This window comes from Apodemus sylvaticus, chromosome 16 (assembly GCF_947179515.1).
Source record: "Apodemus sylvaticus chromosome 16, mApoSyl1.1, whole genome shotgun sequence".
Taxonomy (NCBI): Eukaryota; Metazoa; Chordata; class Mammalia; order Rodentia; family Muridae; genus Apodemus; species Apodemus sylvaticus.
Genome location: NC_067487.1, coordinates 52,991,846 through 53,136,024, shown reverse-complemented (window position 1 = coordinate 53,136,024; position 144,179 = coordinate 52,991,846). Strand labels below are relative to the sequence as shown.

General features: G+C 44.9%; 1 long non-coding RNA gene and 1 other non-coding gene across 2 annotated transcripts; one reads left to right on the top strand and one right to left on the bottom strand.

Moving 5' to 3' along the window:
- The first annotated feature begins 70,727 nt into the window (after positions 1-70,727).
- Positions 70,728-142,628, top strand: LOC127666800 (uncharacterized). Its single transcript, XR_007973718.1, has 3 exons — positions 70,728-70,864; positions 128,338-128,453; positions 142,305-142,628. It is a non-coding gene; the product is annotated as an uncharacterized LOC127666800 (long non-coding RNA).
- A 550-nt stretch (positions 142,629-143,178) lies between these two features.
- On the bottom strand, positions 143,179-143,374 carry LOC127667180 (U2 spliceosomal RNA). The gene has a single exon (XR_007973824.1). It is a non-coding gene; the product is annotated as a U2 spliceosomal RNA (small nuclear RNA).
- Positions 143,375-144,179: the final 805 nt, after the last annotated feature.

The window sequence follows — 144,179 nt, the reverse complement described above, 5'->3', positions numbered from 1 at the left end:
CCTTTTAACTGAATACAGTACTGAAGCGCTGCTAAACTGTCAGCTCAAGTTCTGCCTCTGTCACCTCCGAGGAAAGCTGGTTCTATTCCTTCTTGCCATAATTCTCCACAGCCTTCCCAGAGTTTGGATTCTTCCTCTCCCACTGCCCCCCACCCACATCCCTGTCATGCCTGCTGTGGTCAAGAACAACCAACAAACCATGCCTTTCTGGCCAAGTGGAGCCCACGCCCTATGGACCATTGTTTCCTGGGGCCATACTGTCATCCCCAAAGCTGTCTTATTAGGACACTTTGTCAACAGCTGTGGGAGGCTTCTCATCCCGTGAAAGGAGGGATGGGAACGGTCTTTCCACACATCAGCGCATAGGTCATTCCAACAGTCCAACAATACCTGATTATTCAAGAGACTCCAATTCATTTCCCTCTGCTCCTCCTCCACGGTTACTCTTGATAGAAACCTAATTTGCAGGAAAATAGCCCCTGCCAGCTAACTTCTCCTCTGAAAACGCACGCTGCTGACCCTGGAACTCTAGCCTCAGCGAGGCCTTATTCTCCTCGTCAATGCTTCAGTCTTGAAAAGCAGGCTTCTCCGTTAAAAGCCTCCCCTCGGCCCCCTCGGCACCTTGTTTGTAAGATGGTTTCTTTCTCTCCTATTCTTTGCGTCTCTTTTTAACATGTGTGCCGAAATCGGCTCTTTCCTCTTTCAACTCGCTCCCTTTTCGAGTATTAATGCAGGCAGCAATGAAGAAATGAGTGCAATTCTTCCAGCCTCTGCACTCAGCCAGCCCATGGGTGATGGATGAAATGTAACATGCTCTCCCTTACATATCACTATTTAAGGGAAGCGCTCGGGCCGCCTGGTGATGTATGGTGTTATCCAAAGCACCTGACACAAGCTCGGAGCCAAGGCGGCCTCCACTGTCCTCTGCGAAAATAATGGCGCTAATGGCATTTGGTGCAAATGAGACTCCCAGAGAACACACTGGGCTTGTTTATCTCCTTATTATTTCTCTTTGTCAAGCCGCCTTTCTCTTTCCTCTCTAGGGCTTCGCAAGTGTAGTCTGCCAGGGTTATTGGGGGAGGGGGGAAGATGTCAAAGAGTTCAAGATTTTGTAACTAACATTGAACGCCAGGGAGAATGGAAACCGAGGTCGGGTTAAGAATAAAGAAAATTGATTAGGAGGTCAGGGTCACGGGTGTGAAAGGCCCTGGACATTGCCAAAACATTTTCATTATCACTGTTTTTGATGGTGGCAAAGAACAGAACGTATGTAGGGAGGCTAAGAGAGGAGAGAGAAACCGTCTTGGAGAAATCTGCAGAATCAGAATTCTGTGTGATTCGTTGAGTTTATGTTTTCCTGGTTTCCTGGCCCTGGTGTCTGCCTCCCTTGTGTGTGGCCAGATCTTGATAACGAAGCCCTTTCTTATAACATGGAACCCTGGACTTGGGATGAACTCACTCACTCTCTCTCTCTCCCTCCCTCCCTCCCTCCCTCCCTCCCTCCCTCCCTCCCTCCCTCTGCAGAAGCTAGAAGACAAATTCTCCAGTTCTATTTGGGGGAGTGAGCTATTTAATGCCTCACTGTGGGCCTTTCTACTTCCCACTCATGCCTACAATGTATCTACAACGCAGAGCTGTATATTTTAACAAACTCTCGTTATTATTGGATCCCTGACCCGATTTTGTTTCTATATTCTGAAGCAGAAAACACGCCGGTGGCATGGAATTAGCAACACATTCTGCCAGTGTGTTAATTGTGTGAGAGCTGTTGGCAGGAGAATCTCCTAGCGCAACACATCATTTATTTTTTATTTAAATTTGGTAGCAATTTTATATTGTGTTCAAGGAGAGGTGGCTTGACATAAACCACTTGGGATTTACTGTACATTCAGGAGGGAAAAAAGAAAGAAAGAAAACCTCTGCTTCATGCAGTGGTGCAGAAGAAATTATGTAATTTTTTTCACTTAGCAGGCAAGCTGCTAGAGCTAATTTCTAATTTTTTATATAAAAAAAATTGGCATTTCCCAGCAGTGGTTTGGGACATCCTTAGGCCCCAGCACAGTATCTGAGTGCAGTGGTAGCTGGCTAATAGAAAGTTCTTTACTTTGATAAAAGCAAATACACATAAAAAATCATAAAAATCAAAATCTTCTAGGTCAGAAGGACTAGTTTTCTCTGATAGCTAGCCCTTCTGTATCCCCCAAAGACCTGAAGTGACATTGTATGAACCCCGTTAACTCCATAATGTATGGATAGGGGGAAATCCCAGAAAGGGAGGATGGGTCAACCCAGAGACCCTACAGAAGAAGATGGAGAAAGGTAGTATACATTTAGCATAATGTTTTACTCAATCCTTGCTGTTTGCCAGCTTGCTGTGCCAGTTGACATATGTCAGCTTGGTTCAGATCCTACCCATAGTCTAGATGCGTAGTTCTATATATGTGTAGTTCTATATTCTCCCCAACATGACCTCATCAACCCTCTCACCAGTTCCCTTCTGCTCCTGGCTTCTGAACTTCCTTCTCTGCCCAACTTCCTGTCCTAGTCCATGAGTACCACTGACCTCCTGCCTGATATCTACACTGCCTGCCTATTAAACTGTCCTCTGCTCTTCACAGTACAGCTAGCTCAGTCCAGAAGTTCGAAGCAGGATAGGCAAGGGCTTTCTCCTCAGGTGCCATCAACTTGGTACCAACTCTTTCTCAGGAATAATCCATGGCCTGAATCTGATATGGTATGTAGAAAAAGGACTGAGAGCCCAGCTCCCTGCCTCTGCCAAATGGTTTCTTCCTTGGGCCTGGATTTCACTATGCAGAAAGGGAAAAGCATAATGTAGGTAAAAACTAAGCAAGGTGATATTTGTAGAGACCTCAGGGCTGGGCTGGCCTATGATCCAGTCAAGCTCCTGTGCTTCCTGATCTCTTGAGTCATCGCAGTCACATTTACTAAGCCCATGTTAGGCGCCATCTACCACACCAAGCAAGGTAACTGCAGAGATAAACCAGAGGTAACACGGAATACAATCCTCATAGAACCGTGAAGAGGTAGGATTTCAATTCTCTGTCTATAGATAGAAAATCTGGGGCTTTCCAAGGAAGACCATGCCATCAAGAACAAAAACTATGCTTTCATATCGAGTGGCCAGATTTGAAAGATTTATTTGAAATCAATGTCCTTTAACTATGGCTATTTGGGGTGGCTGTCAAAACAAGGATACAAAGACCAGTCCCCATCTAGACCAACTGAGTGGTAGAGTCCACGAAGACTTTAGAAGTTAAAGAGGGGTTTAGTGAGCAAGGAAACTATTGTCTTCATGTTGTTCTACTGCAAACATGTTCATCTGTTCATGCCTACCAAGTAGACCCTTAGCAGAGGGAATTAAAACGCTGGCTGTTCCATAGTATTTATGCTAGTGTCCTGGAAAGACCTACTGTGTGCTCTTGTGCTCTCTCTTATTTCAGAGAAGCCACACAGAAATGATAGTACCTCTTGAATCTTCATAGGGTTTGCCATACCTGTCAACCCTATTCCTTAACATCCCTGGAGTCTGCCAATCCTCTCCATCCACACTGCCACCTTGTATACCAGACTACCCATCACTCCCTACTCTGGACAGTTACTATGGTCTTGCCAATAACTCTGTGTCCAACCCCATCATCTTCTAATCCTTTTCTTCCAGACAGCCAGTGTGATCATCTCAAAACACAAAACACTGAACCTGCCCTGGCTGTGAGAGAGTGGTAACTCTCAGAGTTGTAATCTGGGACGACAGTGTGAGCCCTTCACAAAAGTACCCAATGGAGGGATTATTTGGTACCAGTGGTCTCTATCCAGACTAGTGCTGTCATGTTGTTGCTATTAGGAAGCACACAGAAGCAGCAAAGTGAAAGCTGTAGATAACAGCAAGGAAATCACAGGATTTGCCTGAGAGCAAGACTCGTCCAAGAGAGTGCACTGATTTCTGGGCCTTCCTTTGTTGTCCAGGAAGAATAGGAGCTAGTTACTAAGAGTACAGTATGGATGCTTTTCTTTTTTGATTGATGGGTTTGAGTTATGTATTGGTTAACTAAGCATATCTTTGCTTATGATATTTCTGATTTTAATCATATACATGCCCAATCATGCATAAGCATAAGACAGTAATTAAGGGTTTTTTTTCCCTAAAATTTCATTCATAAGATTGCTTGCCTTATTTGCACAAGTACCCAAAAAACAATCCAGACTAGATTGGAACATGGCTTCTAGTTCTAGGATGTTTGGTCACAAAAGTGAGTTACTGGGCCTTTTCTTGGACTATTATGTGCAGAGTGACTTTTGTTTGAGGCATATGTGTATAGCTCAATGCAGGTAGTTGTTCAGCTATCCCTGTAACTATCTCCCCCAACTTAGTGCTTACATCTCTTCCCCTGCTTGCCAGGTTCTCCAGGTGAGGCCACCGCTCAGGCTCTGGGGACAGTGTGTGTTTATGCTTTGTCGGTTCAGAGCACACATGATGTCATTTGGTTTGGTGAAGAAGGAATGCACTTTTTTTAGTTACCCCCAAAGGTTTGAGTTTAACAACAGCTGCCCTGATACTGAACCTGCCTCCCTGAGTCATTGTGCTAGATAAATGTGAGATTGAAATAAAACACAGAAGATCCCTGAGGGAGTTCCAATTTGAACCTGGGTTGTCAGTCTCTCAAGCTCAGACCCTAACCTCTGCTGTTTTCCCAGGAATGCAGAGAAGTGGTGTTCCCCAGGGAATTCTACAGAGCAGCAACTCTAAGCAAGACAACTGGGAAAATCTCCACAGGTAGGAGATGAAGTGCCTTCCAACAAGGCCACAGGTAGGCCCACGTAAGCCAGCCAGTGTCATCTGATTTAAGACTTCAATTTCTTTGACCTTCAAAGGTAAAAAGTAAGCTAAAACTTTTGATGAAGACATCTTTCCCAGGAGGTGGGAACGTAGGTCACACGGAAAATGGTTACGTTTGGTGTCTGACCTCCATTTCAAGTCGATTCATCCAAGGCTACCTATTTAGTAGGCAAGGTAGAGATAAAGAAAATGAGATTTTAATGAGATGGTCTATGATTGCTTTTTTCTGTCAGTTCATTGCTTTTCTTCGAAGCCTGAATGTTTGGCAGAGGGTTTTAAAACTGTGAGGTTCCTTGGAAAAATAGTCTAGTCAGTGGTTGGCATCCAAGAGACCCTTTAATGATGGGGGACTTCACAGAGCCCGTCAACATTTCTGAGCTCCTATGTGTGTTAAGTTGGCTCAGACTTTAAAAAATAAAGTAAAAATAAAGTAAAAGCACGCTTTTATTTTAACTCTCCAGATCTCAAGAGATGAAAACTTATCATTTCATGAAGACTTCTGGCAACCCCCAACAGTACAAATTAATACCAAAGGAATTGAAGAGATGGCTTAGTGAATAAAGTATTTGCATTAAAAGGATGAGACCCCGAGTTCAGATCCCCAGCACCCACTGAAAACCTAGGCATTGGCAATAAGTGCCTTCAACCCCAGGGCTGGAGTGGTGGGGACTGCAGCATCCCTGGGCTCATTGGCCGGTCATCTATCCTAATCATGTCTGTGAGCTTCATGCTCATTTATATCCCAGGCAAGATGGGTCAGGTCGTTAAAGACATTTGCAACCAAGGATGATGACCCGAGTTTGATTTCCTGGGCTCAGGCAGAGAGAGCTGGTGTCCACATGTTGTCCACTGACTCCCAACATGAAGATTATGACACACACATGAATGTGCACACAGGCACACATGATAAATAAGATATAATTTTTTAAAGATTTATGTATTTATTTTATGTATATGAGTACACTGTGGCTGTCTTCAGATACACCTGAAGACTCCACAACACACTCAGCCTCAGCACCACCCCATTTAGCAGGGTCTCACTCCTGGAAGATGGCGATGGGTTTCCCATTGATGACAAGTTTCCCATTCTCAGCCTTGACTGTGCCATTGAATTTGCCATGGGGGAAGTCATACTGGAGCATGTAGACCATGTAGTTGAGGTCAATGAAGGGGTCATTGATTGCAACAATCTCCACTCTGAGACGCAGAGTAGAAGGCAGCCCTGGTAACCAGGTGCCCAATATGGTCAAATCCGTTCACATAGATCTTCACCATCTACAGGATGAGGCTGTCACTGTACAAGAAATGCAGCTGTCTCTGGAACAGGGAGGAGCAGACAGCTGTATAATGCTTTTCTTATAAAAAATATTTTATGTTCCCACTGTCTTTGGTTTATGGGAGAAACGCCACATCACAGAGGTCAAAGAAGAGGTCAGAAACAGATGTGCAGTCTGTATTCAGCCTTCCCCTTTCTAGATTGTCCAAGATGACCTTACTGTCTCCTTCTTCTCTATCTTTGACCCTTTTATCTCCTTCCCTGCCCAGTCACCAGAGCTTTCTTGTATACCACTGGGTCTCAGGTTCTGGAGTTCTCAGTCTTCATGAGCATGCAGAGTGGCGGGCGTGGGTGGGGTCTTGAGAGTAGAAAAGAGAACAATGTTGATAAGGTAAGCAGCTTGGTGTCTCTGTAACAAAATACCTGAGCCTGAATAATTTAGGGGGAAAGATTTCTTTGGACTCGGGGTTTCATGATTTCCTCTTCTATGGTCAGTTGGCCCCATTGCTTTTGGACTGAGTAGAGGCAGAGCTTCGAGATAGGGAATGTGTGATTGCACAAAACTGCACACCTGTGGTAACAGACTCAGAGAAGGAACTAGAGCCCTACTATCTCCTTCTGGTGTGGGTTCAAGAGCTTATCCCTTCAAGCTTTGCCCATGCCCCAGTAGCACCTCAGGCCATGACATGCCTTTAACATAGGAGCCTTTGGGAAAATAATACATGTCCAAACCAGAGCAGGTAAGGAAAAGGAAAAGGTGGCGGAGACTGGCGGCTCTTCACAAGCATTGTGGATTCAGGCTCAACAATCAAAGTTGGTTCTACCTGATACTTTCCTTCTAAGGTCCGCTGCTCTTTATGAATCTAATGGGCAATTCCTATATACCTAATGAAATCTCTTAGCCATGCCCTTCCCCAGCCCTCTTTCTTTTTGTCCCCAGAGTTAAAAAGGGTGCCCCATTCTAACCTCCTTGTATTTTGCCATTTGATGATGCAGGTGAGACAGCTTATCTAATCATCCACCATTTCCTATGTGATTATGCTCTTACCTGGCTGAGCTTGAGAAACTCAATCATCCAAAGCCATGTAGTGTGGGTTCAGATATTACACTTCCTTATACTTAAACTCTCCATCTGCTCCTACCACTCCCAGCGACCCTGTGCTTGTCTATGCTACAAAGCCTCAATTATCCAAAACTCCCTTATCCAGAGACATCCCACACCCCCATCCCTGCCCTCTAAACTCAGGTTATGTGACTAACATGCATTACTTTGAAATCTATATCACTCAGTTGAATTTCTGCTTTTCTGCTTTAATTCAAGAAGGCTTTCCTAATCTTGTTTTGATTATCAGGGCCTGGAGCAGCAGTTCTCTACCTGTGGGTCATAACCTTTTCGGGCTCAAACAACCCTGCCACCTGTGATCATCAGAAAACACATATATTACATTACAGTTCATAACTAGCAAAATTGCTACAGTTAAGGTAGCAATGAAAATAATTTTATGGTTGGAGGTCACCACAGAATGGGGAACAGTATTAAAGGGTCAAGGCATTAGGAAGGCTGAGAACCACTTGCTGGCCTGAGGATCCGGACACTGCTTTCTTATTGCTAGGCCTGCCTTGCAGATGGACTCAGTTGCTGTTCTTCTATGCAAGCACAGGCCAGGTGAGCTGAGTTGTATGACTACCTTTGGTCCTTTCTTCTTTCCAGAACGCACATTAGAAAGACATCAATCGGACTTTTGAAACCTATGGAAGCCCAAGACATTAGAGCCAAAGGAAAGGATGTTACCCTGAGCCGAGGGACTGTGCTTTGGCATTGGGTCTGAAGTCATAGGACATTTAAAGTAAGTCTCTTGACCCTATGTATGTTTGGGTCTCAATCAGCCAGTGATGGATAACAGCATCCAGACTTCTTTGCTGCCCAGCATTTTGTGGAGGATAAGGAATACAGCTGTAGAAAAGATTTCAAATGAATATCCTTTTTGTAATTAACTTAGAGACAGAATCATTCATAATTAATAATCTCAAGTCCTTAGTAATTATTTTTTATAATATCTCACATTTGGCAAGAAGTAATATGAAGGGGTAGTAAAAGAAAACCAGGCCCTGACTGAGGTTTTCTCCACACCACATACTGATGATTCTTCCCAACAAGAAGCACTCTCCCTTAGCTCAGACACATTCCATTTTTTTCAACATTCCTTTCCTGACTCTCAGTTAGATGTTTCTTTCTTGTATAAGGCCAAAGAAATACCCCTTTGTGAAAATTTCACCCACTTGACCGACCTACTACAATTCAATTTACCTGCCATTCACCAAGCCCTTGGGATAGTAAGTCACCTGGGGCTCTGCAGATACATTCAGCATGGCTCCTTCGCTCTCATCCATTGCAGAGCTATATACAGAAGGCAAGTTATATAGGTGAAAGGTCAAATGTAGTACTAGATTTTTTTTTAAGGTAAATATTCTTCCACTTCTAATCTGGAGCAACAGGGCACAGAATTAACCTTCCTGTCCTGGAGCTACTAAAATTATGAGCAAAATACAAAACAATAGGTTTTCAAGGCAGAGGTTCAAGGCAGAGAAGATCAAATTAAAACAATAACAAAAACAAGCAAAACAAAAACAAAACAAAAACAAAAGCTACAAGATTCCTGAGTCAATAAACAAATGGTGTCCTCTAAAACACAGACCCACGGACATATCACTACCTAAAAAGACTTTGTAGATCCCATTCAGAGAGAGAATGCAGAGGTGGCGAGTCCTGTACACTGCCTGAGGAAATACATAAAGATTTCTGGAGACAAACACTAGTCCGAGTGAGGCCTGAAAGAGGGTGGCTGCCCCCCTCAACTCCCGCAAAGGATGCAAAAACTGGAGAGCCCCTCACTGAAACTCCAAACAGGCAATGAAGTTCCAAACCACAGAGCATGTGAGAAAACACCACACCTCCAAATTAGGGGGGGTGCAAAAACCACCACAAAAACTCATAATGTTTAGGTCATTGGGTAGAGGCTTCAGTATGTTCTGTTATCGGTAATGAAAAATTATTCACCCTAGACTAAACACACTCTGAGTTCCTTGAAATAAATCTTAAAAACAAGACCCAGAAAAAGCAAACTGTTCATAAGCAACTTAGCTGCACCCCAGAACAAAACTCAATAATATTTATAGGAACATAAAAAAATAGCCAGTACTCAACAATGGAAAATTTAGAAAATATTATTTTCTGTAAGAAATGACCATATATACAGAGGCAAAAAACAGAACCAATAATGAGCAGAAATACCATCCAGCCAAAACCAAGGCTGGATTCACATAGATATTAGAATTAACACACAAGGACACTTCAGCAATTACTGTCAGTATCACTTGTGGTCAACTAGAGAAATACAAATGTGAAAGATATTTCAAAATCACATATATACATATACATATATATTATATATATTACATATTATTTTTATTTCTTAGACTATGATATAATTATACACACAAATATGTGTGTGTATGTGTGTTTTACTCACTTCTCTCCAAAGTTATACAATCATCCTAGTGAATTACCAAAATAGTATATTTTTATATATTATTATATATATAATGAATAAGCAAAATAAATAGAATCTATTATATTTTATAATCTAGTATATAATATATTTTAAGTCTCCTAAACTGCATGTGAAGAACAGTAGAACAAAGAGTTTTGGTTAAGAAAAGGAAAAGGATCATAAAATGGAGTCATAAAATAATCTAAAAGAACACAAGAAGATATTTCTGATAATTTGAAGAACTTTATAGAAAAACATGTTAAAATTGAAGATATCATGGGAAAACATTGCTAAATTAATTGAAAGAGGAATTATAAACATTTTCTGATAAAATTGAAGATTTACATGAAAAATATTTCTGTTAGTCTGTCTTTTTATTGGGGAATTGAGTCCATTGATGTTAAGAGATATTAAGGAATAGTGATTGTTGCTTTCTGTCATTTTTTATGTTATTTTTATATTTGTGTGGTTACTTTCTTTTGGATTTGTTGGAAGATTACTTTCTCTAGGGTGTAATTTCCCTCGTGTTGGTGTTTTCCATCTATTATCCTTTGTAGGGCTGGATTTGTGGAAAAATATTGAGCAAATTTGGTTTTATCATGGAATATCTTGGTTTCTCCATCTATGGTGATTGAGAGTTTTGCTGGGTATAGTAGTCTAGGCTATCATTTGTGTTCTCTTAGGGTCTGTATGAGATCTTCCCAGAATCTTCTAGTTTTCATCATCTCTGGTGAGAAGTCTGGTGTAATTCTGCTAGGTCTGCCCTTATAAGATATTTGACCTTTTTCCCTTACTGTTTTTAATATTCTTTCTTTGCTTAGTGCATTTGGTGTTTTGTTTATTATGTGCTGGGAGGACTTTCTGTTCTGGTCCAGTCTATTTGGAGTTTTGTAGGCTTCTTGTATGTTCATGGGCATCTCTTTCTCTAGGTTAGAGAAGTTTTCTTCTATAATTTTGTTGAAGATATTTACTGGCCCTTTAAATTGTAAATCCTTGCTCTCTTCTATACCTATAATCCTTAGGCTTGGTCTTCTCATTGTGTCCTGGATTTCCTGGATGTTTGGGGTTATAAGCTTTTTCCATTTTGCATTTTCTTTGACTGTTGAGTCAATATTTTCTATGGTATCTTCAGCACCTGAGATTCTTTCTTCTATCTCTTGTATTCTGTTGTTGATGACTCCTGACATTTATGACTCCTGACTTCTTTCCATGGTTTTCTATCTCCAGAGTCATCTCCCTTTGTGATTTCTTCATTGCTTCTACTTTTGTTTTTAGATCCTGGATGGTTTTGTTCATTTCTTTCACTTGTTTGTTTGTGTTTTCCTGTAATTTTTAAGGGATTTTTGTGTTCCCTCTTTAAGGGCTTCTACCTGTTGACCCATGTTCTCCTGTATTTCTTTAAGGGAGTTATTTATGTCCTTCTTGAAGTCCTCTATCAGCATCATGAGATATGATTTTAAATCCAACTCTTGCTTTTCCAGTGTGTTGGGGTATCCTGGATTTGCTGTGGTGGGAGAACTGGGTTCTGATGTTGTCAAGTAGCCTTGGTTTCTGTTGGTAAGGTTCTTGCACTTGCCTTTTGCCATCTGGTTATCTCTGGTGCTAGCTGGTCTTGCTGTCTCTGGCTAGAGCTTGTCCTTCCTATGGGCCTGTAAGCCTGTGTCCATACTCCTGGGAGACCTACTCTCTTCTGGCAGGGTTTGTGCACAGAAGGCTGTGGAGCTGCCTGACTGCCTGGTGTAAATGGCTCCTGGAAGGCTCCTGTCTCAGTTGCTTGACTGATCGTATGCCCTGTGCGCTCCTAGCTGTTCCCCTCCAGAGAGAAGTTGGAGATCTCACTTCTGTGCTCAGAAGTGAAAGCACTGCTGGGAGATCACTCTCTCCTGGCAGGCTATGCACAGAAGGCTGTGGAACCACCTGGCTCCCTGGTGCAAATGGCGGCTGAAGACTCCTGTCTCAGCAGCTCCACTGATCGTATCTCAAATATATTTTTAAAAGAAAAGAAATATACTTTCAGGGAGAACTGACCATTTAGTGATAGTTTTCTAAACTGCAAATTCAATGCACATCCTTATTTACTTGCATTTAAATTTCTTCTATCGGCAATATTTTAAATTTTTTATTGTAGAGATCTTGGACTTCTTTGTCAGATTTATTCTGAAGTTTTCAACTTTATGATATTATTGTCAGTTATATTTTAGTTTCATTTAGCTGGTTTTTTGAGGCAGGATTTTACACTCTAGACCAGGTTGGCCTAGAACTCATTGTGTAACCCAGACTGACCTCAAACTTACTATAGTCCTCATGTCTTAGCCTCCTGCATGCTAGAATCATACACAGAAGGCACCGTGCTGGATTTGTGCTTTAAAATTTAATCTCCAATTCTCTGTAGTTAGTAAAAAGAAATACAATAGGTGATGCTGGCCTTTGCTCAATACTATGTTAATCTCAGTTATTTCTGTGGCTATACTTTAACCTGCAGAATCTCCACATAGATCATCTGCACATGTAGAGGTTTTCCTTTCAACTTGAAGTGCCTTTTTCTCCCTTCTTCTTGTCCTTCTAGTTTGCTCTCTGTTGCTATGATAAACATCATGCACAACCAAAAGCAACTTGGGAAGGAAAGAGTTTTAGTTCTCTCATGTTTCCAGGTCACAATTCATCACTGAGCAAAGTCAGGGCAGAAACTCAAAGCAGGAACTTGGAGGCAGGGACTGAAAGCAAAGACTACATAGGAATATTGTTGCTTTCTGGATGCTTCGGTCAGGCTTGCTCTGTTAGGCTCATTACCCAGCCCACACTCATGCCTAGAGATGGTACCACCCAAAGTGGGCTAGGCTTTCCCACATCAATCAACTTTCCCCCCAGACAAGACTACAGGCCAACCTAATGGAGACAGTTCCTCAACTGAGGAAGGAAGATTAGTCATCACAATCATCTTAATGCACTGTTTACAACATTAGGACTAAAAAGAGCATCCTTGGTTTGTTCTTGGTCTTAGAGGGAAAAAACATAGCTTTTCACCATTAAATATTTTCCCAGGTAAAAGTTTCCATCTGAAACAAAACAAGATGAATAAATGGGGGAGTGGAATAAAAACAGCAAGACAATATACTTAAATATCATGGTGGCAATAATATTAAATCATCTAAATGTTATCATTACTAAGTGTTTTCTTCATTGATATTACCTATTGTGTACTATACACTGGGGATAGAGCCCCAAACCAATAGACAAAAATCGCTGCCCCTCATTGGGTTGGCATATATTCTAGAGAGGCAAACAGACAACAAGCAAGAGAAATCAATGAAATATAGGATATATTGGATGGTGGGAAAGGCTGGTAGGAACAGAATATGAGGAGGTTGGAGGAAGCATTGGATACTGTAGCCAAGAAAGGTAGAATGGTTTATCTTTGAGTTATCTTTGAGTCTGCTTCATCTCAACCACTTGTCCCATCCATCCCCCTTTCCCCATCACTGCCACCTAACTTTGGGTCTTATCATTTCTCCAGTGTACCATTAAAACAGTTTCCTGATGGACTCTCCTCCAGACTTGCCTTGAACCTTTCTCCACATTCCCACCAAAGTGCGTCTCCAGTGAGGTTCCCCTTCTTATGGGATAAAATCCAAATCCTCACCTAGTCTGAAATGATCCTGCTGTGAGTTCACTCCATCATGATAATTCTCCTTTCTCCCCTGGCACCCTACATCCTCACTTCACAAAACCACCTGCTCTTTCCTAAACACACAACTTTCTCATTCCTCTGAGCATCTGCCACAGCTGTTCCCTGGGCTTAGGTGCTTCCCCCATTACATGAAGTATTGGGGATATCAGGTTTGTCACAGCTCCCTGAGAAATGGCTAAATCCACTGGCATACACGGAGTGTAGCTGCATCAATGCTGTCTATGGCTGAACAACAACCTTCCATTATCTAAGTACATTTTTAGAATTAATTTAGTACAAACCTTATTAAATCTTTCAGAAATGTGCCACTTTTTTGATCGTATATCAAATACGTGACCAACTAAACCCCCAAGTCTTTCTCAGTGTTGTAAAGCCAAGGATCTCTTGCCCAGTGCACATTGGCCAGGCTTTTCCTGTGGAGTAGGTAAAGCTTCGCTCCTGGTTTTGCTTTTGTGGCAGTGTATGACCCTTAGACAACTTCTCCTTTTTCTGTTTTTCCCTTTTTATCACATTAAACCTGTTACTATACAAAATCATAATAGAATCAAATAACCAAGATTTAGGGAGCAGATTCCTGAAATAGCTGACACTAAGGCTGCTACAGAGAGATGCTACACAGGAAGTCTCAGGGAGTATTCACATCCCTGCCCTCTGGGAGCCATTTTAGCTAAGACCTAATCTGAAGCACTGTTCTTGACCAAAGTGGCTGATTTTCAATTCTTGGTTTAATCTTTAGCAAGGAGAAAAAAATCACCATACCAAAAAAGCTGGCATGCAAATGCATCTAATCAGACCATAGAACAAATTAGAGCAAGAAAGAACAAACCCACAGCAGACCCCAGCACGGAGAAGAAGCCATTGCCCGGATTTTAAGTAACTGATGAAAACACTGTTAGCCTAGAAGAACGTACCCTCCTTCAAATAAGCTTTGGAACATAATGCTTAAAGCAAATTCTTTCAGTAATATCTTAAGAAAAAATTGAAAATATTCAAATGAGATGAGGGGTTTCTTTTGGTATGCAAGAATACTTCACTTAATGGAGATTACTATAAAATTATTCAAATTACAATACATGTCATGCTCAGACTTCCTAGAGGACTGATTTGTGATCTTGTCATTTGCTGCACCTCCTCCTGGCTTCCCCTTCCCGAGGCTTCCATTGCTTCCCAGCCTGGGGTTCATCATCTCTCCCCCACTTGTCTCACAGTACCATTTATCAGGCAGGCTCGCGTCAACCAAACAGCAGTTTATCAAGGCTGTGTGCAGTGTTACAAGAGCGACCCTTACTTATGTAGCTATAGACAACTTAATTTTAAGGGTGGAAGGACATCAGAACCACCTCGACAAATCTTTGCCAACACTGAAACTCTTGATTGGGAAGACTAGAATCTGGAGACCCAGTAAGGAGACCGTGTGGGTAAACATGACTGAAAATGATGAATCCTCAAGTACTTGGATCCCTGTAAAGTCAGACAGAAAAATACCCTCCCACTCTAAAGGAAAACAAACTCCTTGCATGATAGCATTGCACAATCTTACCCGAGGCAAATGCTTTAAATGATAGTGCCTGTACTCTGTGAGATATGACTTTTCTCTCTTTTCTTTTCTAATTACTACAATCAGACCTTAGTACAATATGATCCAGGAAGCACAGTGTCTACTCCTTCAGTACACAAAGGCTTACAAATCCTGTCAAATAGTTCAGAAATTGAAAACACACATGCAGAGTACCTCCTTATGACAGGTACAGAAGGAGGGAATGCAAAGACGGATAGAGAATTGATTGATATGCAGCCTTCTCTCTGACTCATGGCTTAACATTTTGGTGCAGACATATGGATATAATCAGAGCACATGACTGGATGGCTTGTGGGAGGTTGGACACGATGATGGACTATGGCGAGTAAGGTTGTGCTTCTGAAATGACCTTGGCAACGTATCAAGGAAAGGTTAAAGGGGAAAGAAATGTCAAAATTGGATTTATTATTTGTTATATAGTGTGAGATCAAACAGCTTTCCCATCTGTTAGCGCTCCCCAGGAAGTTTCTGGGGATAGTCTTTTGAATGAAGCAGCAAGAAATAAACTAGAAGAGGACACAGATTTTCCTGCTCTTAGAATTCAAATGCTGATTATCTCCTGGAGATAAAGGTTGGTTATATGATATGCTACCATAGAGGAGGCTTCACATCAATAAGGATGATAAGAGGCAAGGCACACTTCTTAAGAAACTAGGGCAAAGTATATGTGATTATTATAACAAACAAAAAAAAAAGTTGGGTGATTTCTTGGTGCTTAGGGGATCTGCCATGAGGATTAGGGCTTTCCTAACAATGGTACAGCCAAAGAGCATTTCAATTTTTATTTGTAGAATCAAAAAATAATAATACTGAGAGCTAGCCAGACAATGGTGGTATATACCTTTAATTCCAGCACTTGAAAGGCAGAGGCAGAGGCAGGAAGATCTCTGAGTTAGAAACTGCCTTGTCTACAGAGTGACTTCTGGAACAGCCATAGATATACAGAAAAAACACTGTAAAAGAAAAGGAGGGAGGGAGGGAGGGAGGGAGGGAGGGAGGGAGGGAGGGAGGGAGGGAGAGAGAGAGAGAGAGAGAGAGAGAGAGAGAGAGAGAGAGAGAGAGAGACTGGTACAAATACACCTTTAAAGGAATTTAACAATCCACAGACTCACTATGGGATCATTTCCTGATTCCACAAGTATGTGATTTGGACATGGTAGCTGGCATATGCTTCCTGCTGGCTCCCTGGTCTATTGAGTAAGAGTCTCTAGGGTAAAAGGGCCAAGTAGGATCCTCTGAAACTATCCAACCATGACCCCATCAGCCACAAGAACGTAGCTGAGACAGCCTCATGTTGTGAAAGAGAATCGCTGTCAATATCAGACTTAAAGTATATGGGAATGGTGTGCCCCAGCATAGCCCTATATAATTCACATCTGGCCCATTCAAAGAATCAACTGACAGATCATGATGGATGGCAGTGGGCTACAAACCTAGCTAAGTGATAGTCCCAGTCTCAGCTGCTAAGCTAGATGTGATGTCTTTACTAAAACAGACCAACACAGCCTCTGGCACTCAGTATGTTACTATTGATCTGATGAATATGTTCTTTTCAACCCTCATCAATAAACAGGATCAAAAGCAGGTCTCCTTTCAGTGGTAAGGATGTCAGCTCGTACAGATAGTCTTGCCAAGGGCTATGTGAAGCCTCTTGTGCAATGTCACAAAAAGATTCTGTAGAAATCTTAATTGTCTTACTGTTCCAGAAGCAATGGAATTGGTGGGGACATCCGTATTATCAAATTTAACACAGTAAACAGAATTGATGCCTCTATTGTCAGAAGGTGAGGATAAAGCCACATAAATATTCCCAATTCATCCCTACAGGGACCATTAAGGAGTTCCATGATTTTGGGCGTGCTTGTACAACATCTTTAAAGCACACAGAGTGGCTCTCTGGTTCACTTCAAGACCCTCTGTTACAAGTGTGGCACTGAACAACTAGACACAGAATGTCCTGTATGGGCATACATTATTTTTTTTGCAACCTACTTTTAATAAGGGTTCAGCCTCTCCTCTAGCCCACCACCAAGCAAAGGTAGTGGAAGGGAAATATTAGGATATGGGGGAAGTAGACCTGTTTAGCAATAGTTCTTCAGAGGTGAGCTCTCGTCTTCTTTATCAGCAGTTCAGTCCTGTAGCAAACATCAAATGCTCAGCAGCTGCAGACCAGTCCTCTAGGCAAGCAGATACCACACACGAACCGGCAGCCACAGTTCAGTCCCTTCAATGGGCAGACACCAGGCACAAATCAGCAGCTGTAGTTCAATCCTGAAGAAACTGCAAGACTCACCAACTGGGCTGAGGTGAGGCCACAGAAGTGGCAAGCTGCCACAGGAACCTCACAAGCAGTTCTTGGGTGAGTTTCTCTCAGTGGCAGCATTACCACAAGTTGAACTCAACAATGCTAATGTAAGGCAAACAAAATACATGTGTTGTTTTCAAAGAATAGTGAGGCTGAGCAAACCAACCAATGCTCACTGCTCGTCTCCATCTGTCTGTAGGGTCATATTTATACTCCTCATCACGAGTCCTTTCATATGTTTGCTATATCAAAGCATCCTTTCACCTGTGTCTGCTTCAGGAAAACATACTTTCACGTGTCTGCTTTAGCAAGACATCCTTTCACCTGTATACCCCAGCAAAACATCATTTGATATAACTAACTTTGCAAAGAAACTAGAAGTTCCTACTTCATTCCTACTAGCTGGTATATCTCCCCAGATGCTTCAGGATACATGCTGCCTCTAGGAGATGAGGCAGGGATAAAGGCATGGGCATGACACTAACAGTATCAATGCCATCCCACCAAGCCCAGCCTAGCAACTACTGTGACAAATATCTGTCTTTCAAGAAGCCCTCTGTAGAACATACAGCTATTAAGGCCAACCAGCTGGTAGGCTTTTTACCTTGAATGGTCTCTATTCACGAGGACCTGTGACTCATTCTTCCTCATTGACACTCATTTGGGGATGGGTTTGCCTTTCTTGCCTCTGTGCCTCTGCCAGTGCTAGCAACATAAACCATTCTGACATATTTGCAGAGGATGCTTGAGGACAATTGATTCTAAGAATTGGGATCCAGATGACAGGACATATTCCTCTCTCCCGCCAGGGCGAGCAATCCTGAAATAGTCCTTAAGGCTCTTCAGAGGGCCAAGCAACATGAAGTTCTGTTTACAATCGGTATGGAACATCTCAATAAAGTATGTTGGGTTGGCATTTTCTCCTTTACTGTCTCTCAATTTCCTACCCCTGGTGCTTGTATTTCCTAAAATAAAGCCCTGCATTCACACTCTTTTCTTGTGTTTTGTCTTCTGAGCAAATTGTGGCTAAGACACTATTCCATCTACACCTATTAAAATACATTGTTTGTTTTCTGTGACTAGAGAAGTCTGTGTAGCAGTAAGCAATCTTTGCTCACACTGGCCCTGACATACAGAAGCTGGCTTCCTGAGTAGAGACTGCAATCTTTGGAAGGATTACAATTATGGCTGTGACGTCCATCGCACTGGTCTTGGAATGGGTTGTGGAATGGGTGATATCCAATAGTGAGCTCTCCCTTCACTAAGCAGAACATCCTGGCAGAAGTTGTGTCTCCCCACAGGAAGGGATAACTGCTCTGATTTGAAAAGGAGGCCATTAGTTCATTATACACAAGAGAGATTTCCATTCAAGAAAGGCACTTTTGTTTTCTTCTCTAGAAAACTCTCTTATAAAAGATTCAGCACCCATTCACACACACCTCTCTGCCACTCACTTCTCAGTGTTTCCATATTTTGGTTCAATTTTCTCTATAAGACTCAGAGCAGAGCTCAGTATATAGTTTATTCATTGGGCCACCACTGGTAAGAAAACTTTATACTTTTAAGTTGAGACAAACTTTGGAAATTATCTATAGCTAGGAAAACCTTCCCATTTGACAGATAAGGAAACTGAGTCCAGAACCATTTCCAAACTTCTCACTGTCATGAAGCTAGACTCCAGACTCTAGCCACATACTGTCTGGCACTGTCTCTGGACTGCTATTATTGTCTAAGTCAGGATTTCTTAAACATTTTTTACTCAAAATCTCCTTTTTCTTTGAAAAACTTTTATAAGACTCCAAGTACATAGATACATAAGACAGGTACACAAATCAAACATTACTGATAAAAGCCTAATGAAATTTTATAACAGTATTTCTGTGCATATAAATTTACTGTTAGGACACAAGCAAATCTGTGCACTAATGAGGTGGATTTGCTTACTTATTTTCTGGAAAATAATTAAATCTTGGCTGAATATTTAAGACCACAGGACATAGAGTATCTGACTTTAAAAGTAGACCAACCTTTTGACCTTATGATCATCAACATGAAATCACCACTTTATATCACTATGTTAGGTACAAAATCGCAGAATTGAGCCTTTTCAGAAGTTTTTGGGAAATTCTTTCCCAATTCCAAGTGAAAATTCATTTAACATCTTTCTGTGAAACTCTGGCCAGCCACTCAAACTGCTACTTTTAAAATGAAAGACTTTAACCCAATACATTCTAAAGATATACTAATTTTTGCATGAGGAATGAGAATAGGAACATATTAAAAGTCTTTACTTTTTATAATTAACAATCATGCTTCTATAGGAACAGAAAACTCTGTATCTACAGTAAACAAACAAACAAAAGACCACCATAATTCATAGCACATCTTTAATCTGAGACAAACCATTTCAGAAAGCATTGATTCCCATAGCATTATGTGACATCCTGTGCAGTACAAAATGCACATGTTGTATGTGCGGGATTAAGGCTGCAGTGAAGCCACAGGACATGATGTAGGTTCATAGGGCATTTTATTTTAGACTAATTTTTGTCATTACACATTCTGAAACCTTTGAGTCTTGCCAAATTTTCCATTGATCACGGGGTAAAAGGCTGGAGCCGAAATGGCCCTTTACTAAAAGCAGCTATAGGAGATGAGAAAAGTGTAAAAATAAAGAAGGCCTGACCAACACTGTGCACATTGAAAACACACACTTTGTTCTGTGCATGATGCAGGGATCTCATACAAACACTAGGCAACCTACTTTGAACGGTTACTAGGCACCTGCACAATTAGGGAAGGTGGTTGCATTCTTATTGCTTCAATGTGTATTGCATATTGGGTCAGAAACAAAGGGAGAGTGAAAAGGAATCAAATAAAGAGAGATTTGTTGAATGGGCATTTGATTGTTGTGTTTTCAACAAGGTCGTGGGCATTACTCTGGGGTCTTTGGTTCACTGGTGACATATTGCTCAACACGTTCTGCTGTTAGCGATAACTGATCATATTTCACTCTCAAATAAAGACAAGACTGCCCTCAAAAAATCTAGTTATAACGCCTCTGGCTAAGAGGAAGCCAAAAAAGAGATGCAGGTAAGTTAGTTTCCAAGAAATGAAATAAAGATCGGGAAAGATTGCAATACAACTCAAGCTTTAAAGAAGTCTTGAATTCCCAACTGTACTCCTTCATTTGCCTCTACGTGGTCCTGATAGCTTCTCTCCCAACCTGCCCAGATGACTGCTTCTGATCCTACATAGGATGCAGGATTAGCCAGTAATCGTGTCGTGTTTGGCACCTTCCATGTGAGAAGGGAGCCTGCTCCATCCTCCCCTCTGATTCACAGGAGGCAACTGGGCTAGTGCTTAAAGCAAGCAATGCTACCACCAGCAGATGCACAGAGTGTGAGCTAGCACTATTGCAGCAATGGAGAATGCGCCATAGAGATGAACAGCAAGAAAGGGCAAAGGAGGTGAGGTTGACTCTGATCTCTTTTCCCTCTTCCTCTTGAGCAGCAGGCATGATACTGTTGGTGCCCAAAGGAAGGCACAACATTGCTTCCTATAAAATTCCACAAACGCATTCTGTACTCAGCTCAGACCAGAAGAGCTGTGACCCTCAGGATTTGGAGCTCCAAGAGCAGGCAGGAAAACGCTGTCACACAGCTCATGTTTTCCTGACAGGTGGTTCCTTTTTTGTTTCCTGTCTGACAGACACCCCCTTTCTTTCTCAGGCACTGACCCCCGCATTCGCTGCTCAACCCTTTATCAGGGCCATATCCTAGCATTCTCTGTCCCTGACTTGGACTCTTTACCCACACTACCTTGCCAACTGGCTTCCAAATGAGCTAGGTCACTGGGAAGCATCAGCGGGAAATGAGAAGACAAAGGAGTAAGGTCAGGGTATTTCTTCCTGCTTTCCTAGACCATAGCTATGACCCTTCGCCGCTGAGGCTTTCACCTGGGATGATCAACACAACAGTAGTCATCCCTCAAGTGTTGGATCTGTGTTTTTGACTTTTGTCCGGGAATATCCCTAGCGCCCAGAAACCTTATCCCCCATGTTTAGCTCTTCTATCCCTTTTCACAGCACTGTGACTGCTGTCTGCTGCTGTGCTCATGAGTGAACCCACAGTCTCGTTTATGGAGCAATCATTTACCAACTCTCTCTGTGTTGCACAGGCTGTCCTTGAACTCACTCTTGTAGTAGACTTTGAACTTGTAATAGTCCTGCTTCAGCCTCCTAAGTAGCTGGCATTATAGCCCCGTGCCACTGAGCGAGGATATATAAGCTGTGTCTCAATTCACATTTTTCATTTCCGCCATCTGGACAATTCAGATCCCTGCCAGAGCTTTAGCTGATATGTCTATGTGCCTGAGGGAATCCCTTTACCCACAAGGACCAGTGGCAGCCCTGAATTTTTTCCCCTCAATAATTTTGGTTACAAACGTAATCTGGTAGAACATGCTGAGTAACATAGAATCAATGTACAGAGATTTAGATCTGCAATGATCAAGACTGTGATATTTCCTTATCTTCGGGATCACATTACATCTCCTGTTGTTTCTTGGAATGTGGGTGTGGGTGAGTGGAGAGGAGGGTGACCACACGTGCATCTGCATGTGCATGCCTATGCATGCATGGAGATGTGGGGTTATTGGGAGTTTTCCTTCATCACTTTCTACCTTGTTTTTTTTTTTGGGGGGGGGGGCAAATCTTTTTACTGAACCTCACTTTTTTTTGTCTAGGCTAGCAGCCAGAAAGTGTCTCATCACTAGGTACCCTCATCAACACTGGAGTAGTAGGCATGCTTAGGAGCCCACCTGGCTCTCACGTAGATGCTGGGTGGTATTCTAATCTTCACACTTATTCAACAAGCACTCTTAACTGATGAGCCATCTCTCCAGCCCCAGACTCTCCTACTGTTTATGGCATTAAATATATTGGAAATTATTTCCCTCACTGATAAATATATTTCCAAAACAATGACTTGATCTCTAGTTGCTCATATAAATCTAAATCTAAATCTAGATCTAAATCTAGCAGCTCAAAATTCTTAATGACTTCATAGTGCTGCAGCAGGGCTATACTAATCCTCTAGTTAAGGATCATTTACACATGTTCCAAGTTCTCCATGTTCAAAACATGTCTTCATTTAACATCTTTGGACAATATATAATTACTTGAAAACATGATATGATGAACTTAGGATGATGCTATGCACTGCATCAGTAACAGAGTCAACCCTCAAGAAATGATCACCTCTGTCTTCCTCTGAAGCCACGATGCTCAACTGAAACCTCACGAGTCCTTTATAAACTATGGACATATTTTTAGAAATTGGTCTGAATCTTCCACAAAAACCCTTAGAGCCAAGAATAGTGTCTATGCCATTAGTCACACTGTACTGGCAACATGTCCAATGTGGGGAGTCCTTTTTTCTTCAAGGCAGGGTTTCTCTGTGTAGACATGGCTGCCCCCTAGAACTTACTGTGTAGACCAGGCTAGCCTTGAACTCACAGTGATTCACCTGCCTCTGACTCCTGAGTCCTGGGATTAAAGGCATGCACCACCACCACCACCAAGCAGAGTTGGAGTCTTACTTTGAAATTTTTATATATGCATTTCTCTTTAGAAGAGGAAAGAAATGTGTGTTAGAAAGGCAACTACCCTGTGACAGAGTGAGTATCAAATGTATGTTCATTCTCTCCAGCCTTGTAAAGGACAATGTCCAACACTCAAGGAATTTGAGTCCCTTGAAAGATCGCTCACTGCTGAGAGTTTACCCCAGCTCATAGAGCTGAGTAGTCGTAATGACGCCTTTCTGTTCCTTTCCCCATAGTCTCCTATAAAAAGCACTTTTGATAACTCTGCTTGATTAAAAAAAATTGAGCAGTAGTTTAGTTTTTTTTTTTTTTTTAAATGGGAACTTTCATGTCAAGCACAGAAGTTACATTGACATCCCAAATGAAACCTACACCATCACCCGGGAGGCACTCCATTTTGGATAAATTCTTGATTTGCCTTGTATGAGACTGAGTTCAAGGATTTTTCTCTGCTATTGCTAAGGCAATGCTATTAACATGTCAGAAGAGCTTCCTGGAGCAAGAGTCTTAGAGTGTTTTCAATTCTTAATGAAAGACACCAGATGTGATTTCCAACTCTGACTTGAATCGTGCTTAATGCTATCTGTTAACTATTGTGAAAAGAAGAGACTCCTTTGTGCTACCCTACAAGGGAAAGACGGTTCCAGGCATGATAGTCTATCGGGTGGATTATTTTCTGTTGTAGCTTGAGTTTTCCACAAAAATATCAATAAAGGGGACATAACCCTACTTTAAATGTCAAGATGAAGTTTTACTTTAAATCCCCACAGAGCCTCCACTTGGACTCTCCTCGGCTACTTGATCATTTTCCTCTCTTCTGTGTAGATAGAAAGGGGAATCAGGGCGTGCATGATGTCTCTGTGCCAGATGTAGCTGGCCTTCCCCACATGGGCCTGTTAGCTGTACGGGGCAACCGAAGCACCTGCTGCCTAGCAGGACGAGCCCGATCCAGCAGCACAGGGCAGGAAACGGGCGAGGGACTCGCAGACAGATTCTGAAATCACTTTTGTTTCCTTCCTTCCTAATTTTATCTCTGTAGAAGTCTCCATTTCCATGGGGCTTATTCATTTCTATCTCTACTACTACCTCATGCTTTTTTTTTCAGTTGTGTATTCAACCAAAGAAAATGAATAAGAGAAATAATTATGATACCGAAGAAAAAAATAAATTTAAACCCGCCATACGTGAGCCCCTTGGGAGTCGCTGATTAATTTTCATTTTCTTCATTTAGTTCTGAGCTTGGCCTGTTTCAGTAAATGTGTGAATAACTATGGTCATGGGCTGGCTTTGCTTACAGCTCCAGGGGGAAAAAAAAGAACTAGCTTAACTCATGTTGTTACTGAGATGGGTTCATAAGAATGCAAGCTCATAAGCAAGCGGTCTCAGCACATAGCATGAACCTTTGCCACACAGCAATTCCCCAAACAGGAGGTCTGGTAGATTTCTAAGAACAATCAATTATCATGGTTCTTCGGGCACAATTATCAATGCTTCTATTGGACTTGTCCTTTCTTAGAGTCATGTTTGTCTACACATTCTACGTGTTTCAAATGTCAGCTCCTAAAAATGTCATCAACTAACAAATAGTCACAAAATAGAACGGTAATTAGGGGAATCATAATATATTGAGGAAGACTAACAAAGTCTTTGTATAGGAGCAGAGATGTAAGCTGAGCCTTAGAGTAGAAAGTTGGATAGAGCTCCCCAGGAGGATGGAAGGCATGGCATTTGTAAAATGCAACTTGACAGAGGTGAGGCAATAAGTTTGAACAGGTATATGAAGGTGACAGATTCTGACAGCAAAGAAATTGTCACAGGAGAGCAATGGCACATAATGGGAGCACCTTAGAGAATGAAGAAAAGCATCAGGACTGAGGCTGTACCCTGTAGGCTCCAGAAAATCACTGAGTATTTGGGGGCAGGAAAGTAGCATGGTGCACGACGTCCTTGAAGATGATTTATGTGCCATCAAGGGTCCACATGAGCATGAGGAAGATTTTTCTAGTCCTGCTGTGAGGCCATGGGGCCTTAGAGATGATGGTGGCAGTGTTAATAAGAGGGAAGATATGAATGACCACTGCCAAGCACACTTGGTTAAACCCTGGTGACTTCCTGGAAACCTTTTAGGAAATGCTTGCTAGATTAAGCATTTCTTCCTAATCTAAGGATTTTCTCCCATTGCCCTTGACAGCTGGATAACCCGTGCTTCACAAGGATGCCATGGGTATCCCAAGACTCAAAGTGGGTCAAATGCATGACAAACAATATTAAACAGTGTAGGCACTGCTTGAGAAATAACCTCTCATACGAGTGCCAAAGCATCTCTAATGATGCATGGTCTTCGTAGATAGGAAGAAACCACAGAGTGCTCTGAGACTTGAAGGGAGCCTTGGACAAGAAAGTACTGGCTCCATCTTTTTTTCGTCAAGTTGTGGCATTTGGACTGAAGTTGACTGCTATGACACCCTCCTCCCAAAAGAAGAGAGAGAGAGAGAGAGAGAGAGAGAGAGAGAGAGAGAGAGAGAGAGAGAGAGAGAGAGAGAGAGAAGAAAGAAAGAAAGAAAGAAAGAAAGAAAGAAAGAAAGAAAGAAAGAAAGAAAGAAAGAAAGAAAGAAAGAAAGAAAGAAAGAAAGAAAGAAAGAAAGAAAGAAAGAAAGAAAGAAAGAAAGAAAGAAAGAAAGAAAGAAAGACAGGTGGTTCATTATATCATTTTCTGCTCTCCTAATTATCTAGGTTGTTCAGGGTCATTGCCCTTTCCACATCTGAACTCGAGGAATGACTCATCTGAGAGACGCCCCCAAACAGAAGTTTCTGTTCTCAGCAGTGGCTCTCTGTTAAACTGCCTGTTAAACACATTGGGAATCCAGCAAGAGCAACTAAAGTAGTCGTGCAAATTTCCACCATTCACAGGTTTCAAAGTCACTGGGCCTGGCCAAAAAGACCTCAGGTGTCCTCAAAGGAGAAGAACCTTGTTTCTGAGAATGTTCTCTTCAGCTTCGCCATTTCCTTCCGTGACAGGCGTCAGTGGGGTGACAATTAGGTGTGGTGGGTGGGCATTTCTGTGGGCTGGCAGCCTATTTTAACTTCCAACTGTGGGAGTGAGCTTTAACTCTGCGCTAAAATTAGGGGACTCCAGTAACTCCTGTGGTTATTTCAATCAGCTCCTACTTATTGGGTAGCAGCAGCAGAGTTAAGTAATAATATGGTAACCTTGCCAAGGCACAAATGAAATGCAGAATGGTGCCCAGTTGGATCTGAAGTCTCTTCAATGATCTAAGTAGAATGCCAAACCAACAAAAGAGCTGCTGGCCCTCTGGGGGCAGGGGAGCCAGGGGCATGGAACAGAACCCCTGGCAGCTTCTCTGATGCCAGGGGAAAATTCAAGGGAGCAGGGACTGCTTAGTCTATAAATTCAGAACCCACTAAAGAAACACCAGAAGACTGGTGGTCTGGAAAGCTCATTTTAATCTGCCAGAGCCAGGGAGGGCATCCAGCACAACCTTGGCCCCTGGTGCTTGAACCTGCAGGGTAGTGACAGATGTCATAATCAACCAGGTAAGCAGTTTCCATGGGCACACTGTGAAGGATGCTATTCTAACTCCACTGTGAAAGGAAGATTTTCTCAGTTGAGAGAACAAGAAGCTGTGATGCCAACTCCCAGTTCAGGCAAGGCCACCCTCGTCAGCAGATAGTGAAAAGAGGGCATAGGTAGAACTAGATGCCTTGGAAGAAGGTTCTGCTAGGGGTGTGCACAATGTGGGCCGGCAACCCCTACGTCTTCCCTTCAGAGTTGGAGTTAGAGTCAGGGAGAATGAAGATCCGGAGACTGCCACAGGCAGGGCTGATCCCACAAGCTTCCGGATTATGCAGGACATTCTGATTCACTGTTCTTCCTCCTGGCCATTTTCCTCTAGATGATTAGGTTGAGCTGAGTTCAAGTCTAACCAATGCTGAATAGAGGCACAGTTTACATAAAGATTGTCAGAGTCAGGATCACGAGTGTCTGTCATAGAAGTCTGTCCAACACATACACCATCCTTTAGTCTGCCTGTGAACTGGAAAGGAAGCCAGGAAGAGAAAGAAATGAGATCCATCCCTGGCACTAATATGTCTCGTGGTGTGGTCAAACTGCTCATACACAGAAGCTTCTCTGTAATTCCAGTGCTAGACCTCACCCTAGAGTCAAATAGAATTGGTGTCAGGGCGAACTGAGACATCTGTGCGTTTAAATCTTCCCCACATGATTCCAGTGAGCAGTAAGGCTGACACGCACTGACTCAGTCACTCCAGAAAAGCTCATCAAGGGATGGAGGCTAAAGATTTGACTAACAGAGCAGGTACAGCTCTGGGCATTGCAGGAAGCTAGCTTGTGAAAGACCATCTGATGGGTGTATTGCCCCTTTACAGGTGGACTCACCCCACACCCTCACCAATAGGGAGCACTACCTGGACATTGGAAACTCCTGCCCTGTGCACAAACTGCTCAGTCAAGCTGTGCACAGCAGGACACAGACAGCAGCTCTCATTGATCTGTGCTTATTTATTCTCATCTGTGGTGTTTTAGTAGAATGGCAGAAAAAGAATTTCACATAATGCTGTTCCAAAAAAAAAAAAGTTCTTTCAGCAGCAGCTCTGTTATTGGGTAGTAGGATTAATCCCGTGACACTGCCAACAAACAGTAAAGATTCCCCCAAGTCCAAAGACAGGACTCATTAGTTCAGGATTCATCCCCTGCATCTAGAAACTCACCTGCCCTAGTCTCCACTCTTTCTAGACCATTACAGTTTTCATACTCTAACAAGGGGCTAGGGCTTAATAAGTTACTGTGGAGTTTGTCTAAGCCAGTGGTTCCCAACCTTCCTGAGCTGAGACCCTTCACTATACCGCATCATGTGGTGGTGACCCCAACCACAAAACTATTTCATTACTACCCCGTAACTGTAATTTTGCTACTGTTATGAGTCATAATGTAAATTTCTGACATGCAGGAGGTCTGATCTGTGACCCCGCCCCCAGCTTGAGAACCACTCATTTAAGCACTTGCCACTTTATCCTGAAACTGGGACTGTACAGAAAAAATGAGCAGCTCTTATGCTATGAACAAATATTCCTATTTGATAAGTATTTATTGAAAACTGTTCCCTGCCACATCTTGACAGGTTCCAGAAGGACTTGATGGGAGACAAAGGGAAACACAGTTCTTTTCCCATGAGTGCATGGAGGAAATAGTAAATGAAATACATGCTTTATTAGTCAAAGAAGAGTGTGTGTGTGTGTGTGTATGTGTGTGTTTGTGTGTCCATGTGCATATACATGTATGCATGTGTATATGTGTATGCATGTATGCCTGTATTTGTCTTTGTGTATGTTTGCATATATGTGTTTGTATATATGTGTGTTTGTGTTTATGTGTATGTGTGTGAATGTGTACATGTGTGTATGTACATGTATGTGTATATGTGTGCATGTGAGTGTGTGTGTGTGTATAATTATAAAGAGAAACATATTAGGGTTACTGAATCCTGAAGACAAGATCATCCAGCATGCTGTTTGCAAGCTGGAGAATCAGAGAACTCAGTCCCAGAGTCTGAAAGTCTCAGAACATGGGGACCTGAAGGCCTGGCGGCCTGGAAGCTCCCCAGAGAGCTAGCTATCCATGTTGAGTCTATGCCAAAAGGCCGGAGAGGGGAGAGCTGGCTATCCACGGTGATGGCTGCTGTAATTGAGAGACTTGCTGGAGAAGAGTAGAGTTTGCACACACTCCCTGGCTTTGTCTTTTTCCACGTTTACTCCATGCAGACCCAGCCTATTGGACGGTGCCACTCACATTCAGCACGGGTCCCTCCATTACTGTCCTACTTATCAATTGTCTCTGGAAATGCACTTGTAGATGCACCTAGAAATGTGCTCTGCTGTTCTTCAAGGAATCTCTCAAGCCAGTCAAGTTGGGGATCGTAGTTATCCAGCATGCATGCCAGGTCATGACTGTGACTCATGGTACTCAGGGGAGGTGTTAGGCAGCTTAAAAGTAGGACTTGGGCTTTTCAGAGTGTTTCAGAGGCTTCTCTTCAGGAAGCAAAGCTTAAGGCGAGGGGAAAGGCAAGGAAGCATCAACAATACAGAGTTGAACCAGAAGAGTCATCCAAATGGACAAAGCCCTTGGAAGACCTGAAGGAAGAGCGGAGAACCAGGGCCAACAGCAAGTGGAATGGACAGAGGAAACAGTAGAGGCCTAGTGAAAACACATTACGGACCCTAGCATGGTAGAAAATCATCAAGCACTGTTTTTTTAACTACACAGGAATTTGAATGTCAGAAATAGCTTCCAGTGGAGACTCCCTCCTGCACACAGTGAATGCCACTAATCTACACTCGGGCCATGACCCTCGGAAAGCTCATCTTAAAGACTGGAAAAGCCTCTCTAACTATCCCAAGGACTCTATTGTTTTATTCGTGCTATCTGCTCATCTTAAACCATTATATTCTGAGGCTGCCCCTTAGTCGCTGCCCAGAGGAAGCTTGTACCCAGGTGATAAAGACAGAGGAGGAACAACAGGCAGGCTGCAGGTAGCCTGCAGAGCTCCTGATATCCACAGTGCGTCCCTGCACCCAAGCCTGTCAAGTTCACCTCAGTCGGAGGGAAGTTGAGAACCGCAAAAAGAGACAGTGATGGGCAAAACAAAGTCCTCGTTCTTGTGGCTGCCAGTCTGGGAAGAGGAGATAGGTGACACGAAACGAATAAACAAACACACGCAAGTCAGATTAGTACAAATGCTGCAGAAAATAAAGGGGAATGAGCTGCGAGAAAGAACCTGGTGTTTTATAGACAGGAAGGTGTCGAAATAAGTGACATTTGAGCAGAACGCACAGCAGGAAGCTATATGGAAGAACGGCTTCCAGAAGCAGGTATGGCAAGCGCCAAGTTTCCAGGGTGGAAACACGCTTGGCATGTTCCCCAACACAAGACAGAATAACTGTGGGGGAGTCATCGCGGATGAGCTTGGCTCTTGAGAGTGGAGAGTTAGGATAGCCAAAGATAAGGACAGAGAGAAGAGGACACATTGAGAGCAGAGCTCTCAGGGGCGTGCGGGGGGTGGGGTGGGGGCGCTATTCAGCACACTCTTTTTTTTTTTTTTTAATTTTTTTAAATTTTTTTATTCGATATAATTTATTTACATTTCAAATGATTTCCCCTTTTCTAGCCCCCCCGATTCCCCGAAAGTCCCGTAAGCCCCCTTCTCTTCCCCTGTCCTCCCTCCCACCCCTTCCCAGTTCCCCGTTCTGGTTTTGCCGAATACTGTTTCACTGAGTCTTTCCAGAACCAGGGACCACTCCTCCCTTCTTCTTGTATCTCATTTGATGTGTGGATTATGTTTTGGGTATTCCAGTTTTCTAGGTTAATAACCACTTATTAGTGAGTGCATACCATGATTCACCTTTTGAGTCTGGGTTACCTCACTTAGTATGATGTTCTCTAGCTCCATCCATTTGCCTAAGAATTTCATGAATTCATTGTTTCTAATGGCTGAATAGTACTCCATTGTGTATATATACCACATTTTTTGCATCCACTCTTCTGTTGAGGGATACCTGGGTTCTTTCCAGCATCTGGCAATTATAAATAGGGCTGCTATGAACATAGTAGAGCATGTATCCTTATTACATGGTGGGGATTCCTCTGGGTATATGCCCAGGAGTGGTATAGCAGGATCTTCTGGAAGTGAGGTGCCCAGTTTTCAGAGGAACCGCCAGACTGATTTCCAGAGTGGTTGTACCAATTTGCAACCCCACCAGCAGTGGAGGAGTGTTCCTCTTTCTCCGCACCCTCTCCAACACCTGCTGTCTCCTGAATTTTTAATCTTAGCCATTCTGACTGGTGTAAGATGAAATCTTAGGGTTGTTTTGATTTGCATTTCCCTAATGACTAATGAAGTTGAGCATTTTTTAAGATGCTTCTCCGCCATCCGAAGTTCTTCAGGTGAGAATTCTTTGTTTAACTCTGTACCCCATTTTTTAATAGGGTTGTTCGGTTTTCTGGAGTCTAACTTCTTGAGTTCTTTATATATATTGGATATTAGCCCTCTATCTGATGTAGGATTGGTGAAGATCTTTTCCCAATGTGTTGGTTGCCGATCTGTCCTCTCGATGGTGTCCTTTGCCTTACAGAAACTCTGTAACCTTATGAGGTCCCATTTGTCAATTCTTGCTCTTAGAGCATACGCTATTGGTGTTCTGTTCAGAAACTTTCTCCCTGTACCGATGTCCTCGGAGTGATTTTAGTGAGGTAGGAACCAGACAGATCCATGGGAGAGGATGTCTCCTGACAGAGAAAATAATACTGGAGAGGGGCTAAGCATGACGTCTTCCAGAGAGACCGGAACACGTAGGGGAACAACTGCGCAACCGGAATTGGATGGGGCCACACTGGAGGCCTCTGGAGGTTTGGCCTAATGCAGCTTGCCTGCACTCTAGTGTTAATTTGGGTCCCCCAAACTGCTCACACCAACATCTGAACGTAGCTTCTGGGAAACAGCCCCCCAGTTGGTTCAGTCTGGGAAATAAAGATGATGCCGGCAGCCAATGGCTGGGCAAGGCAGACGGGTGGGACCTTAGGATTCCCAGTTGAGACCAGGAAAGGAAGGTGCAAGAAGAGATCCCTAATGCCTGGAGAGTAGAGACACAAATGCCTGAGAAGAGAGAGAACAGAAGGGCGTGGCAACCGTGCATGCGAGCCTGCAGCATGTGGCCCTGAGTACTCTGGGCTCAGGGCAGCCAAGCTAGAACACAAAATATAGTAATAACTTGGGATTAACCGTGTGGAGGTTAGGCAGTAGCCCAGCTATTGAGCTGCTAAGGCATATAAAAGTGTGTGTGTGTGTGTGTGTGTGTGTGTGTGTGTGTGTGTCTTTCTTTCGGGAACATAGAACATTGAAGTGAGTAGTAACCCCACAGCCACGATGTATTAATTAATTATTTAATTCAACAAAGCATCTTGGATTTTCTTCTGAATATACCAGGGAGCTTTGGAAGGGTTGCGTGTGGACAAGTGGCATGACAGTTGATTACGTGGGATTTACTGCAATTGCTGGGCTGGGAACAGACAATGAGAGAGAGCGAGGGCAGTGAGGAAGTCACTACAGTGGCTGAAGCCAAAGATAGCAGTGGCCTGGCTTGTATAGACTCAGAACCTCTCCTGGATGGAAAAGTGGCCAACACTCAGTGATGATTTGCACACGGGAGTGAGAGAAACGAGAGGAATCAAAGATCTTCCTGCTTCTATTTCCTTTGTTGGTTCATCTGTTGAGGGAGTTACTTAAAAATTGGGAGTATTTTGGCAGCTGTCTTGAAGAAGTGGTACCAACGCTGAGTCAGCACCGAGTGAGGGGCCACAGGTATAGGGGTACATGCAGCCCTGGGGGCATAAGAAAGAAAAGCCATCCCCCTCCCTGGAGAACAATGGCATCACAACCATTCTCCTTAGATTACTTCTTTATAAAACTTGTCTGTCTGTCTGTCTGTCTGTCTGTCTGAAGATAGGGCCTCACTGCATGACTCTAGCTGTCCTGGAACTCACTATGTAGACCAAGGATCCATCTGTCTCTGCCTCCTAAGTGTGGGATTAAAGGTGTGTACCATTATGCCTGCCTTTTAGATGACTTCCTTAATTTTTTAAGATTTATTTTGATTTACTTCTCTCTCTCTCTCTCTCTCTCTCTCTCTCTCTGTGTGTGTGTGTGTGTGTGTGTGTGTGTGTGTGTGTGTGTGTGTGTTTATACATAGATGCAGGCACCTGAGGGGCGATAAGATGGTGTTGGACCCCTGGAATTACAGATGGTTGGAAGCTAATACTATAGGATCCAAACTCAGGTCTTCTGGAAGCAGAGCGGCCCTTAGCCACTAATCCACTAATCTCTAGCCTTACCTGTTAATCATCATTTGTCTACAAGTGCACACCTATGGATTCCAGAGCGTATATGCATGCACACAGCCACCATATCAATCAGGATGCAGGCCAGCTCCATTGCCTAAACCTCCTTGTGACATCTATATAGTCTCCCAGTTTCCCACTTTGTCCTTACGAGTCAATCACATAAACAGAACCACATAGTTACATAATCTTCTGAAGCAGGATTCTTTCACTAGGAATGTCTTTCTAATGCCTCTGAGATTCATCCAAATGATTGCTTTTGATCACTAAATAAATATTCCAGTTTATGAATGTACCATAGTTCGTTAACCCATTCAGCCATTGAAGGACACTTGGATTATGTCAGGTCTGGGCAATTATGAAGTGAGACACTGAAAACATTCGTGCGCAGCTTTTGTTAGAGCCTGAGTTTTCATTTCTCTGGAGTGTAAGCTAGTGGCCGCCATCACAGAATTGTGTGCTCAAAAATGTTTCACTGTATAAGTGACTGCTAGACTTTTCCAGAGTGGCTGTTCTCTGTTACCTTCCCACCTGCAATGGATGAGAACTTCCTTTGTTTGATGTTTTCGCCAGCACTTAGTTTTGTTGACATTTTCCTTTTGTTTAAGCCATTTTTTTAAATGTACAACCAATTGTGATTTTGTGATTTAATTTAAAAAGTTAATGTATATGAAGTTACACAGGGTTGGACATTCTGTGATTGACTTGTGTCAATCCAGGTCCAGCTATATTATCAATATGACAGGATTTTCTTCTTTTTTCAGGGATAAGTAATACCCTATGGCATATGTATATGTAAAATGATCCAAATGTCCTAACAAACTGTATATGTGTGTATACACATACATATATATACATATATGAAAATATTATATTTAGCTATCTAAAAGACATTTAGGGTGTTTCTATACCTTGGAAACTGTGAATATAGTGCAGTGATCAAAGGGATATAAATGTATCTTTAAAATTCTGATTTCAATTCTTTTAAATATCCAGAGACGGGATTGCTGGATAATAGACTAGTTCTATTTTTGAAAACCTCTATATTATTTTTCATAATAGATACCCTATTTAACAACCCTGCCAATAGTGTGCTAGTGTTCTAATCTCTCCATATTGTCACCAACATGAGTTATCTTCTATCTGGTAACAACCATCTCAATAGATGTGAGGTGTTATCTCATTGTGGAAGCATATGTTCATATTTCAATCTTTTATTTTTATTGCATGCATCAATATTTTAAATAAATAGTCAACCTGCAATTTCATATCTTCTTATTCTTTTTTAAAATATGTTTTTAATTGAAGTAAAATTACATCAACTTATTCCCTCCCTCTCCTCCCTCAAGTACCTTCCATGCCCTACCTCACATTGATAGCCTCTTTTGCTTTGATTATTATCATTACATACACGTGTGTGTGTGTGTGTGTGTGTGTGTGTGTCTGTGTGTGTTTGCTAATGTGCTCATGCTTGCATGCACACCCACACACGCACACACAAATATATAAATACAACCCATTGAGTTCATTTTCTTCTTTGTATCTGTTAATTTCATTGTAGCTTTGAATTCCATTTCCTTGATGATTATCATTTTGAATGTCTACTCAAGTCCACTGCCCATTTTTAAAGTAAACTATTTGATTTTGTTTATGTTTGTTTAGCCACTGGATTGTAAGAATTCCTTATCAAAATAGCAGTTAGAAAATATTTTCTCCCACTCTGTAGACTGCCTTTTCCTCTCTTTATCATACAGAATGTTTTTAATGTGATATAGTCATACATGTCTATATTTGTTTTTTGTTGCCTGTGCCATTACCGAAATTAACATTAGGACTGTTCTCCCTGCCTCCTCTTAGAAATTTTATATTTTCAGGCTTTGCATTTAAGTCTTTAATCCAATGAGCATTGTTTCTTGTGTATAATATAATAGTCCTTGTTTTGCATATAGAAAGCCAGTATCATACACCATAACCAAGTGGGAATCACCTTTTGGATGCAAGGATGATGGTTGGACAGATATAAACCAATTAATGTGAGATATGTGTCAGAAGAGCCAATGACAGAAACCACATACACTGTCATCTCAGTATGTATTTAAAAGGAAATTGACAAAACCTAACACCATTTTGTGGCTAAAAATAGCAACATGGTAGACATAAAAGAAATTTACCTCTACACAACAAAGGCCATGTATGTGGAAATCTCACAACTATCATCATGGTCATGGTGACAACCCAGAGCCTTCTATGATGAAGACCTAAGCAAGCATGCCCATGCTTTCTATTGCTTTTATTATGTCTAAAACCAGAAGCTCTACAAAGACCTAGTCAAGAGAAAGAAGAAAAAAAACATCAATAGAATAATGGGAAAAAAAATTACCTCTCCAGATGATACGATCCTATGTGTAGAATCCCTTAGAGATGCTACAAAAATAACAAATAGTTAATTTCAGCAACACTGCAGGATATAAAAGCAACATATACAGTTCAGTTCTATTTCTGTACACTATGTATCTAGAAACACAATAAGTTATCATCTTACAATAGCACCGAAAAGAATAAAATGCTTAGAAATAAATGTAACCAAGGAAATGGAAGACTTGTAAGCGGAATCCACAAAACACTGATGGCAGAAAGCAAAGAACACACACAAAACAAGATAGGGCACTTCCCACTCATGAGTTAGGAGTTGACTCTTAAAGTTTCCATGCCACACAAAGTTGTCTGGAAACCAGGCACAGCAACCCTTATAATCCTGTACTCAGCAGACTGAAAAAGGAGAAACACTACAAATTTTAGGCCAATTTTTGGCTACAGAATGAGTTTCAAATAGCCTGGGCTATAGCCTAAGAGCTTGTCTCAGAAGAGGAGGAGGAGGAGGAGAAAGAGGAAGAAGAAAAAGAAAAAGAGGAAAAAGAAGAAGAGGAAAAAGAAGAGGAAAAAGAAGAGGAGGAAGAGGAAGTAGCAATAGCAGCAAACAAAAACTATATCTATGCCAAAATCTAATTCTAGCCAAAATCTTAATTCTAATGTCATTTTTATAAAACTAGTAAAGTAATCTGAAATACAAAAGATCATAAGCATTCAAATCAATGTTATGGGCGATGGGTGGAAGGCATCTTCCCAATTTTAAAAAGATATAGCAAGAGTACAGAACTTAAAGCATTATGGCAATGATGTAATAATCAACAGGTAGACCAGTAAGACATGTCAACTCCGGAAAAGACCATAACCAATCTTCAGTGAGGCTGCCAGGAATCCACAGTAGGGGAAAAAGTAATCTCCTTAGAAACTTAAGAATCTTCTCATATATGTCTATAAAAATTCTTGCTGGGATTTTTATTGTAATTACAGCATATGTGTAGACCAATTTAACTGACCTTTTTCCTACTCATTGCCACCCTCTCTTCCTCCTGCTTCCTCCTTCCCTCCATTTTACTAGAAGCTACCAATTTTAGTGATTTTCATGAAGAGTCAACTTTTGTGTTCCTTTCATTTTTCTTCTATTACATTTCTGGTCTTTGTTTACAGTCTTTATTTTTTCTTTGTCCTCATTGCCTCTCTTTTAAAAAAATTAACTTTTTTATTTATTTATTTTTATTTTATTATTATTTTTTGCTTAGGAGTAGTGGCATGAGGGAATGTTGAAGATGAGAGAGAAGTGGTAGATTTTTGGGTTTTTAGTCTTCTTCTCTGCTCCCGGAAGTGGCCACACACGCCCACCCCCACCCCCACCCCCACCCCCACCCCCACCCCCATCTCCCTGCTCCTTGGTGTCCATTTCTTATTTCCACCCTGCACTAAGTTCAGAACAGAAGAATTAGTAAAACAAAAACAAAACAACAGCAAAAATAAAGGCAAGTTCATCACCATTTTAGCCATACCCCAAATTCTAGCCTTTTTCCTCCGTTCACCTGTTATCCCCTTTGAAGCGCTTGTGCATTTTTATCTCCAGATTCTGTAGCTATAGTCAGTCAGAACAACAACGATGAATGTCTTTTCCATCTGCCTAGAACTGAAGATCCCCCTCCCCTTGTTTTTAAGTCAGGTTGAAATAGGACTTGTAACGTGGACTAGGGCCATTCCATCTTCTACAACCACTACCACACAGCCTCTGTGAGCTCCACAAGAACCATCTACAAAGGGGACTGAGACAACCTTGAAGACCTTCATATCCAGAAGTGGGAAGATCCCAGCTTTTTGTGTGTGTATGTCAGAGACCAAATGACACCTACTCCATGAGAATAGGTTCTTTTGTATCTGAGGAGAAAACTTGTTGAATTTAGTCATGGAGCATCATACGCAAATGTGGTATGGGCTGTCCTAAAGGCCTACAATGGATTGTACAAGCCCTCCTCTGTGCTAGACCATGAAGACGGGTTTTTCATAGAAAAACAAGCTTTCCTAGCCTCTAAGCCCATACACCACATTTCTTCACACTTGGTCGATTTGTTCCAAGTTTCAGACACTTCGAGAAGAATTCAAGGTCAGCTTGAGGACCCTTCTGTCCTCATGAAGTAAAATACCAACCCTGGTGTGAGTCAGGGGACAGCCCAGTTGCAGGCTTTGTGAGGACACAGAGAGGCGGATCCTGACACTAAATTAGAGCATGTCATCTTTCTCCCTTGCACCTGAACCAAACGGGCCTTGGGTTACTACATAGGATCTGCTTTTTAAATGTATTTTAAGATTAAAGTCAACATGGAAATGGAGAGGGTGGGCTGCTCACAGTGAATGGTCATTGTGTAGCAGGCTGGTTATCTCACTAGCTGTGTTATACAATAAAAGCGGATCAGATAAACACAGGCACAGCCTCTGCTTCCATTGATAATGTAAATCATCCCTTGTTTCATTTGTCTTTCCTTCAGGCCGGATACAAAAGGCACAGAAATGAACAATTCATGCCTAAACACAGAAGAGCTGGAAGGCCAGTAAATGTCAGATGTTTGTCCTGGGTGATCATTAAGGTCTTGAGTGGATTTGCTTATAAACAACAAATATTCTGTCGGTGGGAGCAGGAGAGATGGGGGGGGGGGTCTTTACCATGCGGAGACAGCTCTTTTAAAGACACATTGCAACTTTTCTGCCGTGCACGGTAAGCTATACAGATAAATCTTTTTTGCAGGCTATGAACTGTTGTCTCCTGAGCAGCACAAAGTGTAATGTGCTAGAGAAACAATGCGTTTTTTTTTTTCTTTTCACTTTGTGGAAATGCCATTTTTCATTATCCGCTGAATGCAAGCCGGCTGGAGATTGAGATGAGAGTAGAGAGGCCCCTCCTGCAGATGGCCAGGCATGTCCTGACAAACACACTGCAAAGACCTCCGTGGGAGCCTCGGGAGCGCTCCACCAGCAGGTTCCCCACAATGAAGCTGGCAGTGCCAGGCCTTTGAAAGATGTGGATCCTTGCAGCCCATCCATTTCTGCCACCGCCCTCTGTTCTCTGCTGAGGGTTCTGTGGGCTGCTGTTGTTTCTTCTCTCCAGTCCAACCAAGGCCCAGATAAAGAAAAAGTGCCAAGACAAACAGAACAGGAGCCTTGGGGACCCGGTGTTGGGTACAGAGCGTGAGTGTGGTAATCATTCTTCTGATTTGTGCTCCGCTGTTTTCTGTTTGCTTTCGCACAGAACGCACACTTCTCCCCCTGGATCTCAAATAATCTGAACCAGGGTAAAATCATTACAAAGTGGCCTTCAAACACCATGTCTCTGCTGGAACCGAATGAGTGATCAGACATTTAAATACTGAAGCTGGGAATTTCAGGTGAATTACAGCAGTTCAATTGTTGTTTTAATGCTCAGGGCTGTTCAGTCTTTGCTTTCTCAGAATACATCCCCTTTGCCCCATCCCCACCCCGTCTTGTTTTTCCCTCTCCTTCAAAAAGAATTCTTTACTGTCCTTCCCCACTTTCTTTTCATTTCAGTGATTTGGTTTCGGCTTCAGTACTGTGGACCGAATGTGGGGCCTTGGTTACTCTGGGCACAGTGCCTTACCTGTGAACGCCACTCCTAGCTCCATAATTTAGTGTGGCCCACAAAACCAAATATAAATAAATAATTTCTGGCTCATTCCTAACATATAGGACAAGAAAAGGAAAAGTAGTCTAATTGTCTGGATCTCAAGTGTCTGGTTACCTCTGTCCTTTATTTGGATCATGATTCTTAAGGTAAACCAGTCCCTCGCATGCCCCCGGTATCTGCTGACCATCGTCCCTGAAGTCGATCACGGGAGAGAATGGGTTCTACGTGGGATGACTGCTTCAGTTGTTCATCCCCATCCCAGCCAGAAGATGCGTGGGAAAGTCCAACTGGGAAATAAAGCTGACTGCAGAGGCAAGGCCCTCCTCTGGCAGTGCCCCTGCCATGACAGACAAGCAAAGGCATCCTACCGGGCTCCAGGTCCCGGATTAATGTCAAGTGCTGGCTTCCGTTTAGTTACTCAAGGATCAAAGGGAAATTATTCAATAGAACGTAAAGGGGGACCCCTGGTGCCCACCTGAACCTTAATAACAGACACTCATTCAAATGCATCTTCCTTTTCAGGCAGCCCTTTTGCTTCTTGCACACACACACACACACACACACACACACACGTTTGTTATTGAAATAAGGATTTTCACTCTCACAACTCCACACTCCCTCCCCTTGCAGTTGACCAGGATGTCACAAAGATGATGTGACAGCTTGTTGCTAAGGAACCGAAGACACCCCCCTGATGAGGAAGAGGAAATCCTGATCAACAGCTTGAATAGGGAGTGCATCTAAGTACATTGTTGTGTGTGCACACGCGCATATGCTATAGTTTCTGTCTGGAATGTAAATTACCAGTCACTTCTGCAGAAGCTGCTCAGGGGAAGCCTACAGATGCTGATTTCTCGCCTACAGGCCACGCCTGTATTTGAACTTTTTACTTCAATGTGCAGGGGCACCTTTGCACTGTCCTATCAGAGATTTACCAGAGATGCATCGCGCTCTGACCTTAGTCACGGCCTTCCTTTAAGAGTCAAGTACAAACTTCGCAAAGTCTCTAACATGCTAGGTGTTCAGCAGACAAGGCTGGGACATGAAATTCCTCCCACTTGGAGCACACCCACACCAAGGCTTCTCTGAAATCTATTTATCTTAGTCACGACCTCTGAGCATGAATAGAAGAAGGTGGTGAATGTTCCCGTGTCCCCGTCCCATGCGCCTGAGAGCAGGGAATAGTTAGAATTTATACCATGACAATTATTAGAGAGAAGGGAGCTAACGTCAAGAATATTTTTTAAAAGAATTATTTGAGGATCTGAACATTTAAAATATGTCCAATTTGGTGCCATAGCAAAAGATGTCTTTGAGCTCCCCGTTATTCATGTTGTTGATTTTGTGATTGTACGACTAAATAAAGTGGGGAAATCCAACAGCAGATGACCTCACAAATGAACGGACGCATACAGTAATAGATAAGCGTATCCATGGCTATAGAGGAAACGGATACATACAAAAGAGAAAGCGGTGAGCCTTTGAAAACAGAAGATAAGAGTTTAATTACTTATATAGAAAGATACAGAGGGATGTGAGCTGAATTTGATTGAAGGGAAATAAACTTCTTGTCAAATCCCTGGGTGCTGGGCCAACACTCCTCTTGAACTCCGTCGATTTCTGCTGCGGTGCATTCTGAGTAATGCATGTTTATTCTGCCTAATTGAGGAGGCTGGACGCTAATGAGTTTTCTGAGCACTCCGAAGAAGAATGCCGCATATGAAAGGGGAGCCAAAGGGTACGTGGAAATGGAAAGCAAGAGGCATGAGGGGGGAGAGACTGTTCTGAGAACGTGGGAAAGTTCGTTTCAGTGGGCTGGGAGAAATCCAAATGAGACGGGTTTTATAAAGTGGCGTGGTTAAAAGACACAGGCTCATCCAAGTTAGGACTAAACTACAAACCTAGAGAAGTCGTCGTCGTCGTCGTCGAATACTTGCTATGGTTTAAACTCTTCTTGGCCCTCCTGCCTCGGTTTGGCCAGCACTGTGATTGCAGGTATACACCACCACTGGTAGCTATGTTAAATTTCTTGGCACAATCACTGAGGTTATTTTCCTCAGTCACCCTCAAAATGTAAAGCCCGTGCACTTTATCTAAAAATAAGACTCTCGAAATCTGAAGCACCGAGTCAAAACCGTGCAACGAAAGACAAATGTTTTTACTAATGCCGATATGGTTTTGGTTTAAAGTAATGAGGTCAAAATGCCTCGAGACAAGAGCATTTATGAGCAGCAGCTTGCACTGACTGAGTCCACTCTACCCAGATGCCCAGAGACTGAAGAGGGGGACTAAGGAATAGGATCTGCCCTCTAGCTTTGGGGAATGATAGTAAACAGATGGTACAACAGTGGTCCTCAGGGCAGCTTCAGCCAAACAGTCACAGAAGAATCATCAGAGTGGTTGGAAGTGGAGAAGAAGAAAGAGGGCATCCTTGGGCGGGGAAAATGTAAGGAAAAGTCAGGAGGCTGAATGACTGGGAATATTCTGGTTACCTGGGTAGTTGATTTACGAGTTAACATCTGGACTAGAGGGATCATTTCCAAGATATCTTCTATATGTGGTTGCCTATACTTCCCCCCCCTCTCTCTCACACACACACACACACCTCTCTTCTAATGTCTCCTCCCTTCCACCTCCCTTCTTCTTGTCTCTCTGCTCTCTGATCCACAGTCTCAAGTTGCTTATAGCATGGCAACTTCAGACATATATATATATTTTTTTTTTAAACAAAGCAGCTTAGATTTCCAGGACACTGGGGATCCTGTAAGTCTTCCTACGACCTGGGCAACACCAAATGCCACTTTGATTGCATTCAAAGATTCCAACAGATCACAAGAGTCAGCCCATGTCCCAGAAAATGGGAGTGAGACTTAGTCCCTCAGTGAATACGCCACCAAAATCTGCTTGCAGCCAAATGTAAATCTACTACAAGAAATAAAGAATAAAGTGTAATGGCTTAATGAGATGTCAGTGCTAGATAGAAAAGGGGATCACAGCAAGAAGCAGGGCTTTGAAGGTAAGGTGGAAAGGCTGAACTCATGGGGATTTTACTCTAGGCACTGTCCGCTGTGGGATGGTCTATAGTTAGGAATATGAAAGTGCCATCATCTTCTGGATTATCAGAATCTTCATAGTCCCAAGCATTGGACCAGGCAGAGGAAAGACAATGCATGCCCATCAGAAGCTCCCTGACAAGACACTCTGCCATCCAGGCACTTGTGCTTTAGAAGGGCAAAAGCTCCTTCAGGCTATTGTCTTAGAAACAAAGAACACAACAGGCAGGCAGAAGAGTGTCCTAAACAGTAGGGAGTTAAGCTGGCCTCCTGCAAGTCTAACCTGCCCGACACTCCAAACCCAGGCCCAGGGCTGCCCTCCAATCCTGACAGGAGCCTGAGGTCTTCCATTATTTTTCTCTTTGCTCTCTTACCCTTTGCACAGATGAACTCTCTTCCCTGCATGTCTGAAAATGTGTGGCCTCTGATTCCTACGTGACTGATACATTCTCCGTTCCAAGCTGGAGTTCCGGGTCCCGAAGAGGAATCTAGCTGGGTTTGACGTCTCTCTGCACTGGTTTCCTTGGACTGGAGTGTCCATTCTTAGCACGGTCAACGAGGGCAGTGAAGCAGGTTTAGATGTTCAAAGGCAAGCAAGCTAGAAGCATCACCTGGCTCCTGCTGCCCTCAGTAAGAGAAGACAATGGGAAGCCAGTGCCCATTGGCTAGAAAAGGCACAGGCTAGGTGAGTGACAAGAATGAAAGACTAAGTGAGCACCATGCCAGCCTGGCCCTGCAGACTGAGATAAGGAGAGCAGAAGAGTTTGGTTCCCAAGCTATCCTTCACTCCCATTGCAGAGCCCTTCTTACCCTGATAGAACGTCAGGCCTACTTCCCATTAGTCATGGCAGCCTTGATGCATGAAGCAGCGAAGTAATGCACAGTAATGGATAATATCAAAGAAAATCCTTTCTTATCTGGCTCTCGCAGAGGTTTTCTAATGATTGCAATAGCATTGGGGGCGGCTGGCTCTCTCCCCCTGTACTAACCTCTAGCATCTAGCTCTATGACCATGTCATAAAGGAAAGATGGATGATGTAAGCGTAAGGGCTTTCATACCTTCAATGAAAATTACTAATCCAAAAAATGAGCTTGGAAACAAATCCTGGTTAAAAAGTATCCATACTGTTCATTACTACTTCATGTGTCACAGAAAAAAAATGTAAATCAGAATTTCCCTAATTAATACACATGAAATGGAGTAAATTTGGAATTGATGAGAACTCTTTGAACACCAGAGGAAAATACTGCCTTTTTTATGGTAAAGTTAAGTATGGAGTACATCTTCTTTAAAAAAAAAAATCATCATTTTCTTGTTAATCGAGCTTACCTCCACAATAACTTTGGACTATAGCATTCCTTCAGAAATGCTGTCTGCTCAAAATTTTCCAAACAGTGGCAGCAAATGGAATTCTGCTTGGGTAGGGGAAACATGGCTGAGCAGTCAAAATCAATTTGTTCATGTGATTGACACTAGGGACTGTGTGTCAGCCGAGCTCTTTCATACCATCTGGGCTCTGATTATGATCAATAGGTATTTGTGATATGCCCAGGAAATGTGCTGTTTGATTACTTTTACATGGGAGAGGAGACACAAATGTCTCAACCCAGAATCCCCTGATATGGCTACAGAAGCCGGATAATGAATTATTAGAATATGGAGTTTGCACTGATAAACTTTTGAACTTTCATTGAACTTGTAGATTAAGAATAGGCAGTTTTTCCAAGAGGAGAATTCACCAGACAACCAACAATTTTTCTTTCACATATTTAAGCGAGATGTTCGATCTGGTAAGGAAATAATAGTAATTTATGTCTTTGATAATTGAGAAGGATTATAGTTCTATACACAGAAAAAGCAACCATCACCCAGGCCCTGTGAGTCACAAACCCATTAAAGAAGCTTCTAGCTTAAAAGCTGATGAATCCTCTGGGTCTGCAGGGTGGTATTTTCCAAGAGGGAGTTAAGAGAAGGGAAAGAAATCCCCAGAGACTTGTAAAATTAGGGCTCTGTGTCTGTCTTCTTCCAAACAAGAGTAAAGACAATTATCAGATTCAGTATGGCACCCCACACTGGAAGAAAAGCATGCATGATCAACCCATTTCTCAATATGCATGTTTCTCTCTTGCAGATACCTTCTGGTCCACACATTCATAGGCCTCCACAGACCTTTGTTAAGACACAGCCTTTCCGACACCAGCCTCCTTGAATCTGCAGAAATCCATCACTCTATGAACATCATTTATCCTTTAATATTTAAAAGCAGCCTAGAGAAGATTAAATAGGAAGATTGCTGACACCTAAAAACACGTTTGGTACAATCAACTTGCTACAAGAAGTCATTTTACTGATAAAACAGGGTTGACTGAGATCAGGTTCTTGAGAGAGAAGAATTACTAATTTTGCTGCCTTGGCACTGAAAAGGCTGTATGAAAAATATATGCCGGCTTGTTGGTGCAATGCACTGGAGACCTCCACTAGATGCTGGGCATGCTACAGCTCAGTTACCCTTGATAAAGCCCTCTTTCAAAACCTCCTCACTGGAATATTTTGCTTCCTTGGAATTCAATTATAGTCAATTCCACCACTACGTTGAAGCACACATTGTAGACATTCTCAGATGAGTGCCCCATTTTACAAGTAGTTGATGGCTGGGATTAGAGTAGCCCGAGTGTTATCAGGTAAGGCTGGGAAATAGGCAACAAGAATGAGGACCACATTCCTAAAGAGGTAGTCATGGATAAAACAAGCTCTATTAAGCTGCTCTAAACCAAGCGAGTTTGGCTACTGGGAATGGAGATTTCTTGAATTTTCAAGAGCAATGGGCTTTAGAGAAGGCAATTATAGAACCCAGAATCTGGCAATGGAAAGTCATCAGAAACTTGAGCAGGTGTCGAATCCTGTTATTTTCTGTGCCTCTCTCTCCGCTGGTCCATCAGCACATTGGCTGTCTTCCTGTCTTCAGTGCATTGGATTACTCAAGATTTCTGTTTCTGAACAACATGGTTTGCATGACCACTCCTAACATTGACTAACCCCTAGTCTTCAGTTTTAGTATCACTCATAACCACCTTTTCTGGTTTCATAAAATTGAAGAGAGACAAGTCAGCTAGCCAGTCACTGTGTGAGTTAGTATGGCTTTCTCAGCCATAGAACCATCCTCTAGAGCCAAATCAAAAGGAATAGAGTTGTCATCGAGGAGGGGCAATTCTGTTATAAAGGATGTGTGGCCAGTCTGAAGATTGGATTCGCTGGTCCATCTGATGATATCTGGGGAAAGTCCCATGGATGATATAACATTTGAAATGATCCTAAAAGGATTACATGAATGGATGGACAGGTACTGAGGGAATGTGAAGCTGGTGGGATGGACGTGATAAAGGAAGATAAGGAGAGAGAGTACACTTCGGTTTGGCTAGAACAGCACTTTTCAAACAGTATACACGCCAGTCATCTTGAGACCTTGTTAAAATACAGAATTCAACTCAATACGTTCGAGGTGGGACCTGAGAGTCCCATGTTACAGATGGTATGGACGTGTTGGGATTCATTTTGAGTGTTGGGTTTGAACAAAGAGTATGAGAAAGCCGTGAGTGCCCCGGCTAAGAGAGCAGCACTTACCTCACCTCAGTAAGTAATGGGAGGCTCAGAAATGATAGGACCAGAGTAGTATTAAAGACAAGAGAGCTTTATGCGGTTAATCCAAAGAGAACTGGAAGAGCAGCTACACAGCAATAATAACGGCCAGGGGGCAGGCTGGGAGTACTTCAGGACAGTCACAGCAGAAAGGGAAAAGAAGGACATATGAGGTAGATGGCCAATGCACGTGCCCTTCCTTCTGTCCTTGCCCAGTTTTGCTGTGGTTGACAAGAGGAAGACTTCCTCAGGCATCATCTGGTGTCATCTTTGTGTGTCCTTCTGAGGGTATCTGCTTTTCATTTCAAATCACATCTAAAGACATATCCTCTCTTTTACCTCTAACCCTTAATTTCATTCTCTCTGCCTAACTGCATTTGCTATTGTGCGCAACTTGCTGCATGAGTTAACTATATTATAAGCACGTAACTGGGTTATTTCACTATTATTTCATTGTGTACCAGTAACCAAATTCAGTAACTATATTTGTTCTGCTGAGGAGTTTTGGAGGAAGCGTATCTGAAGGGCACTAGGCAATGAAGTAAAGTCTATTACTGCCCTTATCACCGTCAGGAAAATGATCTGTTTGTTTGCAGTTCACTGGAGTACAAAGCAAAGAAATTGAAAGAGGGCTTAGGAGGTGTCTGAGTGAAGTCCAGATATGGAGATGGATGTGTACTCTAAATATTATGCTGTGGTTCAAAACTCAAAAAAAAAAAATGGCAGTGACAATATACAGTAGAGAGGCTTCTAGATCATCTATGGGCAAGGGACAAATAGATATGGCAGACAGATCATATATCGGAATGAAGAACCCCTGTTATTAACCAGTTTACATAGTCCCTGCTAGCAGTTTAAGCCAAACCAAAGATAAGCCTGGTGTTAAATAAAAATCCCCACTGAAATTTTCTTAAGGCTAAAGGCTTTGGAATATCCTGAGATCGTAAGTACAAATGCAGAATTCTCTGCTTACCTACTGGATTGTTCAGATCAGACTCTTGATTGCTGAACTTTGGTTTCCCAGGCCCTGTTCAGTAAATCATTTTTTATACCAAATGGGACTTTAAGTCCAATCCTTTTTATTTGTAATTGGATGAGATTTTGTGCTTGTGAGTGCTTTTACAGCTCAAAACCAAATATTTGGCTCTGATCAGAGCACACTAGCTAATAAACAGAACAACAGTTTGCATGTAAATAAGAAATGAGAGAAAAGAAAGAAAGGAAAAGGAACTATGCAGCTCTGGGGAGAGGTGGTTTGATTGTGTGGGAACATAATCAGAGTTGGAACACAAAGGAGGAAATGGACCCAGAGGGATCTAGATTAAGATTCATACTTTGACCTCTTCCTAGAAGCACCAACTTCCCAAGTCCACAGGTCATTTTGCTTGACAATGTCACATTGCTTCACTGTTCATGATGGGCTCAACTTTAGAATCCTAATGTGCTGGCTGGAATTAGCTGCAACTTTGGAGAAGAGGCCGATCTTAACCATGTTTCTCTTTGGAGAGACTTCCTGGTTGGTTGAAGGGAACTGCAAGATATCTTGCTATTCTGATAAGAATGGAATGGAATGGAAACCTAGCAAGAAATTCATTTTAGACATATACATGTGTATATACCTAATACACATGTTAGTTATAGCCTCATATGTATGTATACAAATACATACACATACACACATGTGTGCAGGTTACAAGCAAACATGAAACTAAACATACAGCAAGTGTGCCTTTAGAAGAACATGGGTTCCAGGAAAAGGTTCTATGATGTAGTATATGTGATCACAATAGGTCAAATGTATTGTTCCCATCCCAGGAGAAAAGTGACACACAGGCCACTAGGCAGCTCCAGGGATGAAGACCTCAAAGAAATGATGGAAACCCGTGCAAATGGTCAGGGAAACCTAGCCTCTTTCCACTCCATGTTGAAGCTCAGGGTTCTGGACCCATTCCTGAATGCCCTAGTGATGAGTAGTCTGAGTGGGGCAGAAGGGAAGAGCCCAGCATGATGACACACTAATTTGTCTCAGAGCTTTTGTTCCGATGCCATCCAGAAGGAAACATTCTCAGGCCCCCTGATCTCTGTGCCATCTTTTTCCCAAAACCTACCACATCAAAGATCCATTTTCATCTTAAGTGGTATCACTCTCCCAAGACTTGAAGCCTGTTAGGTATGTGGTCACACAGCCATTAAGATGCTACCACAGATATTAGTCAGGGAAGTCCAGGGTGCAAGAGCTGAACGAAAGCACAAAAATAGCTTTTCTGAAAAGATGTGGCTGCAGAGATAGCCAGCTTAGCCAGAGCCAGCAGCGACCAGAGCCTGACTATTGAACAGAAAAGTCCTTCCTATTCAGGGTCCCCCAAAGAGACAGAGGAAACTGGACTGCTTTGCCTAGCCTCCATTCTGGATGCCTTCAGGAGTTCACCCCTTCTATGCTGCAGACCCTGGGAAATGAGACCCAAAGCCTCACTTCCTCCTTTGCAGAGAAAGTCATCAGAGCCAGACACGCTTACACAAGTATTCCTTTTAAAGCACAGGTATTGGGAAAGAGATAGAACGCAAGGTCTTTGCTAGCAGCGGCAGACTAAGTGGTCTTCTCTGCAGAGTACAGCTGGCACACAGTGGTCTCAGTTCCATCAGAGACAGCATCGTTCTGGGACCTGGAATTGCCCGAGCTGTCCACCCTTCCTTCCCCAGATGTATATAGACCAACACACACCTGATCCATCATCCCCTTCTGTTTCAAGTGGCTGCCATGATTTCTCTCCTCTGAGTGGTATAGGACTCACAGAACTGGCCAAATTTTTAAAATATTCTCCATTAGGTGACAAAACTATTTTCAGTGGTAATATTGTAATAATCAGTAATTATTCTTCCCATGATTTATTCATTCATTTGAAAAGACTAAATTTCAATTTTAAAATATTAATCACATTTGATCACGTTTATATATGAATTACTAAACCTAAACACGAATTAAAATTCCAAGTGGTTATGCAGAATGACAAAATTAAGTCCGATTGCAGAGTTTTTCTTTGTCATCTTGATACCGTCCCCTTTATCAATGGTCTAAACATGAACGGAGTAGTACGATTGTGACTGGTGACACAACCTGAGCCTGAGCCTGAAGCCATCCCACCCCATCTCATGCCGCTTTGCCTTAATGGGACTTCTCTTAATTAACTTCCATACAGATTCAGTAATGATAAGTAATAAAATAAAATATGTTAATTGTATGTAGAAACATCCACACATGCATGTGTGAATATATGTATGTATATATAAGTGTGTGTGTGTGTGTGTGTATCCATATTGACAATTAAAATGCAATAGTCGCCCCAGCATTTGTTTAGTACATGGACCAACAAAAGATTTGGGGAGAGGATGATTTTACCACTGACATTGTTTACAATTGCTGGCCTGGGGATAATGAACGCCCGTGACTTACAGTCAATTTTATTATTGGTTTTAAATCCTCTACAGACTACCCAGCCCTGCACCATGTGCTCCAGCAGGGACAGTTCCAGCTTCCCAGTCCCTGCTGTCACAGAGCATGTAGGGCAGTTCCAGCTTGACTCCACAGAAGGGGTTTCCTGGGAGAAGAGGTGGATTAAGACACCAGGTGTTGTCACCAGGCACCCCTAACGTACATTAGGCATCTAGCCTGTGCCTGTGGCAGTGCCTTAGATTTCAAAACACTACTGAAACACAAAGAGCCCCTCATCTACTTCGTGGGTGATGAGGAACTGAAAGCCCCAAACTTCTGAAGCCTGGTGTCAAGTTCTCATACTGAGGTGACTCATACACTCCGTGGAAAGTGTGCTTCAGTACAATGAAAAGCCATTTCAAGTCATGAGAGCACACACAAATAACTGACTCCACACATCTTAACTCAACCGGTGCCAGTGCTGCTTTCCATCCTGTGCCTGGCATCTGTTTTTCTGGGCCATGAGCAGCACACCCAGAATCCTCAAGGCCAGAAGGAAAGGCCTCTGGCAGAATTACACCACTCTGTGAGGTAGGGGATAGGCCCCCTGCCCTGGTGAGAGGAACTTGCCTCTCCTACTCAAGTTCTGATCACTCTGAGAGATGGTCATGCTTCTTTTAGAGCAGAGACTAGAGTTATGTCCTGAGTACTTCAAAGTAGAGAGGGAGAGAGACAGACAGACAGACAGATCTGAGAAAGATTACTTCCCTAAGTCTTAGGAGAGTCCAACTTGCCCTTCTTTCGCTGATGAGGACCCTCTAACATAAAAGTGTAAATTCACACAGGGACACTAAAACCACAAGCCAATTTGAACACCGAATTCTGCGACCTCATGGGAATCCAGAGAAGGATACACCCCTGTTAATAGGAAAGGTGGGCTGTAGGCTAGTCCTCTTACTTGGTGCTATCTAGGAGGATGTCTGAGTATCTCATCGCACAGGACCAGGGGACTGTCCTGTCCTTATGCAGGACCAAGAAAGTCTAACCCTTGGCTTGGGCCTAGGATACTAGGAGTTGAGCACAGCCCCTAAATTCAAGTCTCTGCATTACTCTCAAGGAGCCTTTGACTGAAAGATTAAGGTCTATGACTCCAGGGCCACAGTAGTGTTACAATGGCCCTTTGTGAAATGGGCCTTTGTCCCAGAAAACAGAATAGCTTCTGGCTTTCTTTACCAGACAGCAGCCCACTGTGGAGATGCCACTGGGATGTTTCAGCAGACAGAGCTCCCAGACCCAGATGGCTGAGGCTCGCTGCTGGTGGGACCCGGGTAGAGTCACGTACTAAAATGGGGCATATGAGCGTGTGTTCTCCAGTTAGCAGGCTAGTATACCAGGGAGGGGAGGTACTAAATATGCCAGGGGTTTCTTTGTATCCTGACAGGGCTAATGGTATTTATGCCCAAACCTAGTAGGCAAAATTAACATTTCTTCCGTTGTCCCTGACCTTCAGCTGTCCCTCATACAGGGAACAAATATAGTATAGGAAAAGGAGTCAGGGAGAGACATAGACAGACAGAGAGACAGAAACAGAGAGAGGGGAAGGGAGAGAGACAGAAAGGCAGAGACAGAGAGACAAAGACAAAGAGACAGAGCCCAAGAGAGTAATAATACTTCTCTCTCTACCCAAATGTCCCCTCTGGGGTAAGAATTAGAAAGTCTCCTCCTGCTAGAAAGACTGGGAGCACTACCCCACCTAGACACAGAAACAGGCAGATGACCCGTGGTCAATGTTCCCAGCTGAGATACTTACTGCAGCTGTGTCTCAGGGGCACTGGAGCTCCAGGAGGTCTGGACTTGCTCGTGATACCTGCAGACTCGGGGTGCCGGTGGGGGAGGTGGGAGTGGGGTGAGAGGATATGCCCTCAGGTCCTCACAAACTAGAGAAACTAGAGACAGACACAGGCTAGACTTTGGATGACCATTCTTTAACTCCTGCTGCTTGGCTGAGCTTAAATCTGGGGTTTTCTGCCAACTCTGCAAGCCCCTGATAACCTCTAGTCCACTCACTTCTGGTTGAATCAGCCTCCCTTAGAGTCTGTCGTTTGTAATCAAGAGTTTTGCCTGATGTTGGAAAAAATACAGCCTGGAAATAAATTACCCAAAATCCACAGAAAAAAAATTAATATGCCAACACATCATCACAAGATTAATTAAAACCACAAAAACGGGAGGGTGGTGGGGTAGCACATGCCTGTCATCTCAACACCCGGGAGATGGAGGCAGGAGGATTAGGTGTTTAGTGTCTTTCTAGGCTACACAGCAAGTTCGAGGCTAGCCTTGGCTTTATATGATCCTGTCTGAAAAAAAAGAAAGAAACCTTTTTTTCCTAACTGTGGAAATGGGGAACAGAGTTAATGTCAAAAACAGCCTGGTTAATTGAAGTCTGATTCCTTTGCTTGGAGAAGCGAGCGGTCTTCAGAATGGAGGTGTGTAGGCGGCCTAGGTGGCACGCTCACACGATAGACAGGAAAGTGGAAACAAGACACAAAAGTGTGGGCTCCTTACAGAAAAGGGGAGCTCTCAGGACTTAGAACTGCTTTTGTTCAGGGGTCCCATCTCCAGCCTCTGCAACGGTAGGCCTTGAGCTAAATTTTAAAGAATGAAGGAATAAATGAGTAGATGAAATATCGGTGCAGGAGGGCCGTGGGCAAACACCATTAACTGCTATTAGTGACTAGTAAGTTTGTTGGATATTTTAAAGTTGTTTTTGTCCTTCCCTAATTCCAGCTTTTCTCATCATGTGTTTCTGTTTTCCTGAGAAAAACGAGGAAAATAATCTTTTTCTTAGCCCAAACCACCAACGGACAACCCAACTTCCCCTAATATTTATGGGCCCCCTCTAGAGACCTAAGGCACTGGAACCGGGCGGTAAGAGCAAAAGAGCAAACGTTCCCCTTGCCAACTGGAAATGCTTGAGGAGACAATGCATTAAGAAGCCTGGCTCTGCCTCCAGCAAACACCACCTTCCTGCGGGCAGTGCACACGCACACGGGTGACCTTCAAAGCCCACAGCCGGTGCCTGGAGCAGAAGAGACAGTCTGGGGCAATCAAGTGTCAGTCGGGTGCCCAGGCCAAGCTAAAGGCTTTCCCACCCCACCCCCATCCCCACCCCGTTGGTTGTCAACACTCCGTTCCCTTGCCTGCCACCACTCAGAGCACACTGGCAGATTCAATAGCCAGAGGGAGTGCAAAAGGGCTGACTGCCATCAGATTGGCATTCAGCAGAGGCTGCTACCAACTCAGCAAGTGGGATCCGGTTCCATTCCGGAATGACTAAGCAGGGAAGCAGGGAGTCAGCAGTGCTGCTGAAGCCAGGAGGTGGGCTTCAGGCAGCCCGGAACTCTCCCAGCAGGAGAGCAGAGAGGATTGAACCAGGCAGGTGAACTGAGAAGAAATGCAATGTGCAACAAAATCACCCAGTAGAGCTAGCTAGCTGCACACCTGCCAGGGCCATCTCCAGACTGCACTCCCTAGACTGATATCCTCAACCCCTCTCCTTCTTTCTACTCTCCCTCTCTAACACACACACACACACACACACACACACACACACACACACACACTTTATGATGCAGCGAATCATACAAAGGAAAATGTCGCAGGGTACCACCCTCAAGGCTCCACATTACTAATTCTGTCCCTTTCCTGCAGCTGCCACTTCTCCCTATTCTATCCAAACATGCTCTGTCCATCCGCCCGTACAAGGCACATCCTGTGACATGTCTTCTTCCTTATGACGAGGTGCCACTGTGCTTCTCAGTCATCCGCAGTGTTGTGACAGCTAAGCACAGTCCCATTCAAGGCTGGCCTCAGTTCTGTCCTCTTCTCTGAGTTCAGCCAGTGCCCCTTCTCCCAGGTTCTAGGTCCCAGCCGAAGGAGCCCTCCCCCAAGTCTGTAGTGCGGCCACCAGATGTCTATGTCCTGATTCTATGGCACAGCCCTCTGAGGAGCCAGGACCAGTCACCCTAGCTCCTCACCTCACCTCATCTGCACTTAGGGTGGCAGCTGCTTCCTGAAGCTACAGCTTGGAGATACCCCAGGCTTATTTAACCCTTTGTCTAACAATATGAGTTAAATCAATGCCCTTTGTCAAATTCTCTTAAAATAATAACCACCTCTCTAAACAATGTTTACAATTAACTTTCTATAATAGCATTAGTTACTTGGATTTTCTTTCAATTTAAATAAAAGTCATGTTTATGCTTTAATTTTATAGTCATTAAATACATGGGTATGTATAGCATAAACGTATGCTATAATTATATAGATGTATATGTCTATATTGTTTTTCCCCCCATTGGACTCCTACCAATACAGAAGAAATACTCATGGAAAAATAAAAGGTGTCAAATTGAACTTGCTAATGAAGACACAGCTCTGGAGGCTTTGATGGAGGTCCACCTCCGCCTTACCTGAGGTGGGCAGGTCAGCTTTTCATCTATCTTGTTCAAATGACACTTCGCAAGAAGCTGCGGACAAGACCGATGGAAGTTACCACCCACTAAACTGTCCAACTCATCGCCATTTGTCACTTAGCTCTGAAAGATTTCCATTAGGTACAGTTGAACAATCTAAGCACACATAGCCCCTAAATGGTGAGGGGCTTCCAGAAGAAAGAATAAGGAAAGAGTTCTAAAGAAAGAGGTCTGCTCAAGGAAAACAAGGCCCAATCAGAGAAGGGATTACTAGAGAGCAATCCACAGAAGAAGGCAATCCAACTGTTCATAAAGACCAAAGGGAGGCCATTGCACTTGAAGGCGGGAGGAGAAAAAAAAAAGACTATTAAAATCACAGGTGGTTGCAATAACCACATATACATTTGGTGCTGAATTTCTAATCCCCATCTCCTTACTTTGGGAGCAATTAGTCTCGGGTGAAAAATTGCACTTGCAGCTAATTGCACCTGCAATTACCTACTTCCGGGTGCAATTAGCCACTTGAACCTAATTCTGAGTGTGCAAGTGTTTAATTGCCTATGTGAGGAGGTGATTCCAGACACAGTTAGTTGTGCCCTCAGTCTTTGCACCTGCAACTAATTGTGACTAACAAAACAAGGCTCCATACAAGTCAGGTTGGAGGCCCATATGGTGACCCTGTTTGAGAATCCAAGACTTGGATTGGTTAAAATAATAGAAGGAGTGTGGGAAGGGCAACACGGAGAGGGGGGCGGATTATTAGAAATTGTCACTGTTCTTCAGATGTGTGGCTGGATCAACCTGCCCCTTCCCTTCCTCAGTCACAATCCTCCCAGACTACTGAACATCCGGTCAGCTAATTATAGGCAGGAACCCCTCCCTGACTGATACAATTACTGCAAAGATAGCAGTAACTCTGCCACTAACGATGAAGAACATTCACAGGCACACATTCCAGCCACTTCCCCATTTGGGGAGTTGACCCTGGTGAGGTTGCTCAGTGCATTCAAGTGGCAGGTATGTTTGTGTGACACACACCTACTGAGCACTAACTCAAATCTTGAAAACAGACATTATTAGACAAGTTTCTTGCCTTCCATTTCCTATCATTTCTAGAAATGAGTGTTGAATATCTACTCTCTGCTTGGTATCTCGAAGTGTTCATGGGCTCATTGGGAAAATCTGTTTGTTCTGCCTTTTTACAAATATCTATTTATCAAGCCCTCTTGGAACTCACCCGCAAGTGAGGAACCAGATGTTAAATAACTATTTACACAATTAATGTCCTCATTCCAGAGACTGTGAGGAGGCATGATCTGGACCTGCCCTGGTCTGAGAGTTTGGGTTAGGATCTGCCAAAGAACTGATGCTTGAGCTGATGTTTAAAATACTACTAGAGAGAGGTAAGGGAAGAGGTCTCCAGAGAGAGGGAAGGAAGATACTGAGATTCTGGGGCAGGAAGAAACACGGCAGCCTTGAAAATGAAAAGGAGGTCAAGGTGCTTGGACACAGTAGGACACAAAGGGGTATGAAATTTATGCGGTGAGAGGGAAAAGGTTTCCTTTATTTAAAATAAAAAAAAAATAAAATAAAACCCTTCTCTCCTATAATACATCCTGACTGACTGCAGCTTCCTCTCCCTCCAGTCCTCCCAGCTCTCCCCACCTCCTCTCTAACTAAGATCCACACACACACACACACACACACATCCCCCCAGAAAAGAGAAGACCTCCCAAGGGCATCAGGCCAACGCAGCACAACAAGATACACTAAGAGCAGGTACAAATCTTCATATCAAGGCTGAACAAGGCAACCCAATAGGAGGAAAGGGGGTCCCAAGAGCAGGCAAAAGAGTCAGAGACACCCCTACTCCCACTGTCAGGAATCCCACAAAAACACCAAGCTAGCAGCCATGACATACATGCAGAGGGTAAAGCTCAGACCCATGTAGGCTCTGTAATTGCAGCTTCAGTCTCTATGAGCCCCCATGAGCCCTACTTAGTTGATTCCACAGGCTGAGTTCTTTCAAAGCCCTCAACTCCTCTGGCTCCTCCTACAGTTCTTCCCCCCCCCCCCCCTTCTATGGGATTCCCTAAGGAGGGACTCAATGGACATGCCCACGTTGGGTTCTCTCTCAGCCTAATAGTTAGCTAGGTCTCTGTATCTGATCCCATTAGCTCCCTTAGGAGGCTTCTCTGAAGAAGACTGGGATAGGCATTGATCTATAAATATAGTAGAACAGTAGTAATCATTTTACCAGTTGTAGCTTTTTTCCTTTGGGGGCCAGTCAAGCTTAGTTCTACCTTAGGTCTCTGCAGCTTCCGGTTCCTGATCATCCAAGCAGTGTCAGGCACGGGCTCTCTTTCATGGTGTGGGCCTCCAATTGGGCCAGTCATTGGTTGGCCACTCCAACAACCTCTGTGTCACCAAGGCCCCAGCACATTTTGCAGGCAGGATAGATTGTAGGTTGAAGAGTTTGTGGCTGGGCTGGTGTCCCAGTTCCACCACTGGAAACCTGGCCTGGTTAGAGTAGATTGTTAGTTCAGGCTCCATATCTTCCATTACTTAGGAGTCTTTGATAGAATCGCTCTCATAGATTCCAGAGAGTTTCCACTGCACTGGGTTTCCACACCACTCCCCAGATGCCCACCAATTCCAATCTCTCCCCATAATCTCTTCTCCATCACTCCCCACCCCACCTGATCCCTCCTGTTCCTGTGCCCACCTGTCCTGGATCCACAGGCAAAATCCATTCTATTTCCTTTTCCAGGGAGATTCATGCATTCCCCCCTCCCCAACACCTACCTAAACCCTCCTTGTTACTTAGCATCTCTAGGTCTATGGATAGTAGCATGATTATCCTTTACTTAACAACTAATGTCCACTTATAAGTAAGTACATACAATGTTTGTCTTTCTGGGATGATTTTTTTTCTAGTTCTCCATTTACCTGCAAGTTTCATGATGTCCTTTTTTATAAAACATCTGAGTAATACTCCATTGTGCAAATGTACAACTTTTTAAAAAAAAAATCTATTCTTCAGTTAATGTTTTCAAACATATGCAAAACTCCATGAAAAACCAATGGCTGTCCACTAGAATGAGAGCACTGTGTGGTCTATCACCACACCTTTATGGCAAACTTGGTGTAAGATATTTTTTGCCCCTCTTTTTCCAATCTTACTAAAAAACCCCAGGACCCTGGAACAGCCAGGGAGATGAGGTAGGGAACCAAATTGCAGATCAGACTCTGCCCAAAACTACACAATTGTGAGCTTAGGTCCTATAAATTTAGTTTAGGAGAGACTTTTGTTTTGTTTTGTTTTGTTTTGTTTTGTTTTGTTTTGTTTTGTTTTGTTTTGTTTTGGTTTGGTTTGGTTTGGTTTGGTATGGTTTGGTTTAGTTTGGTTTTGGTTTTTTTGAGACAGGGTTTCTCTGTGTAATCCTGGCTATCCTGGAACTCGATCTGTAGACCAAGCTGGCCTCGAACTCAGAAATCCACCAACCTCTGCCTCCCAAGTGCTGGGATTAAAGGTGTGTGTCAACACTACCCAGATGGAGACTTTTAATATTTGAAAATAAATATTGTTCAAATCCCAGCAACCACATGGTGGCTCACAACCATCTGTAATGAGGTCCAACGCCCTCTTCTGGTGTGTCTGAAGACAGTGACAGTGTACTCACATTAAAATAAATAAAGGAAATTATTTTAATAAAATAAAATAAATATTTAATAAATAAAATAAAATAAATAGCCAGGCGGTGGTGGTGCATGCCTTTAATCCCAGCACTTGGGAGGCAGAGGCAGGTAGATTTCTGAGTTCAAGGCCAGTCTGGTCTACAGAGTGAGTTCCAGGACAGCCAGGGCTACACAAAGAAACCCTGTCTCGAAAAAGTAAATAAATAAATAAATAAATAAATAAATAAATAAATAAATAAATTTTATTTTTTAAAAAAGAAAAAGAAAATAAATATCGTTATCAAATTTATACCATTGTAATTGTTACAAGTTACCAGAAACCTATTGGATCTTCCTGAGATGCCTCTTAATCATGGGAAGCAGTAATCCATGTAAAATCTTACTAAAAAACTAAAAAACTTCCACTCAGTGGAAGAAGCATCTTGACTGCACAGCTCTGAGCTGACCCATGAAGGCAGTCAGGGGCATAAAAGTACTGAGGTACATGACCCTCCCAGGACTAAGGGTGGAGAAGACATGGAGTGGGACCTAAGATTTGGATGGTCCAGGCATCTCTTAGGAATAATGGTGAGCGCACACAGGATGCTGTCCATTCTCTGTTGAATGAAAGGTCTTCAGAAGATTACTCCAGATAGACTGGAAGTTGATAAGCAAAGGATAGGCTGGGCAGAACGGGAGCTAAAGCCAGATGGACCGAGATTCAAACTCCAGGCAATCAGTATTAGGAGTCTCAAGCACCAAACCTGGCTTCAACTCAGGCTCTAAACAAAGAGCGTGATGACTTGGTTCCAATCCCAAGGTCTTGTACTTGTACTCCTGAGGGTGGAGCTATGTCCTTCCCATGCGTTTCTTCTGTACTCACTCTCTCAAGTCACCAATGTGAGGACATGCCTTGCCTTCCCTTGCCTTCCCCTCCTTTCCTAGCTCCATCACCAGATTCTGATCAAGAAGGTAGTTCAGCAAGTTATCAAGGTTTGAGGAAGCGCATTGCCCCCCACCCGACCCCTGACCTAGGCTGGCCTTCTTCCTAGAAGATTCTTTTACTTGTTCTCTTAGCTGGCTTCTCCTCAGCATCAACGACACTTTCTGAGGCAAAGTCACTACCACCACTGAGCGCAGCAGTCATCATCTCCACATTCTCCTTGGCTAGCTTCAGTGTCTTCTCATTCATGAAATTATTCTGCCATTTACCGTCTTTTTCTTCATAGGATGCCATCTGCCAAAACCTCAGATCGGGCTTTCGTGCCACAGCTTGTCCTTGACCGCTCAGTGAATAAGTGGTGGGTCCTGAGTGGATGGATGGATGGATGATGCCAACTGTTCCAAGCTCCAGGCGGTCTCCTCTCACTCATTCAAAGGTGCACCTTTTCCCAGAAAAGAGAAAGCAGGAAAGTAACCTCCACCTGATCCTGGAATGTTACACTTGAGCTCAATGCATTCTAATGCAAATTCTAGGGAAACTGTTTCAGAGGAATCCATTAAAAAAAAAAATGTCATTTCCACCTGGAGAATTCACCCAACCTTTGAACCAATTTCAAAATACAGTTCTCTAACACAGATTTGACAAATTTGAAATCTCTTACATAAAACCGTTTTTTCATCTAATGTATGCCCTAGCCTGTACCACAGTTTAAGTTATGGGTTTTTAATGGGGTAAAATCCTTCTATAAAAATCATCAATATGCCAAAACTGCCTCTCAGAAATTGATGAGTTTGGAACATTGATTCTGTCCCTGAAAATGCCAACCTGGCCATTGGCACCCTGGGCATTTCTAATTTTTAAAAAAAGTGGCTAAGGAGGTATAATGAATATCTAATGAACCATTTTGTATGTCTTTGTAGCTTCTCTAACTGTAAATAAATCAATGAGCCTTACAAAATACATATTTTAGTGGTAAGTTCATAAACAATAATCTTGTTTTTTTTACTATGACTTGAAAGCCATTCTTTTTATAACACCACTGAAAATTTTATAGTTTTTATACATATCTATAACCCAGAGCTTTAAGCGGGCAGGCAACCTAACCCATGTATGATTTTTACAATTATAGCCTTGGGATATGGAAACTGCGGGGGAGGGGTATATATATATATCCATTTTTCTAGTAGCCAACGTAGGAGATGAGAAAAATCAGTAAAGATGAGCATTGTGGAAACTCTCATGACTGCAAGGCCCGGAGAAGACTTAATCAAACACTGTGGGCTGAATGAAGAACAGAGGTGTGAGGACTGCCCCATAGGTCAGGCTCAGTGGGCCATGGCCCTGGTCCCAAGCTAGGGCAGCCAAAGGCAGCCATTGACTGGAAAATCTCCTCTGTCAGTGTAGTGTGTTCACCTGATCCCTGCCAAAGGCTTTAGTTATATTGTTCCACCCACTTCCTCAACTGGAAATGGGGTAACTGCTTCCCCTCCCGTTAGCTCAGACTGGATGACCCAAAGCTTGGCCTATCTCGCCGACTTCCCTTCCAGAAGCCAAATATAACCAACCCTTTCCCGGCTCACAAAAAAATTCCAGTCAGACCGCTATGCATGGTGACCAATGGCCCAAGAACCGGTGGCCAACTCTGCCCACAGCCAAAAATAGCAGCCACTAGGTTAGTACAGGCTGGGAGTTTAGTTTTTCCTGTTGTTGAGACTTCATTGGAAGTTTATTTTATATTTTTGTGTTGAATTTTGTTTTGTTTTTGAAAGCGAATGAAGTAACAAGAATTTGCTACTTCAACTTCCCACATTAGGTTCACTGGTTTAGTGTAGTCATGGTGGGCCATGACTGGAAAGGTATTCACCACTTAAAATTGACCGCTCATTCAGAAGACGAGAACTTGACAACTCTGTCCAGCACTGCTTCCTGAGAGTCTCATTTTCAGTCCACCTAAAGACAGGCTGTAGACTTAATGGGGACCTTTCCATGGCTATTCCCATAATGCACCTGGACCTCAGACATGTTTCATGCTTCTTGGGCTGTTAATGCCCTCCGCAATACAAGAGTGAGACTCTGATTATTCATTTATTTAAAAAAAAAAAACAAAACTGCAGCGCTCAACAATAAAGTCCCCTTCTGATCTACTTTATGACATGCAAGGCTCTTATCAAGCTGGTTTTTCTGCAGGCCAACAGACACATCTTATTAAGTCTTACCTAGCGGGTGAAGTTACATTGAAGCATGCTAAAGAGATAGGGGCTGAAGAAGATGATTATCTTCTCGATGCCCTGTTTCCAAACGCGATGAATAATAAACAATTTTGCAAAACTATAACCTTCAGTTGTCGGATCATCTTTGTACTACTGTTCTTCAAAGACAGACTGTTTTCTGGCATTATATGTTTCCACCTAGGAAAATAAAAAAATACTCCCTCAATTTCTCCATGTGCAAGCATACCGCACAAATATATTTCATTTCTTGTCATGTTGTATGCTGTCCCGGAATCAATAAATAATTTATGTGCTTAATGCATTTATCAGCTCTCCTGTTTCACAATAACACCTGCTTGAATAAAGGGGTTCAATCTTGTAGTTCGTACTGCATACACACACACACACACATACACACATACACACACACATACACACATACACACACACACTTTCCTATATACTCATGTCAAAGACGTCTTCTGTATTAACAGAAAACAAGCAGCCTCTTGGGTGTTTCTCCACCATAAAATTAACTTTGCATCTTATCCATCAAATGACTGAAACGTGATAACAGGTCCTCATACTTTGCAGAAGCTAAGAGCTAACAATCTACACCAAAGGAGAGCTTAAGCTAAGAATTTCACATCACATTATTTTCTGAAGTGGATTCCCTTCTTTGTTTGTTTGTGGTGTTTTCTTTTCTCTCGTTTTGTTTTAATTTTTCCCCAAGAAAGGTTTCCATTATTCCCATGCTACTTAAACCACAGAGGGCACAGAGCTTTCAAGTTGTTGAACTTGTGCAATCAAAGTTGCTTTCCTTTTGCAAACGGTCGTGTTTGTCATTAAGACCTGCCTCTGAGCACCTAGCAATGCCAACCAAGTGTGGTACCAGGTGCATGTGCTTGGCAGAACTCACCTCTGCTGCCGCCCACAGGCTCCAACTTGGATTCAAACATGTCATCACTCACACCCTTGTGGCAGCTGCATCTTGGGGTGCCACCGTTATGACGACAAGCAGCAGGCAAGAGCACAAGGGGCAGCAGCTGCTTCAGGGAAAGTCAGGTGACTGTACCTGGTTAGTGCCTATCACTCTTCTCCTCTGTCTTCCCCCAGCCTTTCCCACTTGGAAGGCTTTAGTGTTTAATTATGCCATAAGAGACTCACCATCCTGCTAGATTCTTAGAGGAAGGAATCTGAAAGATCATCTACTCTAGCCTACTCATTTTAAAGACAAAGAAATGGAAGGCCATGTGGGGGTGAGCGGGAGAGCAAGGGTTATGACCTTGGCTAAGCTAGAACAGAGACTGAAAGTTAAGAATTTGCGTTTGAATGGCAACCCTTTTTCCACTGCACTAGTGGCTTCCCAACCCTTTCTAGTACAGTTCACACCGCAAAGTACGCTGGATGTCATGACCCTCTGGGTATGCCTAGAGGTAAAACTGCCAATGAGTTTCCCAAAACAACACTTGCCTTTGCTATGAGATGATCTTTAGTTTTCTGTGGCACCTTCTTCGTTTTGGATTTTTCATGAGCTTGCTTAATGGCATGTATATTAAATTGGGAACAATACAGAGATGAGATTACCACGATATCTACTCAAAGACAACACACAAATCTTTTTCATGCTTTTGTACATTTACCAAATGGTGCTTTTCTTTGCTGGGATAATAAAATAGTTCAAGGTGTTCAGGCTTGTGCCTTGCATTTCCCACTGGATGCATCTACTTCATGTCTAAGGAGAAGGGTTTTGGATTAGATGTAGCACTGGGTTCCTTCCAGCTTTAACTTGTCACATATCAAGTCAGGAACAATCTCCCTGTCTAATCTCTCCTCGGTTTTGAATGGCAGGATAATCTGGGAGAGAAAACTGGACCTAGAGGCAGGCTCTTGGCTTTAGTCCTGGCTGTAGTTTAAAAAAAAAAACAAAACTAATGTGCAAATTTCCGTGACTGTCCTCTGGTTTGCTGCAGTCTCTCATCTGAAAACCAAGCTGTTGCTAATTGACCAAGTTCTGAGAAGTGAATGAGATAATGCAAATTAAAGCAATAAACAGCTCCATACAACAGACCTGTCCTGGCATAGCAATGACGTTCCAGTCTCACATTTCAAAGAAGCATGGTGTCTCTCGAGATGCTTCTGCATTTTCATCAAAACACCTGCAGAGCGCTTTCTGAATGCGTTTGCTCCAACAAAGAAAAACCATAGCCTGAAACTGGCTCCTTTTTAAATGCTTTTTTTTGCAGGTGTTTGGAGAAGAGGGTTGACCCTAAATTTTGAAGGTGTTCAGCATCCCTTTCCAACAACAACAAAAGCATGTCCTTATAGCCAGAGATGGTGCTAGCCTTGAAAGAAAATAGAAATGAATCTTAGCGTGAAAAATATTCTCGGAAAGCTGTCAGTGGTGAACAGAAACTGGAAGAACTGTGACAATTTCAGGTGGTACCGACATGCAGGAGGAGGCAGGGGTGGGAGGGAGGCTGAAAGAAGGAAGAGAAGCAGTCTCAGAAGCGCCCAGTGTGGATCCAGCTGCTCGTCAAAAGTGCATCTTTTTGGGAAGTGGCTGGGCTTGGCCAGGGCTCTCCAGCTTTGGACTCACTTAGTCCAACTAGCAACAACAATAATTAATCAGTCTTTTAGTGACACATTCAAAGTGCTTGCGGTAGCTTCATCAAGGAGAGTTAGGACACCTTGACATCAGAGTTACCTGATAACTGAGCACATTGCAATTGTGAATATAGTAACGCACCATACCTGTGACCAGGTAGGAAAGGCAAGACTTCTGCTAAGGTAGGTCACGGCCACCCCTCCACCCACACAGCCCCTGCTGCCCCTGCTGTGATAGACAGAATACAGGTTGTTATGCAGTTCTTCAGGAGAAGAGGGAACCTAACATGGGCGGGGTAGGTGGGGGTGGCATGGGAGATGGCATGTTCTATTTCCCAAAATAGTTCCTTACCTTTGTTTCTGAACAGTTACCAGGAAAAAAGAAAAAAGAAAAAAAAAAGAAATCGCTTGGGAAAAGAAACTAAAGAAAATGTTGTGTGTCTTCCAATGGCTAGTCGATGGATGACGATTTATGGTTGCCACTGTCCGTGTCAAAAGAGTTAATCTGGTATTTTTGAGTGACAGCCTGTGCACACATTCATTTTTACGAAGTTGCTTTATTCACAAAGGCCTCCTAAGTAGAGCATTTAACAGTGGAACATGCGCAGTGGTAGACGACAGCTCAGGAATGAGCATCCTTTGCTGCTCCCATAACCAAGTCTGCCTTCATCTTCTTTCTTCTCTGATGTCTAGTCCATGGAGCCCTCACTCCAAGGACGTCCCCAGCTCCTTCGCCAACCTCATTCTATGGCAAGCAACTCCCTCTACCTTGGTGGGAGAGCAAGTCCTGTTCTATTCCTGCTTCCACGGGAGCATCATTCTAACCAGGGTACAACCTGCCCCATCCCTATTCCCCACAAAGAGTGTACCTCACCTTCTCACGGCCTTTAAAGAAATGATCTACATCCTCCCTGTCCTCTAAGAAACCATTTCTCTTCCACTTCCCTCTCCTGTATCTCCTATATCATCTTCTTGCCACATCTCTGCCCATGTGTGAATGGACCACTCTCTTCTATGTCTCAGATCTTGCCATCACATCAGAGACTTCAATATCTATACAGACAGTGCACTCAATACCTTTGCCCTCTTCTTCTCTTAACCTGCTCTCCTGATCCATGCCAACCTAGGAAATCACCTAGGATCCCCCCACATGAGACAATCTCTGGTTTTTCTCCTTTGCCCTCTGTCTTAGTTAAGGTTTCCATTGCTGGGAAGAGACACCATGACCAAGGCAGCTCTCATAAAGGACATTTCATTGGTGCTGGCTTACAGGTTCAGAGGTTCAGTCCATTGTCATCAAGCCAGGAAGCATGGCGGCTTCCAGGCAGGCCTGGTGCAGGAGGAGCCTAGGGTTCTACATCTTGTTCTGAAGCCAAACAGGACAAGAGTGGCTTCCACATGGATAGGAGAAGGGCCTCAAAGCCCATCCCCATAGTGACACACTTCCTCCAACAAGGCCACACCTTCTAATAGTGCCACTCCCTGGGCAAACATATTCAAACCAACCCAGTCTTTAATCACAACCATCTCTCCTGTGACCCTCACCAATTCCACCAAACCTATTCAGTGTCCCAGAGGTTCTCTCTCCCCACTTTTTCTACTTTCATTTTCCCCATTTTCTCAACTCCCTTGTGGTTTGCTTCCTTCCTCTGTCTACCTAGGCTCGACTGCTTAACACAGGACCTCATCCTTATGGCTCTCCTAACCAATGCAGCTTCCTTCTCTTCCTCTTCTTCCTGCACTCCTCCTCCTCTCCCTCCTCCCCCTCCTCCCCTTCCTCCTCCTCTTCCTCCTCCTCCTCTTCTGGGTTTCTCCTCCAACCCCAAGCATGGGAACCCTAAACTCTGCCTCTGGCTCTTCTGCCCAGCTATTCACTGTTGGCATCTTTATGCACCAATCAGAAATAACTTGTGGGCCAGGTCACAGGGGCTGGGGACCCACGCTTAGCATTGCAATAGACTGTAAAAGAAAAAACCTCAATATCTACCAAAATGGAAATGTAGCAAAAGCAAGACCTTAAAGACCTTAAAAAAACAAAAGCAAGTTTCTCCATGTTCTCTGTCGTTCTCATTGGATAATTTTACAAAACCCACATGGTATAGGCATGGACTCCAGGCCCTGTAGCTCCCTTCCGCCTGCGTCCACAGCTGCAGTCAAGGAACCATCTGGACACAAGAATTCTGTACTCTGCCAAGTGGCCGAAAGATGCCCAGCACTGTCTCAGATTGACCTCACGACTTAACTCTTGTAGCTCAGGGAAAAGGAACTGTTAGACCTCAAAGAGCCACAGTCAAACCAAAGTACAAAAAGCCTTCCTCCATCTCCACCTTCCGCCAGCACCCGCCACCGTGCCTGACATTTGTGAGGATGAAATGGCCACTGCACTAAACTGTGTGCACTTGTGGCGACTGTGTCCCAGGGCTTGCATGTCCGCAAGAGAAATTCTAATAAGCCAGGAAGCCCTTGTCACTCAAATGCAAAACCTCACTAAACCGCACTGTCAGGGCAGGGAGAGGGACCGAGAGGGGGAGGGGCAGGGGAGGGGGAGGGGCAGGGGCATCAGGTGAACTCCAAGTCAAATTAGGCCTTGGGTGCCTCTGCTAATTTAGTTATGGCCATTTTCACACCCTGATTGTTCTAGGCGGTGGGAAATTGAACCCCTCTAGATAATATTCTTTTTTTTTTCTTTTTTTGGTTTTTTGGATTTGGTTTTTTCGAGACAGGGTTTCTCTGTATAGCCCTGGCTGTCCTAGAACTCACTCTGTAGACCAGGCTGACCTTGAATTCAGAAATTTTCCTGTCTCTACCTCCCAGAGTGCTGGGATTAAAGGCGTGGGCCACCACTGCCTGGCCAATATTATTCTTACACAAATGTTTACAGCAGCCCAAGTTTCAGAACACACCTGTACCCCATCTCCTTTAGACTTAGCTTCAGAGAGTTTTTTATCCCTATCAGAATGAAGAGGCAAATTTTAATATCACACCCCAGGTAGACAAAGTGTAGGCCAGATTTTAAGTCCATCCTCCGAAGAAAGTGCTTAGGAAAGGTTAGTGCTTGAGAGCCTAGGAGATGTGCATGGTGGCCAAACTTCTCTCTGTGGCTCTAGAGGGTATCTGTTGTGTAAACACACACACACACACACACACACACACTCACACACACCTGATGGTGCAGCCCTAGGTAAGAATAGTCTACAGAAGACCTCAGTATTGTCATGGGGGTAAAGATGATTCAAACAAAACTCCCTCACTTTCTATCAGTTCTTCCATGTTCTCTTTCTCCCCTTCTGTACCCAGCAGTACCTGACAACTGGTTCATAGATGTTTGCTTTGCTTCTGTGTGCCCGGAAGTCTGTCATAAATGCACACTCCTGAGTCTCACCCCAGCGAGGCTGAAGTGGTCGGTAACTGTGAAACTGGAGGCAGAGAATCTGCCTTTGGACTTTGCTTTGCCATTACAGGTTGAGAACCACTGAAAGGTAGAATCTTGTCTCTTCTTCCAACAAATCTTGTCTTTGCATCCTTAACCTATGATTCCAGTCCATGTGGCCAGATTCGCTCAATCCCCCAGCATTCGAAAGCCAATGGATGTTCACAGGAAGAATCTAGATAGGAATAGAAGCACCAGAGATCTCACGTCTCGGGCTGGCCAAGAGTTCATCTCTCACAGTGTATACTTCAGTCTGAAATTTTCTTGTTCCTCCTAGAGATGCCTTGCTGAAAAGAATTTGGTCTTCACATTCATAAGGAATATTGAGCAAATCTGGGAATATAATACACAGAATTCAAATAAAGTTGTCTACAAGAGATCTGGAGAAACATATAGCCAATACTTCATCTACAATTGATCTGTCTTTGGCCAAAGCCACTACTTACTAATAGATCTCTAGTAAAAGATTTGAAAAAAAAATGGAGGTCTTAATGCTACAATTACAAGAGAAATTAAGAGCAAAGACATTTTTTGCCATCTGCTCACTGCTCAGGGGTGGGGTGTGAATTGGAGGAGCTATCATCTGAAACATTTCAACCTCATGTAAATCCGTTCTTCCATGCACGGAATTTTGCTGAAATAGCCTGTGCCGCTTTGACCTGTGAGGTAGTAACAGAACAGAATAACAGATCTCTCTCTCTCTCTCTCTCTCTCTCTCTCTCTCTCTCTCTCTCTCTCTGCTCTGCTCTGAATTAAGGGGAAAGATGTAGGAAGAAAAAGAAGAGTGCAATAAAGAAGGAATAGGAGAGATGGAGAGGTGCACAGAGCAGAGAGGACTGTAGGCGCAGAAGGGGAAAGGGACAGGTTTCCATTCCCTGCTTGTGAACTGAAATCAGCACATGATTTCTCAGCAGCTGTACTAACTATGCCGGCTTGTGAATTTCTCAGGAGTCTAGAGGGACAGAGACAGCACTGTGTATATCAGAGGGTTTGAGAATAACAAGGCATCACCCCTTCCTGTTGTGACCAAAGAGCAAATGCTTCTTTCCAACAGCCCTACCCAAAGACTCAGAACAGCGCAACCTTAAATAGAACGTACTCAGGAACTCTTTTCCATCAAGGAATAGTAAGGGACAGGGAGAGTAAAGAATGGGACCTTATCCCACAGCTTAAATACAAGGCCAGGAGCTTGAAAAGTACTTTTTTAGCAGGAATTCAAAGCTAAGGACAGAATGCGCCCTTGAACGGAGTATGTATGACCTTTAACCAATAGCCAGGCCAGTGTCAGCTCCCCGGGGCCCTCGGTGATTCAATATTTATCTATCTTTACTTTGCAGTAGGACCCGTAAGCTCCAGCCTCCTCCCCGAGTTGTGGTTTGTCAGCACAAGCACACGAGGAGGCTCTTTCTCCTTTGAATCTAAGACCTCAAATTTTACCTCAGCACTGAGAGAAGACATTTCTTCAGTTCTCATTTCTGAGCCACCTTATTTAACTGTCCAACTACTCCACTACCAAACAGGCCTTGCGGGGGGTGGACCTGGCACCAGAACTGGCCACTTGAGGGAGCCAGGGAGTGAGGAGGGTTGAAAGTTCAGCCACGATGACCAGCTGCCCCAGACATCTCCCAACTCCAGCCCAGACACAGCCCAGAGACAACCCTCCGACCAGCATTGCCCAGTGTCTTGGTAAACTCTCTCGTTTTTTCCTTTATCAAGTTTGGATAGAAAACAAAACAATTAATTTAGAAAGCAGCCCACAAGAATCTAAACATTATTTATGTCTCTAATTATTTCATTCTAGTGGGTATTTTAGTCCCTGTCTGGCCAGGACATTAATTATCTTCATAACTACAGCAAAAGTTAAATAATAAGCACCCACGGCTACAGCACTACCGTAATATGCAAGCTTAAATGAACTTATAAATTTTATTAATGGGTGCTTTATACAACTCCATATATTATAAATCAAACAAGAAACCTATTTCTATCTTTTAAGGGTACAGTGAAAAGGCTTTAACATTATTGAGGATAATTTTTATTAAGTTTAAAACTCTCTCTTTTTTCAGTAATGAGACTGTTATGAGGATAATTTAATCTAGTTTGTCATGAGGCACCCCGGCTTGTTAAATAAGTTAATAAATGACTGTGCATTAATCAAAGTGACAAAGCTATGAAGAGCTGGGGATGGGAGACAATTCTGGTGATAGTATTAATTAGTATTTAATTAGAAACTTAGGTCCCATAAATAAAAAAAAATCATGGCAGAGACATTTATGCAAATTGCTCAGAGCCTGCAGTGGAGTTCTCTGCTTTCCAGAAACAAGATTTTTTTTTCATAACATACTGTACACAGAAGCCCTGTGGCCACATCACGTGACGTGAATGAGCTCTTCTTTTGTTTCCAATTTGTTCCAATTACAGGCCTGTAAATTCAAATCATTCCTTTGACTGTCCTGATTGAAATGTGGACTTTCCACAGTTTCTGTTGGGAGTTCTCTCTTTCTTTCTTTTTCAGCAAAAAAAAAAGAAGAAATCAAAAATGGGAAAAAAAAAGAGTTTCAGAGTCTCCTTTTTGCTCTGTTAATTAAGATGTGTGCCACCATTTTCAAAGAACAATTATGGACTGCGTTTGTGTTCACACAGTGCCTCTGTTTTTAACGCTGGTGAGATGTATCTGGGTTTTGTTCTATAATATTATACTGAACACCACATGGACTTGCTTGCCATCATTTTTATGATAACCATAGTACTTCTACATTTCCTCTCAATAACACATTTTTGATAAATGAGCAATTTTGATGGCCCAAAAGGATAATAACCATTTGGTTCTGAATGTCCCCGCTCTTCTGAGGTACCTCCCCCCTCCCTTCCACGCTTTATTATTTGTTGCATTTATTCAAGAAAGGTTATCCTCAGTAAAACTGCCTTTTCTATTCAACAGTCTATCTCTGTCATGGTTCATTTATGTGAAAGCATGACAGACTGAAACCCGTATTATCCACAGCTGACAAGTGTCAGGGCGACAGTTCAATCAGCCCTTCCTTGAGATGATGCCCACGGCCCCGTGTTTGAAGTAGGACAATAAAGCGAGGGCCAACTGATCCAGACCCTGTATGTAAAAAGGATTCTGCCTAATAACACAGTGTGGGTTTTTTTTTTTCCTCTCCAAACACATTAGTCCTTAAACAGTAACTTGGCCCTTAAGAAAATCTGTGACTGACATGAAAATGCTAAGTTTTAACGTGGCTGGTTTATCTGTAACCTCATGGGGCTGCTTCTTTGTGCGGAGTGGTTTTGTCAAAGTCAGAAAAAATAATGTATTCAGTGTCTGATCATTTTGGGGGAGCTGTTTGAATGGGATTCTAAGTCAGACATCCCGATGTTGACACGGGGATCATTTTCTTGTCCTCTTGTTTTTACATTTGTGGAACAGATCATTTGCATCGGCTAATAAAATTAAAGGGGGGGGGGAACACCAAATGCATACAAAGGCCAGCTCAGTTCTGCAGCAATCCCTAATCTCTCCTATCAACCACGTAAACAGAGTTGCCAGGCCTGTTCCTTTATGTGATGCTTCTCTAGGACACAGAATGTAATGCAAGTAGATATGCAAACATAACACCTCTGCAGCCTGGGTACATGGGCACATATTGAAGCATCTCTGTACAAATCTCGACAATCAACAACAATGGCCAAAGTCTAAAATGCTAATAACGCATGGGCTGCTCCTTGCAGGGACTGGGGCACAGTAGTCCTTGCTCTCCCGAAGCCTCTAGGCCACAGCAATGACAATGTAAAAGGAAAGGGTGTTCTCCTCCTCAGGAGTCAGAACACTGAATGCCTTTAATAGGGAAAGAGCCAAAGACCCTCTTTAAGCATCATAAACTGTGTAGGCCAGAAGGCACCACAGGGAACATCAGATCCAACCCCTGAGCTTTATGGATGAAGCCCAGGTACATTTTGTGACTTCCGTGGTCAGAGAGTTTTTAAGTCACAAAGGAAACGTGAACTTAAGAGCCGAGTACTCTTTTGTTTCTCTTGGTCCCGCTTTAGTAGGCAGAGTGGAGTTCGTGGGGGAAAGGTTTGATCAAAAGGAGACTCAGGTCAGATGGTGAGTAACGGTAACAGTGCCTGGAGTTACCAAACGCGACAGGCCAATTCCCTCTTGGGCAGTTTCGGCAGTGTGTTCTGTGTGCTGCTTCCTCTCTCCATCCATGATGCTCTGACTCTGCTCATCTGTTTACCCACATTCTCCGCCGCTGTCTGCCCTGCCCACCACATCACTCAGACTCTCCGGATTATCAGCTGCCAGGGCAAGGCAGATGTGGTCAACCAGGCCCTCCTCCTCCTGTGTTCCTCTCTTGAGTCCCCCATCTATGGGGTGGCTGACTCCTCCCAGAACTCTGCTTACACTGAGTGATTGTGAGTCACAAGCCCCAGTCACCCAGCGTCCCCTGTGACCTACAGTCATAGGCTCTCATGGCTCCACATAGCTGCTAACCAGGAGAGTCTGCCACGCCCTGTCTGTTCACCTCACTCTGCCCAGACTTCTGAAGGTGGCCCCTTTAAAGCCTCACTCCGAGTTCATCATCTCAGGTGAGTTTCATTTCCTGCTAGGACCCCCATGGAACATTGACTCATGGGACTCTTAACTGGGCTTCCTATAGCTTGTCCCTTGGAGGAGCTAATGAAAGCTATTACTCAAGGCTCTCTCCACATCCCCTAGCGTGCCCCAGACTACCACTATCTCTACTCAGTGAATCTTCTAGGAGCGGAGCTCCATTTGCTCCTGGCGTGCTCCTCCCATGGTGCTTAGAGTGGAATATCCCACAGAGAACACGAGGCCAGGCCTCTCACCACAGCATGTCAGGCTTCATTGACAGGGTCCCCGCTAACAAAAGAGCCAAAGAGAGGGAGTTTAATGCATGGGGAGTTGCTGCAGAGGGAGGTGAAAGGGCAAAGGGGAGGGAAAATCAATCCAGAGATTAGCACCAGCAGGAAGCCAGTTGCAGGGACAAAGGAGAGGGGTGTGGTCATTGGTGCCCAGGAGTCAGGGCTTCCCAGAGAGCCTCAAGAAGACCACCTGGCCCCTGCAAGAGATGTTGTCCAAAGCAGAAAGACTCTCTGGTGGTTTTCCTCCTGCTGATCTCCAGGCCCTCATAGACCACACTCTTAAGAAGTTGGGGGTAGGGGGGAGGGGAGAGGGTGGGGGCAGGGAGAAGATTGGAGACTAACCTGAGCCCGAACAGGAAAATGATTTCCACAAAGCCTTTATGACCTCACTATCCCTCTGACCCCTGGAACCTGGGTAGCTCTGGAAGACTCAGTCTCCTCATGTCTAAATGGTACCAACTATATGCTAGGCACTAGTTCCCAGAGAGGGCAGAACTGGGGCATGCTACCCAAGAGTTAAAAATAATATCAGGTTGAAGCTGGCAAATTGTTCAGGCATAAAAGCAACAAGATCAGCAGGACGAAGGATGCATTTCCCGGCAACACGAGTTCAGGAGCTGATGACAGGAATAATGAGAGAGAAGCATCCATGGCTTCACCAGAGACTTTTGATAATGAAACACAAAGGTTTGGAAACCCGGGGCCAGATTCACTGATAACTGGGATTGTACACAGGAATCCCCTAGGAAGCTTGGGGAAAAAATTAAGGTACAGGGGCACACTAGAGTCCATTCTTAGATCACAAAAGATGGTGGCTATATTTTCAGAACTGTTCAGAATCAATGGTTAAACACAGCCTTTATTTATACGGATTATATGTGCTAAACTTAAATTGCTTAGTAAAAATATAGTAAACAAGCATTTAAAAACACCCCCTCAGAGTAACCGAATGGGTCTTTGCTGCCCGAAACTATGGGGACACTATGGTATGATGTGGTGGTCTTTCTGGCTCCATGTTCAGCATTACTACAGTGAGAGCTGATAGAACATGTACACCACACAAAGTAGCCAGCACAGAGCTTGATTTAGTGTGTGTTGTGTGTCCACATCAGAGGTCAGCACATGCACCAAATCTAGGCAAACATCAGCTTTGTGTTGATCCACATGTGTTTACATTTGTTAAAGAGACAAAGCGAGAGAAGAGGAAGGAAAAGGAAAAAGAAGAAAGGTGAAAGGGAAGAGAGGAGGAAGTAGATGAGAAGGGAAAGGAAGGCAGGGGAGGGAAGGGGAAGGGAGGGGAGGGGAGAGGAGAGGAGGGGAGGAAAGGGAAGGAAGGGAAGAGAAGGTGAGAAAAGGTGAGAGGCAAGGCCAGGAGAGGAAAGGGAAGGGAGGGGAGGGAAAGGGGAGTGGAAGGGAGGAGAGGGGAGGGGGAGGGGAGGAGAGGAGAGGAGAGGGGAAGGAAGGGGAGAGGAAGGGAGGAGAGAGGAGGGAAGGAAGGGGAGGGAAGGGAATGGGAGGGGGGAGGGAAAGGAATGGGAGGGGAGGGAAGGGAAGGGAAGAGAGGGGAGGGGAAGGAGAGGGGAGAGGAGGAGAAGAGAGGGGAGGTGAGGGGAGGAGAGGATAGGGGAAGGAAGGGAAGAGGAGGGGAGGAGAGGGGAGGGGAGGGAAGGGGAGGAGAGGAAACGGGAGGAGAGGGGAGGAGAGGGGAGGAGAGAGGAGGGGAGGGGAGGGGAGGGGAGGGGAGGGAAGATGGCCAGTTAGGAAACTGAGACATCTGTCAACAACAAACATAAAGATGCATACAGATTTATAATATAGTACTTTATTAACTTTGTCGGCCTCTGGTCTAAACTTACAAAAATGTTAATAGTACAAATTAAAATGTGTCATGCTCATGATTACATTGTGAATATCACAGACAATGGGGGAAGGATCTTCTGTGGCCAACAACTTTTCTGTTACCCAATTGGCAAAAAAAGCTGTCCATCCCCAAAAAGCAACTGGAGATCCAGTCTCATTGCTTCTTCTGTGGTATTCATCGACACTGATGGAAAACACTAACGAACATCCATGCTATTCTTGTAGATGGGAATGGAACTCGGAAAGCAGCCAAGCGTGTATCTGTAGACAGATCTTGTCAGATCATGACTGAGCTACAGCCTCTGGGTTAACTGTAGACTCAAATGTCCTGAAGACCCTAAGCAGAGCATTAAATGGGCGTCATCTAGTTGAGATGCTTTGGTGACAGAACATTACCCTGTGTCTCATCAGTATGCAAACAGGATGCTACCCATCCCTTCTATTAGCAGACTGTGCACATATGAGCACTTTTTCTTCCCTAGAAATCCAGTTACTTATCCCAGAATCCAGTTTTATTGATCTGGGGTGTGATTCAGCATGTTTTAACCTCTCTTATGTTATTCTAATATTTGGCAACATTCAAAATCCCTCCCTAGCAAACAGTTGGCAAGCAGGAGGAGAACACCTTTAACATCTTGTCACCTTTCCAATGGGGTGTATAGCCTAGTGAGTAGTGTGCTTCCCAGACAGGTACCACGCCTTGGCTTTGATCCCCAGCACCACACAGATGACTGTGGCGGCACACACCTGGCATTCAGAACTCCAGAAGTGCAGGAGGATCTGAGGCTCAAGGTCCTCCTCGGGTTGGGGGACACTTTGAAATCTGAACAAAGTACACCGAACAAGAGCAGGAGGAGGGTGCATGACATACTTCCTGAGGTGTCCCTCCTCCTCTCAGAGCAAACGTCTCCTAGAATTGTTTTTATGTCCCCCTAGAGACCTGCTATTGATTTCTCCCCAAAGTGACTCCCACGGTATTTCCACGCAGGAACTCAAATTCCAGCTTAGACAGCCCCTCTCCTATAAGAACTCCCTACCCACCACATTTCCAACTCTAGAACCTCTTGACCCTTTCTAACAAAATGTTTCTTATTTAACTGTGCTAAGTCCTCTTTTGAGGACTTTCTGGTAGGCAGCTGTAGCAGAAGCGATAGTTTTGACTGTTGAATCCTGAGCCAAAGCTGACTGAGGGCATAGATCAAAGCTGTTCTCCCCCTGATGGACCTGTCAGATGTAAAGGGGGCATACCAGTTCCACTGACAGATACCCTGCAGTCATCAAGTCAAGAGCAGGAGGTACCCAGCCAGCATGCAAAGGATGGAAGACACAGAGAAAAGGGAAAGGAGCTGGGTGTTGGATCTATCAGATTCACAGCACCAAGCTCCTTTCTTCCTGCCTTTGGAAGTCTTATTTTGTGTGGACAATAATTCCCTTATTGTTTAAGCCACTTCTCCAGCTTGACCTCAGTCAGACACAATTTTAAGAGACATGCCAGTCCAGAAGCCCGGCCAAGAATGTCCTCTTACAACTCTCCATCCCACCTTGTATCTGTTCTGAAGCATCTAAAACCGACATATGAATGCGTCATATCCCAGGCCTTTGAAATTTGAATGTATTTCTCTATAAGATTGGACTATTCCAGAAAATCAGAATGAAAGGTTTACAGTTATATGTAAGCTCCTAGAGTATTATAGGAAATTAGAAATAAGATTTAGGTAGACTGCTGTTCATGTAGCCTCCTATAGAAGTTAGGTCTCCAGTAATTACTTGTAAATAAATGATGTATAGTAAAGAACTGTTGGGGGTCGCTTTTACCCACAAATTAGTTTTGGAGCAGGAGGAATGTGTGTGGATATATAGCATGTGCTGTGTGAGTGTGTGTGCTTGGATCTGAGTACAAAGGGCACAAAGCACCCAAAGGCCATATCTAAGCATGTATGAGAACAGAGTCTGAGAGGCTTGTGCAAGGGCTTGACAGGCCACATTAGCAATAACTATTACATACACAGTTGCCTTCTATTTTTGTATCACATTAACGGATATATTATTGGTAATTGTTCTTAATAGAATCACAGAAATGAGAGATGGAAACGCTAGACGGTATGATGGAATGCTGCTCCTTCCCCACAGATCATTTTAACAAGCCTGCTCGGTCATTACTTACAAGTTACATACTACAACTTTGCCAGTGAGGCAGACCAAAATGAGGAGATAAACAAAATTTGTTTCCCTGCTAAATCCGGAGCCTAAATTTTAAGATATTTTGCTGAAGTTTTAAACTGATTGTCAATTAGTCAGTGAGCTATGGCAGGCAGTGTATTTCTGGGTAATTAGTGTGTGTCTTAGGGGGGTTATTTGGCATGGGGCTGAGGGCAAAGTAATTTGTATCTCCCAGGAAGTGCAATAATTGCCTCAAGCTGAACTGCTTGGAAAGTGTATTAATTCTATTAGGAAACATTTATGTTATTTCATATGGCATCCTGTATATTCATGAAGTATACTCATAAACTATGCATTATTCATTTCGGGGGTCTTAGCTTATGAGGATGGCATTGATGATAACCAAGGAAACAGGAAAGGGTGTGATACCACCGAGGAACTCAGGCATTATCAGAAAAGAGGCCTGTTGGTCTATGAAATCCATTGTAATAGGAAATCACTGGATCTTAGCCTTCTTAGGATGCCACCAGATGCCAGAGGGAAGAAAAGGTGGTCTCAGACAAGTAAAGTCAAAGGTAGGTGCACCTGCTTAAAACGAGCTTCTTAGAGGGCCAAAAGACATTCAAAACAAGGTTCACTATGGAGGCTTTGAAAGCTGACAGCTACGTGGAAATGGGTTGGATCATGGTATTTGAGGCATGTTCTTCCCCGTCGCTGTGTTGGAGATTGAGGACATGAAACAAAATAATCACTCACTCATTCACACAATGCTTACAAGTGACTGCTCAGACTGCTAGTTACCCACTCCTGTGGTGTGAGTGGGAATGGCCCTCCTAGAGTCATGTGTTTGAAGGCCTGCCCTGTAAGGCATGGAACTGTCTAGGAAGTGTGTGGTCTTCTTAGAATAGGTGTGGATTTGTTGGAGGAAGTGTGTCACTGTGGCTGGGCTTTGAGGTCTCAGAAGCTCAGGCCACGCCCAGTGTCACAGTTTCTTCCCGCTGCCTGTGGATCCAGATGTAGAACGTCCAGCTCCTCCAGCACCACGGTTGCCTACCCAATGCTGCACTTCCCACCATTGTGATAATGGACTAAACCTCTAAACTGGAAGCCAGCCCCGGTTGTCATACTCAAGGTGTCTCGTTCACAGCAATAGAGCCCTAAGTATGATATCCACTGTTGAGTAACACATTTCCCAGCTGAGCGCCCTACAACCACACTCATTCAGTGTCTCACAGCTTCTGTGTCAGACTCGTGTTCTTGGTCTTCTGCCTCAGTTTTCAGGAGTCACCAGGGAGTCAGCAAGAGGGTCTATGGTCCTTTCTAAATTCTCTGCTTCCACCTCAGTTCTCAGCCCTCAGATTCGTCAGGGTGGTTGGGCTGAGGACTTAAATTCCTGGCTGGATGGTAGCCAGAGGCCACCCTCAGTCTCTCACCACATCGCTCTTCAAATATGGAAACAAATTTCATCAAAATAGGCAAGGCAGGAAAGCAATAGGCTGCCTGCTGGCAACAAAAAGTCATACTCTTTGGAAACTATGGTACAGAGGTAGTGTCCCAACACCTTTATCATTATTATTATTATTATAATTATTATTATTATTATTATGGTTTTTTGGATTTGGTTTTTTCGAGACAGGGTTTCTCTGTATAGCCCTGGCTGTCCTGAAACTCACTCTGTAGACCAGGCTGGCCTCGAACTCAGAAATCTGACTGCCTCTGCCTCCCAGAGTGCTGGGATTACAGGCGTGCACCACCACCACCCGGCTTTATCACCTTTATCACTCTGTTGATTCAAAGCAAATCACTTGATTCGGATGACATTGAAGAGAGGAAAATACACACACACACACACACACACACACACACACACACGGGATCACGGGATCTTTGGGTCAATCATAAAGTGCTGTTCAGGCTCTACTTCCCTGCAAAGTGATCAGTCAGTGATCACAAGCTGAAGATCCTGGGACAGGAAGCAAGGCAGGATGGCTAGGGGAAAGGAGACCCCAGGCGGAGGTGAACTTGGCAAGAACAGGTTCTCTGGAGGCAGCTTCAGTGAGGCAGCTTGCTTAATGAGGAGAACAGAGGCTATTTAAACCTTTGTAGGGGGTGGGTAGGAGCTTTCAGGATGAGTGTACATCATTGGCCTGGAGCCAGGATGTTGAGGGTGTCTCATTAGCATAAAGAGGAATTCCCGGTGTTGCTGGACATGACCTTATAAGGAGACCGGAAGTTAACCAGGCTACCAGGCTACGTAAGCTCCTCCAGTGGGCAGAACACACAGGCCGAGGGCATACGGGGTTGTGATCCTACTAATTCTGATCTCAGGATATGATTTCTGGGGTATAAACACCCCTTGACCCCACTCTTGATCCGGGCCTGCTCCCCACGGCTTGAAAGCTTCCCAGCTCCACAATGAAGCCCTTTACCACAGCCAGACTCCGCCCTCAAGCTCCCTCATTTACCTATAAGATAACTCTGGGACCTAAAAGAAAGCATTTGGGGAATTCTAGCTCAGGCAGAATGACCAGAGGAAGCAAGTGGCGTTAAATTGGAGGATGATGATGAACAAAGGTTATGCCAGTTACGAAGCAGGGAAGATGTATACGCTATTGGAGGGGCTGGAAAAAAGACCCGAGTGATCGAGACAAGATACACAGAGGGGAAGGTGGGACAAGATGAAGCTGGAAAGATGGGAAGGGCCTGCGTCATGCTGGGCTGGAGGTCAGGATGAAAAGTTAAATTTTATCCTGAGTGTCAGTGAGAAGCCACTGGAGGTTTTTAGCTCAGAGTGATGTGATCCAATTTGCATTTGTGAAATATCAGCCTGACTGCTGCAAAGAGAACCGAGCTTGAAGCATCAGGAACAGTTAGAAGCAAGAGGTTATGGTACCTGCAGCAGGAAGGTGGGTGGAGAGGTACAGAAAAATGGGTGCCTGGGAACTAGCTTCTGGGGTTTAGAAGGGATGTTCTTGTGAAGATGTGTGTCTTAAGAAGATGCCATCTTAAGGACTCCCTTCTCTGTCCAAGTTTTAAGAGAAAATCTAAGGGAAGAATCCAGCTGCTGGTGGGAAAAGAAGATGCAGAAAATAAGGTGGGCGAGCACATGGAGAGAGGAAACAGCAGAGGGCAGGATGCACAGTAGCTCAGAGGGATCCCGACATGTCCATGCTCCTGTCACACTATATTACACACAGTGTTTCATTCCCATGCCTCTTCCTCTTCTGTAAAAGCATCTGCCTTTCAAGATTATTAAAAAGATCAAATTAAACAGCATCGTACAAATTCCAGCAAATTTTTTCCCACGGGCCGTTTGGTTTACTATTCAGATAGCTCTCTACTCAAGTATTTAACCTTATTGACCATCTCAAGGAAAATGGTGCAATCCAGAAATCCTCTTCTCAAATTCTGTTATGTAGCATTGACCACAGCCTGCATGGCTTTGTGGACCCTTTCTCTAGGGGCTCAGGAAGAGGCCCTCTGTGCACTGGGAAGTTAAATGTTTGCTGAGGAAGTTAACTGTTTGTTGTAGGAGATGGCCTGCTGTCTTCAGTGTTTCATAGTATTTTAGTAAGAAAAAACCAGCTTGGGATTCAGAGTAAGTCACAACCTTACATGTAGCTAAGGAAAACTTGTGGCGGTCCTTGCACTGTACAGGTGTAAACTTGACCAGAAATTTTAGTTCTGCTTCTAGTTGGTCTTTGAGGTAATGAGGCACAAGTCCAGCCACCCTGGACTAGTATAAGTTCCAGGATAGTCAAGGCATGGTAAAAACCCTGTCTCGAAATAAGTAAAATACGAATTTACTTCCCAGAAAAACAAAAATCAAAATGTTTCTTCAACTCCCCAGGAGATAGCTGACCTACACGCACTAGAACCCGGGCCTTGTCCTCTGAACTCACCCTTCTCTGTCCATCTCTGACTCCCTGTATATAGTAGTAGCTAATATACAACCACCACTGTGATGTACCCAATTGGACCTGAAGAAATTGCTGCAAGTCAGACAGCTGGTGTCCAGCCAACGTCTACATATTCCAACTTCCTTCCTAGGAAGGAATTTATCTGGATACCACAATTGTGTCTAATCTGACGGTAGACGGCAGGCTTGGTCCGTGTCTCATATGCATTGATGAATACATTTTATGATGTATAACCACTGAGCATCTATTCAGTGTTAAGCCTTTGTGCTAGGCAACCAGATGGACATAGTCTCTGCCCTTCTGGGAGTTATCATGCGGGAGCAAAAGCAGACTCTGAAAGGAGTTGACTGAGAACACTGTGGCTGGTGTTGTATAGGGTGATGTAAGAGCATCAAAGGAGACCCATATGCACCTCGCTCTTGGGAATCCAGGAAGACTTTCCTGAGTAAGAGTCATCCAACTGGACCCATCCAGATAAGAGCATAAGCCATCAGAGAAACAGAGAGCACTGGGTTTAAGAAACCCCAAGACCTGAAAGATTCTAAATTCCACAAAAGCCAAAGTACAGGTATAAGTAGAGGATGCACAGAAGCCAGGCATCAGATGAAGCTCGAGGAGGTGGCAGGGTCAGGACCTGGTCCTGGCTCATCTGTTCCCCAATTTCTCCATGATGCTAGTGAATAGCAAGGCCTTCTCCTCAGTTGATAGTTTTAACAGAAGCATCACTGGTATTTTGCCTGGGAAGCTGTGTACTTCTATCCGAAGCCACATCTCTACCACTAATTAGCCTCTATCTCCTTTGTGATCAGAACATCAGTGGGATTCGTGCCTTTCGTGTCTTTTCATAAACTTGAAAATTCAACTTGGAGGACACAGCCCAGCCTGGTTCCTTCTTAGGGAAATGGGTTCTGGTGCAGTGTGATTCTGGAAGTTTCTGCTTACATTTGTTCTTCCTTCTTGGCTCTTATAACTTAGTGGTTGTCAGGGAAACAGGCGAGTGTCTAATGAGAAACTTGAGATGTTTTTATTGTTCCAAGGCTGGGAATCACCATTGATTTGTTTGTTTTGTTTCGTTTCATTTTCCAAGACAGGGTTTCTCTGTGTAGCCCTGGCTGTCCTGGAACTCATTCTGTAGACCAGGCTGGCCTCAAGCTCAGAGATCCACCTGCCTCGGCCTCCCAAGTGCTGGGATTAAATGCATGAGCCACCACTGCCCAGCCACCATGGATCTTATTGGGTAGAAATTGAACTGTAGATGTTCTACAGTGCATAGACAAGTGGCCACAACAGAGAACTGTCTAGTGTGCTGCATCACTTTAAAGTTCCACTGGATGTGCATGTAGGTTTAAAACCTATTCTCCATTTTCTTAGCCCAGAGACTAATTATGTTTTCTATAAAGAGCAATATTTTTAGTCATTGTCAGAATACAGGGAGTTATCCAGTAACGAAACAACAATGGAAGTTGATGAAGATAGGACTTGATCCTTTCAAACTCCCCCACCCCTGAGTTTGTCATCATCAACAAAAGTCATGCCATGATATATTTGACCCACTAATAGGCTACTCATGTATAAATTTGTCTCAAAAAATGTCACATTCCCCATGATTTTATGTACATATATACAAATATATTGTGTATATATACATATATATGTCTTACTTCAAAATGCCAATTCCAAAGAAAGTGACATCAGTATTCAGTTACATGTATATTTTTTAAAGATTTATTTATTCATTTAATGTATGAGTACACTGTTGCTGTCCTCAGACACACCAGAAGAGGGCATCGGATCCCCATTACAGATGCTTGTGAGTCACCGTATGGTTGCTGGGAATTGAACTCAGGACCTCTGGAAGAGCAGTCAGTGCTCTTAACTGCTTACCCATCTCTCCATCCCCAGTTACATGTATTTTACTCCTCTGAAATCTAAATGTATCTATTATATGAGGAAAGCACTGAGTGCTTCCTCATCACCCTGGTTCCTTCCTTCTCGGGTGTGGTCCACGGACTGAAGCTTCTGTCTGCATCAGCATTGAAAAGCTTATTAAGGAATGATCATGCACTCTGCCCAGATCCACAGAGCTGATTCTTTAATGCAGATATTCTCCAGGGCATGCAGACGGACATTTGGGGTCTCCTCTTCTATGTTCTATGGTCTGAGGGCAAAAGAATCAGTCTCTTACTCTAAATTACTTTCATGTCTCCTCTTAGTACAGTAAAGATACTACATGAGTGTTTCAGATTATATGCAAAGATGGGTATTCTAACTGAATTTTACAGAATCTTTTTTAATGAAAGATGGTGTTTAGTTTGATGGGTTTAGAACCCCACCGTAGCTGGTTGTGAGGAACTTCAGAGCAACTGATTAAATAGCTAGTCCATGCATGAATACACAGCAGGGTCAAATTTCTTTGGACTTGGCCATTTATATATTCTAGTAGCTCCAAGATCTGTATTTCTAACTAATGAACAGCAGTGTACCTTGCCCTCTAAGTACCCTGAGTATATCCCTGCCTTCTAAATCAAGCAAGCAAGCAAACAAACAACCAAGCAAACAATAATTTAGGTATTTTGAAAAGTAAGGGTCCTTCTGGTCATACCAGAACCACCATATTCTCACTTATTCTGGAAAAAAAAGATATTATCCTCTTCTCTGTGCAATGTAATGTCACATTGTAGAGGTCATAGTAGTCTAGAACAGCAAAAGGACTTGGACACAACAACATGAGAGGCACAGACAACATGAGATGATGCAAGAGAGAAAGAGACAGAAGACTAGTATAAGACAGATGGAAGTCACCAAAAGCCAATGCCGTGTACAATTTCAAGGAAACTCATTTCCCCCTCCCAGAACTCCCTGGTTCCCCAACCTAGTCATTTAAGCCCCGCCCCCTTCTTAATCCAACTCCTCTTGCCATGTCATCAGTGCACTTTGTTTACTTCTTAACTTAGAGACTATCACCAGGTGGGACTCCCATTGTCATGTCCTCAAACCCTTACTGCTCAGTCCTTCTGGTGACTGTGGAGGACCATCTACATACAAAGCTCTGGACTACACGGATCATTCCTTCCATTCATTGTAAGATCAAGGTTGCAAGGATCTCTGTCTTTCAACATTCTGTAACCATTGTCCAAGTCCATCTTCCACTCAAGCTATGGGACTCTCTTCTCCTTCATTGCTGAACTTCTTTTAAAATAGGATGTTCTATCTATCTATCCATCCATCCACCCATCTATCCATTCATCCATCCATCCATCCATCATCTATCTATCTGCATCTCTCTTTGTCTCTCCCTCTTTCTCTCCCTCTTTCCCACCCTCTTTCTCTGTCCCTCCTTCCTACATCTCTCATCTTATTATTTTCTAAACACTGCAGCGCTGAAGTCCCCACACCCACAACACCATCACTCAGCTGTTATTGAAGCCATCCAGTTTGGTTTCCTCTTGCTAGAACGTTCAACAGGTCAGCGTTTGAAGTACCTACCTTTTCCTTTTGTTTTTCATGGTGCTACACAGCCTTTGTATCTTCCTGGCTCTCTGACCTGCCTCTTTCTCAGCCTCTTTGTGTGCATCTCTCAAAAATGTTAGTGTTTCCTGCAGTTCAAGACTCTCTTCTCTCCCAATCAACATTTTCTCCAATTTGATTATTTGCATCCTTTAATAATGTATCATTTCATTCAAAAAAAGAATGTTCTCAATTTTTTGAAATCTATAACAGTGATCGGCATGACTGTTTTCCCAGGCTAGAAACTGGAACTCAGACTCCAGTTAGAAACTTCCACGGTTACCTACCACCTCTAGACACTGAGGTCTAGTTATTAAACTCCATCCTCTCCCTCTCGGTTTCGTCATTCAGACTTCATATTCCAGGTCTAGTGCAGCCCATGGACTCACAATGTTTGTCTCAGGACCAACAATGAGCAAGGCAAGAGAAGATCTTTGCTATATGCACCTCCCTCCCACCCACTGCTCTCTCATGGAATCATTGAGGTCCTGCCCTCCTGTCAGTCCTTCCTGTCAGTCTTCCCAGCTCCCCTTCTGCAAAATGCGCATGGCCACCAACCCCACTCTACATCATCAGACAGGGATAAACTGAGCTGTGTTCTCAATTTGAAATCAAATGGTTGTCTTTGTATACCACAGCACAGAAGAAAGGATCATTGGTTAAGCAGGACTTTGGAGCTACTCGTCATGTACACATCCTCTAGTCCTCTTGGAACTGTGCTTAGAAAGAGAGAATCACACACTGAAAGTCAGACAACAATACAGGGAACAGGATAAGGTAAGGGTCAGGTATCTAGACAAATGCAGTGGTTTGTAGAACCCTAGCGTACGGAAGAATGCTTGGTGTATGCAGTCAGTAAAGATACAGATCCTACATTCTACCCAGCAGATCAGAATAACTGGGACTCTGATTACTCTTAGCAATCTGCATCTTGGATATGCTTCTACATAATTCTCACACAAAGATGTGCTGAGCATCAATCCAGCCAACAGTTCTCTGATGTCCAAAGGGGAAGGGAACTCTCTACTGGGCAGACTGAGGGAGAGCTCATTTTAAGTTTAGACAACCAAAAGCTCACAAGAAATCCTTTTCATCTCTCTTCTGCATGGTTGAGTGTCTTGAGGGAGAGCCAACACCTTGTCATTATGAAATGTGCAGCTCGAACAAGCAATAAAGACAGACCTGTCCAGCTGAGTCTGGAGCTGGTGAGACCTGTTTATCTAAATCTGATACCAGGGTCTCTGGGCGCTGAATGGTACTGTTAGGTTTCACTGAACATTTCACATCTATTGTATTTCCTTTCCAGGGTGGCTTTGCCAAGGACCTTGTAGATATCGTTATTTTCAGATTACTGTTATTACATTCTTAAATAAAACACTACCGTGTTCTTATCTCCCATAGGGTAAGACCAAGTTTCAGTTCTTTTCTTGTCTTTTCATGTAAAACAATCCCAGCAGTGAGTTCTCAGAGGAGAAGAAAGAAAGAAAGAAAGAAAGAAAGAAAGAAAGAAAGAAAGAAAGAAAGAAAGAAAGAAAGAAAAGACAGCAGCCTGGGGAGGGGCACACCCACCCTGACTGAAGGAGCAGGCAGACAATGTGTATCCACTTCCCTAAATAAATGCCAGCATCTGAGGCTTAAACCACAGCATGAGCAAAGAGGTCAATTTAAAGAAAAGGTGTTCCTACAATTTTGCAGGAAGGAGTGAGTGATTGACGAGAAACTCTACCCAGAAACTGACAGATTGTCAAACCCGCCTGCTTCTTCTGGGTCATTCTAGCCATAGAATGTCTGGCCCAGTGAGAGCAAAGTTATTACTTTCTCCCTTGGTGCAATGGTCTCTTTCTCAGTAGAGAGCTCAGAGTAGAAGAAATATCGGCAAGCTGTTTGAAAGCCATGGGCGGACAATACGAGTTTGATGTTCGTGCCTGGATCAGGCTCCAGTTTCTCCACAGCAGCTCTAGCTGGACAGTTACCGGCTTATTTGAGGCTCATGGGTGAGTGGCACTTTAAGGTGTGAATTACGAACTAGGATTCAATGGAGGTTTGATGACAAATGTCCTGCTGACTTGAGATCTGACTTTCAAGTTAGCCCTAAGGGCGAAGGTTGCGGAGCAGGGAGACGTCTGCCTGATTTGTTCTGTGCTGGGACTCTGGCTCACGCCTAGCCCCTGGTTCTATATGGGCTACATGATCGAGTAGCCATGCAAATTACAGGATGTCCTGGTACATTTAAATTTCATAAAACAAAGAACAATGTAAGTACATTCCATGTAGTATCGGAACATACACATATGGGATCGTATTCATCTTTTTTTCCTGAGATTCAAATTTAACAAAATGTTTTGGGATTTTATTTGCAAAATTTGGCCACTCTACTCTGAAAATGTTTGAGTAGTGTTGTGGTTTGAATATGAAGTTTTCCCCTCACAGAAGCCTCATGTGTTGGAGGCTTGTGTGGCTGTTGAGATATGCTGGGATCCTGAGGAGATTAACATCATCAGTGGGCCGTACAGAGGTGGGTTTGGCTGAAGGAAGGTGGGACATGTCATATATATATACATATGCACAAATATAAAGTATATATGATATATGTGTATATATATGCATATATTCCATATACTTTATTTTTATATACTGTTTAAGACAGGATCTCACTGTATCCTTGACCTCGAATGTACTATATACTCCAAGTTGGTCTTGAGCTCACAGAGATCTCTCTGCCTCGGTTCTGGGGTTAAAAGGATATGCCACCATGCCTACAGAAGAGTATACCTTACTTGACTATTTCTTATCTTTCTATTTGGCTCTTTCATGGGATGAACAGTTCTGCTTGCCACATCTTCCCCATGGTGATATTCTGCCTCAACCATACGCTCAGAAATATGAACTGAAAGCCCCCCGGCTGTGAGCGGGAACATAACATTTCTCTGCTACAGTGGTTTCTCCAAGCATTTTCTCATGGTCTTGGAAAGGCAGCTCCAAGGCAGCAAACCCAAGTGAGGCCCTTTGTCAGGATTCTTTTATTTATTTATTTTTTAAAGTAAATACCATTCTGCCTGCATATATGCCTGCAGGCCAGAAGAGGGCACTAGATTTCATTAGAGATAGTTGTGAGCCACCAAGTGGTTGCTGGGAATTGAACTCAAGACCTCTGAATTCTTAACCTCTCAGTACTCTTAACTGCTGAGCCATCTCTCCAGTCCCATGTCAGGTTCCTTAGAGTTGGGATTTTAGAACACGAGACACCCTAAAAGCTACCGTTAGTGGTAAGGAAATGGATGGTATCAGATGGAGACCTCAAGGCCAGTTGTGTCTCTACCCTACCTGGGAGGGATGTAAGTGAAGACTCAGTAACTCCCTGCTCTTCCATAAGGGACCCCAGTCCCTTGAAACTGTGGGTCATTCCAAACCCTATATGTATAGTCTTTTCCCTGTACATACATACTGTAATAAAGTTTACTCTATAACAGGCACATTAATGGCAAACAATAACTAATAAATAAAATAGAACAATCATAATGGCCTGTAACAAAACATTACGGAATGCGTTCTCTTTCTGTCAATATATCATAGTGCCTTCACTTCTGGGGAGCACTTGAGAGCCTCTTTGGGGTGCTCTATCTGCCAGCTTCACTATTCTTGTGTTCTGAGGGTGTCATTAAATAAGAATTTCTCAAAGTAAGCACCACCAGGCTGTGACACTCTGATATCGAGCAGGCCACTGAGTGAGCAATGGACAGACAGAATAGACAGCACAGACGGGCAAAGGGAAGGTGACTCATGTCCCAGGTGGGTCCCTGAGCTGCTCAGAATGGTGTGTCATATAGAACATGTGAACTGTTTATTTTGAGAGACCCCCATTTTCCCATCTCTTGATCATAGACGATTCAAATATTGGAAGACAAAACTGTGGATAGAGAGATTTCTGTGTACTTTTAAAATCCCTCTATACAGCAAGGCTAGCCTGACACTGAGCTTAATATACAAGGGTTGTCTCAAAGACTATACTCTGTTCACAGGCCACCACTTAACTTGATTGGACTTCTTGTTTGTCATATCAAAGACTGGGTCTGCCCAGTTCTTCTGAGGAGACATTATGTTGAAAGTACTTCTGGCCTTCTATTCCTGAGCTGTGACCTTATCGCTAGCAGTCTGTGACCACCCAAGTCGTGTTGGTCCTCAGGTGGTGCCTTCCAGCCTCAGTCCCTTGCTTCTGTTCCTCTCAGCTACCTGCAGTGTTAACACCTTGGAAGATTTGCCCACTAACCTTTCTTCTCTTTCCTTACACAACTGGGGTAACCTAACCTAGATCCACGCTGGCCTGGCCCTGGGCACCAGTTGGCTGTCTTACTACCGGGATTAGCTCTGGACTCTGAAATATGCCATCCCAGGCAGCCTGGTTCCCAGATCCTGCCAGCCACTGTGCTCTGAGAACAAATGAAACAGTATCTATCCATTCAGTATCTGTCCATTCCTTTAGCTCCTGGGACCATGAATTTTATATTATGGTCGCACAGCATATGACTAGTTCTCTCTTTTCCTCCTAAAAGTTCCTTAGCCAAGTTCAACCTCTATGTGCTAGCAGTTCAGGACAGTACTAGTGTCTTACGTTTGTGTGGCCTCCTCTGAGCCTTGGCTAGTCTGGACATGCTAGTGTGGGAGCTCAGGAAGACATGGTAGAGATGCAGGCTTCAAGTCCTCTATACTGTGTCTCCCTAAATGAGAGGTACCCCACTCTAGTGTGCTATCCTTCTGCCATGAACCCTTCTCATAGCTCTGGGGTCTGGTATGTGCAGACCCCTGGATCCTATTCTCTGGACACATCACCCTGTTAGTCCTAATTCATCAGGCTGCTGCACAGTGGCTTGATGGAAGAATAGAGTAGGATTGTTATCTACCTTTGTTACCCTGAAAAAAATGCATAAACCTGCCAAGTCCAGGGTCCCAGAAGCCCCTTCCAGGCAGACAGTGCCTCCTCCATGACCCAGTTCCCTTGCCTAATCATGGGAACCATGCTCTCAACAGGAACAGACAGACAGCCTGATGGTTCTCAGTATTATTTTCTAAGGGCTGAAGCCATGGTTTTTCTGACCGGACCCTTGCTTATTATTTAATTGTTTATCTTGACATGCAGGCTTGGACCAGAAGTGAATGCTTATAAAGTGGTGTGGCATTGGTGCATATAGAAAGAAACGAATCCTTTAGTATCACAGCTCTCTCCTGCCAGGCTCCTCCCAATTATTCTGCAAGCTTCTTTGCCCTGAGGGCAGTTTGCAGCTCCAGGGGACTGAAATTGGCTTAAAAAAAAATTCTTTCCTCTCTGTGCCCCATGTGAGGGGGCATTGTGTGCACTCTAACTACTAAACCTGGCTTTGTGTGACCTAATGGGAAGGGGCCTTCAGAGAAATTTTCCAGTAGCGAACAGTCAGCTGTGTCCTAGGAAACCAAGAAGTTTCTGGACCAAGGAGAAAAGTTGGGGCAGTACAATTTGTTTTCTGTAATTTGTGTTATGAGTGAATTCTTCCCTAACTTATGTTTAGGGTAACTAGGTAAAAGTACAAAAGAATAATCCAAAATGAGTCAATAAATAATAACATTTAATCAGATATCTCACACCTCACTCATTACCACCCAAATAATAAATAACCCACAAATCATTTTAGAGCAATTATGGTATGCTAGCCATTGTCATCTTGATCAGGATAATTATTTATTACATTTATTGATTTCCCACTTGGGACTCAGCAATGGCTAGAAGAAGCTCAAAGGTCAGAAAGGAGAAGCCACAGTTCTTGGTTTCTGGCTTACAAGCTACTGACCAGAATAAAATACCTCCACTGCACCAGGCACAGAATAAGAAAGTTATGCGTATAAATTACCACATTAAATCCTTCCGTAGTCCCTCGGGGAAGACAGGCTTTTTTTTAATATATATATACAGCTGTGTAAACAGATGCAAGGCGTCACAACAGACACAAAGATGCTTCTCCCGGTTCTGAAGATCCCAGTGTTTTGTCTCAGATGGCAACGGGGCTTTCTCAGTCCGGACTCAAGATACGGAAGTAGAGCAGTGACCTCGGATGTGTTGGTGGGCGCAATAGAAACACAGGGCTTCTTATGAAAGCCATGAAGGAAGTTAGAATCAGAATGGCAGAGATGTGACAATGAGAACAGATGCTGAAGAGACACAGGATCACAAGGGCAAGAAGCAAACACTCCCGTGGAGCCTCCAGAAGACGCCCGGCACGCGTGCCCAGTGCGGACACGTGACCTCCAGAACTTCCCATAATAATCCTGCGTTATTTTAAGCTATTGAATGTGTAGGATCTGTAACAGCAATGACATCCAGCGCACTAGTCTCTCTTACCCCAGCCACATTCTGTGTTGAATTTAAGTTGCCCAGAGAAGTTTATGTCAAAGTGGCAAAGCCAGGCGAAGCTACCACGCTGTCTATCTTGACCCTGGAGCATTACAACGGAGAGACCCTTAAACGCCATGTCCTTCCCTCCCCCCACTCCCACCCCCAACATAGCATGTTCAATGCATAAGATATCCGTCTGGTGGAGGAAGATGAATTCTGAGAGCGACTAGAATGTTCCAGAATGGTCAGAGATGCTTCGGGCGGGCCAGGCACAAGCTACCTCGGTCCTGCAGCATAGGCTGGGTTGAAGGAAGCACTGAGAGAAAAGATGGGAGACGCCTGGTGTGAGAAATGTGCCGAGGATCAGGAAGGATAAACCGCACTCTGAACTCCATCTTCCGCCTCTAATCTACCCTTTCCTGTGGATCCCACTAGGTCTTCTAATCACAGGCTTGGCAAACGCTCTGGACAATGTCCTGAGGTCTCCCTTTGCTTACAGAGAGCAAGACTTGACCCAGTGAGGCACACATTGTATCCTTTTCCAGTGTTATCTAGAATATCAAGTCTCTAGTGCACTTTTCTCCAGTAATCAGGAAAAGGGTCTTTTCCATTCTTTAAAGTCTAGAAGAATTCTCTTTGAGAAAGCAGCCAGTTTGATTTCCTATGTCCAAGGAAGAAAGTCTGGATCTGAATTCCAGGCTTCTCTACAGCAAGGAAACATTCTTAAATAAAAGGACAGTGAGTTCAGAGATCATTTTTTTAAAACACCTTTAATTTATCACTCACGGGCTGGAGAGATGGCTCAGCGGTTAAGAGCACTGACTGCTCTTCCAGAGGTCCTAAGTTCAATTCCCAGCAACCACATGGTGGCTCACAACCATTCATAATAGGATCTGATGCCCTCTTGTGGTGTGTCTGAGGACAGCTACAGTGTACTCGCATACAATAAATCTTTATCATGCATTAACTTGTGAGAGCAGAGGCATACAATAAAAATGACCCAAGAGCAGAATAGAGAAAGAATAGAGAAAAGTGTCTTCTCTATCGCTGGGCCCTGTTGTCACTTGAACAAAAACAGTCACATCTTCTGTGAAATAGGAACTTCATTCCTCAGCAGTCTGACCAGACAAATTGCTGCTGGGTAGGAAATAGACAGAGACTTTTAGTCCAAGGTCTCTTCAAACTTCCAATTTATGAATTAAAAAAATTCATAAATTTAAAATCATTTGAGAGGGTCTGGAGAGATGGCTCAGCGGTTCAGAGCACTGACTGTTCTTGTAGATGAGCCAGGTTCAATTCCCAGCACCCACATGACAGCTCACAATGTCTCCACGGTCTGATACCCTCACACAGACATACGTGTAGGCAAAACACCAATGCACATAACATTAAAAAGAAAGTTATTTTTTAAAAATTTTAAAAATAAATCATTTGAGGGTTGGAGAGATACTTCAGCGGGTAAAAGGCTCACCATGCCGGCGTGAGAACCTGAATTTTCAGTCCCTATGTGAAAAACCAGGCGTGGAAGTCTGGTTGTTGGTTGTCCCAAGACTGGGGAAGCATTGATTGGCAGATCCAAGGAGCTTACTAACCAGACAGAATAGCTGAATGAATGAGTTCTAAGGTCAGTAATGGAGACCTTGTCTAAAAAAAAAGGAAGAGGGGAAGAGGAGGAGGGAGGAGGAAGAGGAGGAGGAGGAAGAGAAGGAGGAAGAGGAAGAGGAGGAGGGAGAGGAGGAGGAGGAAGCGGAGGAGGAGGAGGAGAGGAGAAGGAGGAGGAAGAGGAGGAGGGAGAGGAGGAGGAGGAGTATTGACAGAGCACAAGGTGGAGAATGAGCATACTTGATCCTGACATCTAGCTTCCTCATGTATGAGCACATGAATGCATAGACAGTGCCATGTATAGATGCCCGAGAACATGTACACAAAATACACACACACACACACACACACACACACACACACACACACACACGGGGGTGGGGGGAGGGAGGGAGAGAGAGAGAGAGGGAGAGAGAGAGAGAGACACGCACATTTAAGTACTCACACACTGGCACAACCATTTTGGTTCTCTAATGTTGTCTAAGCCCAGACCTATGCCAACACAGGGCCTTGTACTGTCCTATGCCCAGAAATACTGCCAAGGGTAAAACGCAGAAGCCTTCATTGGATCCCAACCACTGGAGATAGCACCAGTCGGATTCCTTCTGCATTCAAGCTAACAGTAGCGATGTTGCTCTCAGCTGTTGCGCTCTCAAGCGGTAGCCTTAGGGATGACAGCACTGCCGCTCCTAGTTTATTCAGCCTCCCTATGCTCTGCTCTCAGACCATCCAGAAAGGAAATAGCCAGATGATACCACACAGAAAGGTACTGTGATGGGTTGGAGGCCTTATATTTTCTTTAAGGAAAATTCAGATTGGCTATGGGAGTTATTAACCTCACACTGACCACTGGCAGATTGTGTCTGTTTAAACTCATTTTTGGAATACTTGTACAAGGAATGACATTTTCCCCCAGTGTAGACCCAGTCCCTGGAGTCTCTTCCTACAGCCACCAGGACTATTCTAAGGAAAGGAGAAAATAGAGATGGATGGATGTTTGATGGGAAATGTTACACTTCTTGTTATTATTTTTTGTGAGGCTAGTGTGCTCGCTCAGTTCCTATTACCTGTGGCTTTCTTCTCTGGCTGGATTAGCAACTATTCAATTCAACCAAGGCATAGAGCCACATCACTGGAATGATTGTTCTGCTCCCAGCAGGATACTTAGATCTCGACTGAGTAATCAAACTCTGGACAAATTTTCACCAAGATATTTATTACATCAAGCAATGGGAACCGGAGGTGTGTTTTGTTATATAATGTATAGAAGCTGGGCTAGGAGAAACAGACAAAGCGCCTTTCTTATGCATGGAAGTCATATTGCCTTACCACGTGTTAGGATCAATTGATATTCCTCCTCTCATGATGGTTTTGCTGGTGATCATGAGAATAAGAAATATGTAAAGGAATAGCACGTTCGAGTGAGAAGACGTGCTTCAAGATCGAAGTTTTTCTACCAACTCGTTACTGTGGGCTGCTGAATGGTGGGTGGGGCATTCTGTATCAGCACACCGAAGCAGGGTCCATGAAGCCCGCGGTGACAGTGAAGGCCACTCTCCTCTCATCGAGCTTATGAACAGATGTCAGGCTGACCTCATACAAGCTACATCTCAAGCTCCCTTCCTCACTGAAGCTTCTAGAAAGCAGAGAAATGACCAAAATAAGGAGACATGGGATAAAGATCCGGGAGGAAAACAGAGGGCCAGAATCTTCTACAAGCTGAAGAGCGCACGGCCAATTTAAACTTACTCCTGACTAGCTTACAAATAAATGAGACTCGGCTTTGACAACTACGGTGTGGGGGTGGGGGGTAACCCCTAATCTACTTTCTAACTGCAGCTGGCCTGATACGTTGGTTGAATAAGCTTGGCCCAGTTAAAAGGGCACTATTAGGAGGTGTGGCCTTGCTGGAGGAAGTGTGTTACTGTGTAGGCAAGCTTTGAGGTCCTATGCTACAGGCTCCTCCCAGTGCAGAAAAGACCTTCCTCCTAGCTGCCTGTGACAGTCTTTTCTGGCTGCAGATCAAACTGCAGAACTGTCAGATCCTCCGGTACCATGTCTGCCCGAATGCTGCCTTGCTTCCTGCTATGATGATGATGATGATGATGATGATGATGATGATGATGATGAACTGAACCTCTGAAACTGTAAGCCAGTCCCAATTAAATGATGTCCTTTATAAAAGTTGCCATGGTGTCTCTTCATAGCAATGGAAACTCTAAGACACATGGCTACCTCCCCAGCAGTGCTCGCCAAATACTTGCTATTTCTCGTGGCCATAGGTCATGATCTTCTGATGCCCCCCCCTTCTCTCTCTCCTGCCACTCCCCATTAGGCAACTCAAAACGCATCTACTGTTCAGTAATTGGCTGTTGCCATTTTATTAAGGAGTACGGTTTGCCCAACAAAAGCTTGTGATCAAGAAAATTCACTTGTAGGCCTAGACATCTGGTACAGAATTTAGCATAGCAATACAGAGCTACAGACCAAACAGCAGATTAGCACTTAAGGAATGGTGGACCTGACAGTAACCAGTAATAGACTGGTCTGTTCTTAACCGTACACATTCCCACACCCTAAGTCAGGCCTTTAGGTGATGTTTAGTTAGGTTTTTATTGCTGTGATAAAACACCAAGGTCAAAGGCAACGTAGGGAGAAAAGGGTTTATGTCAGCTTAAAGTTCTCCATCACAGTCCATCATCAAAGGAAGTCAAGGCAGGAACTGGAGCAGTGCAAGAATCTGGAGGCCAGAGCTGATGCAGAAGGATGCTGCTTACTGGCTTGCTCCTCATGGCTTGCTCATCCCGATTTCCTATACCATCCAAAACCCCGTGCCTAGGAATCACATCGCCCCCAGTGAGAAGGTTCCTCTCATATCAATGACTAATCAAGAGAATACCTCCACAGGCCAATCTGCTGAAGGCAGCTTCTTAACTGAGTCTCCTCCTGCCCAAAGGACTCTAGGTCCTGTCGAGTTGAAGCAGCACTAGCCATCCCAGTAATCTCACAGTCCACTTACTGAGACTTTTAAAAGACACATCAATAAGCGGGGCATGGTGGCTCATGCCTCTAATTCCAGCACTCAGGAGGTAGAGGTTGGTAGATCAAAGCCAGCCTGGTCTACAAAGCCAATTTCAGAACAGCCAGGGCTGTTACATAGAGAAAACCTGTCACAAACAAACAAACAAACAAACAAACAAAAAAAAAAAACAACCCAATAATCAAAACCAAAACAAAGAAACAAGAAGACATATTGATGCTGTGGAAACTTCTGAATGGGCACCTGTATGAGTTACTCTTTCCCTCTTTGTGACAAAATATCTGGCAAGAAGCAACTTAAGAAAGGAAGGGTTTATTCTGGCTCGCAGCTTCAGGGTACACACCCTTCCTTCATGGCTACAGAGAAGGGGCAGGGCAGGAGTTTAAAACATCTGCTCACACCTCGTCTGCAGTCACAGAGCTAAGAGGGAAGAAGGCGGAGGCTCAGCTTGCTCCCTTCTTCTGTTCAGTAATGGACTCCTGCCCGGTAAACGTTGCCACACACTTATGGTATGGCTTCTACCCCAGTTGACCCAATCTAGCATCCCCCTCCTAGACCTACCCAAACTTCCCTCTCATCCATGGTTCCAGCGCCTGTCAAGGTGATGACCAATATTAGCAGAAGCAGTTCCCGTAAGATCACAGAGTGCACTGGCCTTATAGCTTTGAGGTTCCTGCTCAGATTCCTCCTTAGGTGGAAGCCTTCAAACATCCCTCGTTTTTCACTCTCCCAGTGTCTGTGCTGTTACTCCTGACTCCTGTCCCAGTCCCAGTGGGGGACAGAGCAAATAACTCTAACAATGGAGACATGAGGCCAAGCAGATGACTCCTCTATTCCAAGAAAATGTAAGTTCTCCTCCAAGATGACGACGGGATTCTGCCTGTATGTAAAGGACTATCATTGGTGTGCTGGACCTCCAGGCTGGGGGAAGTATCACAGGTTTGCTCTCTACTTAATTTCAACTCTAGGACAATAGCCTAGTTAAGTATTGCTCTAGTCTATGCAAAACAAAAACAAACAAACACTATGGTCCTTGAGCTATCACATCCATGTATCACACCTGCATATCTGTATCACAGGTACATAGATAGCATCCTATAGGAGCTTGATTGGAGTGTAAAAATCCAGGCCCAGAATCTGAAACATTTTAACAAATTTTTCAGATAATTCTTTAAAAGTCGAGAAATGATTGACTAGGGTAAAACATTTTAGCAATGACATATACGTCCCAATTTAATGGCTCTTTCTGGAAGTGGCCCCGGCATCTTTATGTTTAAGGGCCTCACAGCTTGTTCTGGTGTGTAGTCAGACTAGAGAGCCACTCTTTGTCCGAAGCGAAACTCAGAATCAAAGGGTAAAGCCCAAGGCACTGTGCACGAAGCTGAGTTCCAGTCCTCCAAACAGCAATCAGGCATTTGCCTAGTAACAAGGGATTCCTAAAATATTTGCCCTTTCCTAAGCAGAGGCAGCATCAGCCTTTTGAATGGCTGCTCATTGTCCATGCCTCATAAAAATATGCTGGGCCTCAAGAGCAGTGCTCCTCCGTCCCTTTGTGCACAGGGGCCTGCCTGGCACAGGAAATGGCCCCTTTTGAGGCAGCTTCTCTTTTTGCTTTTGCCACCCCTGGTATTTGTGATTCTGGACAAGGCGTATGCCTCCTTACCATGTCACTTTCCTCATTTGCAGAGGGAAAACACAGTGTCCATTGATTCCTTTGGATAAGCTGACTGGTGTCCCTGGCTCATGTCCAGTGACTATTTCTCTGCAGCCATCCTCAGCTGGGGTTGAGCCAGGAAGGGAGAGAGAGGGCTGCCCACTCTGAGCGAAAGCTCCAAGTGCTCTCTGTCCTGTGAGCTCTCCAAGTGTCAGCTTGTTCTAATTCCCATCAACATGGGCAGGTCCAGCAGAAGGCCTTGGAAGTAAGTCTGTGAGCACAATTACCACTAGGCTCCCCTTGAAATATGGGGGGTTGGGTACAGTCTAGGCTCCTGCAGAGCCAGGCTTTAGGGATGTAAGCCAGCTTTCAGGGAACCCTCCAAATGACTTGGATAAACTATCTGGAACTATTTGTATCCATAGCTGGTGACTGGTGACGATGTCTGGATTTCTCTTTAACATAACCATGGCATGCATTACTGCAGTCATTCTTCCTAACCTGTTTCTACTCACTGTTAGTCCCACTACTTCATGCACAAGTGTTTCATGTGCACCGTACCATTTGATCTTCACTATCGTTTGGGGAGATAGTTCCTAATATTAAGCTCATTGCGAAAATGCAAAACCAGGATTTAAATAATATGGAAAGTGGCGGAGGCTAGATACTGTTGTGTGTACCTCCAAAGATGAGGCCAAGCCCTCATCTCTGCTCTCAGTGTTTCTTGGAGACAGGGTCGTCGTCCCTCCTGGCTGTGTTGTTTGGAAACCAGTTGTATAGTATACAGCATAATCAAAATTATTCAGAACCAGTATCAAAGATTGGAAAATCAAGTTAGATTTGATTTCCAAAAAGAAAACCCCAGGATTTAATATGAAATGTTTTTAAATAAAATAGACGCCCTAGGAGAAAATACAGGTGGCTAGTTGGGAAATTCCAAAGTAGAAGAGGCCTTTATAAAATAACATCAAAACCAGAAACCGTAAATTAAAGTATTAAGAATCTTGGCTGTGTCGGTTTAAACATAAAAGTAATCAGCAGACTGAAATGCAGCACAGAGGTAGAGCAGTTGCCTAGCATCGTGCGAGGTTCTATGTTCAGTCCCCAGGTTGGAGTTCGTGGTGAATTTACAAGTTGCAGAAAATTGCAGAATATGGGAAAAAATAAATTTTTGAATATATAAAATGTTCTTACAAACTAGTAAGAAAAAGATGAATATGAACATATTTTTAAAAAGTAGGTAAAATATATATGTATGTATGTGTGCATATATATATATATATGGTTTGTAATTGATGAGGACAGCACTCCAGCAACAGACTTTTGCATTCTCAGCAGGTAGGAGTGAAAGTTGACATAACCTCTGGAAAGGTTGATTTGATAAAATGTAGCGAAACTTTTTAAAAAATGCAGAACAGTTGACCCAGCCATTTCGAGGACTACATCTTAAGGAAATAATTAAGGACCTGCATGGTGACACAGCAGGGGGATGACCCTGAAATGTTGTGGACAGAGGGTTTAGAAATTAAAAAGTGTCACCTGTCCTAGAAAAAAAAAAACAGTAAAGGAATGGCTAAAAATATCGCACTAGAACCTGGCAACAACAGAAGTGCAGTTTACTCATCAAGGAGTCCCTACTTCCATTGAACGGTAATCCTTGAAGGGGTGCTTGAGTAGAAAGATAGCCACAGCACAGTGTTTAGAAGAAGAGAAAACAGTTATTCTACAAAATAGCCCTGTTTGTACCACGATGTACAAAGACTTGTCTCTAGGTAATGAGTAGGTTTACTTTCTTTTCAATGTTTGCATTTTTTCATTGCATCTATGATAAAGATGCACTATTTTGGTTTGTTTTGGTTTGTTTTGGGGTGTTGTTGTTGTTGTTGTTGTTTTGGTTTTTTCGAGACAGCGTTTCTCTGTGTAGTCCTGGCTGTCCTGGAACTCACTCTGTAGACCAGGCTGGACTCGAACTCAGAAATCTGCCTGCCTCTGCCTCCCAAGTGCTGGAATTAAAGTGTGCGCCACCACCGCCTGGTACACTGTTTTGTAATACAAAACAAAATGGAATCTTATCCTTCAGCATCATGGAGGCCGGGCCCTGCTACTGAGCAGTGGCCTAGCATAGGATGGTGGGGGATTGGCTAGTCATGACGGTGACCCAACACCTCCACAGGAGTAGCTCCCCGCATCTTTCAAGGGATACTATTCTTGTGGGCATCCCCAGTCCCCAGGAAGATTTACCAATCCCAGCAGTCTATCCAGCCTTAACTCTCCTCTGTCCTCATTCTGTTTACAATGACCTGGGTCTCTTCTCTGTATCCAGACATGTGCGTGCCCTGTAAAGGGCACCAGGAAATCAGAGGCACAAATAAAGACAGCCTGGGCCGAGGAAGCCCGGAGGAGCAGAAAAAGCCTCTCTATCTATCTTGGGTCTCTATAGTAGGATCTGTATTCCAGAGTTGGCTTCTCTCTCCTTTTAATCGGCTTTTAAATACCCCTCTGAAGTCTCCTGTTCTGGGTGAACTTCAATAGTGATTCATGGTGCTCGCCTTTCTCTGCAAAGGTTGGTCCATCCATATCTGCTGCTGACCCTAGACTCCCTGCCCACCCACCCACCCACCCACACACCCACACACACACCCATACACAACTGGTCCTGGGCCAAGCCCTAGGAGCCATCAAAGCAGGTAATGGAGGTGTCTGCGAGGTCGCTACAGAGAGGTCGCCAGGCTCCAGCAGGGTCCCACAGATTTCTGTAAACCAATTTACAACTGGTTATTCTCTAACGAGGGCAGGAGGTATGGTCCCCAGATATCGGGCTGTGCACAGTATCGGGGTGCGGGTTCTCGGGGTTCCAGTGGAGACCTGTCGTCCACCCTCACCCTTACCTCCACCCCAGGGCCCCGGGTCTCATCCAGACCGAGAATCCTCAGGAAGGGAGTCCCCACCCTGCCCGCGATCCTGACCCTGGGACCCCTGGGTCGCTTCCTCTGTCACTCGAGGGGCCTTCTCTACAGCCCCGCATCTCCTCTTGACCAGCCTAGGATCTCGGACCTCGGATCCCATCACCTCCGCAGGAGCCCTGCGCAGGAGCCCGCTAAGCCGTGGGGTTTTGGGGACCGAGTCCGGCAGGGCGGGACCTGAGGCTGCGCCCGGGTTTCCACTGCCCACGCCGCGGGCAGGAGGTGCACTGAGCCCAGCGTCCCGGCACACCGCGGGGCCGCCTGGCACTGGATGGGGAAAAGGCAGGGGCCCCGCCGCCATTGAGAAGATGCCCGGGAAACTGACTCCCGACTCCGGGAACTGAGGTTGACGGTCCCGCGACCAAATCACTGCCGCTGCCGAGCCCACGGAAGGCCAGAACCCGTTCACGAAAAGATGAAAGATTTTAGAAAGAAAACTGAAATAGTAATAGCAGCGAGAGAGGCAGGGGAGGGGAGGAGAGGGGAGGTCCGTAAATCAGACTTCCGTGCAGGGACTCAGATTTTGCAATAAGCGCTTAATTAAAAATAAAATATATTGATGCGGTAAGGCAAGTCGCGTTCCTGGGAAGGTAAAAATACAGTGGACTGACTCTCCCACACCCCAGATGCTCCACCTGCCTGCTGTAATTACAGGGCTTCAGAGAGGAGGGGGAAAAAAACACGACACAGAGAAATCTGCTTGCATATTTTCCCTCTATTGTGCTCGGCTCATTTGAATTATAATGTGTTGCAGGCCAGGGTAGAAAATTTTGTGCCTTGAATAACGAATCCCCCTGGAGCCCGCGGTACCTGTACTTCTTTTTAGTGTCCACCGAGAATAACGTGTTCGACATTCAAGTGACAACACAGAAAAGGATTTCAAAGCCCCGGGGCTCCAGCACGCCGTACACCCCGACGGCTCTTCTGCCTGCCCCCTCTTTGCCTTCCAAATGCGGCAAGCTCTTTCTTTTTTAGAATGGGTTCTTCCTTCACACTGATCCTGCCTGCACCTCAGAAAGGCGGCCAAGACAGGAAGGAGCGCATTTCTAGAATCTGACCTGGTCCTGCCCAACAGACACAAAGCTTCGTGCTATCCAGCGCATTCTAAACGAAAACATCGCCATCTCAAGCCTAGGCAGGCTTTTGCGCTGTCAAAATCTCTCGGCTGTGTTTAAGCGGGATATCTCTAAGAAAGGACAGCAAACAATCAGTAAAGCAGACTGGGCTTACGTCACAGGCAGTTTGGCTACTTAGTCGAGGGTTCTGTGGAGAGCCTTCTAAGGGGCAAATGCTGGAAGCGGTGGGGGGTGGGGATATGAAAATGTCATTAAGATGAGAAAATGGAGGATTTACAAGTAATAAAAGCAAGCGGCCTCAGAGCCAAACTTTGCAGCCCAGCTTTTTTACGGCTTTTGTTGTCTTGGTTGAGCATTCTTTCTGGTTTGACATAGTCTCTTTAAAAAACAGGTCCCTTTTAGCTAACAAGATTAAAATTTAGGCTATATCGACCCATTTATAAAAAAAAAAGATGTATTGACGTATAATGATTTCCAATATACACCAATATACATTAGTAAGTATATGTAGGTATATACAGTATATGCATGCACATTATATAGTGTGAATTTTTTCTATACTCCATTATATGTTCTATTTTATAATTTTATATTTGTATTTACTTTATTATATTCAAACATACACATATATGTACATGTATGTGTGTAGATATACACATGTATTCAGTGTCTATGTTTCTGTAACCATGGGGCCATCTCTGTGTTGGTACTTCCTTTCTGAAGGGCATGGCTGTGGATGGAAAGTTCCCCTTTTATAAAAATCCAGGTTCATTTTGTTTTTAAACAATATAAATTAATTGGTGGTTTAAAAAAAATAATGAAATGGAATGATAAACATCACAGCTTTCTCCTCTACCACAGCCAGATGAAGACTTGGTGCTGAGGTGAGGAACCCTGGTAGTTGCTGCTATTGTTTTTAGTAGGTACTTGCGGCGTTGCTTCACCCTTTCATCATGACTGTTGTTCCCAAAGGAAGCTGGGAGGGAGTTTTTCCTCGGCCTGCCCTCCACTCTAACAGGGGCACCAACAGTCAGGGAAATGACTTGGAAATGTGATAGAGGGGAGAACGGAAAAAAAGCAACAAAGACTGGATTAATCAGCACCTTAACAAAGGACGCCAGACTCCACTCGTGTACTTTCTGAGTTGGGGCACGTCCTTTGTGTCTGAGAACCACTTCAAGACTTGTTAAGTGTCTGCATATTAATATTCTGAGACCTTTGAGCTCAAAAGGCAGAGAATTCCAAAGACTGGGAAAGGCAAAAGCTCACCACACCTTCTGAGCCAGGCTGAACCTTCCAAAACGGCTCTGTGACCTCTCTGGCAGCCAGTGTGATAGCTTCGCTCTCAAAGAGCTCTCAACTCTGCCGCTCTGGAGCTCAGTCCTGCAATCCTGCCTGTGCTCAGGATGCCCAGAGAAGGGTCCCAAAGAGCCCAGAATCCTCCAGTCCTGCTGATACCCAGAATGCCCAGAGAAGGAGCAGAAAGAATCCAGCAGAGGACCATCCTACAACAGGGAACCATGCTGTTCGGAGACAGAATCTGGACATGTCTGTGACAGAATCTCCTGAACAAACCAAAGGAAAGAAAGCAGCAAAATGCCTCTCCCTCTTCTCCCACTGCTGTTAACAAAACCAAGATCTTTTCGCCTCCTGATAGCAGTTTCTTCACTCATTCCTGACTCTTCACACCAGATGATCCTTTTGACTAAGCACTGTAGGAGACTTAGCAGCGTGCTGGCCTGACCTCTGTACACTAAGTGCCAGCAGCAAGCCTTCCAGACTAGTGACAAACCAACGACATCTCCAGGTACAGTCAGATGTTCCCCAGGGAAGGAACCAAATCATTGCTAACTAAGAAATGTTTGATTTAAAGCAAAAATCCAAACCGTATAAGCGATATGATAACTTTTTTCCTGTGTTTTGAAAAACTGACAATACATGAATTATGTATAGAGGGGATGAATTTTGAGACAGGGTTTCCTATGGGTAGTCCTGACTACCCTGGAACTTGTTCTGTAGTCCAGGCTGGCCTCAAATGCAGAGATCTGCCTGCCTCTGCCTCCCACGTATTGGGATGAAAGGCTTGTACCACTGCCCAGCTATAAGGTAATAATATTTTTAAAACCATTACTAGACAAATAAAATGAGGATGAGCTGTCAAAAAAAAAAAAAAAAAAAAAGCATGCCTTTAATCCTAACACTTTGCTTCAAAAGATACAGACAGGAAGATCTCTCTGAATCCAAGGCCAGCCCAGTCTACATAGTGAGTTCTAGGATTGCCAGAGCTATATGATGAGATCCTGTCTCAAAAAATAAACCAACAAACAACAACAAAAAAACCTATGGGGAAAAAAAGAGGTGGTACGAAACACACGGTGCTGCAGCTCTTAGAGCTGGTCAGGTTGTAGCTACATAATACAGATACCCTGTCAAGTACCTTCCTTTTCCCTGCTTAGCTGTTCAAATCCACTCTTCCTGCTCTGTCTCAATGCCTGCATCTTCATGTGAGATCAACCCGTTTGTGTACACACACACACACACACACACAGCCAATGATCAGAACTGGACATCAGGGTACAGGAGCAGAGCCAAGTGGAGAACTTGCTCTCCCCTTGGCCACTTGGCCACATCGTGGTGAGCTGGCTCATTGCTTCTCTCCTCCACAGACTGCTGCTATGGGAAGCACTACAAGGTTGTATCTCCGCCATGAACGTGCTCCTTCCTGTTCTTGACCTGCAGACCCACATATGTAATAAACAGGTCCCAGCTGCCGCTGCTCTAGGATATCGGACTATCCCTCCCCCACATTCCAACTCCACCCACATTACCTCCCCTTCCTCTTTTTCTTTTTGTGGATTTTGAGGGTTGTTGTTGTTGTTGTTGTGGGTGTTGTTGGTGTTGATGTTTGCAATGCTTGGTGTTGATCCTAGAACCTATGAAGGTGCTAGACAGGTGCTCTACCACTGAACTATATTCCCAACACTTGAATTTTTTTTTCTTCTTTCAAGACAGAATCTCTTGCAATATACCTCAGGCTGGCCTTGAACTTGTGATTCTCCTACCCCTGTCCCTCAAGTGCTGTGATTACAGGCTTGTATCACCAGGCTACGCTCTGTCCACACATTTGTATTTCATCCAAATTTGTATTTGTTAAAACCTCCTCCAATTTCTCTTTGAGGTTGTCATCTATTTCCTCCCTGTGTGTGAAACAGTTGAGGTGGGAAAGCCTTTAGGAAACTGATAAGATTTAGGGCTGGCGAGATGGCTCAGCGTTTAAGAGCACCGAGTGCTCTTCTGAAGGTCCTGAGTTCAAATCCCAGCAACCACATGGTGGCTGGTGGCTCACAACCATCCCTAATGGGATCCGATGCCCTCTTCTGGTGTGTCTGAAAACAGCTACAGTGTACTTACATATAATGATAAGATTTAGGAATTCTTAGGACCTTGGCCAAACACTAAACCAGCTGATGTCCCCTGAATCAGAATAGGACTTTTCTCTGAACTTCTCTTAGAAACCAAACCTAGGCTTGGTTCTCCCACGTTGGTTACTTATTGCAACAGAGAACACACACTCCCAAACCAAGAGAGGCGATGGCTGTCCCAGCCACAGCTGCCCCTCTCAAGAAGAGTCATGTTCACGGGCTACATAAGCACCACAGAGAGAAGAGAGCTAGGAAACCAAGCCAAGTCCCCTTTATCACTTGGGCCACAAAGATGAAGGGCATCTATCCCTGGGAAGTGTACCACCTGAAAAACAATGCGACTCTGTTTTCCAAGTTAGCACCAAAATTATTTTTAGGCATAAAAATGACTCCGCCCTCATGCTGACATAGTCGGGAAGAAAGGTAGAAATGTCTGTCTGGCCTATGAAAGAGCAGGGGCCCACTCTCTCCGTTCCTGGGTAGTCTGGATTAGGCAGGGCAAGACCTACTGACCCAGGCCTGGGATTCAGGATATAGGAAGTAGGAAGGCAGGTGCAGCAGGGCTCAGACATCCAGCCCAGCTTCTGGCAGCAGGGCCTCTGCTCCGGGTCAGGACAACAGCCTCGATTGTCCCTCCCCACAGTAGCTATTGCTGCTCCCAGAGAAAAGACAGCCAGGAGGCCTCCTGGCCTGAGCCTCTGAATGAAGAATGGTGCTCTTTCTCTACAGCCCCAGAGCCCAGCATTGGGGAATCAACGGCTCAGAGCTGGCAGCTCCCTCAGAGCTGCCCCCCCTCAGCTCCTCTGTGGTCACATGGTCCAAGACACTCTGTTCTTTGTGACAGGCGCTTGGCCAGGTGGGCAACAAAGGTCCTTCAGGTGCCCTGGCTCTGGAGAAACTGATGAAATATTAGCTCTCAGTTGTGTTCCCAGCATTCATATCTTACCTGGCCTCGGGGCCACCAAATGACCCCAGGCCTGACTGCTATTCACAGTAGAAACAAAGACTGCATCCAGTTCAGGGCACAGGGGCCTCAGAAAGACCTTCAGGCTTTTGCTTCATGCGGCTAACGTCAGAGATGTTTTATAAAAACAAGATTGGAGGTCACATTGCTTCTTGGATAAAAGGAACTTTACTTCAAAGAAATTTACATAGTAAACAGAGCTAGAAAAATTGCCAGGATATCACCAGGCAGAGGGTGAGTCACCACACGGCTGCTCGGTGTTTTCTCAACTGCCAGACGCATCCTTTACACTAGCAGGAATGCAGAGACCCGGCCACTGAGTCTCTAGTTGCCCCCTCTGAAAGAAGATGGTGGCCGAGTTCAGTTCATCCCTCTTTCAAGCTCCACACTTGCTGCCTTGAAGTGGCCTCTTGGTACCTACGAAGTTAGCTAGGGAAGAAGAGAAGAGAGAACAATCTAGAGCCATGCATACTGTGCAGGCTTGACTGCCGGCTCCACACTACACACTTCCTGTGTGGCACTGGGTGAGTAATGTCATCTCTGTGCCTCCGTTTCTCCATCTGAGAAATGGACGTGGCTGGTTCCCATTTCAGAGAGTTGTCATAGGGTCAAGCAAAGGCCCACAGCAAGGAGGGGTATTTAGAGGTCACATTACCCAAAGTAAGAACACCACCGGAACTTCATTCTTTTTTTTTTTTTTTAACCTTCACAGAAGATCATTCCAATGAGTTCTTTCCTGCCACCATTTGGTCCTGATGAAAGGAACTTGGCAAACAGGTTCTCTCACATTGAGAAAGTGGTGCTTTTTGGGAGCAATTGAAATAACCTACCCTTTCCTTCTCAGTTAGCGTTCTCCTAAGCTCTCCTAAGGCAGACTTGGGGATAGGGGGTCTAGCACTCCTTGCAGAATTGAACAGAACACTATTTCTCCCTAACGGGGAATTGGCATGATGGAGAGGCTCTGTGTGAGCCGTGGACAGGCTTTTGTCTGACCATGAGCTGTCATCACCTCACCACCCACCACATTTTCCATGAAGTACTTAAACCACCTCTTCCTGCCCCTCCCCCAAGTCCCAGGTCTGCGCTCAACATTTTCACCGGCAATGAGCCGTCTAGGCATGATTTCTTGTCATCCAGAAGGCCCAGCTACGGCCACCAAAGCACTGAGTAGCAACTGAATCCAAAGTAGACGGTGAGGACTCATTATTCGGTGGACTAGAGAGACAACCACAGAGGGCAGGGCGCATCCAAAATCCACCAGGATTGTTCACTCCCTAACAGGCAGCCGCACAGGGGAGGAGAGGGACTGTGGCCTTAGCGTGCCAGTGAGGTAGATCTTTGAGTCCTACTAACTGGCTATAACGGTTCCAGTATCCCACTGGCAAATTCCTAGAGGGCAGTCCCTAGCCATGTCCCTTTTCTTCCTCACAACTTCTTTACCTCCCATCTGACTCCACCCTTTCTAGAATGTGCCCACAGGTTGCCCTCTGGCTTCTCATTGCTTTAGGCCCATGGCAGGTAGGAACAGGAGACTGGATGATGGTCACAGTAAAGTGACATGTCCAGGGAGTATGAGTCTCCCTGGCCCTCAGTCACTACATCGTTCTGGGTCCTTTCCCCAAAAGGCTAAAGGCAGAGCTCCCATGAGAAAGCCTTTCCTCCTGCCTTGTTCCTAATCCTTTGGGACCCAGAAGTGAGTGGGCCTTGTCTTGGCGCCGACCCAGTGATTTCCCCTTAACTCTGCACATGCCTCCATCAGCAGCTTCTGAGTCTCCTCACCTCCCTCCTGGAGCAAGCCATGCCATCTGTTTCATGAGAGAGGCCAAAGGTCGGCTGAGGGCTAATCACTCCCTTTGCTTTGTCTTCATCTTTTCCTGGTTTCATGTTGTGTGCCACAGAAGCCTGTGTGTGTGTTATGTACTATATAGTCTGTGAAGCTACCGCTCATGTCTTCACAGAAATGTATGCGTGCCTCTGCAATGTTCTCCAGTTTCACAGCCTGCTCCCCATCACTGGGGATACCTCCTCATTGCTGCACATGCATATACAATTCACCGGAGTGGAAACCTCCAGGAAAATGATGACCCGCCCCTCTCTGCTCACAAGGGTTTACATACCAGCTGGTCCAAAAGACCTCCTCCAAGGAATAGCACGGACACCTACGCAAAGGTTAAGTCATAGTGGGTAGAGCGAGAGAGAGAGAGAGAGAGAGAGAGAGAGAGAGAGAGAGAGAGAGAGAAAGAAAGAGAAACAGACAGACAAACAGACAGACAGAGAAATAGAACACTAAAGTCATTCTGGACATGCCTTCTACTTCCCAGTGGATACTGAGGACAGAGTGCCACACACCCAGGTTTTGAGGGGCTTTCCTGCCTGCCTTCCTGCTGTGATAACCATTACTGTATACAGCCCAGCCATTTGGCACCTCAGTAATAGACTCCTGGTAGGTGCCTGGGCTTGACCACTATAGGTGATATTATGACCGTGATTACACATGACTGAGCTATTGGGCAAAGTGACCAGTAATTTGCAATCTAATGGCCATTCAGTAGTGGGTAATATTATGAACCTTACCCTGCAATTGCAAAACAACCAAGGGTCTCTAATGTAGCAGTTTTCCCATCAAAAGCCCAGCCTCCGCTTTTGATTCCTGCTAATCAGTAGCTGTGCCAGCTTTGGCTTGAGATTTGGAAAAGCTAAACAAGGGCGTACGAAATGATACCCTGCTCTTTGCAGGCCCTGAATGGGAAGTGTAGGCAGTTCTGTTGAGTGGAAGGGGGCTTGGGGGTGGGGGTGGGATGGGCGAGGAAAAGAAGCATCTGAATGGCAATTTCATTTCTTAAAAGAACAACAGAAACTGGCCCCAAAGCTGTACAGAACAAAGCGAGTGCTGCCTGGGAATTTGGGAAACCAAGAGAGCCAGGCATGGCATGCACAAGCAAGCTGTGTGTGTATATCCAGGTCCAGTTGGGTGCCTAGCACAGCCCGTGTGCAACTATGCACAGACACATACCCATGCCCGTGCTTTCCTATATGCATACAGACCTGGGCTCTGAGAGACAGACAGGCAGGCAGGAAGGCAGACAGGCAGAGAGGCAGACAGGCAGACAGGCAGACAGGCAGACAGACAGACAGATAGACAGGCAGGCAGGCAGGTAATTTCCTCTAACCAAGGGTTACTAGCTGACAAACTCCAAGGTTACGTGTTGAGGGTCTCTAGTGTTATTTACAAATTAAGCTTTAAAATCCATACCAGGGCTATTGGACCATTGGGTCATAGTGCACTGGGATGCCTCCTCAGAACTATACAGCACAGCCAACAGGAAACTGCTGGGCATCCCTCAATTCAAATCCATCACCAATGACCAGCTTGTCCTGTTGGAGAGCAGGCAGAGAATCCATGATTAACTTTCTGCACAGCTTAGGGCCCCATTTTCTGAATCTTTCTTTTCACGATTCTCAAACAGGGATGATAATATGGTCCCGGTCTATCCGTCCCGCAGGGTCTGTGAACCAAATGAATTCTTATCTGTGTGTTTTCAAAAACTAAAACATGAGTTACAGAGACCACACACCACTGTATTGGCCTGCTACAGGAAAGAACAGCATTCTACCTAATTAATCTATTGTCCTTCCCTGGTGCTTATGGAGAATGTCCTGTTCTTAGTGTTTGGAAAATATAACCTGCATTGTAGAGTGTCAGACACCTATTAATCTAGCCCTCTATATACTGTCTCTACAATGCACCTCCACCACCCAGAAAGGAATGGAAAGGAGGGAGGGAGGACAGAGTAGCTGTGAGAAAAAGTAATAGGACTCATTTCAGACATTCTTTGACTTGGGCAATAACGTTGGAGAGTAGTGGCTCCTCTATATGAGCTTTCCAACTGTTAAATTCTTTTACGAGAGAAAACCTGCCGTGTTCCCCGGCACTGCATGTCATGGTGAAATAGAGCAAAACTTCACTTGTGGGAAGTCTATACCTTCCTAATCCCTACAGCTGTTCACTCCCAGAGTGCAGACTCAGTGGCAACAACTTCCACTGGGGCTTAGAGGTGAAAGTTGCCTGCAGCTATGATTACTAGCCAACCACTCGGAGAAGGTGATTATGACCTGTGACACCGCCCACTTCCTGAGCGCCAAACATGGTTATATGCCTGCTTCTATGACATGCTATACCTTGGCACTATGAGATCATTGAGTTTGCCTCAGTGGAACCAGAGTCAAGACCTGAAGACAGGAGGGTCAGGCCAAGGGAAATGCTGAACAGTAGATGATTCCTGTCTCTCATGCCTGGCTTCAGTAGGATCTAGATATGACCTACCTAGCTGTGATAAAATTGGTAGGGCCTGCAATGGAGCTGGAAGGAGAAAGAAAAGACCATGGTAAAATGCTAAAGAAAAGGTAGGCGATCAAGTAAGAACTCAGGAAGCTCAACCTATCAACCACAGAAAGAGTTATCATTAGAAACCACGTTCGCCTGTGGATGACTCCTCCAAGCCCGTTCCACTCCAGAAGATTAATCTAGACAAATCTAGTAATCCCAGTGAGACTTGGAAGGAAACTTCTCCCTATTAAGGGCAAGCCACAGACAGAGATGTCCCTCTTTCTTTTGATGTCATCACATTCGTTCCTGACACCTGGAAAGGCTGCAGTCACCTTGCTAGCAGCCAGATGATGAAATGAATATCAAAGAGGACAGAGGGAGAAGCACAAAGAATACGGGTCCCTGGTGATGTCATTAATCTAAGAAACGCCCAAGCTTGGCACCTCTCCAACTAGCACATATAATCTTCCAATTATATGAGAGAGTGACGTGCCCTCTATTCCTGTCCGTCTCTGTCAGATTTTCTGTTAATTGCAGCATAGAGTTCCTTAGTTGATAGAACACAAGCCAAAGGGAACTGGAAAATTAAAGCCAGAGTGGACCGACAGACAAACTCAATGCTTGTCTATTGAGGGCAATGTTCAACTACCCATGTGAGCCCTAGAGCTTCCCCAAAAAGCCTGCAGCCAGCTGAGTCTACAGGTGTGGCACTCCCTGCTGGAAATGTCAGGGAGTTAAGAAGATGCAGAGCCATCCAGTCCCCTACAAGAATCCATTCAAGGACTTCAGAGAATTAAATTGTCCCAGCCAGTTGGACACTTCCCATTCCCTCTGGTGATCCTCCCTTGGCCTCATCAGCCAAATCTCACAGCTGTCAGGAATAGAGCCTCCAAATGGCAGAAGGGGGTTCCCCTGAACAGCTGGGGCTCTGGGGCACTGCTCTCCTAGGAAAACTCATCCCAAAATAGTAGGAAGCACATTCACAAGCATTACATCTCAGAATCCCTACTTGTCATGCCCAGGGTGATAGACAGGTCCAACTGAGCAGGATCCTAGCAGAGATCAGCAGGCTTTCTGACTTGCAGGTGGAGGTCTTCCAGGTTCTGACATTATTTGTGGCTCTATGTCTTTCAGTGAAGTGGACAGTACAAAGAACATCACGACTGAATTCCTTACCACTCACAGGTACACAGGATACTACTAGTGAGACAGTTCATCAAATACAACTCTTGGATAAGTGGAAACATAAGCAGATGAGAAAAGTGTATTTGTGCTCGTCACAGGCCACCGAGACAGGGCTGGAGTTCAGGTCCTCTCCCTCATGGACAGTGTGGTTTCTTTCCTTGGCTGGATCACAAGATCAAGACAGGAGTGCTGAGAACAGGAGGCGAATGCTTAGCAATGAACTGGACTACTTCACAGCAGCCTCTCGGGGATTCAGCTCCCCTTTTGCCTAACATTAAAAATCATGTAAGTCATGAGCTGAAATGTTTCTGCAGGATGATGTTCAAGGGCCAACAGGAACTGATATAAGTTATGGTGTGTCCTGACTTCAAAGAGAGTAAGGGCATTTGCCTGTGGCTATAGAACCAAGGCTGTATGTGAGCCCTGTCCACAGGTGGTGTGGGCACAGACCAAGCCAAGGGGCACCCTGGTCTTGGCAGTCACACCTCCTCTAAGTACAGGTTCCAGGAATTGCTGGAGCCCAGAGTTAACTCCATTCTGTCGTCTGGATTCCAGAAAGTCAGGGTCACATCCATGCTAGTCTGGAAGACCCCTGGAAGCTGTAACCACCTCACCCCAATCAAGAGGGCACAAGCCAAACAGAGCATAGTGCTTTCCAGCAGGCTGCAGACTAGACTCACTGGTGGTGAATTTTGCCATGAGCATCACCATATACTTCCACAGAATCTCTGAGAGGTGGCCAGGACATCTGAATTGTCCTGGTTACGTTTCTCTGTTGCTGTGATAAACACCATGACCGAAACCCACTTAATGGAAAGAAAGGGCTTACTTGGCTCACACTTCCGCATCACAGTCCATCACTAAGGAAGTCAGAAAAGGAACTGGAGGCGGGAGCCTGAACTCAGGAACTGATGCAGAGACCACGGGGGAGCTCTGCTTGCTGGTTTATTCTCCATAACTTGCTGAGTCTGCTTTCATATACATCCCAGGGATCACCTGCCTAGGGATGGCACTGCCCATAGTGGACTGGATCCTCCTTCCTCAATAATCAAGAAACTACCCTTTACACATGGTCGCAGGCCACATCCTAGGTCAGCTGATAGATGCAGATCCAGACGTGGGCAAGGTAGAGTTTTGGACCAGTCTGGGATCCAGCACAAGACCCTGTCTCAAAAGAGTCAAAAGAAGAGAACAAGAAGAGAAGGATTGGGGAAGGAGGTACAGAGGACGGGAAGGAAGGAGGAAGAGAAAGAACGCTTGATGTGGGCTTCCCATGGCTATAAGTAGGTCAGCTACTAATTACAGATGAGGAGCTGACTCAGGCGTGAATAACCTTTATGGTATAGGAAGGTAGCACAAAGAACCGTCAGCCCACCATGCAACCATGCACTGATGTCCCCATACAGGAGACAGGGTGGGTTTTGGCAACGAAATGCCTGTCATCCAGTATGGTACCATAGGATCCTATGAAAGAGGGGACAGGAAAGTCCTTCAAAGTAGTCATCTTCACTGCTGTCCCCTTTCTCTCCTTCCTCATGGCCAAGAGGGTCGTCACAAAGGGACAGCGCTCTCTGTGGAATGTGCCGGAGCCTGAAGACGCAAACCTGGAGTCGAGTCTGCTCTTTCATAGGACCAGAATGAGCTAGTAACTGCAAGGCCAGATTACCAAGCCAGTCTTCAGGAACTGAGGCTAAGGGGTGGGACTGTTCATTGAAAGAGCTTTCAGGTTGCAGCCAGTCAGTCTTCTTCTTCTTCTTCTTCTTCTTCTTCTTCTTCTTCTTCTTCTTCTTCTTCTTCTTCTTCTTCTTCTTCTTCTTCTTCTGGTTCTTCTTCTTCTGGTTCTTCTGGTTCTTCTTCTTCTTCTCCTCCTCCTCCTCCTTCTCGTCCTCCTCCTTCTCCTCCTCCTCCTCTTCCTCCTTTTCCTCCTCCTCCTTTTTAGATTTTATTTATTTATTTTATGTATATGATGAGTATACTGTAGCTGTCTGCAGACACACCAGAAGAGAGCACCGGATCCCATTACAGATGGTTGTAAGCCACCGTGTGGTTGCTGGGAATTGGACTCAGGACCTTTGGAAGAGTAGTCAGTACTCTTAACCACTGAGCCATCTCTCCAGCCTGTGGTCAATCTTCTTAGTGGCACTACCTTTTAATACAATTCCTTGTGCTGTGGTGATCCCCCCCAACCATGAAATGATTTTTGCTACTGCTTCATAACCATCATTTTGCTACTGTTATGAATCATGATGTAAATATCTGTTTTTTCGGATAGTCTTAGGCAAGCAACCCCTGTGAAAAGGTTATTTGACCCCGCCAAAGGGGTCTCCACCCACAGATTGAGAAACCGCTGTTCTCGAGAGACCCACACTGGCGGGAAGGCTGGAGGCTGTAGACTTGGTCCTTTGATGGAGCTAGAATATCAGCTCTGCTTCACACTAACTCCTGCCGCCAGTCCACAGCCTAATAGGCCTCAAGGAGATACTGGCTGTGTTGGTTATGAGCACGATTATTTTGGACCCCTGTAAAGATTCTAAAAGAAAAAAGAATGCCAGAGAGGGCTCTGTGTGCCTGGACAGGAAGCAAGCCTAGGCCTGGACCCTGCCTCCACCCCTCCCTGCCTCCACCCCTCCCTGCCTCCACCCCTCCCTGCTGCCACCCCTCCCTGCCTCCTTGGGCCTCTTTCTACAACCTCTGCTCTCCATCCAAGAGAAGGCTTTCAGCCTGACCAAGCCTCCTCTTACGCATCTCTAACTCGATGTCCTTGGATAGCACTATTCCATCCTGCGCACCTCTGCTGCAGCTTCCCAAAGGGTCTCCCACCTCCAGCCTGTCCTGCAAGCCAGACCTCATGTGCACATCTGATCTCCTCTTTCTCTTCCATTATTAGTGCCACCCCAAGAGCTGCCTGTCCCCTGCTAATGCTCCAAAGAGCCCAGAAAGTCCCCAGACCCCCACTGGCTTCTCCAGCCATCCTCCATGCTGGGACCAGGGAAGTTTCTATTCTCTTTTTAAAAAATCTTCCGTGACAGTTTTATTAATCGCATTCCTGGTACACAAATATCAATTAGTTCCTCTTCTCATTGGCGAGATCTGGTGCCTGATAAAAAGCAGCTTACCAGAGGATGGGTTATTCTGGCTCCGAGTTCAAAGGGTCAGAAGCTATAGTGAGTGGGTAGGAAAGCCTGGTGGTGGCAGCAGGGAGCATCTGAAGCAGAGAAATGAGGCTGAGGTCCAGCCCCCTTCTCTTTTTTAATTCCATCTGGGATCCCAGCGCGAGGGAATGTGGTCACTAACATCTGAGTGGTTCTCCCGTCCTCAAGTGAGTAAACCTTTCTGGAATCGGCCTCACATTTTCCACGGCGATTCCAAAATATAGTCAGGTTGACAATGAAGATAGTATTTACATGCGTTCATCTTTAAAGAAGTACAGATGTCATTTGGAGAAGAATTAGTGTCGAGAATTGGGGTCCCTCTACACACACTAAGATGCCACGCAAGCGTGTGAGTATCCTTTGTCCATTAAAAGTGTGGTTACCACAGTTTGCAACATGTTGGTCATCTAACTCTGGCAAGGGCCAGAAATGCTACAGAAAATGGAAGGATAATGCTGGTTTTGTATGCCCAACATAGTCACAGCGCTTAGTAGGTGTGCAGTAAATATTTGTTGACTGACTAAGCTCATTGTCATGGAACAACACTGAGCTCTGGCCGAAACGTGCCACTGTGAATGGTTTTGAAAGACAAGGAAAAGAGAACCAGGAGTAAGAAGTCAAATCAGGAATGAATTATATTTTAAAGAGGGGAGCCAAGCGGAGCTAAACCGGGAAACACCGTAAGACACTACTGACTGGTCAATTCAGAGCACTGAATACCACCGAGCTGTGAATAAGTTCGTTTGCTTAGCCCATGCTAGCAAGTTTATCTATTGTTTGCGTTCTGCTTGGATGAGGGCCCCGTGGCTGCCCCACGTCAGCCCTCCGCCCTCCGCCCTCCGCCCTCCGCCCTCCACGAGCAGAGCAGCGGTCCCAATCAACTGCCCGCTGTAATTAGGGAGTGCTGAGCAGGGCTTGTTGGGGAGAAATCGGCTTGCACATTTCTTCCTCCTTTTGTGGCTGACTCATTTGAATGATAATGGATTGCAGGCTGGGGTGTAACACTGCCTGCCTTCAATAATGAGGCAGTCTCGGATGCCCAGTACCTGAGCCGCCGGTTAGTGGCCAGTGACAAAACAGGAACAACGTCTTTGGGCGATAAAGGAGCTCAAAGAGTCAGGAGACAGCCGCTGGGAAACACCCACTGCGGGCACCATCGGGAGTGTCCGTCACTGAGAGCTTCGTTTGTTTTATTCATCGTCATTTTTCCAGCTGAGACCTTAAAGGCCTCTGGCCGCTGGCATCCTGAGGTGATAAAACACTGGGGTAGGCGACCAAAAGAGGTGCTGAGTCCCCATCCCCAGGGGAACCTTAACACCCATTCATTTCATTTTCTAGGAAGCTCAAATGAGGGGACTGAGTCAGATGACAGCTCAAGGCTGTGTCATTTTGGAGATTTTCAAAATCACTTTAGTTTGGTTAATATGGTGTCCCTTTCTAGGTAGGTAGGTGTGTGTGTGTGTGTGTGTGTGTGTGTGTTGTGGAGTGTTTGTGTGTTATATGTGTGGTGTGTGTGTATGTATGTGGTATGTGTGTATATGTGTGTGGTGTGTGTATATGGGATGTGTGGGATGTGTGTGTGTATGATGTGTGTAGTATGTGTATGTGGTGTGTGTGGTATTATATGTGTATGTGTGCGTGATGTGTGTATGTGGTATATATGTGGTGTGTATGAGCGTGGTATGTGTGTGATGTTTGTAGTGTGTGTATGTGGTGTGTGTGGTATTGTGTGTGTATGTGTGTGTGTGTGTGGTGTGTATGTGGTATATATGTGGTGTGTATGTGTGTGGTATGTGTGTGATATGTGTGATGTGTATGGTGTGTATGTGTTGTGTCTGGTGTGCATGTGTATGTGTGATGTGTGTGTGGTGTGTATGTGTGGTGTATGTGTGGTGTGTATGTGTGGTGTATGTGTGGTGTGTGTGTGGTGTGTGATGTGTGTGTGGTGTATGTGTGGTGTGTGATGTGTGTGTGTGGTGTATGTGTGGTGTGTGATGTGTGTGTGTGGTGTGTGTGTGTGTGTGTGTGTGTGTGTGTGTGTGAAGCAGGTACTAGGGGTAGGATGGTAGGTTGTGAGGACACAGGCATTTATAAATCCCGGGGCCCAGGTTTGAAGTCTAATCTCTCACTTACCAGCTATGGAGCAGTGCGGCTCCTTCTCCCTGCTTATAAAATGGACAGTTAATAGCAACAGCATTTATCTCCTATGCAAAGCTGCTGTAAGGTTTGACTGAACGAATCAACAGAAAGTCTACATAGAGAATCAGTGCTTGCCCAGTACTCGCTATTGTCAGTATGTCTCTGCGCAGGCGCAAGCATTTACTCCAAATAAGGTATCAGTTTGTGGAGACTAGCGTAGGCTCTGAAATTACAGTACTCTAGGCATGGCTGAACAACACACTAGCTGGGTGACCTTGGCCAAGTCACGTTGTTTCCTTGAGCCTGTCTCTGTTAAATGGGAATGCCTAACAGTAATAGTTGCTATCCAAAATTAATTACGTGTCATGCACGTACTAGTACCTGTCATGAGCCACTTACTCAGGAGTGGGATAATTGTGACCGTGCTACAACGCTGCCATCGTTGTCATTGCTGTCATCACGGTCATCATGATCCACATCATCGTCACCTTCCATACAAAGCTTAGCCGTATCATACAAGCTGGTGGGATGTCTTGCTGTATTCATTTGGGTAGCTCTCTGGTCACGTCTGTGTGCTGGATGTCTCCCTGCAAGTTGAAAGGCAGGCTGGAAAGGCAACCTCTACAGTGATCAGAATGAGCGAGACTGGATGACAAATCCCAAGCCATCCTTAGAACTCCTTTAAGTCGCACCTAAGCGCCTGCAAGGAATTTATTTCTGCGTTTCTCTGCTCTGCTATCTCTTTCCCTGATCTCCAGAGTCAACGCTTACCTTGAGAAAAGTGACTCCCCCCATGTGTCTGGCAACTTCTCTCAGTCTAAACTCCAGTGGGGACTGTTTTACTTAAGTATGAAAGCCACTCGAATTCTGCTAATGTGCGGCACCAAGATGTTTCACATAAGACATGATATTACACGCAGATAAATGATGCCAGCCCCGTGAGGTGGGAGAGCAGGGGGCAGCATTCTAAGTCTGTGTCTGGACTCCCACCCTGGTGAAGACACCTTGGGTACCACTCCCATTCAGAAAGCTCTCAGGAAGCAGCCTGTGGCTCTCAGTGCCCACCCCTCCCATTCTTTCCCTCTCTGGTTATGTTATTTCTAAGCCCTCTTCCTTGCAGAAGGTTTGACCCCCAGCCGGCTCAATCCCCACCAGAACCCTACACCCCAAGGAAAGGACACACCTTCTAAATCCATCCACAGGCTTGTCAGGGATTCGTGAATGGCAGAGAACTCAGAGCTAGAGCCCAGACAGTGCTCATCACCCTGTCATCGGGACAAAGGGAAGGAATCCCATTATGTCACCTTCCCAGGCAGGAGACAGTGACAATTTCCCCCCTATAAACACCGCGCTGACACTGTTGTGATGTATCTCAAGCACTTCTAATCAGTATGAAAGTGGAGAGTCTGCGGAAGCTCTTCAGCCGGAGAGGTGCCTTTCATCTGGAACCGTGGTCTCCTGTTGTTATTGAAATGACCTGGCTCGGAGCAGCTGCCGCATCCTTCCCACCAAACACAAACACAAACACGTAGCTGGTGGCGGTGAGCTCTGCTCAGAACTCCTGCAGCTGAACCCCACAGGTGGGAGCATCCAAAGTCCTGCTCCACTCTGCCCCCTGGACTTTCTTAAGACCCCTCTCTAAATCTCCCCCTCCAAACCATGAAAAGGGAAAAGTGCTTTATGCTTTTCCAGAAGGGACTTTTTGTAGTCTGAAAAACACAAGTTTTTCTTTCTTTGAGTTTCATGTTAGCAGCAGTGATGGGATACAGCTTCTAATGTATGGTTTCTAAACAGAGACGGGACTCGCTTTTTGCTTATAAATGCACTTTAGATAGAATTCTGCTCTCTTACTGAAAATTATTTTTTAAAGATTTGTTTGTTTGTTTATGTATGAGTACACTGTCACTGTCTTCAGACACTGTTGTGTCTTCTGCCCAGAAGAGGGCGTCAGATCTCATTTTGGATGGCTGTGAGCCACCCTGTGGTGGCTGGGATTTGAACTCGGGATCTTTGGAAGAGCAGTCAGTGCTCTTAACTGCTGAGCCATCTCTCCAGCCCCCGACTGAAAATTATTTTATAATAGTAAGCAAGCACTTTGCAGTGAATAAACCTGGCAGGTCTGCTGCAGTCATCCTAGCAAACAGAACATCACTAGGAATGGGAGGAGCTGGCCCCGTGAGCTTCCTGCATGTTCTGAGAACAGAAGACTTTTACCTACCATTGTGGGGTGGGGAGCAGCAAACAGTGTGGATACACTGCCAGAGGCATGAGTGCCCCTCCTCGGCAGGGGTCAGACAAGCAAGAATGAGGCCCTCGTGCTCCTGCGGGGGTCCCAGGGCAGAGGCAGGGAAAGGTCACTGAAGATTACAGCTGCTGGGTGATGTGGTCATGATGTGGTTCAGGGCCTGGTCTTTGTCATGACTGATTGTGTTTGGTTTTCCATGTGAAAATGGCCCTGGGCGTGGGAGGCACAAGAAAGAGACTCTAGTCCTTTTTATAGGCAGACCCTTGACAGGATTTTGCAGGTCTTCTCACATCATTCAAATAAGCCAGTCCTGGCCCCTTCCTCTCAGGCACTTGGATTGATTTTCTAATCTGATCAAGTGTGCTCAGTAAGGGGCACTGGGCTGATGTTTCTCTTTGAAAATATTATAGCTGAGGGTTCTGAGGATACAGCCTTTGTTCAAGTTATGAGGGAGGGAGGGAAGGAATGAGGAAAGGAGGGTGAGATGGAGAGGAGGAAGAAGGGAGGGAGGGAAGAGGAAAGGGAGAGAGATGGGAGGGAGGAAGAGAGGCAGGTGTGGGGGGGGGGAGGACAGATAGAAGAGAACAGGGAGGGAGGAATGAAGGAAAGGAGGAGGGAGGGACTAATATGTAAGGACTGTGCTAACACAGCTGCACTGCTGTTGCTTGGGTTGTGGTTGGACTACAGGTTCCACTCACATCAATTCACCTGTGTTCTTTTGCTTCGTACATGTGTTACTAAATAACCATCAGTCTGAAAGTGAACAGACCACTGTGAAGGCAATGGCTCTTTCCCAGCTGGGTGTGTAACTAACTACTGATGTTCCCTCCCAGGATCCTAACTGAGGAGGAGAAGAGAGGCTAGCAGAGCCCCAGATGGGGACATTTATGCTAAAGGCCTGAAGGGAGAGGAAATGAGTGGGCCCAGGAAAGACAGTAGCAGATTACAAACACCCAGGAAGGGGGAACAGAGGCCTCTGCAGGGCCCTGATGTCATCAGCAGACCAATTAGGGATGGCCAGTGAGATCCTGGGTTCTTCTGCTTCAAGAATCCTCTACTGTTTCTCCATGAAGGCATGAGGAAAGCGGTACCTGGGGTCTGGGCAGCCAAAGCTATAGGGAGAAGAGCTCTGGGGATAAAGCTCAGTTCTTGCCCAGGAACCAGGAGACACTGGATGTGACCACACTAATGAGACAGCAGGAGATTCAGGTGCCCACAGAGGAACATGGACAGAGCCTCACAGTGCAAGGAGAAGACAGAGAAATGGAAGGGTCAGGGAAAAGCAGCTGCCTCTAAACAGATGTTCACATGAAGTCATCTCCAGATGTGTTTCCTTTCTGTTCCTCAAGGAATACAATTCAGGAGATTCTGACTTTATTCCCTTCATCCATTGACATTTGGAGAGCAAAGTTCACGCCCAGGAGAGGCACCCTTGGGAAGGAGGGACTTCTCCCCAACAGCAGGGTTCCTCTACCTGACCAATTCTGCAAGGACCTTGCTTTACTTCTCTGGTACTAAACATCACGAGGCAGCTCTCTGAGCTTAGTGTAAGAAGGACAGGGTCTACAGCTCTGGGATCTTGGCCAAAATTGCTCCTTTTAGGATTTCCTCCTTTTATTGCTTCCCGACAGAGGATTATAGATAGCCAAAGTTTGTGAGTTAGATTACCTCCATCCATAAAATACAGACTATAAAATCCGTCCACCCTAATCAGGACCAAAAAAATCCCTTTGTCCCGCTGTTTCCATCAATATATCATATTTAACAGTTACAATTATTGACAGGTATATAAAATGTTCGGTAACAGAGAAAATGGCTTCCTATAAAGTGTTTATTCTTTTTTATTGATAATAAGTTGGTTTCTCGAGCCCCACCAAGACAATAAGGACCACTAACAAGAGATCAAATCCGTTTATGTGGCTTCCTGCAATCGTCCCCGTCTCTCCAGGGCCCGCATCTAGGCCCTCCCTGTCTTTTACAGTTCAGCTGCACTGGGAGCTTAGAGCCAAAGCAGGGTCGCATTACCTCTGTAATGAGGAAAGTCTAATTCTCAGAGCGCCGTTCGCTGCACCCTTCATTTTTCTTCTTCGAGACAGACTCGCTACTGTGTGTCTATGACTTGAATCTTTAAAATAGAAATTTTTCAACTGCAGAGGAATATTAATCAAAGGATCTGTCTGCCTGTAGTGCCAGGTGGGCACCGTGCATAATAATCATGACGTGTTAATAATACCCATGACTATAATTGCTTCTCCCATCTAATGCCTACTGTGTGCCAGACAGTCGACCAAGGCCACAATGCGCAACTGTAACCTGCATGAAAGTATTTAGCTAAAGGTACGCGGGGAACTCAACTCTACTTGCAAACCCTTTGTCCTTGAGACTGTGCTGACCCAGAGCAAAGGGTACCTTGGTGGAGTGGCTTCTTGGCTGAGCTAGTGGACGTGTTGAATATTGACACTTATTTCTGGTCCCCAGGGAATCAGTGTTTCTCACCAATCAAGAGACACTAGTGTCTCTGGCTTGACACCTGCTCCCACTCCTTTCGGGCCATGCTACGTCTCCGCAAAAGCATTGCTCTTTTAATTCCGGGTCGTACAACAATGAGAAACAGAATTGATGCCAGCAGGATTGATTATTCTAGTTGATAAATCAGTTTGCCTATCTGTCTTTTCCTCTATGGTAACTGATCATTCATTTCACAAATGCCTACCCACTTGTTCCTCAGCAGAGGGCATCTCAGCTCCTAGATGCCCAAATGGCATCTGAGAGATGCCCTGGGAGACGAGAAAACTGTGTAGTAGAGTGACTACTGGGGAAGAAAATCCTGGCTCAGGCGAGAAAGCACCACTCTTGAAGGGCAATGATGCCTACCTCATCCAAGTCCTGGCCTCTGACTTCTGTCTTCCTCTCTCTTGGAATCTTTCCTCTTCCTCCCTTTCCCTCCCCTCCTCAGACAAGGTTCTGAGGTCCAGCCATGGCTTTGACCCATGACACCCACCCAGAAGCCCTCTGTGAACCGGTGAGCTTACTGCCCCTCCCCTGCCTCCATACCTCCCAAGTGAGACCACAGTGATGTTGACGGTGTCTCTGCGTCAACGTCTGCCCTGTGCCTGTCCCAGACCTGTCCTCCTGGATTTCTTCCTCCAGCCTACCCACCCAAAGCCATTTACCGGGTGAGCCTGGGGGATGCCCCGCCCTCATTGGCTCCCTCAGGGTGATTCCAGGCTCTCACCCTGTCTCGCCTCCTCTCTCAACCTCTCGTTTCAGTTTTCTTCAGTCAATCAGTTATTCATTATTAATGATATTGCCAGTCATGACTCAACATGTGAGAGTCTCGGGATGCAGACAAAAATTCACCAAGCACAGAAATGTTTACCTTGGAAGGGCTGGTGGCTTAGTTTCTTCCTGTCCCTCTACTCCATGTCCTCGGCACTGAACAACGTCCAGCCTCCCCAGCTGCACCTTGCAGCCTCCAAAGCCTTCCTACTCTCTACAGCCTCCAGGCATGCTCTGCTCAACCCTGTCCCAACGCCTTCTTCTCACCCATCCCGCAGGTGCCTCCCTCCAAGTCTGACTCTGTTGTCAGTTCTGACCTGTCCCACACACCGTGAGATCACACTTATAGCTCCCTAAATAGGCTCTTTTGTTGCAGCAAAATATCTAACAAAAGCAACAGAAGGAAGGAAGGAAGGAAGGAAGGAAGGAAGGAAAGAAGGAAGGAAAGAAGGAAGGAAAGAAGGAAGGAAAGAAGGAAGGAGGGAAAGAAGGAAGGAGGGAGGGAGGGAAGGAAGGAAGGAAAGAAGGAAGGAAGGAGGGAAGGAAGGAAGGAAGGAGGGAGGGAGAGAAGGAAAGAAGGAAGGAAGGAAGGAAGGAAGGAAAGAAGGAAGGAGGGAAAGAAGGAAGGAGGGAGGGAAGGAAGGAAGGAAGGAAGGAAGGCAGGCTTGCTCTAACCTCAGTGCCCACGAGCAACACCCTCCCTAGGACCCCTGCCTTGGCCTGACATGAGTGCTTTCTAAACCAGTGATGAGTGAAGGGACAGCTGACATCTCACTGTTCGCTTCAGCCCTCTCCTGTGAACGAATCTTATGTAATTTTCACAATCTCTGTACTGCATAACTGGTTAATATGACAAAGCAGTACGTTGATTAATTTGCATGGCAGGATCAGAGAAACTAAGAAGTTTACCCAAGGTCATAAAGCAAGCAAATGCTGGTCCTGATCAAATCTGGAGCTCTCTAATAATGAAGCCCTCTTTTCTACATAGAATTCACAACTCCTGCGTAGTTGGCTGTGTAGATTAACCCAACCCTTTTAGGAACTTAGAATACTCTCTGACTTTTGGCTTCATGATCAATTCCTTTCAAAGCTCCTCTTATAGGAGTTGAATAGAAGACAAAGTGACCCAATTATTAACATTTTTTTCAGATCTGTGTCTTTTGTTTTTGTGTGGTGTGTGTGTGTGTGTGTAATTTTTATTGCTTTAAAATCCCAGAATTCACTCTAGTTCTCACACAGGCTTCTAGCATTCTGAACTCACACAGTGTGTCCTCTGCCTTTTGGAGGTATCCCGTCCCTGAAGAAGGCCTAAGTCATCCTTGTCAGATGCTCAGACTGATGAGGGGGTCACAGCATCTTCCACTACAGGCACCAGCTTAGAAAGGAGGCAGCAGCAGGACAGAGCTCTCTCCGTGAGGGAAGGAAGATGCAGGGATCAGATGTGCACAGGGCTACAGCGACCTGTTGCCCAGGAAAGCAGGCAGAGAACGTGTGGACAGACAGCAGGCACCCTTTCCACGTGGTTCTGGGACGTGAGGAGCATGGTTATCTAGGATATCACACTAAGCAGAGGAAGCTAACAGGCTGCTGCTTCTTGGGGTAGTAGAGAAAGCTGAGTTCCCCCAAGACCTCACCTTGGCTCAAGGTTAACCACAGTGGGACCAAGTTCCTTGTGTGGGAATGGCCTCCTACATCCCTGAGACTCTCTGGCTCACACATCCTCCCATCTCCACTCTGAAGGGGCTCTTAGCCAGCCAGCTAAGGCCCAAGTCCTGTCAGTGGACTGTCGGGGACTCCTGTGCTTCAGGGAGGAGAGAATCTCCTCTCCTTCTATGGACTGGAAATTCTGACTGTGCTAGTCAAGGCAAGTCCAGAGCCAGCACAGATGGAAGCTCCTAGAGGCAGCAGCCTAACTCTGTGGGCTCAACCTGCCACTGGGGAGGGAATTGCAGGCCCCAACCATGCTGAGTGTTTGGGCAGCAAGAACAAGAGGGCTGAAGCACTTGGCTACCACAGTATCTCTCCGCCTCAGCAAGTAACAGATGGACTGGGAGGCCTGGTTAAATCCAGGCGCATGGGCCCATCCATAGAGGTTCTGACCCATCGGACCTGGGGCAGAGGAGCCTATATAGAGTTGCCCTTGTAGTGAGTTCCCAGGGCTGTTGCTGCTGCTGCCTGGGAACATTGTTGAGATATTCAGGGCTTGGTTGCTCCACTCTGCCCTTCAGCGTGAAACTCCAGGAAGTAGTGAGGAGTTAGAACATTACAAAAGTCTGCCTTGGCAGATCTCTCTGAGTTCAAGGTCAACCTGGTCTACACAATGAGTTCCAGGACAGCCAGAGCTACAATACTGAGACCACGTCTCAAGAAAAGGGGGTAGGGGTAGGGAGGGGACAGCAAAGGCCTGGCTTATGTGTGATGTATTTTGTACACTGCCCAAATGTCCCTGGCTGAGGGAATGGGGCAGATGGGGGGGGGGCAGGGGTGATGATAATGGAGTTCCCACTGAACAAACCAAGCTGTGTGCTCTTGCCAGAGAGGGAACTTGTCGTTCTAGAGAGGGCTCCCTTAGAAAGTAATGAACTCCGAGGAAGAACCACCACCTCATATCACTAAAGCACGCACAGGCAGTGGTGCCTTTAAATAATTGCTCCTGGTCCCACCAGACTAAACAGCAGGACATCAAATGTGTACCTATTCCAAGAGCCCTAGAAAAGTCACAGGGTCCCGGGAATTTTGGATATTCAGAGAGGAGGGGGAAAGGCTGGTATCCTTAGTTCTTGACTCAAATGATGCCTCTGTAGACTAAAGACAAGGCCCTAAGAACAATCAGGCAGGTTCCTGTTGTTCCCTTTACAGCTTCAGGTCACCAGGCAGGGATGTGGGACAGAAGGGATGGTTCGTAGCTAATCTGTATACCAACTGCCAGCAGTGCTCTCAGGGATTCGCCTTATGCCTTGGCACTCCAGGAGGAAAAATTAAGTGGCACTCTCAGGCCACTTCTTAGCCACTAGCCTGGCCAGCAGATACTCCCTTCCTCCCAGAGCCTTCCATCTGCTGTCCACAGCAGGCTGACCCTCAGGGCTGGCAGATGGCCCCTCTAGGATGCCCACTCTGCCAGATGAACACTTGTTACCGGGAGGCAAGCACAGGCATCCCGAAGCAGGTGGGGACCAAGAGTCAGCTACCCAGGCTCCAGAACCTCCCGACACCAGCTGTGCGCAGCATGGGAACCAAATCATTTAATTAACTATCCTGTAACTGGTTAAACACAAAAGACAAGTTTTTAATCTCTGTGAAAGTTAGGTTGATTGCTACAAAGCCTTTCGGTGAAGGGAGGTTTACAGTAAAAGATCGCTATCGAGTTAGATGGGGCAGAGATGTGTGAGAAAGAGCGACCTGGACAAATAACTGTCTGACCCTCAGACTCCTCACCTGGAAGAGAAACCTGCCAAACTCCCAGCGGAAAATGGGGGTTGGGTGGGGTGGATCCTCTGCTGTTTGCGGGCAGCCCTCATTGGCTTTGTCTGGACATTTCTCCGTTTCTTGACAACATCAGCTTTCCTGGTTCAAAACAGAGGACGTGGCACGGACATTCCTCTATTGGATTTGTTGGGTGCTGGCATGGCTTCAAGGATATCACCAGGTCCAAATACAGACACTGGGGACCCTAAGATCTAATAATCCCCGGGGCCACGAACTATTGGGCAGTTATGTCTCTCTTCCCCTTGCACAGCAGGTGTGGCTGTTATCCTGCGACTGACAAATGGTGCCAAGAGCAGGCCTTGTGGGCGGGGAACGAAGGGCATCGTTTGAATCCTGGATCAAGCCAATCCTGAAATCGGGCTCTTCTACAACAATACATAACCACCTCCTTTTCGGGGCAGCTTCCTGTTTTGAAGACAAAAACATGGAGGCGATTTGAGAGATGACCCCAGGAAGACAATAGGATGAGAGGCAGGGTAGCAAAAGGGCATTCTCTAACGCGTGTCACAGACCTGCGAAAGGAAGACCTAACACCGTCATACCTGGACACAAGGGAATGGACTTTCAGCCACCAGCTTCCACCGATCACTGGATAAAGGCTATCTCCTTCTTGGCAGGTGTGGTCCGAGCCCAGCACAGGCAGAGTAGACTCTGCCTCCAGGAAAGGACATGAAAGAGTTAAAGCTGGAAGCCCAGGGTCAGACACAAAAATGGAGAAGCAGGCAGGCTGGGTGAGTGTTAGCGGTCCTTCTAGGCTCCGCCCCACAGTTACCTGGCAACAGCCAGGTCTGCCTGACTCTCTATAAAAGGGGCTGTTTGACTCCTCCTCACTCTGACTCTCCTACTCTCTTACCCTCTCTATCCCTTCTCTCCCCATTCCCCTACCCCTCCTCTCTCCACCCCCGCCCCCACTCCTCTGTCTCTATTCCCTCAACCCCCCTCCCCACGCCTTAATAAACTCTATTCCATACTCTATCACATCTCTGGTCCCTCAGAGGGAAGGGATGCCCTAGCATGGGCCCACAGAGGCACCCCTTCCCCTGCACCTCTACCAAACACAGCCCTGGCTTCCCTTTCTTTTTTATAAAACACAAAAGTGGAGACTATCGATATACTTGTACTGGGGTCATCGTTTGTTGCAGCACAAAGCTTCATTCGGTCTACCCTAAATACCGAGCCCAAAGCACCATCATCTCCATCCACCACAGATCCACCGTGACTGTTGCTGACCGTAGCAGTCCGCATGGAGTCTGCTCTCCATTACCTGTGGGGTTTGTGTTTGTTTTGTTTCGTTTTGTTTTTCTCGCCAAAGACTTCTTTACATGGAGGTGAAGGGGTATCTAGATAGCCCAGTTTCTCGGACACATGTACCAAGAACACCTCAGGGAACTCCAAACCTCTGCTAGACACTCTCTGCAGTGGAGGTGACAGGGCAAGCAGGTCTAAGGGTCCCTTCAAGAGTCACCTGTCACCAGACTCCCTCAGCAGGAACAGAGGAGAGCATGGAAAAGCAGGCAGCAGGCTGGTTACAGAGGTCAGGACACTGAGTAACAACACAGAAGCAACCCCTTTTGCCTTTTGCCTTTCCTTTTTATTTTCCAGTCTTATTTCTTAAGGCCTGGGTGGAGAAAGTGACAGAATATTGAAGACTGGCATATTAATAATCAACTGCCTAGAATACATAATGCTTACATTTCTTCAAGAGTTTGTTCTGAGCCTCACTCTGGTGGTACAAACACCCCTGTCAAGAAGAAGGCTTAGGAGTCAGGTGTACGATTGGTCTGCTGGCGTCTTGGTGAATCTGGAGTTGGGAAGGGGGAGACACATGGGTTTGAACTGGGTTGTTTCTGCCAGTCTGCCTGCTGGCTGTCATGCCTGAGTTCCAGGCTATGTGTCCTACATGCTTTATGTGAACACTTTCCTAATCTGTGAGACAGTAACTACTGAAGGCGGCCATTTAAAATATGAAAGCACAGAGGTGCCCAAGGTGCAGAAGCTAAGGAATAGAAAAATGGAGCACTGTGGCCCCACATTTTCAAACATGGTGTCCGTATCACCGACGGGTCCACTCCATCCAAACAGGAGATTTTGCTCATCTCTCCTCTAGCCAGTGCCACCCTGCCTGCTGCCCCGCACCCCAAGGCTGTCCCTGAAAAACAAACATGGTGGATCCTGTTGGCTTACTGCATTCTCTGGGCCAGCATGTCTGGGACAGTCTTTCAAGACTCCCCTCTTCTCCCACAGTTCTCTCTCCATAAGCCCGATCTGGGCCTGAGTTACCAGCATTCTGTCCCATAGCCCCAGGAACTGCATATACTGCACAAAACCGCTCAGTGTCCAAGAGATAAAGGCGAAACCATTTCCAGGGCGGAAAGAGGCATTCGGGGGGGAGTCTGTTGCTAAAGGGTCCCTCTCTCACGCATAAAATGTGACTATTTCACTGACGTTGGGGCAAGAGCGTAGCGAAACAGCCCACGGAAGGCGGATGCCAAGTTCGAGTCATGACCTCCGAAGGGTTTCCAATAAATGTTCTCTCTTTTTGTCTTCCTGGAGGAAAGCCAGGGCATGAGGAAAGTGACTGATCTTCCACTTCCAGGAGAAACAGAAGCAGTTTTGCTGATGTCATGGGAAGGAGGTCCTCACTGGGAAAGGATGCTGCTGCCTGGTCCAGGAATGCAGCCCTCCGGCCCAGGGCTTGCTGGGCTCAGGCTGCCTGCTGGTCCCCGCAGTGCTGATTTGGCAGGGAAGTGGGAAGGGGAAGACTCTCTGCTGGGTCCTCACATCCTCAGCCTACACTAAGCACCTCCTGGGACTCTAGCTTTGGACTGAGCATGAACCCTGTAGTTTGTGAGTTTGTTTGCTTTGGGCAAATAATCACTTCCTGTTTCTTAGAAGTCAGAGCAGGCTTCCCAAGCCCAGGCAGCCACTCTTACCAAGCAACAGGAATGTGTGGGGTAAACTAAACAGAGAGGGCGTGAGGCCCTCCCACTGAGCAGCCCCAACAAGAGGATGGTGTGTGTGTGTGTGTGTGTGTGTGTGTGTGTGTGTGTGTGTGTGAGAGAGAGAGAGAGAGAGAGAGAGAGAGAGAGAGAGAGAGAGAGAGAGAGAGAAACCCGGTGTTGCAATCTCCCCCAGTGTTAAAGGAATCTCAAGAGTGGGCTTGAGGTCTCCATGGCTCCCACACAGGGTCTCCAGGAGCCAGGGCAAAATTCCTTTGCCACTTGGCAGCCCTTCCTACCGAACAGGAAGTCTGCATTCTTCTCTGACCAATCAGCGTGGTGGTGCCGCCCCATCTTCCAAGGCCCAGTGCTGCCTGCCCTTTTGCCTTCCGTGCCTCTCATACCGAGCTCACACCCCACTTCCTGCTGGAAATCCCCTGGAATGGTTGCTGTGAGCTTCCTGCTCACAGCCCTTAGCCTTTCTCTGCTGTTCATCTCAGCCAGTTCCCCCCCATCCCTCCTTCCCCCTCCCCTCCCCCTCCCCCCCCCCATTCCCCACCCCATTCCTCCCTTATAAATTCTTGGTGGAAAGGATTTAAATCATAGCCAGTGTGTGAGAATTTTACAGGCTTAGTTGTATTAGTTAGTCTTCCTAACCCATGTAAGGTACGCGCTTTCATTATCCCCATTTTGCAAATGGGAAAATGAAGGGTCCGGGAATGTTAACGACATACTCAAGATCACAGGGTGGAGAGGTGGGGCCAGCGACAGACTTGAGTAATGGCCCAACTTTGATTCTTGCAAACACTGTGAAAATGCTGCTGGATCAGTGTCTGCTAATAGGTTAGTGAACATTCAAGTCGTTAGAAATACAGCTTCTTGGGACCTATCCCAGATTGCCTGAAACAGAAGACCCAGGGACCCAGGGTAAGGTAATTAGGTGACCAGCCTTAGTGAAGACCAGTGAAGACTTAGTAAAGCCTCATGGAAGAAGTCAGTTTGCAAGAGAACAGGCTGTTCTGAAGTGGGTAGGCCCGATGTGTTTAACCCCTTCTGCATGTGCCTATGTTCCTCTCTTCTCTTCCCACCGGAGTCATCCCCCTGCATTCACTCCTCTTACACACCCTATTGAGCTCACAGATGCCAATCATCGAATTGTACCTACAATACTCTATCCTAGAAGCCAAACATAACCAATCAATCTTCAACTTTTAGCATCTAAAACTATTAAGCCAAATTAACCCCCTTTCTTTGGATTTTATAAAAAGATTTAGTTTTATTGCACGTATGAGTCTTTTGCCTGTACGGACACATATGTGGCGTGTGTGTGCCCGGTGCCCATTGAGGCCAGAAGAAGTCACTGGATCCCCAGGAGCTGGAGGTAAGTATGGTTACAAGCTGCCCTGTGGATGCTGGGTCCTCTCTAGCACCTAGATCTCAGTTCTCTACATTTTCCATCCATCCATCCAGCTTTAGGAAGACAAAATAAACTAAAGGAAAGATAGAAAAAAGTTTGGACTTCATTGATCAACAGAGAAAAGTGGGTGTTTGCACTCAGGATAGAAAAAGAAATTTTCACAATTCTTATTGATGAAATTTATTTGACATTGGACAATAGTCATGACGATGACCACTTGTACAAATTTAATAACGAAAATGTTTAAACTCCTCTGGGAGGAATCATTTGGCTTAACTGGAGGTCAGAGTTAGTATTATCTAGCATCAAATTAACTGTAGATGCATATTTGATTTTTTAAAAAAATGATACCTTTTAAAACACCCTGAAAAGTCCTGTTAACCCTCCTGTGGTAAGCGAGCCCTCGACTAGACAATCAGGGTGGACGCTGTTCTTCTTGTCTACACCAAGCAATTTTTTTTTTTTTTTTTTTTTGTAGCCGTACAGGCTGGGGACTCCACCTCTCCAACACCAGGTCTGTCACACCCACCCCAAACAGTTGCTCACTGGAATTGACAGATCTGAGCAGGCGTTTTGGCATCCTGTACGTCTGTGGTAAGTCAGGCAGTCCTTGCTTTACATAGCTCTGAGAGGGAAAACAGCTGTCCAGCCAGGTGGCTAAGCAGCTGCAGGAAGCCCTCAGCTCTGTTTCTGCTGCCACCTGTGGCTTCTGTCCCTTCCTCATCTGGCCCCTTCCCTGGTGCCAGTATAATACAGCCATCCCATTCACTTGACTGCTGTGGGGCTCTGAAAGGATATTAGCTGACCCCCCTCCCCCTCCTGCACTCTCCTTTTGACCTGGCTCGCACCTGCCTGGGCTTGTGGTTGAATAGAAGACTAACTACAGTGATTGAAACAAAGAAGCAACATGCTTAAAATCTGTATTATTCCTTTAAATAAAGGTAGCCAGACATGGTAAATAGCTTTGGTTCTCAGATTGAATTGTGTTGCCCAAAGCGTTGGGTTCCGTTCCTAATTCCCTGTACCTGTGAGTGGCCTTATTTAAAGATAAGGCTGTAAATGTAGTAACGAGAAGGCTCGTGCTGAGCTGGGATGGTTCCTTGCTAGTGATCAATGTCTTTGTAAGAAGAGGGGATCTGGACACAGAGACATGGGACCACAAAGAAAGTACCACATGCAGAAGGGTAGATGGTGAGAGATCTACAAACCAAGAGGTGTCTACCACAAAAATGGAATAGCACAGAACTGATTACTCTGTCAGAGCTTCCAGCAGAAGCCAGAAGTCCACACCCAACCATCGGGGCTTCAACAGAAAAGATCTGTCTTGCTTTAAACCACCCAGTTGGTGGTACTGTGTTACAGTCACTTGAGCTAACTGACACCACTGAGGATAGTAAGACACGGCAGGATGACGCTGAAGAAAAGGGTGTATGCTCTCAGGGGTCCTTTGACACAAAGGTAAGCAAAAGGATGATGATTTTAGAACTAATATGTGGATGTTAAAAGATTAACTTATAGACAGAGAAAAAAGATTAGATAGAATATACTATTTGTTATTATCTATCTCTGGGTAGATACTAAAGTGAACTGGTTTGGGGTGGGTGTATTTTTCCTGTGTATGTGTGTCTTTGTGACTATGTGTGGATGTTTGAGGGAAAGAAAGAGAGAGGGAAAGGGTGGGAAGGAGAGAGAGACTGCCTATAGGAGACACCAGCTTCCTTGTGTAGGATCCCAAATCTGTCACAGCATAACACTGTCCACAATACTTAATAATACCAATTATTGCCAATATTACCAAATCTCCATTCTCTCACCTCTGAACCATGCATAGGAATGAGGGCTGAAGGAAAAAGGTTTAGGATCCCTGGATCGTGAATCACAGGAAGTTGTGAACCACCTGATATAGGTGCTGGGGCCTAACTCTGGTCCTCTGAAAAAACACGAAGTACTCTGAACTGCTGAGACACTCTAGCCCTCTAAACAGGAGGTTTTCTCTTTGGGGGTTAGGGGAGGACATGGGGAAATTGAATTAAAAGAAATAATTAAATAAAAGTAGCAGGATAATTTTTATTAATTTTGGGGGATAATTTTTATCCCCAAAACGCGCGCGCGCGCACACACACACACATGAGGGAGATCAGAGCAATTGTAAAGTGGATCTAAGTGATGCTTTGACACCTCAGACTCTAGATTGCTTAAGCGGTTCTCTGGAAGTCACCATTAGGGCAGCTAAAATCAAACCAAACATCAAGCCCACTAGAATCTGGGAAGGCGTTGTTCTTGTTATTTTAGTGAATATGTAATAGGTCACCATCCCACCTCAGGCAAACTAAGTAGCCCAAAAGTAGTCAATCACCCAGTACTGTATAAAATTTAAATATCATTTTAATAAGTCTGTACCTTCTAGAAAATTCTATATGATAAAAATTGAGGTTAGCCTCATCAGGAGAGAAGTCTATCAATAATAGCTGAGAATATTCATCATGTGGCTGGTGTTACATCAAATTCTTCACACTGACTATGCTAATCCCCTCACTGTGGCAGTAGCATCACTATCAGAGCCCTCATTCCGGTGCATGGTTTACAGGCGAGAGACCCGAGAATTGGTAATATAGAGTATTGTGGACAGTGTTATACTGTAAGCGACAGATTTGGGATCCCGCACAAGGAAGCCCACGTCTTCATCACCATGCCTTCTCCAGTTTCAGATGATGCGAGGCAAGAACTAGCTGAAGAACCTTGTTATTCTCCACTGCAGAGCAAGGTCTGGAGCCTTACTTTTCTTGATCTGCGCACGTGTAAAAATACCTACAGAGTGACTCTTAGATGTGCAATTGATTTAAAAAACTGAAAGCTAATTAATAACCTATGGAAGTATCCAGCTTTTTGAGCTGATGGTTAGCCTGTAACCTAAAAGCTCCTTGCAGCAGAACATACTGTCTGTGGTATTCACCAGAGGAATTTCATGTCACCTGAGGACCTGACATTAAGGGACTCTTCCTGATAAAATCACTGTGTTCAAAACATGGACACGCAGCCTGATGGGACCACCTCCTTCCCAGCTTACACTTAATTTCTCTTGCTGGATTTCCTTACTGTCCTAACGTCCTTGCTCATTCTCTACTAATTCTATTTTGCCTTTTTTGGGCTCTGTTTTCATACATCGTTAAACTCAGTGGCCTGGAAAGTTGGCTGTGTTTCAGAACCACCTGGGGGATCTTGGAAATGTTCCAGACATCCAGGGTGCTCACCTGGCCAGTGGCATTAGGTCTTCCATCCCTTTAGCTCTTTAGCAGCTGGTGACTTCCAGGAAGGGTCCCAGAAACCTCCTGGGGAAATACATGGGGCAATAAATAAAATATAGCCCTAGACAACACCAAGCTCCTAACAGCTCACTTAGAGCCTTGGCAACCATGGGCAATCATTTGTTGTTCGTTTTCCCTGCTCTTTGGCCCTGAGGACCTGATAGCACCATGCTTCTCCTGCCTGCTCCTTGCTGCTTCCTCTTTGGTGCTCTCCTCTCCTTCATGTTAAGCCACCTGTCTCCTCAATATCAGAACTCTCCTCCCTCCTCCTCCCTCTTCCCTCCTCCCTCCTCCCTTACTGGGGGACCTCCCCACTCCCTACATTTTTTCCAACATCTGTGCCTCCACCAGAGACCTAAAGAACAAACCCCAAACCACAGTGAACCACTCTTCTGTAATTTGCTGGGTGGTCAGACTAAAAGGAGACTAAATCCTGCCCCTCCCCCATTGTTATTGTTGTTGTTTAAATGATCTGTGAAACAAACCAAAGTTGTGGTTGTGTTTTCCCGAAACAGTTTAGTAAAGTAGGTTAAGGTGGAAGCAAAGACAATGTGCTCATATAAGTACATCATTTGAAAAAAATTTTCACCGAAACCTAAAGCTGTGTTCCCTTCAGGTGAAACCAGTCCCATGTACACATAAATAAAATGGGTTAAATCGAATTCTTCGAATGTGAATTGATCCATCCTTATCTCCTTGTACTAAGCTCAACTCCAAATGGATCAAGGACCTCCACATAAAGCCAGACACTCTGAAGCTAATAGAAAAGAAACTGGGGAAGACCCTTGAGGACATCGGTCCAGGGGGAAAGTTCCTGAACAGAACACTAATAGTTTATGCTCTAAGATCAAGAATTGACAAATGGGACCTCATAAAATTACAAAGTTTCAGTAAGGCAAAGGACACCATCAAAAGGACAATCAAATCGGCAACCAACAAATTGGGAAAAGATCCTCACCAACCCTACGTCAGATAGAGGGCTAATATCCAATATATATAAAGAACTCAAGAAGTTAGACCCCAGAAAACCAAATAACCCTATTAAAAAATGGGGTACAGAGCTAAACAAAGAATTTTCACCCAAAGAACTTCAGATGGCTGAGAAGCATCTTAAAAAAATGCTCAACATCATTAGTCATTAGGGAAATGCAAATCAAAACAACCCTGAGATTTCACCTTACACCAGTCAGAATGGCTAAGATTAAAAACTCAGGAGACAGCAGGTGTTGGCAAGGATGTGGAGAAAGAGGAACACTCCTCCACTGCTGGTGGGGTTGCAAATTGGTACAACCACTCTGGAAATCAGTCTGGTGGTTCCTCAGAAAACTGGGCACACCACTTCTGGAGGATCCTGCTATACCACTCCTGGGCATATACCCAGAGGATTCCCCAGCATGTAATAAGGATACGTGCTCCATTATGTTTGTAGCAGCCCTATTTATAATAGCCAGAAGCTGGAAAGAACCCAGATATCCCTCAACGGAGGAATGGATACAAAAAATGTGGTATATATACACAATGGAGCACTATTTAGCCATTAGAAACAATGAATTAATGAAATTCTTAGACAAATGGATGGAGCTGGAGAACATGTTACTAAGCGAGGTAACCCAGTCTCAAAAGATCAATCATGCTATGCACTCACTAATAAGTGGATATTAGCCTAGAAAATTGGAATACCCCAAACATAATCCACATATCAAATGATGTCCAAGAAGAACGGAGGAGTGGCCCCTGGTTATGGAAAGACTCAGTGTAGCAGTATAGGGCAATATCAGAAGATGGAAGTGGGAAGGGGTAGATAGGGGAATAGGGGGAGGGAAGAGGGCTTATGGGACTTTTGGGAGTGGGAAGCCAGAAAAGGGGAAATCATTTGAGATGTAAATAAAAATTATATTGAATAAAAAAATATAAAAAAAATAAAATGGGTTATAACTAAGCACACCTCAGTGTACAAAAGGTTAATCTTAGAATAGCACGGCACAAGAATCCCCAAAGCAGACACACAGACAGTCTCTGCAGTCAGGAAACAATATGGTACATAACTTTTGTAACTGTTGTGGGACTTTGCAATCCCCTGTGCCCTCAGCCTTCATGCCTGTTCAGCCCTACCATGTTCACCTCAAGAGGTAAACCTTAAGTCTTCCTTGATGTGGGCTGATCACAGTCCACGGCGTATTCAGTGTTTATTGGCCCACAGCTCTGTCTCCATCTCTGTTCCTACCCCAATGAAGAAGCCAACTTTACTCATGGTAAGGAGTACCCCCTCCATCCCGATGCCTCAGTCTGGGATGGGAGTCGGCGATGCAAGAATGAAGAAATGGATGGCTTCCCATCCCCATCCCCATCCCCGAGGGGCCCACAGTCTCAGGAGTCACGGGCTTGTGATGAGTCTGTCAGCAAACTTTCCAGACTGCCATTTAGGCACAAGCTCCATCCGCTTCCGGACTGGACAGTCCAGCCTTCCTCAGGAAACCTCAGGTGGCTCTAAAGCTAGGCTACACCACATGAGGACAAGAATTGTGTGTACCCAAGGTGGCAGGGCAGCAGCTGCAGGCCGGGCTCTCCGCTCTGCTTGGTCCTTGCCTTGTTCCCTTACTGCCTCAACCCTCTCCAGCCCCTGTGCCTTCCTAGCTCCTCAGATTCCCCAAGCTCTTTCTAGACTCACAGCCTCTGCTCTGCCATTCATTCTCCCTGATGACCGCCCCCTAATTTTATGGACATGGGTCCTTCTTGTCATCAGTCCCACCTCAGTTAAATATCTTCATCAAAACCAACTCTCAGCCAAAGGAGGGCCACTCTGCTGTGTTCTGTGTTGGTTGCTAAATGCTCCTTTTAAAAGGCTGTCAGTTTTATCCTTTATGCGCTCTCTCTCTCTCTCTCTCTCTCTCTCTCTCTGTGTGTGTGTGTGTGTGTGTGTGTTGTGTATATTTATCTGTCTTGGATCTCTGTGCATCTCCTCTTGAAATACATATTCCACAGATCTCGTTTGGTTTCCTGTATCTCAGCATTTACTCCAGAGCCTGACATGTGCTTGGTGTCTTTAAAATATTCATTCACTGGCCAAAGAAATGAGTTGACACAAATACAAATGCTACCACTGGTTCTATCAAACACTCAGGCAGTGCAAGCGCCAGGCACAGTCCCTCCATGTTTCTGAATTATTGACTTCCTTAATAACATTTCAGCTGAGTCTTGAAGAGGCAAATGGAAACTTCCAGGCACAGGATGGAGGTAAGGGTGTCCCAGGCAGAGAAAGCAGTCCATGTAAATGCCCTGAGCTGTGAAACCCTAGGACAAAATCAGCAGCTCACAGCAGGCAAGGAATGGTAGAGAAGGGCCAGGAGATGTGTTCAGATACAAGCTGGAGAAGAAAATAGAGAAAGAGCAATGAGAGGTTGACAGGTGATTGGAAGGCTGGTCCATGGCACAGATTTCATGATTTAGCCAGCTCAGGGACGCGGGTGTCTTGCTGTGTTCATGGCAACATTTCTACAACCTGTGGCCACCCCTGGCAGTGCCCAGTGCCTGTTGTGACGATTATAAGTAATGACTAGCCTATAGCTTCTCTGGTACTTGGTCATATACTTTTGGAGGGTGTGGGTGTCTCTTTAGATGTTTCAGTATGAAACTAAAACTGAATGAAGTTGACTGCTCCCAGAGTGGTGCTGGCCCTAAACAAGCTGAGGGAGGAGGATCTGAAGAAAACGAAGGGCTGACCCTCTTGTGAGTTTGGGGGACTTTTCCTGCCATCCTACAGTAGCTGCACGGACAGCTGTCCTGGGTCTCCAGTGTGCTGACTCGTCCTGCAGATCTCCAGCTTGCAGGCCTCCGAGCTGCATACACTAATCCCTCTTCATAAACCTTGTCTGTACTTACGGAGGAACCATATGTCTCTCTGAAGACCCTACCTCACACAATCAGATCTTGATGTTGCGGTGAGGAGCAGAAGGGAATGGAGAAACAACCTAAGGGGCTTGGAGAGGAAGGGGAGGGGTGAGGTGGAAAGTACTGAGTGAGGGCCGAGGAATAGACAGACAGACAGAAGGCCCCCTCCCCCACTCACCTCCCGGCCACTCAAGGGCTCTGTGCTGGGAGTCTTGGGTGGCTGTGGGCTCCAAGTCAAGAGACAAGTTGAACAAAGGTCTTTCTCCAGATTCTAATGACAGTCCTCTTCCTTACTGCTTTAATGAGCTGCAATCAGGCCTCTGACAGACTTGGCAGATTTGGGACTTTAGAAGACAGGACCCAGACTGGGTTCATTAGTAGCATGTGTAGATGTTCTCACAGACACACAGACACACACACACACACACACACACACACACACACGCACGCGCGCGCGCGCGCACGCACGCACGAACCCCTCGGCCTTCCCAAAGACAAAACAAAAGAGTTTCCAAGTTTGGGCAAGTTCATTAACTGTTTTGCTTTTAAGCCCTCCTCTGCCACACTCTACTGCTTCTAGCAAGTGAGCGAGCAGTAGTTAGCAAGGAAGAGGAGAAAACATGGAACTGGGGAGGCCAGACTCCTCAGAGGGCAGCTGGTGGTGTGGCTCAGGGAAGTTAGACCCAGACTTATCTCCTCTCTGACTTATCTGTGGATCCCGAGGCAACTGCTTATCCCCATGCCCTGCTCTCTGTGATACAGGTTCCCTTGTGATGCTCAAAGGTTCTCTTGGGTCTATTATTTAAGGTGACAGATTCTTCATGCCAAGAAGGGCTCCTGGAGCATTCAGTGCTAAAAGAACAATTTCAAAATTTGAGGAGGGGTTTCCCTCCCCTCCCTTCTGCCCAATTTCTGACCTCTGTGGTCAAGGGACAAGAAAAAAAAAATGAACCACATTACCTGCTGTGTACAAACTGTATTTAGTCTTAAATTTGCCATGATTGAAATATTAATTGTCTCTTGATCTCTGTCTGTTTGCCTGTCTCTGTGTGTGTGTCTCTGTCTCTGCCTTTTTTGGTCTCTCTGTGTCTCTCCTTGTCCCTATCTCCCTCCCTGTCTTCCTCTCCTTCTCCCTTCCTCCCTCTCTCCCAACCTCTCTCCCGCCCTTCCCTCCCTTCTGCCACTGGGAAGGCCACCTGCAAACGTTAGGGCAAACATCCCAGTGGAGCTCCCCACCCACCGCCAGCATCCCCTTTGACCTTGGGCAAGCCTGCTACACAGTTGTGGATCACTGGAACACCTAACTTCTGCAGCAGGAGGGATGCAGAGCACTGGAGACTGAAAAAAAAATTATACAAACGTATCTCATAAGCCCCGAATTGCTCCACAAATATTGTTACAAATATTGCTCATTGTTAATGTCCTGAGTTATTGCCTTGCCCTTCCGGTTCTGTCCCAAAATGCAACTCCTGGCCCTTTGTTTCAGTGAAAGCTGGGCTCTTGTCTCGGGCAGTTTTCTGCTTTGGCCTGTGCATGAGCGTTTATATTTTCCAGGTGAGGTTTTAAGTGAGGCCAAGAGGCCTCTGGCTTTGCCTAACCAGGGTTCTTCATTCGCATGCTGATTCTCCTTTTGAACTCTGTGTATAGGTGAATTTCAAAGCCCAGGTTTTCACCCCACACTCCTATATGGAAAGAGGTATCCACAGGTGCCCCCAGTACTGGATGTTCCCAACTGTCCCAGAAGCTAACATTCCCCAGCCAAAACATTTGCAAATGTCTCTTGCAGACAATTGTCTACTACCACAGTGCACAGGGTCTTGCATTAAAAATGGCAGGTCACAGTGACCACAGAGAGAAAATATGACCAGAGCAAGCTTACTGTGGCTTCTTTTTAATGACCTAAATAAACCCACTGCTAAAAAAAAAAAAAAAAAAAAAAAAAAAAAAAAAAAAAAAAAGAACTGTGAGACTTACGCTAAGGAGCTGGCTCGGTTGCCTTTTGCAAACACAAGGACCTAAGTCAATCTCCAGAGCCCATATTTAAAAAGCCAAGCACGGTGGCATTTGTTTGTGATGCCAGTGCTAGGGAGGCAGAGTCAGAGAGGTCTGGGGCTTGCTGACAAACTCCAGGATATTGAGATACCTTGCCTTAAACATCTTTAGGGATGATACCTGAGGATTCCCTGTGTCCTCCGTACATTCGCGCACACATATACCCCCCTCTGTGTGTATCTACACACATATGAATGCACAGAAACACATGCATACACATATATCAAAATAAAAAAAAATAATTAGGAAACTAATTCTCTAACAGAGTTAAATTACAGAGAGGGGTCTTCGGGCCCAGACCACCAGAAGTAGAAATCTTTATCGAGACTTTCAGGATAATATTTCAAACCTGAAACTTGACATCGCATCCTTTTTAAAATAGCCATCAGATTGTTCAGATTTCTTTGCCTTCTAAAACAGAAAGAAATGAAAGAAACTTTGATGGAGAATCTAGCTATCTGGACACACAATTAAAAGTATCTCTGGACCCCCCACTGGATTAGTGTTTGAAGTTGGTTTTTTCTTGTCGCCTATCTCTCCATTTCCTTGACCAATTAATGTAGACAGAGGGCGAAGCAGCATCCGTGCTGTGCCTGCCGTTTCACAAGTCCAGTGGAATCAGGCCCTGCTTCTCCCTGTCTTCAGGGGGCCATGCCTGGGGCATCATTTGTCTTGTATCATTCTGTGGGAACAGGACTAAGGATGGAGGGGGTGAGAGGTGACAGAATCACACAACAAATCCCAGGAATCGGACTCCAGAGACCAGCATCAGGGTGCAGACCTGAGTTTATTGCATAGCACGAAAGCTTATATACAGTGTTTGAGCCAATCCCAAGCCCCTAAATCCTCAGCCAATCATATCTCACCACACCGCCACTCCGCCCCAGGGAAAGCTGTGCCTGATGAGGTAACAGAAGGAGCTGGGCAGTCAGGGCTTCCAGGAAAAGTAGTTACTGCCCTGGCTCCGGTTCCTTTGTGCTGCCTCACTGGTGTTCCGGGAGCCATCTTAGATCCAATGCGGTGTGTGGACTCTTCAAGGAGTCCCAGGAGATTGTGGCGCCTCCCTCGCTCTCCATCCCACACTTTCCTTCACAAGGTTGACCTCCACACGCCCACACCATTCTGACCTTCCGTGCTGTCTGGACGATGGCTCCTACAGGGGCTGGAAGTCAGCGAAGAGTTCCCAGGTCAATTCCCACACCAACTAGCTGCCAGCTAGAGTCCATTAGTGTTGAGGACTGGGAGAAGGGGGTGCAGTCTTACGTTCCTCCTGGCACCCTGGAAGCTGCAAGGGGCCAGTTCCCGGCTTGTGGGACACCTGGGTACCTTAAAGCTTTGGTACATTGATAGCAGTCATGTCAGAGTATCAAGTCTGGCTCCTTGAATCTTGGTAGCAGCTGACCGGGAATACAGTGACCCTGGATAACATTTTCTCTATATAATTGTAGCTCAGGGGTAGATGGCTTACAATCCTTAATGTCTGAATAAATCCATCTTCCTTCCTTCCTTCTTCCCTCTTTCCTTCCCTTTCCTCTCCCTCCCCTCCTCCCCTCCCTCCCTTCCTCTTTCTTTGACCTTCCTGACACTTTCCAGCCTGATAACAAATTGCTGCATCGAATTTCTTCTGTTTGGTTTACTTCAAGAAGCTTCAGTTTTCTTTACTAAACTGCTGGCAGTCTGTAGTTCAGAACACCCCCAGGATGCCCTGTTCTGCTAGCCAGCTCCTCTGTCTCTCTTATGAACTAGATTTGAATTAGATTAACAATATTTCCCAACCCTTAAATTCCCAGTCTCTTTGTACTTCCCGGGGTAACTACGTGACAATTTTGGCCAAGGAAATAAAAGAGTTTTCTGGGACTTAAAGGGACAGTTTTGCTTTCCTGGTGAGATGAAACAGATAGGAATGGAGTCTCTGTTTGTACTCTTTCCTATTTTGTGTAAATACGTGATGGCTGGGCCTGCGGCAGCCTCTTTGCATTCACGAGTCAACACACTTGAGAATCAAAGGGGCATCCTCTAGAAATGATGCAATGGAAACAGACCATCGGTTCATTGGGTGATGTTGAACATGGGCGTGAGATGCACACCATAGACCAGATTAGCCTCAGTTTAGCCTTCCTGGTCCATCTTTCAGTAGCATCCCTACAATAGCTGTAAGGGAGTCCCAGGACTTTCCTTGTACCCAGTTCTTTGGCATTAACTTCCGGCTCAATTTGTCCACCTAGGAACACTGGGCGCTGCTTTCCAGCTCTCATTAGCTGTCTTCACGTGCACTCAAGGCTTCTCCTGTGAAAGGAGAAAACAGATGCAGAAAACAGATAAAGGGACGTTCCCACAAACAAGAGAGAGTCACGAGATGGTGTGTCTGGACAGAAACCGACAGCCGCAGCCTGCCATCTTTGACCTCTCTGTTCTCATTTTGAATTGCCCTTTATCAAAAGCTCACCACACAATTCTCATTAGAGCCTTGGAGATAAGATGGAGTAGGTCAGAGAGAGATTATTTGGGTCACGGCCAATAATACAGTGAGTCAAGGGTCCTCCTCTCCTACCTTTTTCCTTTTTCTCTTCCCCCCAAACTTGGCTGAGGCACCCACGCTCCCAGGAGGCCGGAGCTGCTTCCCTGCTGTTTCTCTTGGCTAACGCCCTGGTGGGATAAGAAGCCCCGCCCCTCCCAGAGAGCTGCTCAGCCGCTGCCCTCCGTGCTTTAATTAAGTGGGCATCTCATTCCCATGGAGGGCATACAGCTGCTGTGCATTTCTAGTATCTTGAAGCCAAATCGGAATTTTAAAAATCCTTAGCATTCTCTTGCAGGAATCGTGCTTCTCCCCCACTCACCTCCCTGGGGCCATGGTTTTTTAGGGTGCCTGGTCAAGGGCGGAAGGAAGCCGACCCTTGGGGTCACATGCACAGGCCCTGTTAATGAGAGCCCTATTTGTGAAGAAAGGGAGGAGAGGAGGAGAAACCTCCTTTCTCTCCTTCGATTTGTTTTTTAATCAAATCAAATTCCTAATTACATTTGGCTGGAATGAAATTATGCCTCTGAAGAGCCTCCAGATGGAACTAGGGAAGTGACTCTACTGAACTCTGTGGCCATTTTGGTCAGCATCCAATGTTTTCTCCTGAAGGAGCTGCCAATGTGTGTCTTTGCGATGGGGGACAAAGGGTACCCCACCAACTCTCTCTCTGTCTCCGTAAGTTGACTGAGAGACTGCTTTACAGTACAAGCAAAGGGACTTCAGACAGGGCCAGAGGGTAGGACTCCTTCAAGTTTATCTTGAAGAAGAACATGAGGAGATATTGTCTCACAAGCCAGGGTTCACACCTGACCGACCTCTCCACAGCTGTGCAAGCCCAGGCAGAGGTCAACCTCCCCACCTCTCACCTTCTTCAGCAGCCTTCTAGATGTATCAGGAATATTAAGCCATATGGCTTCTGTAAGATGTTAACTTCCTTTGCTTCCTCAAAGAGAGACTGCTCATGGACCAAGCTGCAGGAAACGTTAAGGTACTCATTCACCTAGAACTCTTTTTGTTTGTTTGTTATCTTCTTGGATCCATTATTCTTGAGACTTTGTAAGACAAACAAGCAAACAACGCGAGCTGACTTAAAGAGAGTTCTCTCCTTTACTTGCTTTATCCCTAGCTCAGTCCCAGAGCCACCAATCCTGATGTTCTGTTCTCCTGGGCCTTACGAGTCAGTCTTCTGGCTATGACTGAGCCTCTCAATCGTTGTCTCTGTATCTGTATCTGTCTCTGTGTCCGTCTCCAACTCCCCCCAATGCGCACGCGCGTGTGTATGTGTGTGTGTGTGTTTGGTGTGTACAAGTGCTATTCAACACTACCTCGGGACATTGTTTTTTAACAAGGCAAATATAAGACAATTTATTGTTTGACTCTGAAAGCCTGTTTTTAAGGGATTCTCAGAGCTCCTCCTGTCTCTAGCTTCACAGTTGGAAGAGAGGGGAGATAGGAGGAGAGATTTGGTCATGTGTGGCAGAAGAAAGTTTTAGTAATCAGATTCCTGAAATGTATTAAATTAACTCCCTAATCAAAAGTGGAGGATATAAGGAGCTGGGGCGGTGGTTCAGTGAGTCAGAGTGCTTCCTCTGGAAGTATGAAGACCCAGGGTTGACTCCTCAGACAGGTGGGTGCTAAGCCTGCTGACCAGGTGGCCCAGCAATAACGGCCAGCATTTGGATCAGTGAGAGGCCCTGCCATGAGGCAACACGGCAGAAGCGAAAAAGTCAGCCGATGTTCCGCTGTGGCTTCTACGTGCGTGGACACACACACACACACACACACACACACGTGCATACACGCGCCTACCACCATCACCACATGAGCCCAAAGGAAGAGCGTGGAGAACGTGAAACTATAAGTTTTCACAGGATCATGTGCACCCAGCACCCAAAGGCAGCTAGACAGATTGGCATGTCAGAGGTACAGAAGTGGCAACTACACTGGACATTCTACTTTCCTGACAAATGTCATCCCAAGCATACAGACAGCTTCCAGAGGGGCTTGCACTGATGTCTACTTGAGGACAACTCTTTGTTAGTTTAGGACTCCCAACTGGAGTTCAGTTCCTCCGTTAGCCCAGAGTCTATCACTTGGAAGCACTGAAGGCAGAAGCTGTTTCATGTTCTCGAGAAAACCAGAGTTTCCACCCTTTCCCTTTCCCACCATCCTCCTCTCTCCCTCTTGGCATTTCAGATTGATGTGTCATGAAGCGTTACACTTTTATTTGTATTCCTCGAGGGTTAGGCATCAGACTCTGGGCTGCACAGATGCTAGGCAGGTGTTCTGTCACTGAACTGCACCCATATCCCAGCATCATGCTTCTTAATCAAACGTTATGAAAAATCCAATGGAGAGACCATTATATGCAGAACATAACTCTTGGGGTTTGGCTACTAGTCTGTAGCTTTCGCTGACTTAAAACAAAGCAACCACAGTCCTGTGTAATTAGTCTTCCTGTCCTTCAAAAATTCTAAGATCATTTTCAGAGTGTCACAGCAGATATGGTAGAGTGGCTTAGTAGACATCTAATCCCAGCGCCACTTCCTTTATCTTTATTACTGGGTCTGAAAGGCCACTAGTGTCCTTGGGTGCTTTAGACCCTTTCAGATAGGAATGGCTATGTTGTAGTCAAGACAGTGCCAGTAGAGGCCACAGGAAGTGTGTCCCTTTCTTTTCCAGGGGAAGGCTTTGGCATCCATGTTATTCCTGCCTGGAAGCTGACTTGAAAACAGGAAGCTCAGAGCTGTACATGAAGAACGATGGGACAGAAATGCACAGAGAACCTGACAGCTCCAGCCAGTGACTGTGCCAGCCCCGGGCTGTTGACCTCCACACTTCTCATTATTTGAGAAAAATGAAGTCCAGCTTAGCAGCTTAAGTCTCCTATAGTTGAATTTGCTGTTTTCTGTAACAAAACTTGTTCTTAAATTACACAAGTATGATCCCTGAGAAACACCATGCATTTGACATATTTCTTTCCTTCTGTTCATGAAGAACCATGAAATAAAGTATCTTTAAGCCTTGTTTTGATGGTCTACAGGAAGGATCAAAGAGGAAGAATTCGAGCCTGCCCACAGTCTCTAAGATTGGGGTTAGAGTGGCTTATATTGTATTGCTTACACTGCAGACTTCCTATTCCTTTGTACTGGGGGATTTTTCAAAATTTGATAACTAAAAAGAAGTTTGGATGAGACTCAAGTTTTTACAACATAAAAAACATGAATGGTTTCGGTTCTCAAACATTCCAGTTGAATGTTTGCTGAAGTTTTTATCTCGGGGAAACTATTTGCTGAGGTCCTAATATTATGTAAAAGACATAAGCAGGACTCCCCCAGAGGGGTTAGATTACTATTTAGCTTTATATTTCTTCTGGTGCCTCCAATAAATCATGAACTTCCTCAGAGATGTTAGAGGGCAGCCTATGTCTTTGACTGCAAATGACAAGCCATGAATAATACACATAAGTCTCTTGTGGAGGCTTCTAAACCACACAGCCTGTTTCCTTTGGATTCTGGCTTGGTTTTGGAACAATTGCTCTGCAGGCTGGCTTCTGATGAACTGAATAAACTGGACGCTGATCACTTCCTTTTTATCCTTGAAGTCAAGACTAACACTGGGAAATCTCAAATGCTAACAGGTAGCTGCAATTTCCAAAAATGAAACTAGAAAACCCCAGAAGAGGCAAACGTGGGTTCTAATCTTTGTAACAACTCCTACACTTGATCTTAGCCAAAAGGCCGAGAAGCGATTGTAACAACTCCTAAGAGCAATCGTTGTTCTTTATAACTCCTAGAGTATCTAGACTTTAGTCATGTACAAACAAATATTTATTTTATGGAAAGACTGAGAGATGAATGGGTAGGTAGATAGAGGATGATGGATGGATGAACTTCCATAGGAAAAAATTTACAGAAATAGAGTTGCAATGTTATAAATAATCACCAAGAGTGGAGGCAGTAGTTACTAAAAGCTTGTTGACAAAGTTGTAAGTCTGAGAAGCTTCATAAGAAAATGGCAAACAAGGAAGAGAAGAAGTTGACATTACATAGCACAAAGAAAGCAGAGGAGGCCCATTCACTCCGAGGTAGGACAGGGCCCTATTCTGATGAACGTTTTCATTATCTTCCTTTCTTCCTTATCTTTGGTGAGTTCTCAACTGAACAGTGCATACTAACCACTAACTCAATAAACGTGATTATTTGGCATCCTGCTTGACCAGCTTTCTGACTCTGTCTTCAAATATCTCATTAATGGATTCTGAAGTTCCTTGACTAGTCTCTGTGTAAATCATCTTATTAACATTTCTGACCACTCCCTAAGTTCCCTCCCGTTCTGTGTGATTCCTCTACATCCGCCTGCTTCTTCACACACCTTGTCCTTCCTCTGTGTTTCTTCAGGTCTGCTGCCTCCTCGGATCTCTACCCCCCCTTCCTCTTTCCTTTTCCTGCCTCACTCCCCCAGTAATGTCATCCAAAGATATGACTTCAGATGTCTACTTTTTGTAAATTTTCTCCCGTGTGTCATTTGTCTTTGACACCGAAGTCTCAATTAGAA